This window comes from Electrophorus electricus, chromosome 25, assembly GCF_013358815.1.
Source record: "Electrophorus electricus isolate fEleEle1 chromosome 25, fEleEle1.pri, whole genome shotgun sequence".
NCBI lineage: Eukaryota > Metazoa > Chordata > Actinopteri > Gymnotiformes > Gymnotidae > Electrophorus > Electrophorus electricus.
The window spans coordinates 227,501-362,500 of NC_049559.1; the positions used below are offsets into that span (position 1 = coordinate 227,501).

A 135,000-nucleotide genomic window follows, 5' to 3' on the forward strand; every position below is an offset into this window, starting at 1 on the left:
GCACACTTGCTAGTCATTCCTCCTGCAGCTCTGTCTCTCATTAGCCATTTGCTAATATCTCCACAGGAGTGAGTGACATTGTTTACAATCTATACTGAAACCATTACGTATTCATGCTTTGCTACTTGGGTTAGTCTGTTAGTCCTTTCGTTCAGTCAAGAGCCCTCATTTTAATGCCCTCCCAAAACAGGTTGCTCCTCCCCAGTACATGCGCACACACACACACACACACACACACACACACACACACACACACACACTGCATGTGTTACTGGATGAATTAGGGGCTTGCACAAGCACAAAACATCTTTCTGGTACATCTTACCCAGCCTGAGAACTGAATCAACCCAGAACCACAGTAGACAAAGGTAGATATGATCTCCATCATTCCACAGACACAAAACTGGCTGTGCAGCAGTGTAGCAGAAGGTTCAGCTCGACGTGGTGAGGGCACGCGTTCAGCTCCCAAATGGCTACATGAAATGTGCTTCTCTTTCTCTAGTGTTTTATTTTCCCATGAAATATGTCCTCCTGGAGTATCTGTGGTGTGTATGTGACCCTGTGTGTCTGTATGTGTGTGTAATTTAGTCCTCATTGCAGGGTAATTTGCCTTTTGGGAGCAGAGCATTCTCTCACCTCATTGATCATGGGAGACTCCAGGCTCCAGTCTTGCCCAAAGACTCTTACTGGTATAGCATAGAGCACTTACCAAACCCCAGACCAAACCCCACCCCCAGACCAAACCAGACCCCCAGACCAAGCCTCAGACCAATCCCCACCTCCAGACTAAACCCCACCCCCAGAGCAAACCACAATCCAAAGGTAATATAGCTTTATAGCGATAGCTTTGAAGAAGATCTGGCTTTACACGTTCACCCACACATTCCCTTGTGCACAGCCTATTAAAACTCAGCTGCCTAATTAATGTCAGAAGAATAAAGCTTTCTCACTGCTGTGTACTTACACACTGGGTCTTGCTGAAGTAGACATCAAACTTATTCTGATTTTAACTATAACAAAGCTACACTTGAATAAAGTTACAAATTAAATTGGTGATCAATGAACCACAATCAAGAATGAACTGGACTTAAGGTATTTTAAAATTGAGATAATTAACTACCTAGCCAATTGATTTGATGACGATCCTTTGGCCAAATTCACTTATCACACGTGAGGAATGACAATGCACACGTGTGTTAGAACAGGCGAGCATGCCACAGGATCTCAGATTTTCTTTAGTTTTCATCATCTAATCATTCCTACTTCTGTATACTGTTTTGATTTTGTTTTATTAGGAAAAAATTACTGACTGTGTGATTAATGAGATGTGCACTAACCACTAACAAGTCACGAGAGAGAGAGAGAGAGAGAGAGAGAGAGAGAGAATGACAATGCTACCAGAGGACTGTTTTATTTTAAGAAACCCAAACACTAATCAGTGCACTCGGTTAGGACAATCCACAGAGCTTTAGTGCATCAGTGCTTCCTGTGTTTGCATATCAAGTGCATTGTTTGGTTTTGGAAAATCCTGAAATGTGAGTGTTTAGAGCAGAGCGCTAGTAAAATGGATTAGCGGTCTGATTCTGGATTAGAGGTCTGATTCTGACTCAATCATCTTTTTTTGCAGATGGATGTGCAAAGATATTTCACACTACCTCTCATTTTCAGAGGGGACCAGCAGTCTGCTGCCATGGCAACAAGAAGAAGGGGAGTAATGTGTGTGTAACAGATTAGAAGCAGCTTCTGCAAATTGTGAACTATAGTTACTGAAATCAGAGCATAAGACAGTACAATGGCCTTGTAATAATATCTTACAACTAAAGCCAGTTAAGGTTCAGACCCGACTGCACCAAGATAATTCACATTAGTGTAGCATTGCTGGTAAACATACTAGTTACTAGTTGTCTATTGCCTAATAATAAGCTTCAATCAATTTGTAATGCCTAAAGTTTCAAAATTCGTACCAGGTCTGAATGCCATTTCATAGTAAAGGCCTCAACGGAAATGAACTTCCTGTTATTGCTTAAAGACTGACAGAGTGAAGTAAATCCCGCCAAATGGTGCAGCAAAAAGGTAAAGACTGTATAAGAAGGACCTGTGCAGAGCTGTGGCCTGGAGATCACGACCCCAGCGGAGGCCCTCTGTTCCCAGAGACCCTGCTGCTGAGGACAGAGAGGGATGATTAGCTACACAACACTTCTGCACACTTCAGTTATTCTGGGGGACTGGAGGCGGCATCATGTTTTCGCTGCATATGCTAACAGAGACGTGTGTGTTTGGGTGCGCTGTGCTGTGCGATATCCCTCTCAAACTCTTTGTTCCTGTAACTCATTCAAATGTCAATATCTTCTTTTTAAGCATCGGCAAACTTTAACATGCATGTATCTGATGGCTCATAGGGATGGAATCATAGCTGTGGGGTGTGGGGTGTGCTCTGTGCTGCAGAGCGTGCTCTGTGCTGTGTGCTTTGTTTGTGTGTTACATTAGGGAACTAGACCCTGCAGGGCAATACATCTGCTAGTTAACCCCAACCCTTACCTGATCCCTAAGACTAACTCTAGCCCCTACCCTAACCCTAACCCCTAACCCTTACCTAATCCCTAAGACTAACTCTAGCCCCTACCCTAACCCCTAACCCTTACCTGATCCCTAAGACTAACTCTAGCCCCTACCCTAACCCCTAACCCTTACCTGATCCCTAAGACTAACTCTAGCCCCTACCTGATCCCTAAGACTAACTCTAGCCCCTACCCTAACCCTAACCCCAACCCTTACCTGAACCCTAAGACTAACTCTAGCCCCTACCCTAACCCTAACCTGCTCCCTAAGACTAACTCTAGCCCCTACCCTAACCCTAACCCCAACCCTTACCTGATCCCTAAGACTAACTCTAGCCCCTACCCTAACCCTTACCTGATCCCTAAGACTAACTCTAGCCCCTACCCTAACCCTTACCTGATCCCTAAGACTAACTCTAGCCCCTACCCTAACCCTAACCCTATTGCATCAACATTACACATGTTCTTCAAAATCTTCATCACAATACTGAAGTGTTTGATTTGTTTTACAATGTTAATTACTACATCGGCTTACAGGCACATTTCTATCATGAATACTGTCCAGTTCTACACAAGCAAATACTACCGTGAAATACAAACACTACTGTGTAATACAAACACTACCATGAAATACAAGTACTACTATGAAATATGGTTGTACACTACACAAGGCCAGATGGCCCAGTTGGTTAATGGACATCAGCAGCTTGTGCTCCACCATGTTTCACATTCTGCACCACCTTCACAGAACCACTGTATGTGGGCCTGAGTCCTGAATACAAGAAGTTATTTTTTAATTATTGTTAAAATGTATAAATTAGTAACCCCTCAATCTTTACCTGAAAGAAACTTAGAGGTTCTTCAGGACATGCATTTAACTTTGCCAGAGCATTGTCCTATCACATAACATCTGTCTTCAGCGCTCACTTCAGTTACTTACATTTATAGGAAGAGGTCATTTGTTTATTACAGAGTATGAGTTATGCGTCTCTGCCAGTCGGCTATACTTGCATGTTATCTTGGGTGTGACCTAATTCTCAAGACTTCTCAAACATTAGCTGAAGTAAACACATTAAACTATACCTGATTTATGGGGAGGTCTTGAGATTAGAATTCTTTACATGTTGTCAGTGTTTAAAATCACAGGTCAAGATTCTATCAGTATCAGTTTTTCCTTGAAACTGAAAAATTAAGATACTGAAAGATTAAATGAAGTGAATGTTACATTTAGATTATTTTAATCTGATTATCACAGGTAACCACATTATGTCCAGACGCTTCTAGGAACAGGTCTTCATATGACCATCACTGCAATTCAATATTTTCACACTAAAAAACTGTAAAACACTGATGTCACAGCACTGCTATTTCCTGTGAAGTTAGATATTAAGATATAAATTAGATATAAACAGTATTATGGTAAAACATGCACATGCACCTCACACAGAAACACTGGGTTTGAGTTACATGGTGTGTGCAGTGACATTTTTATTCACATAAGTTGTGAATTTTATTCTCTCAGGCCTTTTCATTTTCCCAACCTCCCAATACTGCTCATGTGTTATCATGTGAGTCTGAGGTCCACAAACACGCGAGGACGAGCTACACCTGAAGCGTTGCTAGTGCGAACACATCACTGGCAACATGCATGAAAACAACTGCTGACGGAGTGTTGGAGCTGTAAAAAGCAGCATGGGTCCTGCATTAACCACTGGTGGAAATGAACCATTTTATCCCATATGTGTGAACGCATTACTGCCTGTACAAAAACATTGGTGGCTGATGCCCAAACTTAACACTCCGGAAAAGAAACTCAAAATGGATTCAGCCTTTTTCAGTGACCTCTCCAGCTCAGTGGCCAGTAACTAGGGTTAACGAGCTTAGTCAATCAATTTAATCAAGCAGGTCAAATGAAACCAACCCATTTCATACTTTAAGCTTGTTCATAAACAACTCTAGCTGGATCCTTCTATAGCAGGCAGCAGTTTCTGCTTTGTTAGTGAGACAGCACCACCAGCACACAGCTGGACTATCATGGCTCCAAATTTCAGTAATCGTCAGTTTATGGCAGAGACAAAATGAGAAAGTACAGCCCAAACGCCTAGACACAGCGAGAGCAGGACTCCGGCTTCTCTCAGAGTTTGGCATGGAAATGCCTTCAGCCCAATCAAGACAGCCCACCGTAAACCTCCTACCCAACAGGCACTTGGAACTAACCCCCACAACTTATTCAGGAGCACCTAATAATCACCAACAGGCCCTCATGGTGCTTTTCTAGGGCAGTTGGACAGGAGCAGGCTGCCAGTATCAGTAGCACAGCTACACCACCAGGTCTGCACATTAGATTCTAGGTGCACCGGCCCAGCTGTAGTCCTCAATGGACCAGATGCTCTCAAAGCTTTAGCCAGAGATCTTCACCAGTAAGAGCACACTGCAATTACTTCTTGAATTGCAACCCCAGATAAACAGAGGGCCCCCAAATGACAGCCCTTTTGTTGAAGCCAGTGAAGCCCAAACAAAGACAGACTCACATCATAGGTTTCTTTTATTTGCATATCAAAACATGGAAAATCCAAAGACTACCTTACAAAAAAAAATTTAGCTGAAAATGCATGACTTGAAAGCCTTGAATTGATGGACATCAGGCCAGAGTGAACAAGGAGGTCCTAGTGTCACACAAACTCTTGGTCCCGCCCCTCCACTGGTGGAAGTGAAACTCCCTTCACACAATTTGTCCTTCCTTCGAACAAACCATCCTGGCCACCTTTTGCATTGTTCTTTTATTTTTCAAGAAAAGAAGAAAACCCAAAAACCAAAAGGGTGAACGGAGGATGGATACATTAGGCTGTGGAGTCATTTTTGTTTTGTCACAATGCAAATTTGGGTCAACTAATTCATTTCCCACATTAGGTTACAGCTATAAGGTGAAAGGCAATTTGGAATGTGCAGTGCATAGATGAGTCTTGCAGGTCTTCATGATGAGCCTGCCTGTTTCTCCTGTTCAATGGCTGAAAATTAAAGTTACAACATTAATACAGTATTGTACACACATGCTAGTTAGAGCTCTAGGGCCTTGTGCACCTGACTCAACAAGCCCAAGAGGGCATTAAAACGAGAAGCCTTACTCTCTTTTGAGGGCAGTGGATTTTTCTCCTGAGTTTCCGTCTTCTTCAGCTTGCTTTTGTCAAAGCTGGTGACTTCTTCCAGGTTGGGTTTGTCAGACATGTTTGCAGTTGGTCTAAAGTGACAGACATGTTCAGTAACGGAACCCGCTTTGCGCTACTTCACACTATACGAATCAACTCGAGCCGACGGGTAATTTATAATCCCACAATGAAGGTTTAGAAGCATCTTGACCGAGCCAACGAGACAAGAACGTAATGCCCCGCTTAACTTGCAGCTATGCCTATATTTATGAAAATCTAATGAAATGTTAGAGCTGTTGAACAACCAAAATTACGCAGCATCAATGTGGCGCCGACCACCGCCCTACAAACACACGAACATCTCACCATGCGCCCGGGCGGCGTTTAAGGGGATCAACACGGCTGGAATATTTCAAACACTACATCAAGCTTTACGAACTGCTGGACTGCAAAATTTCTCCGACACGCCTACGAACACAGACGTAGAGTCCATCGCCTGCGCCACACTGAGCAAGTGACGGAATTATTATTATTATTATTATTATTTTTTTTTTTTTTTTTTTTACAAACTCCATTTAGCACGTAGTTTGTCGCGTTTGCTTAAAACTCAGCCACAACACTTCACAAACGCAGCGCTACTTCAGAGGCATTAAGAAAAACCCAAGCACAGTTAAACTGCGTAAATCACACTTTCGCAATACAAAGGCCTGCATTAACACATGCACGCTGCGGAACCGAAGCGCTTCACACGTACCAGAGCTCGTGGGCCGCGGCGTAAGTCAAACTGTGCAGGAGCGTCGGCGCTGTGCGGGCACGCGGCGCAGACGCAGCATATATAGTCCTCCGTATGCAAATTAAACCCGTGACGTCACGGCCTGCTTTATCGAAAAGGCCTTTTAAGTGAAAACTGGGAAAAGGAAAAAAAAAAAAAAAAAGTGAAAAAAGCTTTAATTCCTGGAACGTGGACGTAAATTAAATGCGATCCCTTGTAATGTTTTAGCAACAAAAGCGCACCACGTCATCATGGCACGATGCCGTGGCCCACACCCGTCCAACCGTCTGGACGTTAGACGGGGTGACAGCGACACCTTGCGGTCATTGTTGATATTGGGACTTGGTTTGTGTTTGTACAGTACTTGGAAACACACTGTAAGCTATATACAGAGAACTTTCCCACAGTGCAACGGGAACCACCGTTGATAAGTTCCCGTTATTCCATGGAGAAGCGCTTTGTGGCATTTTCATATTGTTATATTATTACATCTAATTTCAAATAATTTAGCAGTTAACATTAAAACTGCCCTTCCTGAGGTGCTACATAACATCTCATAACACTATTTCCCTACTTATGGTAATACTGGGAGAAATGAAATACTCTGGTCCCATTGTCTTAGCCTGTGTGTATGTGTAAATAGAACACCACTAGTGTGTGATACAGGGGTGTGTATTTGTATGTGAGAGGTGACACACACACACACACACACACACACACACACACACACACACGCACACACACACACACACAGAGAGAGAGAGAGAGAGAGAGAGAGAGAGAGTGTGTATGTATAAATAGAACACTAGTGTGTGATACAGGGGTGTGTAGATGTATGTGTGTGTGAGAGAGAGAGAGAGAGAGAGAGAGAGAGAGAGAGAGATTGTGTGTGTGTGTGAGAGAGAGAGGCAGAGAGAGATAGAGAGATATGACATAAAAGTGAGTTCATTTAATCATTTAATCCAGAGCATGTACAGTGCATTAAAATTATAGTTCCTTTGATATTCTCACATCAATTAATCATTTTAAAGGACAAATTGAATTAACATTACAGCTATTGAATACTGTCGGGATTTTGATTATACTAGTGAAAATGTCATTGAAAAGTAAATAACATAGAATCTCATGTGATCCTACAGCTATAACTCAGAAGCTATTATGAATGACTAAATCACTAGGTGAAGTAATGTAATTTACACTCTACTTGTCCTGGTCTTTCCTGGAGTTTTGGACTCAGCTATAGTATTTGTGGTGATTGTCCACTGGAGTATTCATACTGAGCATCAGGAGCTTCCTAGCAGCCTGGGAGTACCCATCAGCTCAGTCCACCTCCACTTTTTTTCTGGTGGTGAAGTACCTGGAGTAGATCTTGTTGTACATGACTCTGTTCTCCATGTGGATGGCATTGCGCAGGTTCTGCCAGAACCAGGGCTCGGCGGCTGGTGTGTGCGGCCACTCCAGCACGCTGTGACCACACAGACGCTTACGTAGCCTCAGGAAGTGTGAGCGTGGCAACGAGGGCTCCAACAGCAGCAAGACGATTACGTCTTCACTCTCATCCAGCAGCCGCTGGTGCGCCAGGTACACAGCCATCTTGAAGGCACCGCTGGTGACGTAGGCACGCGTGAGCACGAAGACGGTCTTGCGGCTTTGCTGGATGCTCTGTGCCATGCTCTCCAGCACGGGGCAGCCAGGCACCCAGTCTCGCTCCTCCAGACACACGGGCAGCAGGCGCTCGCCTCGCTCCTCAAGCTGCACACGCAGCTGGTTCAGGACCCAGTCAGACACCAGCGGGTCTTTGGTGTCGTAGGTGATAAAGGCGTCGTAAACACTCTCTGCAGAGCTCAACTGCTGGTAGCCTTTGAGCTTCGCCTTTAAGTAGTAGAACACATATGACGCGTCCCAGTAGAACATGTGCATCACCGTAGCTACAAAGGTGACACAGAAGATGAACGAAGTGGAAAAGAAATAGGCAAGAAATGCAACTTCAGCGTCGATGCATTCTTTTATGTCGAAGAATATGACTCCTATTCCTCTGACTTGCTGAGGTGTATTACACTTCACTGACGTGGCCAGTCTGGGGATCTTCACATCACTGTCACGAATCCAAAGGATGAAGTCCAAAATATCACACGTGCATCGGAAGGGGTTCTTGTGAAGGCACAAATTGCGCAGGTGGTTTTCTTGCTTGGATGAGAAGGTGGACTGATTGATGGATTCAAGTCTGTTGTAACTGAGGTCCAGCCAGTGGAGATTCACAGTGCAATTAAGAAATCCACTAGACAGCCATGAGATTTTGTTATGGCTGAGGTCTAGATATCGCAGGGAAGGGGCGCTATCACTCAGATTGTTGGATATGTACAACAAATAGTTGTGGCTAAGAATTAGTTCTTCAAGTTGTTTGAGGTTTCTTATCAGAGTCCAGTTGAAATTTACAAGATCATTGTGAGTTAATCTCAGTGTTTTAATTTTGACAGGCAAGTAATTGTATACTCTGTTTGGGATTTTGCCAATGTGGTTGTATGATATATCAAGATATGTCAGATTTGTTAAGTACTGGAAAAGTTTATCATAACTTCTGTCTTTCTCTCTCCATAACATTCCTAGATTATTATGCTGGAACTGCAGTTCATTGAGGGAATCACTGTGCATCTGTTTAGTGGTCAAGGTAAATATACTATTGGAACTCATATTGAGGACTCTCAAATTAGGCAAATTCTTTAAAAAATCCAGATTATGGGTCACTCCAGATACAGTGAAATAGTGTGGGTTAAAGCTGAGGTCTAGCACCTCGAGCTTCTGTAATTCTTTAAAGGCATTATAATAGGCCAAATCGATTTTGTTAAAGGACAAGTCTAAATATTTCAGGTGTGGCAGTGATGTGAACTCAGATCCATTTGGAGCTGCTGCAAAGCCATTTCGGGACAGATTTAGGCAAGAAATATTCTTATATCCTTCAAACTGCTCTGGGGAAATGAAGAAAAGGTTATTTCTACTCAAGTCCAACACACGGCCAGCAGTATAGCACTCACGTTTGACCAGCATTTTGGAGACCTCAAAAGATTGTTCCCTTTGAGTACCAGACCCTGATAATCTGGGCAGGGAGGAAGGTGATTTTACAGTGTTTCCTGGATTTCTAACTTCAGAGGTAGTTAGAGGATAGAGACGGTTTTCTGAAAGATACAGCAGTTTAAGATAAGAAAATTTTCTAAATACATTGGATTTGGCACGCACAATAAAATTTACCCCTAAATTTAGCACAGACAGATTTTGTAATTTATACAAAGGTGCCAGAGTACAATTGTCAATTTCTTTGAAAACCAAACCTTGAATGTGCAGTGTCCTAAGAGAGGTCAAATTTGCAAAACTGGGTGCTAGTCTCACAGTGTCAGGATAAGACCTAAGAGCATAATTAAAGGAGAGATCAAGCATTTTCAGAAGTGGAAGATTACTCAAAAATCCTCCATGCTCAATGGCTTCACTCAAAAAATTATAAGAAAGAAAAAGTTTACGGAGATTCAAAAGGTTCTTGAACCAAGCTGACCTCATGTAGTAAATGGAATTCCCAGCCAGGTGCAACAATTCAAGGTGTTTAAGGGAATCAAAAGCTCGGTCATGAATCTCGATGGAGCGATTTGGACACGGCGTGCAGGGGTAAGGGGCGTTGTGACAGCGTGGACAATTACCCTGGAGTTTAAGGATTATCAGATCATGAAGCTCTTTGAAATCATCCTCCCCAATGTGTGCTATGCTATTTGAAGCCAGGTCAAGTGTTCGTATGGAGACAGGCAAGTGCCTGGGAACATGGCTTAGGTTATTGTATGACAAAGTCAGACTGGTTAAATTAGTAAAGACTAACAAACTTCCATTTTCAATCTTAAAAACTTTCAAACAAGAATTCCAGTAATAGCAGTTTCTGGACAAATAAAGATGTGTTAATTTTGTCACCTGTGAGAAGCTGGAAGTACTTAGTGAGAGGATTTTGTTTTCTATCAGTCTCAGTTGTTTCAGGGAGTTTGGAAGTTGGTCAGGTATAGACCTCAGACCAACTCCATTTAACTGCAACCTCTGTAGATTTGTCAAATTTGCAAAAACCCCTGGAGTGATGTTCACCTCATGATGTTGGTTCAGCCAGTTGAGATTGAGATCAGTCAGCTTTTGTAAGTCTTTCAGTGAGTCGGTTTTCAGGTTTCTGATTTTATTCTCAGAGAGGTCAAGACTGGTGGCATTCTTGAAAACCAGGGGAACCTCTCTCAGTCCTCGGCCATGGCAGTTAAAGACAACTTTCTGGACAGTGGTGTTCTCGTGGACATCACAGGGATGTGTCCTCAACAACTTTTCATTCAGTTTGCATGAAGCTGGACTGATCAGAAACGCCACCATCAACCAGCATGATATCCTAAGCCAGTATGTACTAGAATTCTGTAAGAGTATGCATTAGAGAACAATTGAACTATGTACTTGTCAAAATAAATACATAGAAAATGTAAACTCCATTTGAGTATATAAAATACAATGATCTGAGCAAAAGCAGTAAAATAATCTACTTCCTCTCTATCATCTGAAAAGAGATGTTGCTTTAGACATAAAAACCTACTACTTCACATCTTAGTGTCTAATCAGACCGTGTGAAAATTATATACAATCTTCTCTAACATACAGCACACGCATTCATACATATAACTCCATGTAAAGAACTGACATAACCCATCAAATAAAAGTCACTTTAAACAACACTTTCTTACCATATTAGCGATATTCCATGGAACTCACACGAGCACACAAATGTAGGCAGTTTCACAGAGTGGCTCTGTGAAGAGGGAAGTTTTGGTTTTTTTCACTGTCACTTTTGATCCTCTTGTGTGTGTATATATGGCCACTGAGGGTTTTTTAAGCACCTGGCAATTCACATGCTAATATATAAAGTTTTGTTTCCCTTATGAATTCCCATCAATCAGAAAACATAACTGCCTGGTTTATCTGGACAAATCAATCGATTTTCAGGGTGTTTTCACTGCTTAAACAGTCATTAGAGAGCTCTGACAGTCACTATTGTTTTATTTTTGCACATTAGGGTGTTAGTGTTTGAGAGGAAGTGGTGTTGACTCACTTCCTTTTTATGGACTTTGTCACATGAAACTACAAATCGATTTCACAGTCTGAATTTATCAGTTTAACACCATTCTTCTTCTGTTTCAGAAATGAAATAAACATAACAAAGATAACTTTGTACCCATTGTCATTGCATTGTGTGTACATCATATTAGTTAAAAAAACTGAACATTGGAGACCAGAAAATGTTTGAAATCACCTTTACGTAATGACACTCATTATACACCAAATCCAATCTACACATGATTCTCAGTGTCAGATCTTTCAGCATAACTGGAAACATATTTTAAAACAGTTCAATGCCTTTATTATACAGATGAGAGAAAGTTCAAGATGTGCTCAGTTAGGAATCATGTTATTTTTTCAAGAAATAAAACAATATTAAAATAATGAAAATAATACTATTAAGAGAGAGAAATGGAATGAAAAATGTTGGTATTCTTATATCTTATAAACAGACTTCCTTGGAAAGCTTCACTGTCAATAACGGGGACATTTGGGGAAATCTCTACACACTGTACAACAAAAAAAGCTGATATCCTTACAGAGATTACAGAGACTCCCGGAATAGTTTGTTGTAGTGCTGCTGACTTTCTGTTGCCATTACATTCCTGAGACAGAACCAGAAATATCGCTGTGCTTGAGGATTCTGTGGCCATTCCAGAACCGAGCGTTTATAAAGACGCTTTCTGAGTCTCAAATATTTAGAGTAGCACGAGGAAAATTTCTCCAGGAAAATCAGGATGATAACATCATTTTTTTCATCCATGAGCCTCTGGTGAGCCAGGTAGAAGGCTGTCTTGAAGTGTCCGCTCCGGATGAAGTGTCCAGTAAGGACAAAGACCGTGCGCTGGCTGAGTTGTATGCTCTGGGAGAGGTTCTCGACGAGGGCGCAACCAGGGACCCAGTCACGATCCTGCAGACAGAGCTGGAGCCGTGGCTCTCCGACATCCTCCAGCTGCACGCGGAGCTCCTGCAGGACCCAGTTGCTCGTGGCTGCGTCAGCTGTGTCATAGACTATGAAGGCATCGTAGGCCGTGCCTTCTGAGAGCAGGCGCCGATAGCCCTTGAGTTTGGCAAGGCAGAAGTGGTAGATGTACCACATGTCCCAGAGGAAGAGGTGACTTGAGATGGCCAGCATGAGAGTACTCAGGATCACGGAGGTCGTCACAATACTTAGGATGATGGACAATGAGCTGTGCTGGCAAGCCTGAATGTTCAGGAAAATCACACTCTGTCCCCGCTGATTGCCTGGCGAAGCACAGTTCACATCAGTGGCTAGCCGGGGAATGTTGACGGACGTGCGATTGATCCACCTGACAAACCATGTTGCATTGCAAGAGCACACAAATCTGTTGTTGTTTAAGAGGAGAGATTGCAGCTTGTTTATGACATTCTCTGGGAAGCTTGACTCTTCAATGTACCTGATTTGATTAAAGCTCAGATCCAGGTTTTTCAGACTAAATGCATCTTGGAGAAAATTAGGACTAAGTTTTGCAATTGCATTATTGTGCAGGACCAGTGTCACAATAGAATCAGAACAGCTGGCAAGCTTTGCAGGCACAGTCGATATGAGGTTACCACTAATGTCTAAAAACTCCAATTTTTTAAGAAATTTAAGACCCTCCCAGTTAAATGATTTCAGTTTGTTGTTTGTAATGTTTAATTGTGTAAGTGTTTCTGGCATGCCTTGGAATACTTGTTTGGGAATGAAGTTTAGATTGTTATGAGAAATGTCAAGAGACTTTAAGACCATTAAGTTTTTGAAGTAGTTGACATATCTTGTATCTCCATCTCTCCAAAGCATATCAAGACGGTTGCCCTTAAACTCCAAATGCTCCAGAGAGACACTCTTCATCTCTGTGTTAGTGGATGTCGATATTTGATTATGGTTCATTATTAACTTGGTCAGTTTCGTAAGATTCTTGGTAAAATTTAGCATGTGGGTTAAACCTTCAGCTTCAAAGTAATGGTTGTTGTGACTGATGTCTAGAATAACTAAATTACTTAGTTCCTGAAAAGCTGAGGAGAACATCAGATCAAGCCGATTATGGGAGAAGTCGAGATACTGCAGATTCTTGAGATGAACAAATTCAGAGCCATTTAAGGCTTGGCTCATAGCATTTCCTGATAGATTTAAACACCTGAGTTCATTAAGGTTTAAGAATCTGGAATGTAAAAAAAAAATGTTATTTCTGCTAATATCCAAAGTTTTTCCAAATGAACTACATTCAGAGTTGAAAGGACTCAAAGTTCCAAGTTCCTTATCTTTATTTTTGCAGCTGCGTGCATATTCGTCATATCTGAAATAGTGAATCTCTCTCACTTCTCCACTTTGGTACTGGATGCCTCGTGACATTGGGGAAGTGCTCTCCTCTCTGGAAGAACCACATGCTAAAGTCACTGCAGGTGCAGATTCATCCTCTGAAGGAGATGAAATTTTGTTGTCTGATAAGTTGATGAAATGGAAACCTTTTAGTTTTGTAAGGATGCTTAAGTTAGTTATTTTTATGAAATTTGTGCCAAGATCAATCATCTCCAGATTATCCAAAAAGGTCAAAGGGTGAAGGTCTTGCTGTGTCAGCTCTTGAAACACAAAGCCTCTGATTCTCAGGATCTTAAGGTACTTAAGTGATGAGAAGGTCTGAGAAAGGTTTAGTGAGGAAGGATACCTCTGGAGCTCGTAATTAAAAGAGAGATCTAGTTCTTCTAGAAAAGGCACTGAAAGGGGAAAGGTCGTGTGTGTTACTTCTTTTGCCAAAAAATTACTTGAGAGGTCTAACACCTGAAGTTCTCTGCAGCCTTGGAACCACTGTGGCAGCACTGAAGTGAGAGAGTTACTGTGGAGTCGCAGAACTTTTAATTTTGTCAAATTCTGGAAGGAACTTTCATGAATCTGCAGTGGTGCATTATTAGGACAGGGAACGCATGGAAAAGGTGCATTGTAACAGCGAGGACAGTTCCCACTCAAATCAAGGATCTCTAATTCATTCAAGTTCTGAAAATTATTCCCTATAACCTTTTGTATATTATTATTGTACAAGTACAGTTCCTTAAGACTTGATGGTAGCCTTGACGGTACATCAGTCAAATTGTTTGACTTAAGTGAGAGCAACGTCAGTTTATTAAGATGAAAAAAAGCATCCTTCTCAACATAATATGATCTGTTGCAGGGGTTTCGGAAGTAACAGTTTTGGCCAAGGTACAGATACTCTATGTTAGTGAGCTCTGTGAGATTTTCCTTCAGAATTGAGGAAATGCTATTGACCTCAAGACTAAGAAGCACAACATTTGGTGGAAGTCCTTTAGGTATGCTGGAGAGCTGATTTCCATCCAGGTAAAGAGACTTCAAATTCTTGAGTTCCCAAAAGCTTCCATTATCAAGCATCACACTTTGAGTGCACATACGATCCTTTGGGCCAACTTTGATAGGTACACAGTTGCATCGCATATCAATCTCAGTGATATTGTTCAGGCCTTGGAAAGAAGTGTTTTGGATGTAAGGAATGTGGTTGATTGTGAGGGTCAGGTTAGTGGCATTCGTGGGAATTCCAGTCGGAATCTTGGTCAGAGCTCTGCTGCTGCAGTCCACCATGACCTCCATTCCATTGCCAGCTAAGGAGACATCACACGGCAGACTTTTGGGGTACCACTCAGCCGCTGACCACACAGTTTGGCGGAAAAGCACAAGGCCAGTGATTAAAACAAATATCCTCCCTGCCATCTAAGAGATGGGAACAATTTCTGTATTAATCACAACGTGATAATGATTTTTTAATCTGTCATCTCACGAGTACATAGAACTTACTTAGAACTTCCTATGAGTTACGCACTTCTGAGGTACCTGGCAGAATCCTCACTGGTAAATAAACAGACACATATAAAAACTGTAGGCATCAGTTCACCACTGCAGGTGTTAATTCACTGCTGGGCAATTTGCTCTGTAGACTGGGATAATCTAGCTAATCTATTACAGTTGAGAGAATCTATTACAGTTGAGAGAAAATTTGAATATCTTAAGATCAAATAAATAGAGAGAATGCTACTCACCATCTTCTGTACTGGGCTCCGGAGTCAAATTCAAAAGATTGTTTTACGTTTTCCAAACCATGGAAAATGAAATTTTGCAATCTGTAATATAGGAGTTCAGAGACACGTTTCTGACCGGACAGAGCAGAGGTTGTTGTGCCCGTTACACATTGCGTTCATGACCATGAAGACACACAACTCTAAACACAACTGAGAGTGGGTATATTTAACTTGTATAAGTTCCTCATTATTTAACCATCTAGATGCAAATTCAGTACCAGTTCAGATGGATGAATCCTACAGAGAGCTTTTCCATAAAATTCTAAAATTCAGTGATAAATCTAAAATTCAGTGATAAGTAACATTCAGTAATGGGACACTTATTTTAGTATCATTTTAGTGAAATAAACAAACAAATAACACCAAATAACCTACCCCAGGTATCCATCCTCAGTGGATACACATCTAAAACACCTTATTAATTAAACATTGCTATATTATGCTGTGTATGCACTGATGTTTATTACAAACAAGAGAACCAGATTGACTTTTCATTTGCTGTCCATTATGAAGTTCGTTCTTGTAAGGGTAAAAGTAGCTTTTTAAAGTGTTTTGCTTGAGTAGTCACTGGTAGGGTTTCCACATAAACGAAAACAAAACCCCACAGGAGGGAGATGTTTCTTTAACATTTCTGCGACTGGGGACTCCCCATTAACTCATTATTATTAGTCTTGTGTTTCATATTATTCGTTAATATTGCTCAAAATGTGTTCTTATCTATTGTGATTAAAAAGTCTTCCATATAGCTGGGATATGTAAAATGTAAAATAAAACTACTTTACTAAGGAGGTTCAAATAATGACAACAAAATTAAGATGATAGCTTAAATATTTATTATGCATGAAACTTAAAAGGAACCACATTAAGTTTAATATGTAAGGCAGTCATAAAAGTTTACTCCCTAACCTTATGTAAAACATATTTTTAGAATGAGTTAGTGAAGTTGTCTAAAAATGTTTTATAATTTTTTTTTACTTTGTCCTGTGATTCTAAAGAAGTCAGTTGTTGTACATAAACGATAGGCAAATAATCAGCAAGAATACTACCACAGTTCAAATAGACATTCAGAACACGCATCTACCAAGGGTTAAGAATTAGATTTCTCTTTTAAAAATTCTATGTATTTGAGAATTTCTTTTCTTTATTTTACATCTCACACAAAATATACACCGGGCAAGGATTATCAAAGCAGTCGATACCTTGCTTGCACTGATCATCACATTGTTTCAGGTGGTCAGATAAAATATACATATGGCTTTGAAATAGCTAAAACTGTTCTTTTACGTTAAACCAAAGAGTTTGAAAGAGGATATGGACACGGTCACTGTCAGATGTCTGCGGCCCGTATGGCAACACGATGTGTTCGCTGTAGAGATGTTTTGTTCATCAGTGTAACCAGCTTCAGGTGTGGTCCAACAGGTGCAAGCAGACCTGTCACTTCAGACATGTCTCACATATCTCTGTTTCTTGTGCTGCAGTGATCTTGCTGGAGATGTGCAAGGAGCGTTGCATCCTCTATGCACCTGCTCAGGTACTGAACACTCAGCTACTGTTGTGCTGAACACTCGGTCTTTATGGTGAACTGAACACTATCAGTGGTCACTGGGGCTGTTGCCTGCAATACCAGCAAAGTTGGCTAAAAGGAGTACTGGCAGAAAGTGCATAGTTATGGGCAGGACTCTCTCCACTGTTTCAAATCTTTTCACATTTTGGCAAAGTTATTCATGCTGTTGGTAACAAGCTAGAAACTTGCTAGAAACTCTTCTGTGCTCTGCTCATTTGTCTGTTTGCTGTGGTTTTGGGTCTTTCTGAAAGTTCAAAGCTCCCTGAGCCAAAAACATTTGTCCATGGAAACTCCACCAGAGTCTTCCCGAGCCAGTCAGGAAGTGTGCGGGACGTTCACGGGGTGGAACAGGACATCCAGAGTCCTCTGGTTTGGCACATAAAATGCTGGGCTGTGCAGGAGTCATTAGAATGGGTACTGAGTGCAAAAGACAAGGCTCCAGTTTCAGTTCCTGCTTCATGCTATACTGTGGTAGCAAAAACACATTAGAATTAGAATAGACAGTTTAGAATATTATTAATCACAGAAAAGAAAAATGCAGAACCTCCAGTTATACTCTATTCTGAAATTATTGAGAGTTGCTAATAGCTTCAGTCATTCATTACATTCATTTACTCCTTTAACATTAAGGTTTTGCTTCACTCAAACAAACAAACCTGGCACCTACAACATATCTATTGATTTGTCTTTCAGGATATTCAGATTAGTTCTATGTACAATTACATTCTGGCAATTTAATCACGGTTAAGAGACAATTGTTTGTATCAAATATTATTGTTGTTAGCATAGTGTATGATGTTATGTAAGTATGTATGTATTTAAACAAACTATAGCAAACCAACTTTGTACTACAACCAAAGTAATATTTATAAAGCTGAGAAACAAGAGTATTAAAGAGTAAAAGGAAAATGGCAATGATCCACTGTAAACTACTCTAGTTTAAGTGACTCACTTTCGATCTAAGATAGGTTAATCGATCCACTGTAAAACTATGCTAGTTTAAATGACTCACTGTAAAACTATGGTAGTTTGTGATTCATTGTAAATCTAAGCTAGTTTAAGTGATCCACTGTAAAACTCTATCTTAAATGAGCCATTGTAAATCTAAGCTAGTTTAAGTGATCCACTGTAAAACTCTATCTTAAATGAGCCATTGTAAATCTAAGCTAGTTTAAGTGATCCACTGTAAAACTCTATCTTAAATGAGCCATTGTAAATCTAAGCTAGTTTAAGTGATCCACTGTAAAACTCTATCTTAAATGAGCCATTGTAAATCTAAGCTAGTTTAAGTGATCCACTGTAAAACTCTATCTTAAATGAGCCATTGTAAATCTAAGCTAGTTTAAGTGATCCACTGTAAAACTCTATCTTAAATGAGCCATTGTAAATCTAAGCTAGTTTAAGTGATCCACTGTAAAACTCTATCTTAAATGAGCCATTGTAAATCTAAGATAGTTTAAAAAGAACAAAACGGTATGGAGAAGAAAAGGAGAGCATTAAGGATTCCATCAGCTTGCTCAGACCATCTCTACCATTAGTTCAGTAATGAGCAATGAACTGTGCATACCCCAGTGATGTAGAAACAAAATCAATTCTTTCATTGAAGTTCATAGTATTTGAACATATACCTGTAGCTCATATTATTTGTGAAATACCTGTAGTTTCTCTAATCTTGGGCATCCTTTGGCATGCTTCCCGCCCAGTGGTGGTCGGTGACTCTGAACTAGGTGCTGCGTGGTTCTTCCGCTGAAACGTACCGTCCGTTTTCTGCTGGATCATTTTGCTGTGCAGGCCTTGGCTGCAGCCTTTGTCCTCTCCACTCGAGTAGCTCAGACTCTTCAGAGAGGACTCAGAAAGAGAGTGGATCTTATCGGCGGTGCAGAGCGGCGAGTCCATGGGCGTCGCGCAGCTGCTGCCTCCCGTGCTGCAGCCTGCATCGATGGACGAGCACTGAGAGCCCTGCAGGGAGTGGACACCATCACTCTGCAGGGACGACATCCTCTTTGTCAAATGGTATTCATACAATCGTGGTATTTCTCTCTCAGGTGGAGGTGCCTTCATCTGCTGGTCTTCACTGGTGGCTTGCTCGATCAGGTATGTGTTCCCTGCAGGAGAACAAACGTCCATGTCTCTCACAGCTCCTCTGTGTTTACCTGATCCTAAACTACAGTTTTGTGATTCCATTTTGTTGCTCTTTTGTGGCGTTCTCTCCACATGTGAGGTGTTGCTATCACTAGTCATCTCTGAGTAATTGTGCTCTTCAGGTTTACTGTCCAGGATCGGTTGTGATCGTGAAATCTTCTCCTTAAATGGAAACGACATCCTGTCCAGCTCAAAAGGACCAGGGTGATGATGTTCCCTTGAATTAACATTGCTGAATTTCGCAAGCCCAACCTCCACGTGCGAGCTAGAGCTCTTCGTATGCCGCAGTTCCTTTTCTCCGCTGGACATCATCCTGCTCTCCTCCAGTCTATCTTGCCTTTTCCCCACCACATCCATTTGCATGTGGTTGAAGTACTGTGTGAGTGATTTGGTCTCCATGGCTTCAGGCTCCATCTCCAGGAGGTCTGAATGGAGCGTCTGGGAAGGAGGTACTGCTCTGGACAGATGGCCTTCTTCCTGATTTCTGGGTATGGTCCTTGCATCACTGGCTGTTAAATGAAACTCACTCTTCTCTTCAGACAGCATTTCATACCCTTCAGCTGCAGCTACAAACATTTTCAGGGGGTTCTCAGAGAGTTTTTGAGCTGCTGCAAGCTCTGAACTCTCTGTCATTTCAGAGGAATTAGTCTCATTCCCAGAATCTGAAGCAGACTCTGGGCTAAAGGACCGAGATATTTCTACACCTGTGTGCCACACAAAGAGAAACATTTTAGTGATAAAACCATACAACCTCCCTCGCACCTATTTTAAAATTGTTTATTTGTACAAAACTTTGAGACTAAACCAACAAATGTGATTACAACATAGATAATGAAATGAATGAACAGAACAAATCCCTAAAACCAGTGAGTTCACACTTATGCCACTAATTAAGAAAAAAAGATTCACACACAACACAGAAACATAGAAAGTGTAAGTGTGCAATGAAAAAAGGAGGGTCAACAAAACTCGACGGCTGGAAGACACTGTGCACCGTCAATGAATAAAGGTTACGATAGAATAAGAACCTGAACTATTGTCCGACTGTGCGTGAGACTGTTCTTCAGATGCAGCCAGAGCCTCCAGCGCCTGCAGGGTGGAGACCACAGCCTGGTCCAGCACCTCCTGTGCTGCTCTGCTGCCGTGCGTCGGCACTGTGTCGATCAGTGACACAGGGACGTCACCGGTCAGCACAGAGCTCCTCTTCCCACCTGCATGCGCTCCTTGGTGTTCATCTTCATCTGAGCTGTCCCTGAACCCCGGTGGCGGAGCCGCTATGGCCAGGTTTAGTGACTGCAAGAGGTTGTCGTTGTCCTCCTCGTTGGCACCCTCTAGTGGCGGAGGAATGGAGGTCAGGTCTATGATATCATCACTTGATTCGGAGAGGGAGAGGACTGAGACAGCTCTGTCCCTCGTCTCTCCTGACATCATCATGTCCTCCTCACAGCTGATGTCATCATCATCCTCAGCATCATCTGTGGTCTCCGCGTAGCAGATGTCATGCAGCACCGGCTCATCCATGCCCTCCGTGGTGCCGAAGATTTTAGCATCACCATAGACCATGTGGGAGGTGTACTGGAAGCCATCGAAGTCCAGGCCTGACTCGAGCGGCTTATAGCCCTCCTGCTGAATGTACACAGATCTGTGCTCCTCCAGCACCTCAGCTGGGTCCTCCAGAAGCTTCTGGTAGCCCAGTGTCTGGGAGTTCATGCCGTCTGGTAATGTGTCTCCGAATATGAAAGACACCTTTGCACTCCGGGGAGAGTCCTGGACCATCCCCCAGGACCTGCCAAAGGCTTGCGTGTGTGTGTGTGTGTGGGCACCCCTGCTCGCCTGCTCGATGTCCCCATCCATGTGAAGGGCATGCTGGGATTGGTGTAGCTCAGTGATGTAGACGGGGGCGATGTCACCATCACGCCTCCTGCAGACGGCGTATTCAGCATTGGGGTCGCAAAGGATGGCGCCGTGGTCCTCATAGGTGCCACATGAACCGCAGTTCCACTCGAACGACGGGAAGATCGGCTTGTCGCGGCATTCACAGCCTAAGACAGAACAAGCAGCATAGCGGTCGAGCATAGAGCAACAGGGTGAAAACAAACAGCGATCATAGTTAAAATCCTCGTACCCGCAGGGCTGCTGTTGGCCATGCTGAAGATGGAGCGCCGTGAGTCCACGAGCAATCTGTAGTAGCCCGCAGTCAAGCAGGCCAGATTCATGGCATCACTGGACTCCATTATAAGAGTTATGGGCTAAGAAAGCAATGACAGCTTTATTAAACGCAAAAGAAATATCAGTTGCAAACATTTGAAATACAGTATGAATCCAAGTTAAAATTCTACCACAGCAACTGAGCGTTATTCTAATGTTTTCATTTATGCTTTAGGAATTTCAAACTGACACAAAACCCATCATAAGCACAATTTTTTCTGCAATATTTTATTTTTATTGTTACATATAATTCTATAAAAATCTGTAAAATATTAATTAAACAAATAAGGTAATTGAAGATGAAAAAGCTTTGTCACTTAAATGATATGTATTAAATGATATGTATTAAATGATATGTATTAAATGGATATATTAAATAATCTGTATTAAATGATGTGTATTAAATGATATGTATTATAATATTTGTGTATTATATGTATTATATGTATATGTATTATTATATGTGATATGTATTAAATTCTATGTATTAAATGATGTGTATTAAATATGTAATAAATGTATGTATTAAATGATATGTATTAAATATGTATTACATTTATGTATTAAATAATATGTATTAAATATATGCATTAAGTGATGCATATTACATATGTATTAAATGTATGTATTAAATTATATGTATTAAATGTATGTATTAAATATATGTATTAAATATACGTATTAAATGATGTGTGATTTCCATTTGAAAGCAGGAAATGGCTGTGCTTGATTGATTGATTGATTGATTGATTGATTGATTGATTGATTGATTGATTATGAAGACATCTTCCTTCTTCTGCAATCATGCGTATGCATGCCTGGGACTCCAGCAGTGCTTGCTGGTTTCTCCCTGGCAACTTCTCTCTCTCACCACTGTGTGACAGGTCTGAAAGGCAGCTGGTCATCTCCAGCTGTGATGAGGGTCAGTGCAATTTACTGTCTTTAAATTACCACTGTCTTTTAGAGAAATTATCCCTTAACATTTCTGCTCTCATCACAGTTGTGTCAATTTTCTCATCTTATATGAACTTGTACTGGAAACGTCATACTTTGATAGGAAAATATTTAATGTATTTTATATGAATCAGTTTAAAGTTCTTTAACCAAAGGTGGCAAAACTGTGTTACCCTTTATAGAGATGGCTAAGATCATTTGTGAAGGGTTTACATGTTATCAAATATTTTTGTGCAGTGATGTTTCAGTCAAAAAGCCAGCCATGCTGCACCTGACTGCCAGTGTCATGAGCTGTGACTGCCAGTATGATAGGCTGTGACTACTATAACTGTTGATGATGTTTCTTCAATTAATCATCTATCCATCTGTCCATCCATCCAAACCACCTTTACGTCCAGTACATGGAGTTCCACCCGGACGTTCCTGTCATCCTCTGTGTACATTTCAATGCGGTTAACATGGCTGAAGTCGGCCAGCAAGGCCACCAGGTTGGTCTTAGTGTTGATGACGTGGCTGATGCCATGCCGTGGCCCCACCAGCAGGGTCACCTCCATGTGCTTCTCCCCTTGCTAAAGGCAGCGAGAGATACCAGCAAAGAAATCTTAAAATGTTCTTAAAGCACTGTAGATGTTTAAAAGTCTTGTATATCTTAAGAAGGTAACAGATTAAAGCTCATAAATTTGGAGATGAAACATTTTTATGCTACATTAACTATCGATGTACTGGTTGTTAAAAATGTTAGTCTGGATCTGTCTCAGTAAAATAAAGCTTTGTCGTACTTATGTATTAGTAATGTATGTTCATTTTGAATAGACAAGAATGCTAAAAAAAAAAAGCTCCATGTAGGCCTCATTAACATTTCTTTAACACATTACTTTCCTCCAAGCTCTTTTATATGGAGTTAATGCAGAAAGGCTGGTGAGAACACACTCACGAGCAGCGTGGACTTCAACACGCGCCCTCCGTACAGCCTGAGGTCACTCAGGTGTGTCAGGTAGGTCACCTTGGCCTGCAAGGCTGTCAGCTGGGAAAGACCAGGCAACATACCTTCGTGCTGTTGCAACATGAGCTCATGCAGACATGCTATGAATTAGAAGTTATTAATAAAAAATTATTCTATAAGAAATCAACCAACCAGCCACTAACCACAATCTAAATGGCCAGGAAACATCTATATGAATAACACATATAAACGGTGTTTGTGCTAATTCCTATTAAGGTACTCTTGTGTCATACTCTGGGCATTTTTTAACTTCTCTGACCATACTGTATTGCACAAGTATTGATGTGCAGTCATTGAAAGCATTTCTGCTTTTGCTGTTGTGAAGTGTAAAGGATCAATCCCCAGACCACCTGCCCTGGTATCAGCCTGCCCTACTAGCATAGCAGTGAGTTCTGTGCCGACTTTGATGAGTAATCTTTCCTTGTGCAGACTGCTGAATCACCAGCAGGGGGCAGACTGCACAATTTGAGAGCATATGACCATGAGTCACTGCAGGGAAAGATTCTACAAGCACAAGCGGTGGCACAGTGCTGATTACGTTTAACACCTGTCTACTTCGCTCAGCTGAACATGACTAGCCAATGTTTGTTTTCCATGTTTCCTCCAAGTTTGAATGTACAATTGTAACATTTGCAGAGCACGTTGTCATAGGGAGTGTGTGCCTGAAATATTCATTTTCTGGGGGCTTGCGAAAGATAAGTGTAAACTACAGGTGTTTCATGTCCGGCGTTCATGTCCGGTGTTCGTGTCTGGGCAGCTGGTTGCCTGCTTACCTTTTTCCCAGGAGGCACCAGGTTCTGGTTAGTCTTCAGGATGTGTGCAAGGGCCTTCTTTATGTTCTTCTCTTTCATGCTGGATAACACTGCTGGAGGCAGGAAAAGGGCCAAACCCCACTCCTTCCTGTAGAGAGAGAGACAGGGAGAGAAAGATAGCAAGGTGGAAGAGTGGGGCCTAAAACAACATCTCGATACAGTTCATCTACTCTGTGTGCATTGTGGGATATGAAACATTAATTCCAATTAGTATTTCTTCCACATTGCTCTACCTAAACCAGACGTTTAGGCTGTGTTGTGCTTTCCCAGGTATTGCTACCACGTGTTTGTGTAATTTTTTTTCTTTGTGCTTTCTGACCATTAACTGTTTAAATAACGTTGCTTCTCCACAGTTTCCTACAGTTGAAGCTCAACCACATTTGTGTCTTCCTCCACCTCTTTCGCTATACATATATATTTCCTAAGTGAGATACTGCTGCTGAGCAGCTGAATCAACCTCAGACACCTGGGAGGAGCCAGAACCGCTGGACATGCCTACAGCCCACACTGCAGATCCCTGTAATGTTTGTGTAATTATAGAATTCATTATATGTAATTATATTATCATTGCGTTTGGTTGATGTCTGCAGTGGCTGCTGCTGTTGGTACTCACTCAATGTATTTGAGGGAGACCTTCTGTGTCTGTTTGCTGATGAGGGTGAGGATGTACATCTGGAGAGCAGCGAGGTGAAGTGCTGTGTCGTATTTCAGCTCTGAACCGAACCGTTCTTGCACTACATCTTTACAGCTCTGCTTACCGTGACACAGAGAGAGAGAGAGAGAGAGAGAGAGAGAGAGAGAGAGAGAGAGAGAGAGAGAGAGAGAGAAAGAGAGAGAGAGAGAGAGAAAGAGAGAGAGAGAGAGAGAAAGAGAGAGAGAGAGAGAGAGAGAAAGAGAGAGAGAGAGAGAGAGAGAGAGAAAGACAAGCAGCACCACTACAGACCACACGATAAAATGCAGCACAATAATGACAAAATACAATAACAATTAATAAAACACAATACCAATGACTAAAACATGGACATAAGAGAAAGCAGTGGTTGATAGAACAGTTTATAGCCTTATGCAAACATAACATGTGCTTTGTGCCTTGTTCCTTATACCTTGTGCAAACCTGGCACTGAACAAACAGCAACTCAAGATGCCACAAACAGCAACTCAAGATGCCAGATTAATTAAATGTATTTTTATGTCTGCTGCTCTTCTGTGTAAAGAGTAGCCATCTGTCTTGAAGGTAGTAACAGTAAATCATGTTTTAAAGACCAAAAGTGTGAATAAGTTTACAAAGCACACGTTTCCCAGAAGTGCATGTTCACTAGGTTTAGGCTTCACTAGCCAGCTTCAAAATATTTTACAAATTTGCTTATTGTGCACATTTTATATTATGTTTGATATTGTGTGCTGTACACGAAATCATTCATCATTCATGTGTTGAAGATTGGGCAGAACTCTTTAATGTCAATATAAACACGCCAAAGGTGTCAGTATGAACACGCTACAGGTGTCAGTATACACATGCCAAATGTGTCAGTATGTACACACCAAAGGTGTCAGTATAAACACGCCAAAAGTGTCAGTATATACATGCCAAAAGTGTCAGTATATACATGCCAAAAGTGTCGTTTGGAGTGTGATTTTGATGTGCGTGTCAAGTAATAACACTCAACATTCAACAAACCAAAACCAGACAAGCAACTAAATAAATTGTTACTTTGAACATGTTGAACAGATCAGGTTATATTTTTCCATGAATTTGGATGCAGTACACTTTACTTGGAACTCTATGGAATTCTGCTACTTTTTCCAAACATCATTGCTGACAGGCTGATCTAACCTAATCTTCATACCATTCTACACTGCCTTTAAATTTTTCTGTTTTCCATATACTTTGGTTCTCCTAACTGCTGTTCCACTTCCGTAGCAGATCTAGAATAACAAAATCACAGTTTATTCCTTGGAGTTTGGCTTATAGTTTCTGAACAATGTCTTGGTGGTGCATTATCAAGTTTATTAACATACACTTAATGAGACCATTTTAGAAGACCAGTCTGTGCACTAAAAACATCCCAAAAAATTCTATAACAGCAAGTCTGCTTTCACTTGCTTGATCTTAGTTTTTTTTTTTGTCCATATAGTGCTGACTTACAGACAGATAAGATGGCTTACAGACAGAGATAAGATGACTTACAGACAAAGATGATTTAAAGACAGAGATAAGATGACTTACAGACAGATAAGATGGCTTACAGACAGATAAGATGGCTTACAGACAAAGATGATTTAAAGACAGAGATAAGATGACTTACAGACAGATAAGATGGCTTACAGACAGATAAGATGGCTTACAGACAGATGCAAATGTGAAGCAAAACACTGAGCTCACAAAAAGTGAACCATGATCACACAACTATGATTCTCATTTTTCCTATAGCCACCATATTAGTAATGGAGTAATGTTTTGTGTTTTGTTTTGAATTTTGCTAAATAATTGAATTGTTTCTATAAGCTGGCAAATTGCTGACACTTGTGATATATATTTTGAGACCTATATGAACTCTATATGAATTTGGTTTGACATAATAGTCATAATGGCCAAGAAAAACCAAACAAAAAAAAACAAAAACAAAAAGCAAAACTTTAGTGTACTAGTGTAGTTCTCTTTAGTGTACTAGTGTAGTTCTATTTATTGTACTAGTGTAGTTCTCTTTAGTGTACTAGTGTAGTTCTCTTTAGTGTACTAGTGTAGTTCTATTTATTGTACTAGTGCAGTTCTATTTATTGTACTAGTGTAGTTCTCTTTAGTGTACTAGTGTAGTTCTATTTATTGTACTAGTGTAGTTCTCTTTAGTGTACTAGTGTAGTTCTATTTATTGTACCAGTGTAGTTCTCTTTAGTGTACTAGTGTAGTTCTCTTTAGTGTACTAGTGGAGTTCTATTTATTGTACTAGTGTCGTTCTCTTTAGTGTACTAGTGTAGTTCTCTTTAGTGTACTAGTGTAGTTCTATTTATTGTACTAGTGTAGTTCTCTTTAGTGTACTAGTGTAGTTCTCTTTAGTGTACTAGTATAGTTCTATTTATTGTACTAGTGTAGTTCTCTTTAGTGTACTAGTGTAGTTCTCTTTAGTGTACTAGTGTAGTTCTATTTATTGTACTAGTGTAGTTCTCTTTAGTGTACTAGTGTAGTTCTCTTTAGTGTACTAGTGTAGTTCTATTTATTGTACTAGTGTAGTTATCTTTAGTGTACTAGTGTAGTTCTATTTATTGTACTAGTGTAGTTCTCTTTAGTGTACCAGTGTAGTTCTATTTATTGTACTAGTGTAGTTCTCTTTAGTGTACTAGTGTAGTTATCTTCAGTGTACTAGTGTAGTTCTCTTTAGTGTACTAGTGTGCTTCTCTTTGGTGTACTAGTGGAGTTCTATTTATTGTACTAGTGTAGTTCTCTTTAGTGTACTAGTGTAGTTCTATTTATTGTACTAGTGTAGTTCTCTTTAGTGTACTAGTGTAGCTATCTTCAGTGTACTAGTGTAGTTCTCTTTAGTGTACTAGTGTGCTTCTCTTTAGTGTACTAGTGTCCCTCACAATCAGACAGTAATAACGGTGCTTCCTGATTATACTGTCACAGAGCAAAAAGAATGTGCATGGTTGCTAAGATACAGAGAGTGGCTCAACATTTCTGTGGGGATCATCTTACTACACTTTCCCCTACATGTATACACACACATCTACACATCTGTGTACCTACACACACACCCACACACACACACACACATCTACACATCTGTGTACCTACACACATACACATATGCACATCTACATATCTGTGTACCTACACACACACACACACATATGCACATCTACATATCTGTGTACCTACACACACACACACACACACACACATATGCACATCTACATATCTGTGTACCTACACACACACACACACACACACACACACACATATGCACATCTACACATCTGTGTACCTACACACACATATGCACATCTACACATCTGTGTACCTAGACACACACACACACACACGCACATCTACACATCTGTGTACCTAAACACACACACACATGCACATCTACACATCTGTGTACCTATACACACACACATATGCACATCTACACACCTGTGTACCTACACACACACACGCACACATATGCACATCTACACATGTGTACCTACCTGTGTACCTATACACAGACACACACACACACACACACACACACACACACACACACACACATATCTACACATCTGTGTACTTACATTTAAATTCCACTTAGTCTGCCAAGCCAGCAGTGACTCCCATGTTATATACATTAGATAATAAAACTTTTTGTGATTTAATGTTTTAGTCACAAAGTGAGAATGCTGCGATAAAGTTTTGTGTTAAAATGTGTGTAAAAAGTGTAGAATGTTTGAATGAAGTGACATACAAGTCTCAAAACCTTTCTATGTAGAAACACCAGAAACCAGCAGAATAGTAAGGAGTTTGTTATGGGCCGTGTACCTGAACGTAGAGGTACTCAAAGGCCACAGGGTCCCGTCTGAGCAGGTCCAGTGGGTCCTTTGGGACAAACGCAATGCGAAAGAAACACTTCATCTTGTGTGTCCCAGGTCTCTGTGTCACCTGGGTGAACGGACAACGTGACAGAGTTGAAACGGTATAGCAACAAGCAGACTTACACACACCTCTGCCCCACTGTGACATGGTTGCAGAGTTTACTGACACAGTAGCTACCTTTCAGAGCTCGAGACTAATAGTTAGTAAAAGTAGTGGTAGATTTTATTCTTATTATTGCAATAATACCACTGGAATCTGAGGTAAATTAAATCTGAGGTAAATTAAATCTGAGGTAAATTAAATCTGAGGTAAGGTCCTTTTGTGTTATTTGTCTGGGGCTGAACAGCCTTCACCCACTTCCTCAATCTGAAACCTCAGCAATACAGCTCTGAGATCAGTGCAAGTAAACAGCAGCCACACCTGAGTTAGCATCTCCTGCTCATGCAGTAGCACCATCCTTGTTCCAGATCCCTCCGCCTTGTGCTCCAACATCAGAGAGAAGTGCTCTATGCTCCTAATCGACAGCTTCTCTTGCAGGGTCAGGAGGACATCCTTTAAAACACAGCCGCCCAAACACACTTACTGTTAATGGAACATAGTACACAGAAAGATTTTAATGGAAGTGAATGGGTTAAAATATGTGTGTGTGTGTGTGTGTGTGTGTGTGTGTGTGTGTGTGTGTGTGTGTGTGTGTGTGTTGATGGGGGATGGGGTGAGAGAGAATATATATGTGCATTTGGATCTGGACTCTTCTCTGAAGTTGATTAGTTTCATTCAAAATGATGAACATTTTGATATTGTGGGACACTTAGTCTTCTGGGAAATTCAAACTGGCGTGACTGAATGGATTTAAATTTTAAATCAAGTGGGTTAATATGCTTTTTCATATTAATGCAGGAATACCTTAATGGAGGTGTTGCAGTCAAACCTGAAGGATTTTGTCTGCCCATTTTCAAGGTAAACCTTCAGAACATTTGGCATGAAAAGAAGTGAATTGTCCTTCACTGTTTCCTGAAAATGGTAAATTAATAATAAAGATGATAATCACTGAGTCATTATTTTCTTCTCATCCCCCACAAATACATCAATAAATATGATGTGATAAAACAGAAAATAAAATCATTTATGGGTAAACGTTAAAAAGGATGTCAGAGGTTACGCTTCTTGATTGTTTCACTGAGTGTAGTATATTGTGCATTTTATGTATTTTCTAAAGCTAAGGTAGGTTAGGATAGTAAGATAGGAAATTCAGTGTTCAGTGTGCAGGAAGTGGTCGATGTGGCTTCATTGTTCTCCTGTCATAGTGAGGCACAGTGTGGTTCCCAGCACAGGATGTCATGTGAAAGCTGAAATCAAAGGTTTCCACTTACAGGAACCTGTCCATTAATGATGACCTCCTCTGCGAAGCGTACTTTGACCGGGTTGGACTTCAGCTTGGCCTTTTTGGCAGCACTGATAAAGGCAGACTTGGGTGACTGGAGAAGATTGTGTGACACACAGAGTAACAGTTCAGTCAGGCGCTTCACTTTAATCAAAGCTGCAAACCAGCTTGTAGTCCACGACCGGATAACTGTTAAACAGAGAAGCAGTGATTGATCACTGTGCTCTGAACTACAGTAGGTTTACAACTGCAAAATATAGAAACATCATACACTTATCATTAACTTCTAATTCAAATAAATAAATAAAAGTTCATATTTATTCCCTGCTAATACTGTCAGTAAAGATAAAAAAGTTGTCTTTAAAAAACTGTTACATTCTTCTGTAAAGCTGAATGAGGTGTGTATGCTGTGTGTGGTTATGAGGGAGGGCAGATCCATGAACCATCAGAGCAGCTGTTTCAACAAATGTCTTCTACATTACACACGCCTCCACTGTTTGGGCCTAACAGCTATTTCCTGTATAAGGAACCACTTTTTGTGCTCTGAGCTCAACTGATGTCTTTGATCTTTGTTTCCCGCTGAAGGAGCTGAGGATCATGCTTCCTGCATGTTTAACATGCAGCAGTACCCTAGTAGGATGTCTGGTCTCATTCCTCCAGTTTCAGGAGGGTAAAATGTACCTGCAGTGTCTCTTGGGTGCAGATTTGAGGCATGCATCTAATAGCTGCATCTCTCTGGTGCAGATTTGAGGCATGTATCTAATAGCTGTGTTTCTCTGGTGCAGATTTGAGGCATGTATCTAATAGCTGTGTTTCTCTGGTGCAGATTTGAGGCATTTATCTAATAGCTGTGTCTCTCTGGTGCAGATTTGCATGTAATTGTTCAGTTTATACACTGCTAGACCATTTTAGCCTCTGGAATTTACTCTAAGATAGAAAAGCACAGCTCTGATTCGAACAGTCCACACTCAGTCTAATTAAAGACTTTGCACTTACCTGCATGTTAACCTTTAGGAGAGATATAAACAGCTACTGTTTTGTTTCTTGGATAGGTCATAATATTCTGTGTAATATTTCATGATAAGACAATCGTGTGTCTGTCTGAACATCTCTACAGACAGTTTACTTGCCTACAGTTTGAGCCTGTGACTAAACAACTGCTGTGACGCTTCTCCTGATGTTAATTTTGGTAACACACTCTCGTGTTATATTACTTTTAATTATTGTTTCAGTACTATTTACTGGGATGTTCTCAATATTCAGTAAAGAGAAGCACTTACTGGGTACGGTTGGACAACTGTCAAAACAATGGCCTCCTTACAACTCCTAAAACAGGAAAAAGACAGGTTAAAAAAGCTCAACTTAAAGAAAAAATTCACACCATTACACCAATTTGTGACTAAGATGCTTGTGTTCTACATATCTCTGAGATAATTGGATCATAATATTAAGCCAAAGATCTTTTTTCCACTCTGATATAAACCCCAGAGATTAACGGATGCTTTTAAGACTGCAGGATATTCACAGCACCTGTTCTGCCTAAAAGCCTGCAGTAAGACTGATGAAATACAAACACCTTATCTGAGATACACGTTTGATGGAATACGAACACCTTATCTGAGGTACATGTTTGATGGAATACAAACACCTTATCTGAGGTACATGTTTGATGGAATACAAACACCTTATCTGAGGTACATGTTTTAGATCCTCCAGGCTCCAGAAAATGCCCACACAAAAATTAAGTGGGTTTTTTTTTCTCTTGACATGACATTAGAAGGCAATGGAGATAACAAAGTGCAAAGAGGTTGCAAAAAATTAGTCCTCCTGGACAGAGACAGTCTCCCACCAGCTACATGCCAAAGCAGTGCAGGATCTGTCTGAGCATGGGCTCACCTCCAGCCTGGGACATCGATGGTCTTAGACACTCAACAAAACATGCTGAGACATACGAGAAGCACCAAACCTCAAACCTCTGAGAACACGCTGAGGAAACTGTTCAAAGGACCAGCAGTTTCACCACAGCAGACAATGTCAAAAATACTAAAATGAATTTCTAGTCATGCATTTTTTTTGACAAACAAATACACCAAAACAATACTAAGGTTATCTATTAAATTTAATAAATACTTCTCATGACACATTTAAAACAATTTACAATAAATAAGAACATTCAAGAATTTTTATTTACACATAAATTTCATTTACAAATTGGTCCATATCTAACTACTTACTACTTCTTCCCAAAATGAATCCCAAAAATGATTTATATCCCCCCAAATACCCCATTAATACATGTATAGATGTGTATTTTACCAGCCAGTGTCCAAGTTCAGTACCTGACCAGATCGATGACTCGTTCTCTGGGGGCAGAGCTAACTGCCTCTGCGTTTATCATGACTATCTCGTCTCCTGGAAATAGCCTGCCCTCTGAAGGACCTCCTGTGGACAACAGGAACTCAGCTGGGAACTGAGCCAAGGGAGGTACAGTGCAGATAGCAATGCGACCGTAATGAAAACTGAAATGGGGATTGTTGCATATTATTAACTCCTACTATAAAGTCAGTATCATGGCTGGTAAACCACATACTTTGGTCAATGTCACATACTGCATGAGACCCATATTAATAACCAAATTCAATTAAAAGATTTTAAAAATGAACCGATTCCAAATGGGAGGATTGTATGTATAAGGAAATGAATATTAATGGGACCTTAACGTCAGCGCCACAGTCTTATGAAACTTTGATGATGCAGTCCACTGACACATGCATGCATAACAGGGAAACCTAGGGCAGATGGGAATCTCAGTGCTCCTGGTTACCGGGGGTGACGGAGCGAACCACCACAGGTTTCTCGCTGCCTGCCACAAAGCCGAAACCCAGCACTGGATCCCGTCTCATCTCCACCTTCCGGGGGGCAGGAGGAATCAGCTTCTCCCCATCCAGACCCAGACGGACCTCCTCCAGAGAACTGGCCTGGGACAAGTGACTGAATTGGGCAAGAGGTGGAGGGAGATAGCAAAGAAAAGAGAGAGAGAGCGAGAGAGAGAGAGAGAGAGAGAGAGAGAGAGAGAGAGAGAGAGAGAGACAAAGGAAGAGAGAGAGGTGGGTGACCAGGAAACAAAAGGGTCTGCTAAAGCTAAAACCTAAAACTATAAAATTAGAAGTTAAAGAAAAGATTGCTAGTGTACTTTGCTTTCTTGATGAGCAGATGGACCTGATAAAAATCGGTTTGTGAAGCTGTCACACTGTACCCTTATTGATGGCATACTGGCCCGTGAAATGGATTGATTATCAAGTTTGGATCCGACGGCTGTGCCTTACACAATGCCAACCTGCGGCTGATTGCATAGCAGCGTGTCCTGTTGAAGTCACTGTTTAACTCCATTGTTCATCTGCGGACAATCTGTGAACGTCTAGTCAAGCATTGTTAGCTAATTAGAGCCGTGGGAAGGCTGTGCTCACTTCCCTGTCATGCCTGACACACGCTACACCCCGTGCTGAAGGCCTACCATTAATGCTTCAGGCTACAAACAAGGAAGGGAGAGAGGACCCACTCTGTGCATCACAGTCGAATCCACAGCTCCCAAGCCTCAGGGCACACACAAATATAACAGAAACTGCACACAAATCAAGTTTGCTGTTTGACAAACAAACTCCTAGTAAAAAGAGTGGTCTGTGAACCAGAACATTGAGAAGGGCTTAAGTGACAAGCCCAACAGATTGCGCACTGTGTGAAAACATACGGGTGCCAGCGACCAGGAAGTGTAACATCTTCTCTCCAATCGTCAGCCACCTGCTACAGGCGCTGCTTGAGGACCCTGACGACCGCTAATCACAGCCGACCGATAATCACTAGCATTTGCCGCTCGTGTGCCACCGCGTTAACGTGGTGCGGCTGCACCCGCAGAGTTAATGCATGAGGATGGCACTGAGAGGCTGTGCTCATTCTGGACTCCATGACTGTAATTCTCCACAACACCAAGGGAAATGTGTGAGCAGAGGAATCACAGGAAGATGCTGCTGACAGGGGAATCATTAAAAATGTAACACACTCTTAGCTGGAAATGTTAATCTGGTCCCAGTTACATCCTCAGGGTGTATCTTAGCAGCTGGGTCTTCAAACTCCTGAACAGTGCCTGTGCAAACTAAGAGTGTTCCACATGATGGCCTGGTTGGTGTACCAAAGAGCAAAGGGAAGGCGCCTTCCTATTGTGTCGCATTTCGGTTCAGTTGTTCCATTGCTTTTTTTTGACTCAACAGACTGCTCTGGTTTCTCTTCATGCCTCTGAGTTATCAGCCACTGCATATACAGAGACACCCTTTTAGTTCCTGAGACTGTAGAGCACAGAGGAGCACAGGAGAGCACAGAGGAGCACAGGCACTGCCTTGGTGGATCATGCGGAACTTTAAAATGTGGTACAGCACATTGGATTCTGGTTGGACTGACTAGGGATTAACAAGCCATAACACAAGAAGGATGGACCTGAACCGGAGGGGCCGGAGGGTTGATTACTACCCCTGTAAGTGACATGACTAATGTTCAGACCCCTGTGCTGGTGGTAAAATACACAGAATGCCTCATACGGCATCCGACCAGCACGATCAGACTTTAGGGATCAGGGGAGTCACAGTGCTGTAGTGTTCTATCACCACTGCAAACATAAAACTGCACCAGTGTTGTGACGATTCTGCATCAACAAAGGTAAAAGCCTGAAAAAAGACACAACTCTTGATCAATCTCTCCTCAGCCACCTTCAGCTGTAACATGTTTAGAAATTATGGTCATTACAGACAGTGTGGATTATGACTTCTGACAGAACTCATTATTGTGAGTTCACTGCTCTATATATTTGCAATAAGCCTTCATATTTTAAACTCACCTTATGAATTTTTCTTCTGAATTATTTTTTTTAACCCCTAAACCTTTTTAGGACTGGTGAAACCAAAATGTTAAGCTTACGTTGTTAACTAGTAGCTACCTTATATGGCTTTTAGACACTAGATGGCAGAATGGAGCTGTCTCATGCAAAAGGGGGCTGTGCTGTTTGAAATGTAGAAATCATTAACATCCGATAGCTAATTCATTTACACGATGTTTTTAAGGTCTCTAGTTAAAGCCGAAATTCTCCCACATCTCTGACTGTTCTTAAATATTCTTGATAATTAAAAGTCTTTCAAATAAACCTGTTTGTGGGTTGGTAAACAGGTGAAAAAAAGAACATGTAAGGGAAGGCAAACATGTTCACAGCATAAAAAAAATCAGGGTGTAAACCTTTACAAACTTTATGAACTGTAAAATAATTACTTGTAAAACTACTGCAAAATGTAAAACTGATGCTGATAATATCAGTTTCTGTCACACTACACAAATTGGCACAATAACTAAAGTGGAGTAAATGGATTTGTTTTAGGGATCTGTACTGATATATAAACTGTCTGGAAAGGTTTTGATTGGTCATTTTATACACAGCACACAATAAAATAGTGCTCATCTGAATCCACTGGAGTCTTATCAGGCCAAAGGGCAACACTGTACTGACGTACGAACGCTAGTGGAACTGCAGCTGCAGGGAGCCGTGTGTCATCAAATCAGCACATGGCCACATGGAGAGGATGTAATTCAGAGCTGCCCTCACCCACACACTGTCTGTCACGCCAGATTACGGGTGTGCACGGTTCCCTTATACAGAGGATGCCAGTAGTGGGCTGAGGGCTGATGGTGACTGCTGTAGTGTTCAGTGCAGAGCACTCCTTAAATAAATAACACGCTTAACACCAGGCATTACCCTGACCCTAACACACACACACATGAGCACTTAACACACCAGGCATAACCCTGACTCTAACACACACACATGAGCACTTAACACCAGGCATTACCCTGACTCTAACACACATGTACACACTTAACACCAGGCATTACCCTGACTCTAACACACACACATGAGCACTTAACACCAGGCATTACCCTGACCCTAACACACACGCATGAGCACTTAACACCAGGCATTACCCTGACTCTAACACACACGCATGAGCACTTAACACCAGGCATTACCCTGACTCTAACACACATGTACACACTTAACACCAGGCATTACCCTGACCCTAACACACACACATGAGCACTTAACACCAGGCATTACCCTGACCCTAACACACATGTACACACTTAACACCAGGCATTACCCTGACCCTAACACACACACATGAGCACTTAACACCAGGCATAACCCTGACCCTAACACACACACATGAGCACTTAACACCAGGTATTACCCTGACCCTAACACACATGTACACACTTAACACCAGGCATTACCCTGACTCTAACACACACACATGAGCACTTAACACCAGGCATTACCCTGACTCTAACACACACATGAGCACTTAACACCAGGCATTACCCTGACTCTAACACACACACATGAACACTTAACACCAGGCATTACCCTGACTCTAACACACACACATGAGCACTTAACACCAGGCATTACCCTGACTCTAACACACACACATGAGCACTTAACACCAGGCATTACCCTGACCCTAACACACACACATGAGCACTTAACACACCAGGCATAACCCTGACTCTAACACACATGCATGAGCACTTAATACAGCAGTAACCTGACCCTAACACACACACATGCACACTTAACACACCAGGCATTACCCTGACCCTAACACACATGTACACACTTAACACACCAGGCATTACCCTGACTCTAACACACACGCATGAGCACTTAACACACCAGGCATAACCCTGACTCTAACACACACACATGAGCACTTAACACACCAGTACCCTGAACCTAACACACACACATGCACACTTAACACCTCAGGTATTACCCTGACCCTAAAACACACATGTACACACTTAACACACCAGGCATAACCCTGACCCTAACACACATGCGTACACACTTAACACACCAGGCATAACCCTGACCCTAAAACACACATGTACACACTTAACACACCAGGCATAACCCTGACCCTAACACACATGCGTACACACTTAACACACCAGGCATAACCCTGACCCTAACACACATGCGTACACACTTAACACACCAGGCATAACCCTGACTCTAACACACATGCGTACACACTTAACACACCAGGCATAACCCTGACCCTAACACACATGCGTACACACTTAACACACCAGGCATAACCCTGACCCTAACACACATGCGTACACACTTAACACACCAGGCATAACCCTGACCCTAACACACATGCGTACACACTTAACACACCAGGCATAACCCTGACCCTAACACACATGCGTACACACTTAACACACCAGGCATAACCCTGACCCTAACACACATGCGTACACACTTAACACACCAGGCATAACCCTGACCCTAACACACATGCGTACACACTTAACACACCAGGCATAACCCTGACCCTAACACACATGCGTACACACTTAACACACCAGGCATAACCCTGACTCTAACACACATGTACACACTTAACACACCAGGCATAACCCTGACTCTAACACACACATGAGCACTTAACACACCAGTACCCTGAACCTAACACACACACATGCACACTTAACACCTCAGGTATTACCCTGACCCTAAAACACACATGTACACACTTAACACACCAGGCATAACCCTGACTCTAACACACATGCATGAGCACTTAATACAGCAGTACCCTGAACCTAACACACACACATGCACACTTAACACCTCAGGTATTACCCTGACCCTAAAACACACATGTACACACTTAACACACCAGGCATAACCCTGACTCTAACACACATGCGTACACACTTAACACACCAGGCATAACCCTGACTCTAACACACATGCGTACACACTTAACACACCAGGCATAACCCTGACTCTAACACACATGCGTACACACTTAACACACCAGGCATAACCCTGACTCTAACACACATGCGTACACACTTAACACACCAGGCATAACCCTGACTCTAACACACATGCGTACACACTTAACACACCAGGCATAACCCTGACTCTAACACACATGCGTACACACTTAACACACCAGTTTGCTCTGGCACATACTGCTCAACACATTCACCCACTAACTCAGGCTGGGAACTCAGGAGGTGGAGTTGGAAGAAAGGAGAGTGGCAACACAGGCACACGAACACCTGTGATTACCTGTGAACACGAACACCTGTGATTACCTGTGAACACGAACACCTGTGATTACCTGTGAACACGAACACCTGTGATTACCTGTGAACACGAACACCTGTGATTACCTGTGAACACGAACACCTGTGATTACCTGTGAGCACCTGCTAGTTCAGCCACGATTACCTACAAGCACCCATAATTACCCACGATCACCCACGATCCCCACTGTCTCCACACGCAGCTGTGCAATTCCACCAAGCCTCAGCTCAGCCTTACTTCAGATCTCCACTCCCTTATGCTCATGAGACCAGAGGCCATGTGCCACCAGCTCCCTACATGGGAGGCTAATTTAAAAAAAAAACAAGCCATATTCACTCCCTCCCCAACCACCAAGAAGACAAAGCCAGTGAGCACAGGCCAGAGTCAGCCGTGAGATTAGTGAGAACAGGCCGGAGTCAGCCGTGAGATTAGTGAGAACAGGCGGGAGTCAGCCGTGAGATGTAGCGAGCACAGGCCGGAGTCAGCCGTGAGATTAGTGAGAACAGGCGGGAGTCAGCCGTGAGATGTAGCGAGCACAGGCCGGAGTCAGCCGTGAGATTAGTGAGAACAGGCGGGAGTCAGCCGTGAGATGTAGCGAGCACAGGCCGGAGTCAGCCGTGAGATTAGTGAGAACAGGTGGGAGTCAGCCGTGAGATGTAGCGAGCACAGGCCGGAGTCAGCCGTGAGATTAGTGAGAACGATGTAGCGAGCACAGGCCGGAGTCAGCTGTGAGATTAGTGAGAACAGGTGGGAGTCAGCCGTGAGATGTAGCGAGCACAGGCCGGAGTCAGCCGTGAGATGTAGCGAGCACAGGCCGGAGTCAGCCGTGAGATGTAGCGAGCACAGGCCGGACTCAGCCGTGAGATGCGTCTGTGTGAGCCAGACCTGGGCAGAGCAGCAGAGATGCGCTGTTTGATACTGGAGCAGAGGAGCGAGCTGCACTGATTCACAGAGCTACGTGTGCGACTGTGAGCTGTACGCCTGTATTTTTAGAAGCAGAGAGACTGCATTCACTTTCCTTTCACTGCCAGGAGCAGCAGAAAAAGAAAGAAAGAAAAGCAAAACAGGCCTCACTGTCTCACCATCAAGGAGCTTCAATTGTGGGCAGTGGTGGCTCAGTGCTTAAGGTACTCAACTGGTAGTCAGAAGGCTGTTGGTTCAAGTCCCACTGCTGCCAGGTTTCCACTGTTGGACCCCTGAGCAAGTTTTTTTAGATAAAATTTTTTTTAGATAAAAGTGTTAGCTAAACGTATCTCTCTCACTTGAAACACAGGTGCAATAATTGTGCATGTTCCCCTATAAATCTTGTTCTATGACTAGTATGTTAATGCTCAGAAACCCTACAAGATCTGTATCAGAATTTTGGAAACATCAAAGTGGCCCCTGCCCTCTCCCACTCTGCCTTTATGTGGCTAGCATGTGCTAAATCTGAGCAAGGTGTGTGTACGGGGGAGGAGACCCAGTGTGGTGTGTGTACGGGGGACGAGACCCAGTGTGGTGTGTGTACGGGGGAGGAGACCCAGTGTGGTGTGTGTACGGGGGAGGAGACCCAGTGTGGTGTGTGTACGGGGGAGGAGACCCAGTGTGGTGTGTGTACGGGGGAGGAGACCCAGTGTGGTGTGTGTACAGGGGAGGAGACCCAGTGTGGTGTGTGTACGGGGGAGGAAACCCAGTGTGGTGTGTGTACGGGGGAGGAGACCCAGTGTGGTGTGTGTACAGGGGGCAGCAGACTGCCTGCAGGAATGAAACCAGGTACTGATGGCATGCACAAACACACACACTACTCACTCGATATAGCAGTCACGCCCACTTCTACTGGCAGCCATGTCCCAGCCATCCAGGGCTCGATGGGAGGAGCTCCAGTCCCCAGAGGGTGGGGGGCAGCCCGGCGTCTTGGTCCTGTGGCTGAGGGGTCAGCAGAAGAGACTGGTTCAGACAGGCATTGAAACAGGTGCCTTATGTGACTCATATATCAACAAGATGCTTCTGGGCAAATATATGTATTTGGACACTTTTTATCTGGAAATAAATGTGCACTCCAGAACACTGGCCAGAACAAAGACATTTACAAGAGCTCTAGCAAACAGATCTAGAGGTTATTATAGACCCAGATGTGACTTTTGCACTTGTTTGATTTGACTTTTACACTTGTTGTCATCTGTCAACATGAAGGCCAAAACGTTTCTAAAATTATGTTTAATTTTCTGAACTGAGAGGGGGCTGTGATTTGTGTGGAGAGTCACATAGTATAAACACGACTGGATTAAAACTGATGTTCCAGTTCAGTTTGAACTTCTGGAGCAGAAAACTAGGCAAGGAAGGAAGGAAGGATGTTAATTAATTCAATCATGAAATTAAACACTGTGGGCATGTGCCTTATTTAGATTGATAGACAGGCATTCCACCAGGTTATCAGACAGACACCTTGCACAGGTGGGCTTTATTTTCAGAGCTGTTTTTCATTCTAACTGCTTCAATACATTTTTGAAAAAGCCTTTCCTAATGCAACATTTTATTCAAGACCACCGAACATTAATCCATTCTATAGAAACCTTTTGACGTTGTTGTACAGTACTGCACCATGGAACAGGGCACTTTAAAACAACTTCAAGTGGTGGGATGAAAGAGTGCCATGACCTTTGACCCTTCAGTGATGGTCAAGCTGGAATTCGGGTGGTTTATAAAGTGTTGTTCATGGAAGCTGCATGAAGGGTCTGTGGTTCTTTATTTGTGGCATTAGACAGGATCACACTGATGATATAAATCTGTTTGTAATAATGTGATGTCAAGACGTTTGTTTGAATATGTATTGTGTTTGATTCACAGCTGCCTCTCACTCTTCTCATCTACTTTCATTTGTTTACTGTAGCTACACCCACTGCATGTGACGCTGAATAGAGGAGAAAATGTATCTGTTAAATTAATACCATATATATATATTTATTTTTTCATTTTTTAATTTTTTTTTTCTTTCCCATCCGTATTTGTAGGGCTTCTTCTGAGAGTTTATGAGTTGCATAATCAGATTCCAACCTGAAGTCCATGGAGAGCTCAGGAAAACTTTGTATGTTTTAGTATGTGGGCGAGAGGTGTCAATGGATTCAAATACAGTGGATTCAATCAGAACAAAAGGTATCAATATGGAACCTGACAGTAGACATCTTTAGCATTTCATATGAATTTGGTCCTGTAAATTATTATGAATTTGCAATTGTGAGATCACATTGTCCATACAACATTCAAGGCTCTAGGTGACTACACCTGGGAGACTACACCTGGGAGACTACACCTGGGAGACTACACCTGGGAGACTACACCTGGGAGACTACACTTGGGAGACTACACCTGGGCGACTACACCTGTGGCTCTTTCACACTCAGCTGCTGGGAAGACAAAGTCAATTTCACTCACACTAAGGGTTCATATTAATGCTAATCACCTGCAGTTATGAAACCTGAACAGATTGAACAAAGCCTGGAGTCATACAGGGTTTAACTCACCTCTGTTAAAGCTGTGTCAGGCAGGTTTTAACTTCCCTCTGTTAATGTCTGCATGCTGTGACTGTCACAATGGCTCTCACTAAGTATTTCAAAACTTAGTTAACTTTGGGTATGTTTGGAACTTCCTGTGCTTTAACCCCCAAAAAATGAAAATGAATTATTGAGCAGTGAGATGATCGAAACCTCTCCAGCAACCACTACAACAAGCTGGAAAGTACTGTTTTATTAGGATTAAAAAAAAGTTTAAACACCATGCTGCTGTAAAAGCTATAGTCAGACTAACATTCTGTTGTACACACACACACACCCAAATATATGAACACAGAGGTTATACAACAGTGATGGCAGAAAGATATGTCTCTTGTCTGGCAGCACTTTAGTATGTATTATATATTATTAGTACATATTATGTATGATCAGTATGTATTAGGCATTATTAGCATGTATTATTACTACATATTATGTAATATTAGTATGTATTATGCATTATTAGTACATATTATGTAATATTAGTATGTATTATGCATTATTTAAAGCCTATAGGTCATCCCTCTTTCCTCATCCTCCTGAGGCTTCTGTCTGTTGTGTGTGTGTGTGTGAGTGTGTGTGCTGGTATGTACTGCCTTAAGGTGTGTCTGTAGTGCTGGTATGTACTGCCTTCATAGTGTGTCTGTAGTGCTGGTATGTACTGCCTTCATAGTGTGTCTGTAGTGCTGGTATGTACTGCCTTCATAGTGTGTCTGTAGTGCTGGTATGTACTGCATTCATAGTGTGTCTGTAGTGCTGGTATGTATGTACTGCATTCATAGTGTGTCTGTAGTGCTGGTATGTACTGCCTTCATAGTGTGTCTGTAGTGCTGGTATGTACTGCATTCATAGTGTGTCTGTAGTGCTGGTATGTACTGCATTTTTTCTGGCGACCTTAAATGGTCCTCTGGGCGAGTACAGACAGTGTTGCACTTCTCTTAACAAAAGAAAAAAACCTGTCAGGTTAACAGGACATGAGATGTGAGGTAAAAATGCACATTATTATTTTGAGATAATATATCTTCTTATTTAAATCAATCATCTTCTTATTTTCAGAGGTTTGTAAAATGCTATACCATAAAAAAATGTCATATTTTTATACAATATTATCTAGTTCCCTACATATGTTTTGTTACCAAATGATGGGGTCATGTTTTTCACATTGTGGAGCGGAGCATTGGTAGAGAGGGGAAAACTGGAGAGGGGAGGGGACATGTAAAAACACAGACACCCTCGCAGAGCAGAAGAGAGGCGCAGCACAACGGCTCACAGACCTCAAAACCCAGAGTAACCGGCTAGGAGCTTGGCTCAAAACTTTAACAAAACTCAGCACTGAGTGACTGGGTCACCGGGCTTATATAAGGTCTAGCCCAGCTGTTGGGCATCAAGCCTGATTAGTGGTGTGCCTGACTCGAGGCCTCTCCCTCTGGTGGCCGGAAGGGGCCTCGGCCTGGTGCCAATCCTTACAGGACCCCCCCCACCCCTTGGAAGGGGCGGCTCCTGACGTCCCAAGGCCAGCCGCATGATCCCGCTAAAAAGCCCGAATGAGCTCAAGGTCAAGGATGTGACAGGAGGGGACCCAGGACCGCTCCTCGGGCCCGTATCCCTCCCAGTCCATCAGATGCTGGACTCCACCACGAACCCGCCGGACGTCTAAGAGACACTTGACCGTGTATGCCGGCGCACCGTCCACCATGCACGCACCCGGTGGGTTGGAGTGGCCCACTGAACACAATATGGGCCTAAGGCAAGACACGTGGAAAGTGGGGTGGACCCTCAACAATGGGGGAAGGGCAAGGCGATAAGAAACAGGGTTTATGCAGTGAAGGACCTTGAATGGCCTGATGTAGCGAGGAGCGAATTTGCGGGGATTCCCACGCAAAGGCAGGTCCTTGGCCGATAGCCAAACCTGCTGTACAAGCCGATAAGTCAGCTCTGGTCGCTGTCTCTTGTCAGCATAATGTTTTTTGAGCAGCAGTGGCAGATAAAAGAGCCCTGCATGCCCTTCGCCAGGCTAAGCAGCAGCGCCTGACTGTCTGCTCAGCAGACCGAACAGCCACGTTGGCCTCCTGGTCGGGAAACATGGGCGGCACATACCTGTACTGGCACTCGAATGGTGACATGCCTAAGGAGGAGTTCCAGAGGGTGTTGTTGGCAAACTGCCCATAAACGTTGCTCAGACCAAGAGGATGGACAGGAAGATGCCAGACAGTGGAGGGTGCGCTCCAAGTACTGGTTAACCATTTCGGTCTGGCAGTTGGATTGGGGATGGAAGCCAAAGGACAAGCTGGCTTCTGCCCCCAACAATCGACAGACTCTGAACTCTCGCACTGTTGCCTACAACATGGGGATCATCAGCAGGAACATGGACGAGTACAAGTCTGCGGCATACGGAGTGCGCAGGGCGGTGAGGGAGGCGAAGCTGCGCTACGGGAGGAAACTAGAGACACAGTTCCAGCAAAGTGGCTCTAGATCCCTGTGGTAGGGACTACGGACGATCATGGACTACAGGAGCCCACCCTCTGGACTAATGAGTGCGGATGAGTCTCTGGCGAACGAGCTGAACACATTCTTCGCTCGCTTCGAGGCTACATCTAGTAGCGCTAATGCTAGCAGCGCTAACGCTAACAGCGCTTATGCTAGCAGCGTCAATGCTAACAGCGCTAGTGCTAATGGGACTATCGGCGCAGCCAGCAGCGCAGGCGCAGAGCCCACCATAGAACAGCGCCCTCTCATCATCACGGAGAGTGACGTGAGGAGAGTGTTTAAAAGGGTGAATACCAGGAAGGCGGTGGGACCAGACGGTATCTGCGGGAGGGTCCTCAAAGCCTGCGCAGATCAGCTAGCACCGGTATTCACCGACATCTTCAATCTCTCCGTGACTCTCCGTATCGTCATCCCCTCCCTACTCACTACTAAGTTGGAGGATCTAGGACTGCATACATCCATCCCTGTGCGACTGGATCTCCAACTTCCTAACAGACAGACCAGAATCAGTACGGGTGGGCAACTGTGTCTCATCCACCCTCACCCTCAGCACTGGAGCTCCTCAGGGTTGTGTCCTAAGCCCCCTGCTCTACTCACTGTACACCTACGACTGCACAGCCACTTCTAGCTCCACCATCATTGTCAAGTTTGCTGACGACACCATCGTCATGGGCCTGATCGTGGATTGCAGCAAGAAGCAGGAGCGGCACTACCAACTTGTGAGGATCAGTGGAACCATGGTGGAGAGAGTAAAAAGTTTCAGGTACCTTGGTGTTCACATCTCACAGGACCTGTGCTGGTCCCGCCATACCAACTCCCTGGCAAAGAAGGCTCGTCAGCGTCTTTACCACTTCAGACACCTAAGAGACTTCAGACTGCCCTCCAAGGTACTGCGGAACTTCTACACCTGCACTATCGAGAGCATCCTCACGGGGAACATCACAGTCTGGTTTGGGAACAGCACCAAGCAGGACAGACAAGCACTCCAAAGGGTGGTGCATTCAGCAGAGCGCATCACATGGAACTTCCTGACCTGCAGACCATCTATTACAAGCGGTGCCAGACCAAGGCCAGGAGGATTGTGAAGGACCCCACCCATCCCAACAATAGACTCTTCTCTCTGTTGAGGTCAGGGAGGCGCTTTCGCTCCCTGAAGACCAAGACAGAGAGACTGAAGAGGAGCTTCTTCCCACAGGCCATTCAGGCCCTGAATCAGGGAAACTGATAAACTGTGGGGACCACCACCACCATGTAACAGGTAACTGTAAATAGGTTCAATTGTAAAATGCAACTGTACATTGTGTACATACATATATACATATCCATATATACATTGTACATTGTGTATATAAACATAATATACATATATTGTACATACATTGTTAATATATTTTGTATATATATAGAATGTATATTTCTCTATGCGCCCTGTTTTTTGTTTTTTTTCCCTCAGTTTGGACAGAGCACTCTCCACCATTTCACTGCGAGTTATACTGTGTATGACTATGTATGTGACAAATAAACTTGAAACTTAAAACTTAAAGTAAAATCAAACTAGGCAAAGAACAGTCCCCATCTGGCCTGGTGCGGATTAAGTCTCTTGGTCTGCTGTATGTAAGCCAAGTTCTTGTGCTCTGTCCAGACCAGGAAGGGGTGTTTTGCCCCCTCCAGCCAGTGCCTCCACTCCTGGAGTGCAAGCTTGACCGCCAGTAATTCACTGTCACCCACGTTGCTTTCTGCCGGGGACAGACGCCAAGAGAAGTAGGCGCAGGGATGCAGTTTTTTGTCCTCTCCTGATTGCTGGGACAGAACTGCACCAATACCCACCTCAGATGCATCCACCTCAATGATAAATGGAAGCTCTGCATCAGCGAGCCGAAGAATAGGAGCTGTGATTAAATGGTGCTTTAGTTCTTCGAACGCCTGCTGGGCTTCGGTCGACCAGCAGAACTGACCAGACGTCTTCCTGGTCAACGTGGTCAGTGGGGCTACAACCATGCTAAAGTTCTTCACGAACCTGTGGTAAAAGTTCGTGAAGCCCGGGAAGCATTGGACCAGTTCTCCACAGCCCTTGCCTTGGCAGGGTCCATGCATAACGCATTGTGGGAGATGACAAATCCCAAAAAGGAAATGGTTTGCACATGGAATGTGGACTTCTCCAGCTTGATGAAGAGGTGGTTCTCGAGCAGGAGCTGGGGGACCCGCCTAACATAGGTAACATGTTTGTCTACCATTTGGCTGTAGATCAAAAAGTTGTCTAAGTAGACGAACACGTTCCTGTCAAGGGCTTCCCATAAGACCTCATTGATGTACTGTTGGAAGATGGTGGGGCCGTTCATCAACTCAAATGGCATGACGAGGTATTCGTAGTGCCCAAAGGGGGTGATGAATGCCATCTTCCACTTGTCTCCCTCTCGGATTCTCAAGTTGTAGGCACTCTGCAGGTCCAGTTTAGTAAAAATGGAGGCCTGCTGTAGTGTCTCGAATGCTGACGTCACGAGAGGCAATGGATTCCCATATGGCTTCCTGTATGTATTCGTCCATTGCCTGACGTTCGGGCCCCAAAAGGGAGAATAAGCGCCCTCTAGGGGGACTGGAGCCCGAGAGGAGGTTCATGGCCATGTCATATGGCTGGTGGGGAGGCATTAGTTGGGCCTTCTGTTTGCTAAATGCTTCCCCAAGGTCCCAGTATTCCTCTGGGACTCAAGACAGGTCTGGACCGCCGGGATCATGACTGGACCCAGACCAAGGCTTGGGTAGCTGCAAACAGGAGGTCTGACATGTCAAACCCCAAGACAGCACTCACCGGCTTAGCTGGTCAACATGGGGATTATGTCGCTGAAGCCAGGGGTACCCCAAAATCAGCTGAAAGTTGGGAACATGGATAATAAACAGCGCAATCTGTTCAGTGTGTGGGCCGACTCACAACGTGACTGGACGAGTCTCATGGCTAACAACGCTTGGCTCAAGGGACTGACCATCGATGGCAGCAATGGGTAAGGGTTCGTCCAGTGGGATCAATGGCAGGGCTAAATTGTTAGCTATCCCAGCGCCAAGAATGTTGCCCGCCACTCCCGAGTCCACAAATGCCTGGAACATATGTCAGTTTGGTATTCCCAGACCAGGGTGGCCCATGCCAGGGCCCACCCAGTCAGAAGGAAGATGACGTACACCTTCGCTCGCTCTGTGGGGAGCCGAGAACAGTGCTGCTCGAAAGCCAGTGAGCATTGGAGGAGGAACCCCCTACAACCTCCTGCCTCACCAGCCTAGCTGCTCGGGAGCAGGGAGCGACGGCTCTGAACGCAAGCTAGGCAGGATTGGCCTGTGTCCAAAACAGTTAGATCTTAGAACAGGTAAAACAAGAAAAGTAAATAACCAAAAGTTAGAGAGCTGAACCCTGGCTGATTTGTTGTAAGGCAAACAAATACCCACTAGACTGCAGCAGCTATAAAACTACCTGCGCATATATCACCCTTCAAAGGAATGGAGGACAAAAAACTAGAGGAAAAACTAAACACCACGCTGAGCGTGGGAAAAGGGAGAAGCAAGGATGCCATGGGCAGAATGGCAGCCCCGATGCACTGGGGAAAACCAAACTACAACTTCCCAAACAAAACCAGAAAACAGGGAGGAACTGTAACGGCCAAGGGGAGCCTTGGGAGAGAGACAGACTCGAGGGAAAACTGAAGAAGAGAGGGGATGTGTAAAAACACAGACACCCTCACACAGCAGAAAAGAGGCGTAGCACAAGGGCTCACAGACCTCAATACCTAAAGTTACCATCTAGGCGCTTGGCTCAAAACCTTAGCAAAGACCCAGCACTGAGTGACTGGGTCACCGGGCTTATATAGGTCTAGCCCAGCTGTTGGGCATCAAGCCTGATTAGTAGCGTGCCTGACTCAAGGCCTCCCTCTGATGTCTGGAGGGGACCTCGGCCTGGCACCGATCCTTACATAAAGTGTTTTTCCATCTGAGCAAAAGCTTGAGAGATGTGTTAACTATAACAGCAATGTGGTTTAAATCACTGAGTGACACTATATACTCACTGTTATTTTAAATATTATCATTATTTAGGTCACACATAAAATAGGCTAAAATTTGATCAATTTTGGCAGCTGTTATTAATTCAGTCATTAGCAAAATACTAGAAGGCAAACTATTTGTTAGAATAAGACTTTATATAGTATGACACACCATACAACAAGATATATTATGCTGTCTTTAGTACATTCTATTTTGCAAGAGTTTCTTTGGTTGTTAATTGATTGGTTACTTGGCAGCAAGTCATAACATAAAGCAAAAGTCTGACTGTGTTCCCCTACCACCAACTCATAATCAGACCCTTCAGGGATGTCTGACTATGTGAAGGCAAAATAACTCTGCACAAATTCAGTGCATCATAAATATAGCCAACCTGTAGCCACCTCTTACCCGGAGCGTGCTTCTCTGCTACTCAATGAATAAATCAATAAATGATTAGACTGTTTCAGCATTGCAAGGGCTGGATATTAAATGTCATTCTAGAGTACAAGTCAAATGAATTTCATGATGTTTTAAAATGCACATTGTGCATTAAGTAGCTCGGAAGCCCCAGTGTCATTATTCACTCTGACAGGCAAAAAAACTGGACACCACATGTAAGGCCTATACAAGGCTAAGCCCCGCCGGGCCTAAGACACTTCTTATGCTAAAATAAATGACACCTGCTGATGCAATGGCAGACAATAATGGTGCATCATGTGGAGAAATAAACAAAAAAAATATCTATTTTATATATTAAATATATTCTGATTCTTTCATAATGTAGCTACATTTTTTTTAGGTAAAATGATCATTTAACCACAAATGCAAAAGCAAGTTATTTTGTCATGCTAACTGATTTACTGACATATGTTCACTTTCATATTTTACTAGGCATGTTTGGACAAGGGGTTTGGTATGACATTTAAAGATCTGAATATTCCCAGCATCTTAATGAGCCTAATGATTTCTAGGGTTTTGTGGTGGGATCTGAGGAAGAAAAACTGCATGCAGCCTGAACACTGAACAGCGATAACAGCCCAGAACTCTCAGCCCAGCTGTGTCCATAACATTCATTTAGGTTAAAAATGTAACATCCATAGTTTTCTCTGCAAACTCAGACAATTGTGTTGTAGATATGAAGCACAGGTGAATGGGTCAGGTGAACAGGATAACAAGCTGTAAAGCTCTACTGATTAAATTCCAAAGCAAGCAATGACTGTGACACTCAGAAAAATTCCATCGCAGTCATTATTCTATTTTTCTGCAGAAAACAAAGACATGAATCAACTCACAGTTTCAAATGACGCATTTCCAGAAGCGTTCGTTGGTTCAGCCAAATGTTTGAAGCTCATTTCTTAAGAATGTGCTCTGCTGAGCTGCTGGATGGCATTTCTCTGATAGTCGTGTCCTGCATTGTATTTTAAACATTTGTATGTCCCTGTCGGTTTGATGGAACTGAACTGAGAGGCACTGTGAACTTCCTGCAGCAGAAGGCGAAAACAAAACTACTTGGCATGCATTAATAAATGATGCTCAGCTCCACTGTGCAGTGTGGGGCCACGGTATGCCTGTGAAGGAATGCATGCTGCACAATTTATGACTAGCATTAGTGTTCATCAGTGTGCATTACTATGCTTTAGTGTGCATTATTGTGTATGAGTGTGCATGTGTATGTATTAGTGTGCATTAATGTGCATGAGTGTGCTTTACTGTGCATTAGTGTACATGAGTGTGTGTCATTGTATATTAGTGTGCATGAGTGTATATGAGTGTACAGGAGTGTGCATTAGTGTAGATGAGTGTGCATGAGTGCATTAGTGCATATGAGTGTGCATTAGTGTGTATTAGTGTACATGAGTGTGCATTAGTGTGCATGATTGTACATGAGTGTGCATTAGTGTGTATTAGTGTACATGACTATAGATGAGTGTGCATTAGTGGGTGTTAGTGTGCATGAGTGTGCATGAGTGTACATTAGTGGGTGTTAGTGTGCATGAGTGTGTATGAGTGTGCATTAGTGGGCATTAGTGTGCATGAGTGTGCATTAGCATAGTAAGCTGCCTCCCCATCACTGTGCATTCAGGCCTAACAGTGCCATACATTAAAACATGACATGCTATTCACCTTTGTAAATAGCCCAAAGACAAAGTATTATAGTTTAGAGTAAATACCATAATGGTATTTTTTAAAATACAATACTTAAGGTTGGGTGTACTTGTGAGCTCTGACGAGTAAGATCCTTTAGGAAGTTAGAATTAAGGTCAATGTTAGGGTCAGGGTAGGGTCAGTGTAAGGGTCAGGAATGGGTCAGGTCCTTGTAACATTTACTATTAGCCTGGTAATATATTGCCTCCATAAAGTAGTCATTTATTACTTTAAATCAATTTAATTTTGGACAATTCTATTTTGTATTAGTTTTGTCAAACTGTAGGCCAATTTCAGACCTTCTCTTTGTTTCTAAGATCCCAGAAGAAGCTGCAGCTCAGCAGTTAAGGTTATACTTGCATCAGGATCAGATACATGAAGCTTTGCAGTCAGGGATTAGACCTCATCAGTGTTGATTAAATGTAGTAATGACCTGATTCCATTTCTGCATTTGGCAGACGTTCTTTTTCAGTCATATTACAGGTGTATGCAAGTGTAGTGTTTGGGAGTCTTGCCCAAGGACTCTTATTGGTATAGCAGAGTGTTTGCCTAGAAAGGGGCTGAACCCCAGTCCCCTGCAGCAGAGGGAACATCGTTACCAACTACACTGATAATGCTTGTGTCTTTTTGCATATATTGCTTTACCTCATTGGATACTGTAGATCACAATATTTGGATATGGATGAAAATGTTACTGGGATTAAGGGAATTACCATTTACTAGTTTATATCTTACTTAACTGACTACTTCCAGTTTGTAAAAAACTGTGATTTTTCAGCACACTTAAAGGCAAGTTTTGGTGTCCTACAAGGGTCCGTTCTAGGTCCCCTGATTTTTTCTATATATATTACCTCTAGGTGACATTATATGTAAACACTGTGCTGGTTTCCACTGCTATACTGATGATACTCAGTTATACGTCAGCCAAACCAGAGGACCTATTTCAGCTTAGTATTATTGATGAATGCATAAAGGATATCAGACACTGGATGTTGAGGAACCTTCTCTCCCTTAATCCTGACAAAACAGAGATACTTCTATCAGGCCCACAGGCAGCCAGGAGTAAACTCTCAGATTATGTACTAAACATTGATGGTCTTCTGGCTGCACCAGTTTTAATAGTTAACGATCTTTGTGTAATTATGGATCCTGGTCTCTCATTTGAAGCTCATGCAAATACTATTTCTCAGGCAGCCTTTTCCACTCCAGGAATATTTTATCCGTTCACTTTACTGTCAGAGCCAGATCTGCCAAAGTTCCCCCTTACACATTATATCCCCTATTTTACACACTGCAGTTTTTGGCCATGACTAATAATCTGTCCTGTCTCCCTGCTGAGATCCATCTACTCCTGGTGTCATGTTGCTGCTGTGGATCCTCCCACCTCCACCCACTTCTCCACCACAGTGAATAGACCTCTTTTGCTTACTTCTTACTTACTTCTACTTACTTATTTAGTTCTTTATTGCTTGTTCCTGGTGTGGAGTCAACCAGAGGAGGATATGGTTGCTCTCGAGCTGCTTTGTGATAATTGCTGTTGCAAAAAAAAAAAAAAAAAAAAAAAAAAAAAACCCCATCCAAAACAAAACAAACAAAACAAGCAAACTAAAACATTATATAAATAAATTGCATTAAAATTTCTGCTTCCTGTGACAACTGAACTATTGAACACTACTACTGAACTACTGAAATACTGAACACTACTGCTGAACTACTGAACACTACTCAGTAACTAATCACTACATTTATATAATTCTAGGATGTGTTGTACATAAAATGCATGTTTAAATTCATTGACAATAGTTCTGTGTATTTACAGAGCAGTGAGAATAGTGGTACTATACCAGCACTTTCACAGCATAGGTGGTATTTCTTTGCACTGGATAAATAATTTAGTCCAGTAATCCCCAAGAGTGGAGAGGAGACTTTAGGTGAAATTAATCCTGCTCCCTGACACCAATCACCAAGCAGGTTGCCTTTAGTGATCAAGAAAGTCCCCCCTTTCTTTCAACAAAAGATCCAATCAGGGAGTTTCTCTTATCCTCATCTAAAACAAGCAATGCTATGTATACATATTGTTTTCTATAAGCTTGTTATGCACATAAACAATTTGTGAACAGCATTTGGCAATCAGGTCTGGACATGGCATCTAACAAGAGTAGCAACAGACCATCCTAACACACTGTCCTAACACACCCTCCTAACACACTTTCCTAACACACTGTTCTAACAGACAATCCTAACACACTGTCCTAACACACTGTCCTAACACACTGTTCTAACAGACAATCCTAACACACTGTCCTAACACAATGTCCTAACACACTGTCCTAACAGACAATCCTAACACACTGTCCTAACACACTGTCCTAACAGACAATCCTAACACACTGTCCTAACACACTGTCCTAACAGACCATCCTAACACACTGTCCTAACACAATGTCCTAACAGACTGTCCTAACATACTGTTCTAACACACCGTACTAACAGACCATCCTAAAACACTGTCCTAACACACTGTCCTAACAGACCATCATAACACACTGTCCTAACACACTGTCCAAACACTGTCCAAACATACTGTCCTAACACTCTGTCCAAGCACACTGTCCTAACACACTGTCCTATCAGACTGTCCAAACACACTGTCCTAACACACTGTCCTAACACACTGTCCAAACTTGCTTATCCCTCAGTTAGAAGCTTCACTACTCATTTTACTGCACTATTAGTATTTTCTGAGGTTACAGCATTATTCACATTTGACAAGACCTTGTTATAAGGCAATTACACAGTATTAACAGTACCAGAAATTTATTAACTGTTTTATTAATATGCGATTATTCTTTAGGGCATTAATGTACTGCAGCTGGAGCAAAGATAGCTGCTTGCTCAGTGGCTCAGGAACACTGACACAGTTACAAGACAGCACAGTATTTCAGTCCCTTCAGTGACAGACAAGAACCCTTTATGTGTGAGTGCTATGATGTAATCAACAGAAAAATGGAAAATTACCAGCCTGCCTCAGAAGACCTAATGCAGTGCGGACAAGCAATCAAGTCAAAGGTCATAATAAGTCAAAGGTCATTCTACTAGAGTTACTTGCATAATAAAGGCCACTTTTTGCTCACACTGCTTTTGTGTAAGCTTGTAAAATGCCTCTGAGATGTACATAGGTGTGCAAAGACACATTTAGAAACTTTTGCATGAACAGAAACTTCATACTAACGCACACATACTAACGCAACTGTACATGGTTTTTCTGTCCTATTAGCATACAACTATACAGTAAACAATGATGTACAGTAAACAATAAGATACTTCATATCTTATGCTTCATATTTGAATTAGTGTCAGTCAGGTGCCCATCAGCACAGTAACAAGGTCTGGTCATATTAGTAGTGATTAAATATTTATGTTGAGTTTATGCTGAGTATCACATTACTGGTCCTTAAGTGTGAACTAAAATCTAAATCTAAATTTAAATATTTTAAAATCTGTCATTTTAAAATAAAAATAAAAAAATCTCTATTCTTTTAGGCCTAAACAAAATGTATGAGTGATCCATACCTGTCATATAAGTCATGCGTGGCTGCATCTAAAGAGAAAAACTCTACAGACTAATGGATTCAATCTGTTTTGTTCCATCTGTTTTCTGAAATCTGAGTTTAAATATAAAATTAAATTGTATAATCAGTAGTATTTGACGTTTTACTGTGATAGGCTCACTTGCCACTCTGAATCATGACAGAAGACCTTCATCTGTATGCCTGATGCACTATGTTGCTGCCACACTGACTTTAAATACAGTGACAGTTTCCATCATATAATAATCATTTCACGCCATTTAACTGTTCCTTATGTGTATGTAGACAAAACATACTATGCAGAATGTGTACCATGTCCATTACTATGTACCATTATCCAGAACATGTACTAGTATGGTCTTATCCAGAACATCTTACCTATATGTACCACTATGCTCATATCCAGATCATCTTACCTACATGTACCAGTATGGTCTTATCCAGAACATCTTACCTACATGTACCACTATGCTTATATCCAGATCATCTTACCTACATTTACCAGTATGGTCTTATCCAGAACATCTTACCTACATGTACCACTATGCTTATATCCAGATCATCTTACCTACATTTACTAGTATGGTCTTATCCAGAACATCTTACCTACATGTACCACTATGCTCTTATACAGAACATCATACCTACATGTACCAGTATGGTCTTATACAGAACATTATACCTACATGTACCAGTATGGTCTTATCCAGAACTTCTTACCTACATGTACCACTATGGTCTTATTCAGAATGTCTTACTGACATGCAAATGGGGCGTGTAAATTCAAACAGAGAAAAGAGTGATTCTGAATAGCAATACTTGTGTGGTAAAAAAAAAAATGTCTGTTCTCAGGACTGCACTCCTCTGGACAGAGAACTCAGATGTTGCTCCTGGGATCTCATCGAGCCATTCTCCTAGTTTAGGGGTCACAGCCCCTAGTGCTCCGGTTACCACGGGAACCACTGTTGCCTTCACCTTCCACATCTTTTCCAGCTCTTCTCTGAGCCCTTGGTATTTCTTGAGCTTTTTGTGTTCCTTGCTGCTGATGTTGGTATTACTTGGGATCACCACATCTATCATGGTATGGTAGCTAGGAAGACCCATCATACAGGATGTTACCAATCACGCTGCAAATTAAAACATGTGCAGAAACAACACAAAACATATTTATCAAAATGATAACACATGCACTACATTTCGGAAAACACGGTGCAAATTCGGAAAAAAACATACTTAAGAAATGCTGCAAATCCAGTCACAATGGAAAAGTGTCACAACACATACGAAGTCTTGTTTCTGTGGGACACGTAAAAGGGGATTTGCAATTACCATGGTTTTGTCACTGGTGGTACAGAATGAACAATTGGCCTATTCGTGCTTCGTATTCTTGCACATTTGGCTACTGCTGGTTGTAAAGAATGCAGCCTTAAAGAACTCTGATAAAACAAAATCCCATTTAACACAAATATAAACCTGATCCTGCCAGTTAATAACTAGCTAGATGCATTCAGATTGTGTTACTATTTTACAATCCAGTTCAACCTAATGAGATACTGTCCAACTAATCAGGTACTAAGACGGAAACGTAGACATGTTAAATGGGATTTTAAAGTGTTCTTAAGACTGTGTTCTATACAACCTATGAACAGTAATAGCATGATTAGATCAGTTCATTCTGTATCAGCCTAACCAATATAACAGTGGTAATCACAAATCTAATTATTTTTCAGCTACTCAGTAAACTTTTGATGAAGATGCTTTGGGTAATTGCAGCTCTTTCATTTTCAGCATGATGGTACTACAGTGCTCTTCTGCTGTTTAACCATCACTACTATGTTCGGTTGGTTAGCGTTACTATTTTGTCTGTATCTGGAAGTCTCACAGGATCTTAACACGGTCACTTTCCACCATCTTTGGGTGGTGTATCCCACTTAGACCTTGGAACTTCCAGCCCAAACTCAGCACAGATGTTTCTGTATACTATGCCAGCCACTTGGTTACGGCATTCCATGTGCGCTCTGCCTGCTAGCATCTTGCATCCCACTGTTATGTGCTGGATTGTCTCAGGGGCGTCTTTGCACAGCCTGTATCTGGGGTCCTGCCTGGTGTGTTAGATCCAGCCTCTATTGATCTGGTATTCAGAGCTTGTTCCTGTGCTGCCATGATTAGTGTCTCTGTGGTGTCTTTCAGTCCAGCCTTTTCCAGTCATTGGTAGGATTTCTTCATATCATCCACTTCCAGTCTGCTGGTGGTACGTACCATGCAGGGACTTTTCCTCCCATGATGGTTCTTGCTCCTCATCATTCCCGTCCTCCTCAGGTTTCTGCTGTCTGAGTTACTCACTAAGCACTTCATCACTTAGGACCGTCATCCTGGTATACTCCTGGATCTTGGTTGTTTCATCCTGGATAGTGGCTCTTGAACGAGCAGTTTATAATCAATTGGCTCTTTTTCTCACCCAGAACCAGCTGCACGATCCCAATCAGACTGGCTACAAACCGGCACATTCTACAGAAATGGCCCTCATAGCAGTGACTGAGAAACTTCATGCTGCTAAAGCTGCCAAACAGTCATTTGTTTTGATTCTTCTAGACCTTTCAGCAGTGAACCACAAGATTCTTCTTTCTGTTCTCTCCAGGCTTGGTGTGACTGGCTCTGCTTGGAGATGGTTTCAGTGCTATCTGGAGGGACGGTCCTATCAGATGATATGGAGAGGATCCACATCCAAACCATGTAGACTGTCCACTGGTCTTCCACAAGGCTCAGTATTAGGCCCCCTTCTCTTCTCTTTGTATACTCATTCTCTTGGTGATGTAATATCTTCTCATGGTTTCTCCTACCACTGCTATGCTGATGACATTATTGGGTCATCTTCCACAGCCCCATTGAGTTCTTGATGAAGGCTCATGTATTGAGCCATGTGCCTACTCATCTTAGCCACAGTGATGACTGACAGGATGTTCTATGTTGTACAGAGGCAGGTTATTGGGCAGTAGTTGGATGGAACTGCCCCTTTCTGGGGTCCTTCAGGATATATATATATATATATATATATATATATATATATATATATATATATATATATATATTTTTTTTTTTTTTTTTTTTATCCTAAAGACCACATCCAGTAGTAAGAAAAATATATATAATCGCTACATAATAGCTTTGGCATGAAAGTCATGTCAGAGGTTATCAGAGCAGTGTGGGCAGCTTTCAAAGTCCACACAGAAACCAAACACCCGGCATTTAACAGACCCTCCCCATGTTCCTCCACCAAGCCTTAATTCTGCATGACTGACTGCCCTGTGCAGAGAGCATGTAGGATTAGAGTACAGTGTGTCAGGCCTGTGGCTGCATGGTAGGAGCTCAAGCATTCAGGGCTCTCAACATGTTGCGCGGGAAAAATCCCTCTCTGCCCCCTTCTGTCCACAGCCGTGCACAGCAGGCAGCCTTTGTTGGGAGTCTTCCCTGTGGATTCGAGGCCCACTCTTCAGTGGTGCTATAGTGTACTGTGTTCGTGGTTCTTTGGTCTGGATGGTTGTCTGTAAGCACTGTTTTTTCTTGTCATTGACTCAGCCTTTTTAACCTTCACAATGCATGGCCTCCACTGCAACTTCCACTTGTTCCTCTCTTTTTCAAAAATCTTTTAAGCGATGACCAAACTATTTTCTCTACAGGAGTTGATAACTGGAAATCTGAAGAAAGTGAACAAGTGTGAATGAAATTAACAGAATTGAGAAGAAACAGACAATATGCAGCAGGTTTCTGAAAAGCAATACAAGGCTTATTTGGGGTCATCTGTGAAGTAACGTAAGACCAAGATGTAAAGATTTCATTGATACTTTTTGTTTGTACACTGAAAGTATCATCTCCTCCAGCTACAAGAACTAGGGCCCATGAATTAAAAATTATGTACCCAAACTTCTGCCAAGAACTCTGCTTTTTATACAGTGTCCTACACAAGAAGGAGACGCTTCTAACTTTAGGGACCCAGACATGAGGGCATATGAAGGAAGCCATGGAACACTACCACTGCACAGAGAATATGGGGAAGTCTGATGATTCCCCTCAGACTTCAAGATGACCTTCGCATTAAATATTAAGTACACAATGCTGATGTTTTTGCAGGAACTTCTAACTTTTAAGGGATAACACTTCTCTTTTCATATATCTGGAGGTGTTATGCTAGAGTCAGGGTTGGTCTATCTTCAAATATCTAAAACAAATTTGAATCCTACAGAAGCCCTGTGCAAGAGCTCACAAAAGCAGCTTTGCCTGTTCAAAAAGCAGCAGCCACATCATGGTGAATGAATCCAGTTTGATCTTTGCAATACACATGAAACAAACCTCCAAGCCTTTCAGAGAGAACATTTGACTCCCAGTGGCAACAGTGCATCTAATTCACAAAGAAATCAGCCCTAGAGCATCTGGAGTGCTGGATTTAAAATACACATCCTGAAATATGGTTATTGTCCTTTTTCTCATTCAATCTTTGCAGTAAATAGGAACAACTGGTCAGTTATTTTCTGCCTAAAGCATGCGTTTGATGATAGCATTCACTAAACTGCACAATAGCCTATATAAAGTGTGTTTGCCAGTAATAATGCAATAGCGTTAAATAAATTCTCATTTTAGAACCAAATTACAGGACCTAAAGGATAATATTATGATTTCATGTGCTACCTGAAATACCAACCTGAAAACCTGTAAATCACTTTGATGAAGAGAGCAGATTAAAGTGCAGAGGGGTGTGAAGACATTATCCAGATTCAGTCATGTTCCGATTCAGTCATGTTCCAATTCAGTCATGTTCAGAGTCAGTTATGTTCAGAGTCAGTTATGTTCAGAGTCAGTCATGTTCAGAGTCAGTTATGTTCAGAGTCTGTTATGTTCAGAGTCTGTCATGTTCCAATTCAGTTATGTTCAGTCTGTTATGTTCAGTCTGTTATGTTCAGAGTCAGTTATGTTCAGAGTCTGTTATGTTCAGAGTCTGTCATGTTCAGATTCAGTCATGTTCCGATTCAGTTATGTTCAGAGTCTGTCATGTTCAGAGTCTGTCATGTTCAGAGTCAGTTATGTTCAGAGTCTGTTATGTTCAGAGTCTGTTATGTTCAGAGTCGGACTAGTGATCTGTCTTTGATTGTTAGCCCTGCAGTAAAGGGCATTCAGGCTGGTGACCTGACGCACAGAGGTGACCATGTGTGAGTGACAGTGGAGGTGGGACAAACGTAGCTGCAGACAATGCAGACTGAACAGGAAGTAATAGAACATTTATAAATAAGTCATGTGTCTCTTTTTGTTCCGCGTGCCATGTCTTTATCACATTTGTGGTACTGGTCTGAAAAATATACTGCTGCAATTTGACAGGAAGCCACAAAACACTCTGGTACATGAGTGTAAAATCTAACTAAATACTTTGGTCAAGTACCAGAAGGATCCAGTGTATCACCCTATTCCTGCCTGGACAGAGAGAATCTCTGCAGCGCCGCCATGCTGCATTCATATGGAACCCACTGGCCTCTGTCAAAGTATTTTGGTCTAAACTCTGCGCTCAAAATCTTAGATTTTTCTGTTTGTTTCTATGTGAAACTGTGAAACATACAGAATTTCATATGCTCACAGTATTACTATTAGTATAATAGTATTATTATTATTATGTCATCAGAGTTTAAATAAGCTTAAATATGATGACTGAAAGCAAATTTTAAGTTGAAAAGTCAAGACAAAAACTCAAGAAAATTAGCCCTGAATGTGAGTAAATGCTGTACAGTGTTCTTGCTGTTTGGAGCGCACTGTTATAAACAGACTTCTCCACCAGAGTACAGCAGTAACCGGAACTGCCTGATCTGCTCAGGACAAATGACCATCACACTAATCACTGATTTAATGCCTCATATGCTGATAGATTCACTGGGCTCTCATCTGAATATGAATATGAATATGAATATGAATATGCTTAGTGCATTAGTCACTCATGGACACAGGCCTTTTGTCATATAATACAGCACTGCCAACAGATGTGTGGCAAAAATTAAATGCTTTACAATCTTTTAAAGACATGGACGCTAAATTTCTAAGATAAGCTTGAAGACATATACTGAGAGAGAGCTGTGATGAACAGAAGAACCAAGGTCAGCCTTTTAAGAGGATCAAATCATGAAAAGGTGCAAGGTGATGAAATTAGACTAGCTGGTGAGAAATGTGTGTAACATTTTAAATACGTGTGTGACACTGAATGGATAAGAGCGGGGGTGGGGGTGGGGGGGTCAGTTCTAGATGTTCTAGCATAATGGGGCAGTTGTATATGTTCTAGAGCAGAATGGGGCAGTTGTATATGTTCTAGAGCAGAGCAGGTGGGCAGTTCTAGATACTCTAGAGCAGAGCGGGTGGGCTGTTCTAGATGTTCTAGAGCAGAGCTTGTAGCAGAGAGTGACAACAGAGCCTACTTGGTCTGGCGCTCAGTGAGATGACTCACGAAATCTAGGGGTTCCTGTTTAATTTTCGTGTGTTGCCAGTCAGCTACCACAAATAACTTACATTCCTGTTAAATAAATGGAGGACTACAAATGCATTAATTAAAAATGTTACCGAAATATTGAGCACTACAGTAGCGACCAGATCTGAGATGTCAGCAGAACAAAAAGCCGTTATCTTTGGCATTGTCCAGTTTAGAATACTGTAAATTATAAGACGCTTTTGACAGCAGCCAAACGCCAGATTTACCACAACACAGAAGACGGAACAGCTCGGTAACTTTACTCCAGCTCCTGCGTGACGCGTCGGGAATGCGTAGTGATTATATGAAATTCGAAATTCTCCGACATTGTATGTTTTTCGCATTCGCGTCATCTAACAATCTTCATAAAAGCCCATAAAAGGCTAATTTGAACACACAATGTTCTTCTCGCATAACAGGCGGCAGACAACCGACTCACCCTGACAGTTTGGGCATCCTGACAAAACTGAACACGTCCATATGCGCTCGAGTTGTGATGCTCAACATTCACGCTGCCTCCACAGCCACAAAATCCTGAGGTGCAGCGGGGATAAAGAGCTGAGCCGCGGTCAGGTGTGGCGAGTGATGTCCGGCATGGCTGTAGCCGCCTCAGATCCACCCTGCGTTACCTTACTGCCCCGGGCTACATCCTCCCAAACCAACTTCACTTCAATCGCAGAATCATAACGTGGCAAGACTTCGCGACAGCGGCAGCGTAACGAGGTGCGAATCACAGACGGGGCTCGGCACGGAGCACGCGAAGCACAACGGGCACGCTCGCGTGATTTGCAGCTATTCTCCGGTTTCTTCGGCGGCGCGAGCGTCGCGAATGAAATCGGAAGCGGAGCCGCATAGAGTGAACAGCGTGGGTGGTGTGGAGAGAGAGAGATAGAGAGAGAGAGAGAGAGGGGGGGGGGAGAGACAGAGAGAGAGAGACAGAGAGGTGGGGAGAGAGACAGAGAGAGAGAGATTGGTGGGGAGAGAGAAAGGGAGAGAGCGAGAGAGAGATAGGGGTGGGGAGCGAGGGAGGGAGAGAGAGAGGGGAGAGAGACAGAGAGAGAGAGAGAGAGAGAGAGAGAGAAGGAGAGAGAGGGGGGGGGTGGGGTGGGGGTGGGGAGAGAGACAGAGAGGTGGGGAGAGAGACAGAGAGAGAGAGATTGGTGGGGAGAGAGAAAGGGAGAGAGCGAGAGAGAGATAGGGGTGGGGAGCGAGGGAGGGAGAGAGAGAGGGGAGAGAGATGGAGAGAGAGAGAGAGAGAGACGGAGAGAGAGAGAGAGGGGGGGTGGGGGTGGGGAGAGAGACAGAGAGAGAGAGACAGAGAGGTGGGGAGAGAGACAGAGAGAGAGAGATTGGTGGGGAGAGAGAAAGGGAGAGAGCGAGAGAGAGATAGGGGTGGGGAGTGAGGGAGGGAGAGAGAGAGGGGAGAGAGACGGAGAGAGAGAGAGAGAGAGAGAGAGAGAGAGAGAGAGAGAGAGAGAGAGAGAGAGACAGAGAGAGACAGAGAGAGACGGAGAGAGAGAGATGGGGTGGGGAGCGAGGGAGGGAGAGAGGGAGAGAGAGAGAGAGAGGGGAGAGAGAGAGAGAGAGAGACAGAGAGAGAGACAGAGAGAGGGGTGGGGAGAGAGAAAGAGAGAGATAGGGGTGGGGAGAGAGACAGAGAGAGAGGGAGAGAGGGAGAGATCGGTGGGGACAGAGAGAGAGGGTTGGGGAGAGAGAGAGAGAGAGAGAGAGAGAGAGAGAGAGAGAGAGAGGGGTGGGGAGGGAGAGACGTATGTGGGAGCAGGTGAGAGTGGAGTGAAGCAGAATTAGAGACAGAAAGAGGAAGACTCGTTTGGCTTCGATCAGCAGCCTCAATATCGTTTTTATATGTTACGTGGAATGGAGAATACAGGAAGCATATTAGGAGTAGATCTGTTGCGGATAGACGAGTTGGTTTCACCAAGGACACGAGTGCAAATGGAAGACTCCAAATGATTAAAGATAACCTTCAGTAGGCCGCCCACTTTACTACTGCAGACACCTGCCTGTCCAAGACAAACATTTTACTCTTGGGCAGCACATTAAGATGATTTTCACCAGTGGTAAACGGGAGGTGGGACTTTTGTGATAACAGACAAGTTATTTTTGGATACAATTGTATCACTGTGCTGACAGTACCACTCAGATTATTCAGGACTCTGTTACACAGGGTAGCAGATCTAGTCATCCTTTACTCCAGCTGTCGCCTAAAAAAATATAATTTTTCTCTCCACATAGCAAGCTGTGTCTCTTTCTCTAGATTATGTTTTAAAAATACTAGAAAATACCTACAACGAAAATAACAAAAACATCCAGGAAGATGCAGAGGTAGTGACAACATAACAACAACTACAACTACCGCACAGGTCAAAGGTTCATACTCCACAACTACAGCACAGGTCAAGGGTTTATACTCACCGGCTACATATGCACCCGCACAAACACGTCCTCAACACTCACAACATACAGCTCTCTTTACACAGAACACTGATACTTCATCCATTTCGCCTTCGATGCCTTAGTCAGACCACCCACATGGTAATGACAAACGCTTGCATGTTGTTTTACAGACACGGTCTCCTAATCCGACTAATTTAGTTTCTGATTGAGCTAATCCAATTAAATTACTATTCACAATTACAAGATTACTGTTCTTTGAAAGTCAACCCTGTGGGATCTATGAGTGGGTGGACATTTCACAGTTTATCAGGACACAGAATCTCCTTTTGTTCCTCTGCTTCAAGCCATGATTTTGGTAACACTTCACAATGAATCAGGTTATTGTCTGTCTTAAAGAAACAGTAACCCTAATGTTTTAGTTGTTTTAATTTCAGAAAGCACAAATTTTCTTTAAAGATGGAAGACAAATAAAAATGTAAAAAAACAAGATGAGTACTTCCACTTTACTGTGACCTGAGTGCAGGCTTCCCTTTAGAATACAGCAACTTGATTTGAACATTTAAAGCGAATACAGCTCAAGTACATTAATGTATTTAATTATTAAAGCTCTTTGTGGAATTAAACTAATTATTGAATAGCATTTTTAAAATCACACATTTTACACTGTTGCTGCCCTGATTTTCCACAGTTCTCTGTGCATTTCATCATATAAAATATTTTAAATGAAAACAGACAGAGAGAGAGAGAAATGCAAGACCCAGATCCAAGATGTTTTTACTTCTGTCAAGTATTTTAAGATCAGATCATACCTGAGATTAGTGTCATCATACCTGACATTAGGGTTATCATACATGAGATTAGGGTCATCATACCTGAGATTAGGGTTATCATACCTGTAGTTAGGATCATCATACCTGATATTAGGGTTATCATACCTGAGGGTTAGAGTTATCATACCTGAGATTAGGGTCATCATACCTGAGATTAGGGTTATCATACCTGAGGGTTAGAGTTATCATACCTGAGATTAGGGTTATCATACCTGTAGTTATGGTCTTCATACCTGAGATTAGGGTTATCATACCTGAGATTATGGTTATCATACCTGAGGGTTAGAGTTATCATACCTGAGATTAGGTTTATCATACCTGTAGTTAGGGTCATCATACTTGAGATTAGGGTTATCATACATGAGGGATTTTGACCCCTGACCTTGTGAGGAAATGTTGCTTTGTTCATCACGTCATTGTTGCAGTGTTGACATGACTCTCAAACCTGGAAAAAGCCTTTGAAACCAGAGGTTGAAAAGAACTCAGGACCAGAGGGTTTCAAGTGATATACTGTGGAAAAAACAGTCAAATATATTAAATGAAAGCTCGTGATGACATCTTGCGTATAATGCAGAAAAGGACAGATGTACATTTAACCAATTTTTAATAAAATGAACTTAAACCTAACATCAACACTCAAAATTAGTTTTTTTCCAGGGTAAAAATATGATTCCATAACCTGTCACAGAGAACCATCTGAGAAGCCAAGTGAGAAATACTGTAGAATTCCTTCTTCTACAACAGCGACCACAGAAATGTGAGCTCTTTAGAACTAGAGAATAAGCATCTGTTTTTATAGGTTAATGGGCAACCTGGGGTTAGTGGAGACTTCATCATGCTAGGATCTTAACATGGACACAGCCATAGCATGGCTCCATTTCACTGGCGTTAGCAGATAATGTCACACTTCCTTCACATGGTAATTAGAATTTGCGAGTCTTTTATCAGAGGATGCTTAATCAGTTGTGTTAATGAGCTGAGGGATGGAGCAGGAGGTTGTCATGCTAACCTCTCTGCCCTGGCTGTGATTGCTCGCGTTCTCCTTACACAGATGAAGTTTATCTTCACTCTTACTGGTAAAGGGCAGGACCAAGGAGTCTTGCCATTAAATGCCATTAAAGCCCTCATCCTTATAAGTTTTACTAGAGAAATTAATTGAACATGATTTTTTTGGACGAGTGATTAGGAATCAAGGAGGGATCTGTGAAATTATTCAGAACCTCAAACAGAACACAGTACTGAGTAGGAGGATCTAACAGGCTGAGGATGAATTATCTTTAGTGACAGTGCATAGCAAATATTTGATAATGAAATGCCACTGCTTGTGGCTGTTTGCAGACAAGTCAAAGGCCTCTAATAGAGGTGAGGATCAGGATGACCCATCCTTCTCTCTTACGATAAGAGTCGTGTTATGAGTTTTTTTTACAAAAGCACATCTGAGATTGTGGAATCAAAATTTGGGCCTTGGCCATTGTCAAGATTCAGGAGAAGTCTTAACCTTTGGCGAGCCACAAATGTGGAGCATTAATGTGCAGTTTCTGGATGTGCATTGACTCTGGCCCTGTCAAGCTGCATACGTTAGTGTCTGGCAATTTTACATATTCCCATAAAAGAATATGGCTTTCTGAAGTGGCTGTAGTTTTAGGTTCTCTGCCAGTGCAGCTGAATTAAGCATCAAAGTGTGTGTGTGTGTGTGTGTGTGTGTGTGTGTGTGTGTGTGTGTGTGTGTGTGTGTGTGTGTGTGTGTGTGTGTGTGTGTGTGTGTGTGTGTGTGTGTGTGTGTGTGTGTGTGCGTGTGTGTGTGTGTTTAATTGGATGCCCACAGTGCAGTGCAGTTACGAGACTGATCCAGTGCAAGCAGAGGACCAATCATTCGTGTTTTGAAGCACTGAGGTGGTTCAGTTTAAGGCCATTTAGAGTAACAGCAGAATATTTTCAACTCTCACAGAGGTCGCCAGAGTCTGTGCTGATTTGGTCATCACATGGTTAAACTTCTCAAACAAGAATACAAATCTGACGTATAAATAGTAAATAGTCTCCAGTGTCAGGAGTATCAGGTTTGTTTATGCTCAATATTTCTGAAATAATTCTGAAGTTTGATTTATTCCTTACAAAAGATTAATATATAATAAATTTAAGCATATACATCTAAAAACACATGTTCCAGTCACATGTTCTTGTAAGAAAATGATGGTATACAAGTGCATTGCATTCAGAAATGAAGGATTCCCATTTACCTCTGAGCCAAAACGGGAACCACATACAGGCTGAGCTCCGTTCTGTCATAGCAAGACTCAAAGGACATTACTGGGAGCATGCGGGTCAGAAAAGGCCCAGACAAAACGCAGCTCAAAGGGGCAAAACTCAACCTTCAGATCAGCAGCGGCTTTGGAATGTGATCCAGTAGGTGGAAGCAACTTTAAAGATTATCTTAAACCAGAAGGAGCCAGTGTGAGATGCTGGAGGATCAGCACTAAGGGGTCAGATTACAGTGACATTTTATAGACATATGCTCGTATCATGTGCAGAGATATCTGTTACCAGTTCCTCTGGAGAAGGTGGGGTTAGTGCTGGAAGTAACAGAAGATCTAAACACATGTTCATACACAATCCTTTAAATTACATAATTTCCTACTTTAACACATTTTCTTGGAAATTCAGGTTAGAGGTGTGCACCTCAGGATTTAGAGTTGTGCACTTCAGGATTTTGAGGTGTGCACGTTAGGATTTAGAGGTGTGCACATCAGGATTTTCATAAGGGCTCCTCAGACTGAATAATTTATGTATTTACTTTTCAATATCTTATGTTTCATTAATCTCTAATTAGGTTTTCTAGTAAAAGCTTTATACTGCTTTAGTGGGTAATTATGTTTTGAAAAGGCAAAATTATCTGGCTGATTCTTTGAAATAAATGCAATAATATGGCAAATAAAATAATCCCAGTAGGAAAAAATATTTAAAACAAGTTAAAACTTAAAACCAGCTGAGAAATAAGTATCTTATTCTTAAATGAGCTCAAAAATCAGAGAAGAAATGGTTTCTTTAGACTAGATTTGATATGATTTAACATCCCCAGAGACATTTTAAACTATGCCTAAACTATGTTTTTCCAGTGTTTTAGATTTTGAAAGTTTCTATTGCTTTGTTGCCATCCATCTTAAAATGACTATATTTTATGTTACCTACACTGCACTACAGACACTACACTACAGACATGGCAGACACTACATTGTAGACACTACACTGCAGACACTACACTACAGACACTGCAGAGATTGCAGCCACTACACTACAGACACTGCAGATACCGCAGACACTACACCACAGACACTACACTACAGACACTGCAGATACCGCAGACACTACACCACAGACACTACACTGCAGACACTGCAGCCACTACATTGCAGACATTGCAGACACTACACTACAGACACTGCAGGTATTACACTGCACTACAGACACTACACTACAGACATGGCAGACACTACATTGTAGACACTACACTGCAGACACTTCACTACAGACACTGCAGAGATTGCAGCCACTACATTGCAGACATTGCAGACACTACACTACAGACACTGCAGGTATTACACTGCAGACATTGCAGACACTACACTACAGACACTGCATTGCAGACACTTCAGACACTACAGACACTACATTACAGACACTGCAGACACTACACTGCAGACACTACACTACAGACACTGCAGGTATTACACTACAGACACTGCAGAAACTACACTGCAGACACTGCAGACACTACAGACACTACATTACAGACACTGCAAACACTGCAGACACTACACTACAGACACTGCAGGTATTACACTGCAAACACTGCAGACACTACACTACAGACACTGCAGGTATTACACTGCAAACACTGCAGACACTACACTACAGACACTGCAGGTATTACACTGCAAACACTGCAGACACTACACTACAGACACTGCAGGTATTACACTGCAAACACTGCAGACACTACACTTTAGACACCTCAGATATTGTAGATATTGTAGACACTACACTGAAGACACTCCATTCAGACAAACCTCATTCAGAGAGATTCTGTGTGTGTATGTGTGCGTCTATACACAAAGAAGTCTAGTGTTCAGGCATGGCCAGCTAACATTATAGCATTATGATTAACTACAAACAGCTGGATATCCCGGCCCCACAACTTAGTGTGGTATCTCACCTGTTACAACTCATTATTCCTAAATCATTCTCAAATTTGCCGGCGTCCACTAAAACAGGTGAATGTACTAAAAATTAAAACAAAACAATATTACTCTGACGTACTAGTGACATCTTTCACACCTTTAATGACTTGAGGGTCCAGATATACTGAGCCTAGCATATAAAACTGGCAAATTTATACCTTTGATTATATCTGAATACCTGAGCTGCTTTAATATCAGTATGAACTGCAGCTACTCATAATATTTTTTGTTCCCCTCACAGAGTGAAAACAGCACAAATTATCGTTTCCAAATGCATAACTGTAATCAGATGCATCAAGACACATACACTGCCAAAAACAAATGTTCTCAGTACTCACGGTCTCAGCACTCATTCTCAGTACTCGCGGTCTCTGTACTGGCTCTCAGTACTCAGTACTCACTGTATGATGGTGAAGACTTCCAGCTCTTCTCTGCTCTCCATCTCTGCTGAGGGGTTCTACCTCTGTCCAGGCGCTCGGTGGGCATGTGCTGGATGTTCCAGTCACCCGGAGATCCTGTTCAATCAACTGTGCGCTTGTTGGTTGGTTTTATGCCACTTTATGTTCCCAGTAGCAACATTCCAGAGTCAAGGGAAAAAAAGTGATCAACTCTTAGTGGGTTTCAGCAAAGGGAGAGAGAGAGAGAGAGAGAGAGAGAGAGAGAGAGAGAGAGAGAGAGAGAGAGAGAGAGAGAGAGAGACAGAGGGAGAGAGAGAGGGGGTGGAGGGAGAGAGAGAGAGGGAGAGAGAGAGAGAGAGACAGAGGGAGAGAGAGAGGGGTGGAGGGAGAGAGAGAGAGACAGAGAGAGAGACAGAGGGAGAGAGAGAGGGGGTGGAGGGAGAGAGAGAGAGAGGGAGAGAGAGAGAGAGAGACAGAGGGAGAGAGAGAGGGGGTGGAGGGAGAGAGAGAGAGAGAGAGGGAGAGAGAGGGGGTGGAGAGAGAGAGAGAGAGAAAGAGAGACAGAGAGAGAGAGACAGAGAGAGAGAGAGAGAGAGAGAGAGAGAGAGAGAGAGAGAGAGAGAGAGAGAGCACTATCGTGTCTTCTGCCCCAGTAATGAAATCACGTTACAGGCCAGTGGCTCAGCCATGGGATCAAAGCTGAGCTGAGATGAGTCTGATTTGTGGGGGTGAAATGATGGGGTGAAATAAAACAGCTGCTTTTAGTCGGCCATGTGGCGGGTCAGAGAAGGTGGCCCCTGCCCTGCAGTACACATCCGTCCAGCAGAGGGCAGTACGCTTTTGGAGATCATCAGGCACTTCATTTATGACCATTTTCTGCTTGAATGGATTGTTTGAATAAAATTGTTTCTAAACTTATATACTTAAAAATAAGTTAAAAATCTTTCAATCTTTCTAAAATCTTTTTTTTTAAAGCCAGTAGCTCTGCATTGGCTGTCACATCAGGTTTGCTGGGCTGTCTCCTCTATTTTATTACTATTCAGCGATTTTGCTTAAAAATACACATTTCTGCAAGACAAGATGTGCACATTCCTGCAGCTGACAGTTACATCTTTGGGAAAGTGTGTATCTGATCTCACCAGTGTTCTCATTAAGGTCTGATGCTTTACATGTGTGTTTTAGTCAAATATAAGTCCACATAGGCCATGATGCCAAAACTATACTAACTAATCTTCTCTGTACTCATGGCAGCAGAGACAGTAAAGATATTTTAATAATATGACATTTTAGAAATCTGACTCCAGAAACACAGTCTTAATGGTATCATTAAAACACTATTAGATGCTGTATCTGACTGCAGAATGGCTTTTGCCTTTGGGCAGCAAAGTCTCCATGTACTGCCCAGTTATTATGAATGAACCTACGAACACCACCTGAGCCAAGCACCTGAGCCAAGCGCCTGAGCCCAGCGCCCAAACACTCATCATGGACAAAACGCTGCTGAGCTTCCTGAAGGAACCTTACTGATGTGTGAGGCATCACCAAACTGGGAGCTGCCAAAGTGTCCTCAGGGACAACCGGACATGATTCCCTCACAACTGGACATGCTTCCTTCCCAACGGGACACGATTCCCATGATTCCCTCCCAACTGGACACAATTCCCTTCCAACCAGTCATGATTCCCTCCCAACCAGACATGATTCCCTCCTGTTTGCTCTGCATGATATCCAACAGGTTGCATCACTGCCTGGCACAGAAATAAGCATCCTACTGAGAGGGACCCCAGCAGGCAGCAGGAGCTGAATGACTGAATCATCTCTGTAGGCTGCTAGGAAAGGTACCATTGGCAGGCAGACCCAGCTGACCTGCAAATGCTCACACGCTTCTCTCCCTGTTATGCACCTCGCAGGTTTTGAAACATTCTGTTTTCAGATAAAATGAAGAAAATGAAAACAATGTCAATTCTGTGAGTATGGAAGAAATTCAGCCAGTGTGAGTGTTTCAAAAGTGCATAGTGTGTTTCAATAGTGCATAATGTGAGTGTTTCAATAGTGCATAGTCTGTGTGGCTACGATATAACTGTCCTTCTAACTAATGTACTTCTGCTGTTCATATATGACACACTTTATTCAGCTATTTTGTGCTGTATTTCTGTTGTATATTTTTTACATTTATAAAAGATTTCCTCAGTAAAAATAACAGATTTAGTTTAGATTCGAATTGCTCACCTAAATCTGAGGACAAACTTTTTGATGACTTTATCTGCATGGTTTGGAGAGATTTCTTATTTGTTTATGGTGAAGAATATGCTGAGAAATATTTGAGATCTCAGAGATCTGACATTTTTAAAAGTAAAAATGATATTCCAGAGAGACACTATTAAACGTATTATAAATCCTTAGACAAACAATTCTCAATAACACCTGCGGCAGAATAAATAGTGAAATAATTGTTTCATGATTACATTATTTATAACTCTAATCTCTCTGTTATAATTTAATCAGCAGGGCAGGAAAAGGATCATCTAAAAAAAAGTGATTTGCTTAAAGAGGACAAACAAATGGCGACTGAGGCTATGGCCCTAAGGGGGACATTAATCAGGAACGCTGGTATTTATAAATCAGGCCTGATTTCTGAATTACTAGGCTAAGATACCACAGACAGTATCACAGCTATAAAGCATTTGAAAAAGGCAGGTGTTAAGGTCAGGGTTAGGGTTAAGGGTTAGGGTTATCTTAACTGGGTTAGGGTTAGGGTTAGGGTTAAGGTTTAGGGTTATCTTAACTGTATGCAGAAACAGAAGGCTTGTCTTGCACCCCTGGGACCCAGCCAGTCCTCAGTGACTGAGGGGTTCCACAGTAGGGATCTTTGCTTCTGCTTCATACAAATTCTTAAACAAGATCATTCGAGTTTGATATATAAAAATGATTCAAAGCTTTTGTAATCAATATTATGTTTTTATCAGCTTGTAACAGACTTACTCAATGCAGGAATCAACCCCCTTCCTCCAATCCGACACTTCCAAAGACACTTGGTGTTTGGTTCACCTTTTTATGTGCTGCGTTCATACATTAAACTATAGAAAGGCATGAAGGCCCCATTTTTGTACAGATATGTGCCAAACCGTGTTGACAGTCATTTTTCCAAACCTACACAGCTGTAAAGGCTGTAAAGACTTTTACTTGAAGTGTTCTTAAAAATAAATCATACACAGCAACTTTATAGACCTCACTGTGTCAGTACTTCCTACTTTAAAACAGTTGCCCTTTCAATCTCAACCCCCCCTTATTTTAGGGGTCGGTTTTAAGCCCCTTAGTGAAACAACTTACCTGCTAATTGATTTTGTATTATGCAGAAGTTATTTTAGTAAAATTGGAGCAAACACAGTCTTCCTTGCAACACCAGTTGTGTGTCTAATATATTACTTAGAAGGAAGTGTGGATTTCATCTCATTCTTGGTGTTTATAGTGCATAACAATCTTTGCAAATAGTAATTTGCATAAAATTATGAGTATAGACCCAGACCCCGAGTGCAGAACTGAAACAGGAATTTTAGGGTCATATATGTCCTTCTCACCAGCCCAGTCTGTCTGTCTGTCTCCTCCAGGTTTCTCTGGTCTGTCTGTCTGTCTGTCTGTCTGTCTGTCTGTCTGTGACCTCCAGGTTTCTCTGGTCTGTCTGTCTGTCTGTCTGTCTCCTCCAGGTTTCTCCAGTCTGTCTGTCTGTCTGTCTCCTCCAGGTTTGTCCAGTCTGTCTGTCTGTCTCCTCCAGGTTTCTCCGGTCTGTCTGTCTGTCTGTCTGTCTCCTACAGGCTTCTCCAGTCTGTCTGTGTCCTTATCACCATACTCTGCTCCTCCATCCCCCAGTGTGTTTGTGTTTGTGAGTGTATGTGTGCACATGTCTTTCTGTGTATCTGGGTTCATGTGTTTTGCTATTCTTATTATAAAGGATCAGATACTTAAACATATAGTATGTGTTAAAATTTCTGTTATAATTTTAGTTGATTCCACTAGACCGTTTTATCTACTGTTGTATGTTACTACATACAAATTCAATCCATTTTCAGTGGAGGTGTAACTTCCTCCAAAACAGACAGAAATCAACATCTCAGCGACCTGAAATAAAATGTATGAACTCAGTATCGCCACCTGCTGGAGGATTGTTCGACGCTTTTTTTTTTTTCCTTTTTTTTTTTTTGTCATGACATTTTCCCTATAAAATTAAGTGCATAAAGAGCTCACAGACAGACCACCTTTAATGTCTCATAACTTATTAATGTTCAGTCCTATTTAAATGTATATGTAAAGTATTATAAAAGGCTGTTTCATCAAGCAGACACCAACACCAAGCAGGCGCCTTCCCTGGTGGTTGCTATGGTTTCAGACCCTGTTTTTTAATGCATTTGCAACTTGTTTCATTACTGTTATTCTTGTGTTGCTAACACACACACACACACACACACACACACACACACACACACACACACACACACACACAGACACACACACACACATACACACACACACACACACACGATTCTTACCCAATGTGCTTTTATTAGAGTTTTAGTTACATAAACATGCAAGCTTTTTCACATTTGTGAGGACGAAGCCGACTGTCCATCACTAGCAGGCAGATTTCTGGGCATCACAAAGCCAGTAACAAAACAATCCTCTGACTGCAAGTATGCACATGTCAAGCCGCCTGGAGGGTTTGGCTTACAGAGTTTATCAATTATCTAGAATGTGAAGGAACAAATCAATATAACTGTGGAAAGCTAGTAAGGTCAAAGAGAGATAGGAGTATTAAAATGCAGATCCATCTGGCTGGTCCACTGAAGACCAGTACGAGAAAAAACACCTCAGTTCAGAAGCCCCAGATTGCCTTGGTGAACAACCTTTAAAAACCTTCAAATGAGTTTAAGTTCCTGCTCAAAGACATTTAATCAGATCTCAACACTTTACACATCAAAACAAGACAGAAACTGCAGTCAGGGCTTCTTCACACATCTTTTCAACTTTTAATTAATCATGTCTGACTTTTAATTAATCACCTATTACCACTCAAAGGACCACATAAGACCAACCAGAAGGGCCACATTATGACCTGCAGACCAATCAGGAGGGCCATAACTGACCTGCAGACCAATCAGAAGGGCCATATTATGACCTGCAGACCAATTATGAGAGCAATATTATGACTTGCAGATTATTTCCTCTGCTGGCCTCAGTACCAGTATAACCAAGAAATTCTTTTACCACAGGAAACTCACTGAGCTGCAACCTAATCAGTACATTAGCAATGTATGAGTTAGTCTAGTCCAGCAGAGATGTGAGCCTGAGGGTTTCTCGGCTATGCTGAGACATCGATCTGATTAACAGCTACTTGGACACCAACTGGAACAGTGCTGTTACCATTAGGCCCATTAGTCCCTGTGCCTCTGGCTCCACCGGGGGTGTCATGGAGGTTAGAGGCAGACATTGTGACTCACGTCAGAGATTCGCATCCCAGAGACTTGACTTGGACTCGTACAAAGTGGGTGATGCACATCTCTGGAAGGAGGCGGAATGTGGCCTCTCTCACACAGTATGTGTGTGCGTGACCATGTGTAAAGTCCACTTCCTCAAACCAGCAATAAAAATACTCTGGATATGTGATTTTTAGGAATGGCTTTAGGTGGATTTTCATGTGTCTGTTTCACCTTCTGTTGACTCCTGCTGGAAGATGAACACTGACAATGCAGAAACACACTTACGTTCTAGGCTCTTAGCAACCGGTGGCATGAGACACAAAGCAGCAGCCCAGCAGATCTGACGGATGGACCTGGGCATACGCAGACATCATCATGGAGGCCTGTTCATGAAGAGCTTGATGTTCATCTGCAGTGTGTGCTAACCCCTCTGTGTGTGTGTGTGTGTGTGTGTGTGTGTGTGTGTGTGTGTGTGTGTGTGTGTGTGTGTGTGTGTGTGTGCTAACCCCTCTGTGTGTTTGCATGCGCTAACACCGCTGTGTGTATGTGTGCACTAATCCTACTGTGTGTGTGTGTGTGTGTGTGTGTGTGTGTGTGTGTGTGTGTGTGTGTGTGTGTGTGTGTGTGTGTGTGCTAATCCCTCTGGTCCAGTTCATTATAAGAGGAGTCAATGCTGCAGATTCTGTCTTGGATTCAGTACTGTCAGTGTGTTATTGAGACGAATGCGTCTTATTGGTTGTATGTATGAAAAGAGAAGACAACCCTCCCTGTCATATATCTGGGAAAATATTCCATATAGAAAAATAGTGAGCATCTGAGCATCTCCCATACCACCGCCTGCAAATTAAGGTCAGTAGCCCAGTACTGAAAACAGAGCAATATCCTACTAATCCTACTAATATATTTACCTTCAATACAAAACACATAAAATGTAACTTTTAGTTTGTTTTCAAGGCAGTGAAGTTATAAGCATTCATTTAAGAAAAGGGAGAAAACAGATGTAGTGTGATACTAAACGTGTGCCATAACTTGTTCATTAGCGGGCAGGTAATTATAGCACAGACTAATTACGATCACACTCCGGCAAGATGATGCCAAGAAATGGAGGAAAAAGTTTGTTGGTGACCTCATTTTGAGTAAAAAATAAATAAATTATAATAACTTTATTGTATTTCACCACTTTTAATGTGTATAATTCACCACTATCCATATTAACCCTATTAAAACAATTCTCATTTATACACCAATGTTAACTCATGATTGTTGAATATCTATAAGATCGTGTAAGCTGGCATCATGTCTGTGAGCTGCACAGCTATGACCTCTTGTTGTCTGTTAGTAGCTGCTAGCATGGGATTTAAACATTAACTTCAACCTCTGCAAAACAGCACCCACTACTGTTTCAATCCGGTACTGCACCCTGGTGGAACATGCCCTTATATGCTCATCTGATCTGATGTTTCGGCACTGCATCATGATGCCAGGCTGAAGCATGTCCGTGCAGGTTGGCAACAATGCCATGGCACAACACCCACTTTACCATATCCAAAAAAGGACAGTGCACTTTGAGTAATGCAATGTGTGGCTCAGAGTCAGGCATGGAGGACTGGCTCCCCTCACCTCTGCTGCCCTCACTGATGTGAACGATGATTCCAGCAAGCCAATGGGAGAGGAGAGAGCGCTCCAGCAGGCCAATGGGAGAGGAGGGAGCGCTCCAGCAGGCCAATGGGAGAGGAGCGAGCGCTCCAACAGGCCAACGAGAGAGGAGCGAGCGCTCCAGCAGGCCAACGAGAGAGGAGCGAGCACTCCGACAGGCCAACGAGAGAGGAGCAAGCGCTCCAGCAGGCCAACGAGAGAGGAGCGAGCGCTCCAGCAGGCCAACGGGAGAGGAGCGAGCGCTCCAGCAGGCCAACGGGAGAGGAGCGAGCACTCCGACAGGCCAATGGGAGAGGAGCGAGCGCTCCAGCAGGCCAATGGGAGAGGAGCGAGCGCTCCAGCAGGCCAATGGGAGAGGAGCGAGCACTCCAGCAGGCCAACGGGAGAGGAGCGAGCGCTCCAGCAGGCCAGTGGGAGAGGAGCGAGCAGCCCTGCTGGAGCAGCTAGAGGCTGGTGTTGTGCTCGTGTGAAGGAGTAATGAGGACCAGCAGAGCTCGGGGCTCCCTGTGGGAAGACAGGGAGGAAGCTGCACATTCATCTATCAAGTCAAACAGCAACAAGTCCTTCCTGTTTACTGTAACATATTCAAACCCAGTGGCCCACTGGCTGTTTAAACAATGAACACAATTTTCATGGAGAATTTTCTTGATTAGTCCAACACAGTATTCAGGTTATGCAGACATCTTAAAGTATCGCAATCAACTGGCAGCCACAACAGAACAGTCAACGCACGTTTCTGAATTCCACAGACATAACAGCGCATTTCCCTGTGCAATATAGTCAGTGAATCTTGGCTGTGTTGTACTGCAGAGGTAGCAGCTGCTAATTTTAAGATTTTGTTCCTTTTATGGAGTTCTAAAGTTATAAAAGCTTTTTTGTAGCTTTAGCAGGGTCTGGAATCACTTCCACCCTTCTAGCATTCTTAGATAGACACCTAACGACTACTGAGAAACATTTGCAATATTCTTAATACTTTGGTTACAAAAGATGTGAGCCAGAGACACTGAAGGTGTAAGGGTGTGTGAGAGAGAGCGGGAAAGAAAGCACCTCAGATGTTACTGCACTTTTCACAATTATAAACAATTAAGAACAATATTACCCGCATGCCATTTATACATATTGTTTATTTCTTGCCAATTACTAATTAACATAGAACAGTTATATAATGTAATGAGGCACACAAAAAGCAGGTAATTTTTTGCTTCTCCACCCTTCATTTGTAGCACCCGTATCTCGTTAACACTTATTAGTTCATGTATTTAAACCCTGCCTTTTGTCATGGGTGTTTGCTGGTTATTGTAAGTTTAGCCACTGTATGTGATGCTAGCTGTTTGTTAATCTGAACTTTGTATACAATGCCTAGTTTGTTGTGATTCCTGGCCTCCTTGTTATAGCTGGTATCCCTGGTTTGTCTTCATTTTTTTGTGAGTATATTCCTGAATTCTCCATGTAAAGTGACCCTGGACTGTGACTAAGACTATGATTCTGGATTCACCCTCAATAAATCTCACTTTTCTCAGCATGTGCCTCCACCTCGCAATCGCTCCATGTTACAGACATCAGTCTATGTGCTCGCTTTCTGCCTTCCTAACCTTCCTGAAATGTCAGTGTTCTCTTAGCAGCCACTAGATGTCTACTGTATATCTCCCACTCTGATTCCATGTTCACTCCACTGACAAACTCAAACATGAAAGATCTCTCAGTGAACTTCCAACACTATGTGAAACAAAAACAAGTGTAAGTCTAGAATGCTATTTTGACACTGACAATAGGTTGCATTGTAAACTTTTTTTTTTTCTTAAAATATCCTTGCCCAGGGCCTGAACAAAGTGCACTTGAAAACATCAGACTTTACTTTTTACCAGTGTGTATCTGGCTCAGAACAGTCCAGTGGAATTCCTCAGGTGCTCAAATGGCTTACATCGACCAGTTGAAATACCTGTTGACTTCTACTGTCAAAATAACATCCTTTATCAACTCCTGCCTGGAAGAAAATACAATTTCATTGATAAGAGTATTAGAAGACATGTCAGATCCACCCTGGGATGATTACACTGCTAAACTGAGTGAGGTCCGTGGAGAGAGCATTTCCTGTGCTGGATTCACATCACTGACTTCTGCTGGAGAAGTGGGATGTTCTGTAAACCATGCGAGATGATTTTGATCTTATGCAAAGTACGATCTACTATGGGAAACTGACAGAAATAATGAAAACGTTTTTTTAATCGGTTTTCTCCTTCCTGATCTCTCCCAGGGGATGCAGATGTTGGGAATAATTTTTGGTAGCTTTAGATGACATTAAACAGTTGGCCTTCTGAGTAGTGAATGACTACTCTTAGTAGAACTTCAATTTCAATTGAATTTTAATTAAGCAAAAGTAGGATGCAAAAGTCCAAAACCAAGAACTGAAGAATGTTTGTGATGGTGAACTTCTTCTTTGAGAATTGAACTGGAAAATATCTTCACCTGACCACATTTCTTATACATTTGAAAACTTAGTTTTCTCTCCGTTTTAAATAATATACTTATGAGAAAGTAAAAAAAATAAAATAAAATTGGGTTAGATTTTGATAAATGGATAAAGAAACAATTTGAGTTCAGTTTGTGTTTCATATTGGTCGCAGGTTGCTGTGCCGCTTTGCCAGTGGTTGTGACGCACGCAGGGCGCATCACGCTTCGCTATTCAAACGTCAATCTGTGGGGAAGAAGATGAAGCCTCTAACATTTCTGTGGGGAAGCTACTTTCCTTTCCCCTCAAATCGCAACTGACACTCGAGCGGACAAACTATTAAAGAGCATAGTTATCATCAGCTGACCAGTTACATAACACTTAGGCTAGGAAATAAACTTACTGTGGATGCAGTTTTGTATTTGGAGTAAAAATGTCCACTCAAGGACTTTTAAGTAGTGTTTTCACGTGCTCGTCAACGGGATCCAAACCCGTTTCCAAGAGCAAACTAAGGCAAAGTTGGAGCTTAGATTCGGCTTTGTTAAGACACCACGGGACGGAGTCCGGCGCAGCGACGCATGAGCGCCCTTTGCAAACGAATGTATGTTTGAATTGCAACCAAACAGGAGGGAATGCAAATCCAGGAGCATCCCCCGAGCCCCGCGTGGCTCCCAGGCTGGACGCACTTGCCCGGACGCCGCGAGGGAAACGGCATCTTTCATCTTCGCATTTGTTTAGCTCCTCGGGCGCTTTGCCACGCGCCGATATTCAGTTGGACTGTGATGGGAAAAGCACCAAGAGAAGCAGCGCGTGGGATTTACCGTTCGGCTGTCGTGCTCCATTACAGTCTGCAAACGCTGGTACCATTTTCTCACCACGAAAGTGGCTTCAAAGAAGAATCCCACATGCAGACGCTAGCGATACTTCCTCCTACAATACGTGGATGTCCGAGGTAAGAATATTTAAGAATAGAACGTTTGCAAGGTTTATATGAACAAATAGCTACAATTTACTAAAGATTACAGTATCGCTACATGACTAGTAACGCATGATACAGGCTACAGTACAGCATGCCCACTGTACTTGCTTAAACACTGTTTCTGAAACTTAATTTTGTCAAAACTTAACATACAAAACCCAAGCCCACACACACAACATTCAAAATGTCACACACTTGAAAAAGCAAACACTTAATCCAAAAATCTTGCCCAAAGGATATTTTTGCAACTAAACTCTACAAGCAAATATCAAATGAACAGCTTTCTACATGACAACTACACACTGATGTGATAAATGGGATACACTACTATCTTGTATTTGTGTTTTGGTGTGCAGGGCACAGTACTCTGCTGTAAAAGTCTATCATAGCACTCATAGGCACATGAATATTCACAAATATACAGGCTATGTACATATATACCATAACGTAAAACACAGTTACTAGGGTAATTTATTTATTTATTTATTTTCTCTTCATGAACAGTACAGCCATATTCATGCTGCATATACTGTAATACACAGAAGACGGCTTTTGACTATGAAATAAAAATATTAGGGCCTCTCAATCATCTCATGAACATCGGTGTTCTCTCTGGTGAGACTGGACGGGTGCTGTTTGGGGTGACGTCTCCAACCCTGTAATGCTTCTCCATCAGTGTTACCAGGTTCCCTACGCAGCCAGCTGAAGGAGTTTGTGCTGGTGGGTTGGCGATCATAGACCTTCCGATGTCACTCTTTCGGTAGCCTTGAGTAAAGGAGGGAGACAGACAGACAGACACAGTGTGAGGTGGCAGAGGAAGCACCAAGAATTGTGGGATATCGGTAACCCAGTTATCAGCGTGGCCCGGGGAACCTTGTCCCAGACGCTACCAAACCTGGACCACTCTGGTCCATCCCCTTGGTGATCGGGAATGAGTATGTTGTGTAGTGTGTGAAGGAAGGTGATGAAGGGTAGTGGGACAACGATAGTGTGATGATGCTTGACACCATTCTGGCTGACGGCTGCACACATTGTGATATTGCCCCACACTGCCCAGGGAGACCTGACAGTAGAACTTGTTGATACTTGCTAAATTGTAGCAGTTCATCTGCCCTACTGCCTCCCTGAAACACTACTCACACTTGGGCACCACCAAAGAGGTCCAGATCTCCTATGTGATGGTTGCTCTTCCTCTTGCTCTTCCTCATCCTCTCTCTCTAATATAGGCCTTCGTTGATATCCAATCCAAGATATCTAACCTGTGGCCTCTTTATAGTGGTCAGGATCTGATACAAATTGGTAAATGGGTGTGTCATTTGCATGGCATTGTTTTCCAAAAGAAACACCAGCATTTCAGTTTTGAATGATGTGTCTAATGTAGAGAATTTAGTGTTTAGTGTTTTGCAAAAAGTGTGTGTTAGAATTGCAAACTGAGTGTAAAGCAGTGCTGATGGTTTATTGTACCATGTCAATAGACGGGATACGTGAGTTAGTGATTTCAACAATTATGTCACAAGTCTCAGTTTTTATGTTTTAGCAATTGCAAAAAAGTGTAACATTGATTTAACATGCACCTTCATTTCTCCACCTCAGTTCTCCTTTAAATTTGAGTTTGTTGATATAACTTATTAATGTTGTAGCCTAACCCCAGCCCTAATTCCTAACCTTATCCCTAACCCTAGTCTGAGATTGTTGATATAAAGTAAATGATAAATATAAATGAGGATTCAAATTTTATATATATTTTATTTATATATATATATATATATATATATATATATATATATATATATATATATAATCATTATGCAAATATCCATACAAACCCACGTGAGTTTTTTCATAGAAAGGCTGATGACTTTGAAAGGCCCATGAAACTCTACCAGGATCTAACAGGAGCAAGAATGTTGTCACCCACGGTTTTGTGGCCGTGTAAACAAAGTGTGACAAGCTACTATGGGAGTGTATAGAGAGGTGTGGGAGTGTATAGTGTCTGGGGTCAGGTCAGGGTCAGGTCTGACAGCTCCTAACACACAGAGAAGACCCCCCCCCCCACACACACACACACACACAACTACACCCACCACACACTTACAGATTCTAACTTTGTTTTTGTTCATGCTGTGTTGTCTTATCATGTGTTAAGTCAACGGGCTCAACATGAACTGAATCTGTGGCTATCAGACCCATAGACAATGTGCTTGTGTTGTGTTTCAAACAGCTGTTTTCAATTTGCAGCTACTCTAAATGTAGTTATAATTTTGCATCCAAGTGGTGCAGGGTAGCCTGTGATGTAGATATGATTCCCCTGCATGTTGGTTGCTATGGTGATCTCAGGAGGTACCTTTGATCACTCCTTGATGCCCAAGAAAAAAGGCAAGTAAAACATCCCTTCTTCCAAACCCTTCAGCACTGTTCCCCTCAGAGCAAAGATGGTTTTATACTGTCCTATGTCACTTTCTGTCAGCTCTTATTCTCAAATATCATGATCAACTACTCTGAGCTTTAGGGTTAAATAAAAAGTTATAAAAAAGGTGATCCCAGCACGTTATGCCGTGTATTCAGAGTTCGACTGACATGGACATACTGGTACTAGTTCAGCATGAAAGGTAACCAGTTTTTCTGCAGTGGCTAAGTGCATAGCATATGGGCACATGTGGGCTAGATATCTGCTGATTCAATATCAGGTGATCGCAAAATACAAAACAGTCATTTTATGTGTTGGAAGCTCAGTCTTGGACTGCTATATAGGTATTAAGGCTATGAGCATATACGAGCTCAACTTGTTACTGTTGAGATGCAATGTCAGTGCACCCAAATTTCAATTCACTTAGACTTGGAGGAATTGTCAATGCTGGAATCTATGGGTTAATCTATGGGTTAACAGTGACATGTAGCATGGTGAACTCGAGCACAGCAGGTGTACTGGTGTCCAGTGGCCAAGAACTGCAGGTGTACTGGTTGAGTAACCAACAGATGGTGGTGCCATGTGATAAGGAACACTGAAACAGCAAAACAGTGATTCAGGCAAAAGAAAGAGATGAGTGTAATGCTGATCCCAGAACAGTGATTCAAACAGAGGAAAGAGATGGAGAGTCATCTCAGAACCTTAGCCTGCAGAGAGCAGTGACCTTCCACAAAATGTTTACGACTCACACCAAGACCAATTAAGGTGAAGGATAAAGTGTACTAGCACTAATCAATTTATAGGGTTTTTTCTGTAGAAAATGTAACAGTACTATTTATCAAATGTTTTATGTTTTTACTGTGGATCCAGTTTGTTTTTTCCTGTCAAAGTAGCTTAGCTAATATTAACACAATTGGCAACCAGACCTACTACACCTTAACCGTACCTGCTCTGCCCTGCTACACCTTAACCGTACCTGCTCTGCCCTGCTACACCTTAACCGTACCTGCTCTGCCCTGCTACACCTTAACCGTACCTGCTCTGCCCTGCTACACCTTAACCGTACCTGCTCTGCCCTGCTAACCCTTAACCGTACCTGCTCTGCCCTGCTACACCTTAACCGTACCTGCTCTGCCCTGCTACACCTTAACCGTACCTGCTCTGCCCTGCTACACCTTAACCGTACCTGCTCTGCCCTGCTACACCTTAACCGTACCTGCTCTGCCCTGCTACACCTTAACCGTACCTGCTCTGCCCTGCTACACCTTCTGCAGGCTTCAGCAGTCCTGTTCTGGATTTTTGATATAACATGTTTTGCAATATTGTCTGTTTGTCCATGTCTGAGCATTGTTACATGAGCGTGTCATCTGCTGTTTGGATTGTGATTTGGTTTGCCCTATATCAGTAAAGTTTTGTGTGGTTTCATCTGCCTCTGTGTCCTGTGTTGCTACAGATGTTTTAGCCATTGCATTCTTTTTCTGTGGATTTATTTGAATTCCTGTTCATCGGTTTAAATCTATAATACCCTAGAGAATCAAAAGGTCTTTGGTGCCTTGTTTCCTAACAAGGTTCTTTGGAACCAAATCCAGTTTCATAGTGGAAGTTCAGTTATTTTGTTATTGAGGCCATAGACGCTTATCTAACGTAATTCTGTTTTAAAACCCATCTTGGCTAGTTCACGCATAATGGAAAGTTTTGGTTTTTTTTCTTTTTTGTCAGTTACAGTAGACGATCAATCAAGTTGTCATTTGAGGACCGTGCCCAGACCACTGTGAGCTCAGACTGTTCAGTGCATCTCATTTTTTGGTTTTGTTTTATTATATTTTTGTTTTTTTATAAAGAAAAAATTGCAAAATGTTAAATTTAACACTCTAGTTTACTGTCATACCAACATTTTTAATTCTTTAGAATATGGTCCCACAAGACTCCTGCAAATAGCAATTATGTCATTGTGTGGACACTTTAAAAGGTCAGTTTCATTTTCCCGTATTCTCATATGAGTCCTGCATGTGTCTCCATATGTAGATGACATCACACCATCTCACATGCTTCCAAACGTCTACAGATCAGTGCTGACAGCCGTAGACTAGACTCCTTACATGTTTAAGCAGGTCAACATGTTTTCTTGCATCTTGCTCAATTTGCAGAACAATTACAACTCCTCACAGGAAGCCAAACTTACTATAATTGACCTCCATGAATTTCTCTAGCCAAGGACGGCAGGGTGAGAACAACGTGGGGACCAGATTGATAATATGTCCAGCCGCAGCACCCCTCCCATGTCACTCTAATAAATGACTGGTGCTGAACTGGCTTGTACCAAGTAGCATCTCATATTTGATCAAGCACTGTCTGCACATGTAGTCACCCTAGGGGTAGGGCTGCATCGGTGCTTAGGCACCAGTGTACAGGGAAACCAGTTACTCTGGAAACTTGGAGGGTTTGAGCAGGTGTGTGTGTGTGTGTGTGTGTGTCAGTCACCCCTTCCCACGTCAGATGCTTCTCTCATTTCTCTCCCCTCAGCTTTGGGACACTTTGTGCCTCCCACTACTGCTGCTGTACTCACACGTCACCTTTACATTAACACCTTCTGTGGAGGAAAGGATCAGACATATCTACCTCGACTCTACTTACAGTACTGAGTAGTTTGGACCTCATTAGTACAGCATAGCTTTCCAGCATAGCTGACCCTGTGCCAGAAATATATTTAGTAAGTGGTGTGTTTTCTGTTTTCGTCCCAGACTGTGACCATTAAAGGAAAACTTTACCTGAAAGTAACATTTTTATATCTCCTCATGTCTGTCTGAAGGGTTTCTGACGTGCTTACTCATGGCAGTACTATTTTGGTTTGTCTGCCACAAAAGTAAGCCAACACAAAATGTCCCCAATCCTGAATTCCAACACTTGTGGAAAAAGGAACTGTAACCTGTCTCAGGAGTCTGAACGACACAGAGAGTGACCTGGTGTGACCTTAGTAACTGCCTGACCCTACAGTGGACAGAGTCTCATGATACCAGCAGCTCAGCCTGACGTGAGCTGCTATGCTAGTCGTTCTGGCCAATGGTCTATGGTAACTGGTGGGTGGGAGTGGGTGTGGGTGTGAACACACGCCGAGTGAATGTGTGTGTGTGTGTGTGTGTGTGTGTGTGTGTGTGGATGTGAACACGTGCCGAGTGAATGTGTGGATGTGAACACGTGCCGAGTGAATGTGTGTGTGTGTGGATGTGAACACGCGCCGAGTGAATGTGTGTGTGTGAACACGCGCCGAGTGAATGTGTGTGTGTGTGTGTGTGCGTGTGTGTGGATGTGCACGCGCCGAGTGAATGTGTGTGTGCGTGTGTGTGGATGTGCACGCGCTGAGTGAATGTGTGGATGTGAACACGCGCCGAGTGAATGTGTGTGTGTGTGTGTGTGTGTGTGCGTGTGTGTGGATGTGCACGCGCCGAGTGAATGTGTGTGTGGGTGGGAACGCGCGCCGAGTGAGTGTGGGTGTGGGTTGGAACACACGCAGAGTGAATGTATGTGTGGGGGGTGCCTGGCGTGTACAGCGCACTCTACAGTATTTCCACACTCTGACACACGCAGCTCTAGTCAGACTGGAGATGATGACTTTTCTCTGGTCCTGATTTAGGTGTGTGTGCTCAGCGTAGCGTCCCGTTCGTTCGAAGCCATCCAGCCTCTCAGGTCCTTTAGCTTTTTCATAAGTCTGGACGAGTACAGTTACCATGGTAATCTGGTTCCAAAAACACTGACTGCAAAAGCATTAATCAACTGTTTAACAGTGTGGTGAATGATATGGTGCTAAATGGGACTGTGTCCAAGTCTCTTAAATTGCTAGTTAAAAACACATCTAACATTTTAGTTTGTACAACATTAGGTACAGTTAGGTATAGATGTCATTGCATGCCATTACTGTACTGACCAAATAATTGTGGCTGTGATGACCAGAGTGAGTTCTACATTACTGGGACTATCTCACATATAGATGATGGAGTGGTGGTGTTTCTGATTCTGACAGCACCTTCATGCACTGCTTTCAGTAAGCAGGTCAATACTGAGCTCTTCCAGGTTTACTTCATTTCACTGATGAAGGTCTAATGCCACTCTCTTGATTTTCTGACTCGCATATTTGCGTGTGTGTATGTTTGTGTTTGTGTGTGTAGCTCTGGAAAAAAAAAATGAGACCACTCCAATTTTCTCTTAAATCGGCATCTCCACATGTACAGCAGCCATTCCATTCAAATGTTGAATTCCTTCACAGACACACCTCATTCTACTTAATCAGACACTGAATAGGTGATCACCTTAACAAAATCCTGTTCTAACGAGCAACAGTATAAAACTACTGCTGCTGTTATCTTGTTATAGAATATTCTCGTTATAGAACCTGGATGGGAAAAGCTGTGCTAGAGCTACCCAAAAAGTAAGTGTAGTCAAACTACAGCTACAGACCATGCCAAAGGTGTTGAAAAGAAAGATTCTTAATAAGCAAAAGAAGGGTTCCATTGTAACTTTACTGGCAGAGAGATACAGTGAGCATCAGGTTGCTTCTGTCTTGAAAATTTCAAAAACTGAGGTTCATAAGAACAAGGTCAAGCAGCAAACATATGAGACAACAACAGCTACAGACTGGCAGAGGTAGAAAACGAGACTCTACTGACCGTGGTGATCGCCACCTCATTCGAATGTCACAACCGTAAGATGACGTCAAGTGACCTACAAAAGAATGGTACGCAGCAGCTGGGGTGAATTGCACAGCAAGGAAGGTTCAAAACAGGCATCTGGAGGCGGGGCTGAAGGCGTGCAAAGCTAGAAAAAAGCCCTTCCTCAATGAGAAGCAAAGAAGAGCCAGACTGAACTTTGCAAAAGACCATAAGGATTGGACCATAGAGGACTGGAGTAAGGTCATCTTCTCTGATGAGTGCAGTTTTCAGCTTTGTCCAACACCTGGTCATGTAATGGTTAGAGGGAGACCTGGAGAGGCCTACAAGCCAGTGTGTCACACCCACTGTAAAATTTGGTGCAGGATCGGTGATGATCTGGGGATCTTTCAGCAAGGATGGAATCGGCCAGACTTGTCTTTGTGAAGGACACATGAATCAAGCTACTTACAAAACTGTGCTGGAAGAAAACTTGTTTCCTTCTGCTCTGACAAATGTACCCCAACTCTGAAGATTGATTTTTTTTCAACAGGAAAATGCTCCATGTCACATAGCCAGGTCAATCAAAGTGTGAATGAGGGACCACCAGATCAAGACCCTATCATGGCCAGCCCAATCTCCAGACCCAAACCCCAATGAAAACCTCTGGCATGTGATCAAGAGGAAGATGGATGGTCACAAGCCATCAAAGAAAGCCGAGCTCCTGGAATTTCTGTGCCAGGAGCGGCGTAAAGTTACCCAACAGCAATGTGAAAGGCTGGTGGAAAGCATGCCAAGACACATGAAAGCTGTGATTCAAAATCAGGGTTATTCCACCAAATATAGATTTTTTTTGACTCATCCTAAGTTGAAATATTAGTACTTTGTTGTTTATAAATGAATATGAGCTTGTTTTCTTTGCATTATTTGTGGTGTGAAATTTCTGTAACTGTTTTATTTTGACCATTAGTCATTTTCAGAAAAAAAACCACATAAAAACAATGTTTTTATCTGGAATTTGGAAGAAATGTTTATAGAGTAGTTTATAGAGTAAAACAACTGCTCAGCCTGGCCAAACACACACCCATCAATTGTAAAACTAGAAAAACTGATCATTTTGTTGTGTGTGTGTGTGTGTGTGTGTGTGTGTGTGTGTGTAAAATAAATAAATTATATATATATATAATTAGCTGGTTAATATGTATTCTCCATTTCTAGTGGGCCCTAACCTGGAGGGTTTTGTGGTTTCCTTCAGTGCTTTATGAAAATCTGAAAGACCATTAAGAGAATAACACACATGCTGGGCACTACTGGAGGCCTCACAGAAAAGACAGCAGTGAGCTCAGTGTTAGAAAACTGGACTGCATTCTCAAACTGGTCTGCATCCTGACAGGTACTGGCATGACCAACAGGCCATGCTTTTCTTTCCTAAGACAAAGCCGGTCTCTGAGATGAGCTGAAACAGAGCTGAGCTGCTTCAGTTAGGCCCACCCTTTGAAGCCCTTGAGTGAACTGACAGGTTGTTTGGAGCATGTGTAGTGTTAGATCTCCTGGTCCTTCATTTGAGCTGTGTACATTCTACAGGCCATCGGCATGTATGGGGATAAGCATTGTGCAGTATATGAGAGGTTATTAGCCAAGTGCTGTAAGGTTTGAAATACCGTGCTTCAGGACTCATGGACGACAAGCATGGAGACTATTTTCTGTCCTGGCTCCAAGATGGTGGAATGAGCTCCCACTTGCTGTCCAGACAGCAGAGTCCCTTACAGTCTTCAAACGCAGACTGAAGACCCATCTATTTGCAGAATATTTAAAGGACAACTGATCCTGCTCCCATATTGACTAATTTAGTACTTATTGTAGGGTATTGTTTGTTATTTAACAAACTCCTAGCACTTATTATTGCGCTTATCATTGCCTAAGATGCACCTTATGTATTTTGTACTTCTAGGCATCAGCAGTGATCCCTGTATTCTACAGTATTCTAGTTCATTGGTATGTTGGACTCTAATCTACTGTACTGTACTAGGATGTATTCTATGAGTAAATGACGAAGCACTTTGTAAATTGCTCTGGATAAGCAATCTAGTTTGTTGAGGTTATTAGTCATTATTAGGGGTTAGTAGGTTTTGTTAGGGGTTATTGGTATTTTTTAGGGATTATTAGGGGGTTGTCCAGGGTTGTTGGGGTTATTAGAGTAGGGAGATCTCTACTATAGGGCAAGATATAGTAATCCCTCACCCATTCAGCTTGTGATCAACAGCCTGACCCTCAACGCTAACCTAACCTTAAACCTAATTTATCAGGTCTGCTATATCTTGCCTCTCCGGTGTTCCAGACCTTTCAGCTACGTTAGCCTTAACATTATGATCACATTAACTGTCATTGTTGTCATTATTGGTTTGACCACTGTTTTTGTTTTATGATTTTCTTTTTTGTTTGGTTTTTTGTTCTTTATGAATATATTGTAATGTGTCCTTGTGTCTCTAGATGATGCTATTAAACTATAATAATAATTATCATCATCAATTCAGGTCTGACAGCTGATTTTGTAAAGATTTTAACATCTGTACTGTAGCGTGAGGCTTCACGGTGAGAGCTGATACCCTTGGCCCAGAAGCAGGCAATGTGTCTAGCAGTCATGTGGTGTGATGGCAGAACCTCTAGAGGGAGCTAAAGTTCAACATGACCACGTTGTTTGCATCCACAGGCCCAGCAAAGTGTGCAGGCGCATATGTAATTATTCAAAGTGCAAAGCGGGTTTAGTTCTACAGTGGTGTGAAAGTGTTTGCCCCCTTCCCGATATGATTTATTTTTTTATTTTTTTATTTTTTTGCATGTTTGTCACTTAAATATTTCAGATCAAACAAATTTAAATATTAGGCAAAGATAAAGATAACACAAGTAAACACAAAAGCAGTTTTTAAATGAAGGTGGTTGTTGTTGTTATTAAGGGGGGAAAAAATCCAAACGTACATGGCCCTGTGTGGAAAAAGTGATTGCCCCCTAAACCTAACAACTGGTTGGGCCTCCCTTAGCAGCAACAACTGCAATCAAGCATTTCCGATAACTGGCAAGGAGTCTTTTACAGCGCTGTGGAGGAATTTTGGCCTACTCATCTTTGCAGAATTGTTGTAATTCAGCCACATTGGAGGGTTTTTGAGCATGAACTGCCTTTTTAAGGTCATGCCACAGCATCTCAATCAGATTCAGGTCAGGACTTTGACTGGGCCTCTCAAGTCTTCATTTTGTTTTTCTTAAGCCATTCAGAGGTGGACCTGCTGGTGTGTTTTGGATCATTGTCCTGTATCAGAACCCAAGTGCGCTTCAGCTTGAGGTCTCGAACAGATGGCCAGACATTCTTCTTCAGGATTGTTTGGTAGACAGCAGAATTCATGGTTCCATTTACCACATTAAGTCTTCAGGTCCTGAAGCAGCAAAACAGCCCCAGACCATCACACTACCACCACCATATTTTACTGAAACGATGTTCTGAAATGCTGTGTTACTTTTACACCAGATGTAATGGGACATACACCTTCCAAAAAGTTCAACATTTCTCGTCAGTCCACAGAGTATTTTCCCAAAAGTCTTTGGGATCATCAAGATGTTTTCTGGCAAAACTGAGACGAGCCTTTATGTTCTTTTTGCTCAGCAGTGGTTTTTGTCTTGGAACTCTGCCATGCAGACCATTTTTGCCCAGTCTCTTTCTTATGGTGGGGTCATGAACACTGACCTTCACTGAGGCAGGTGAGGCCTGCAGTTCTTTGGATGTTGTTGTGGGGTCTTTTGTGACCTCTTGGATGAGTCATCACTACGCTCTTGGGGTAATTTTGGTTGGCCGGCCACTCCTGGGAAGGTTCACCACTGTTCCATATTTTTGCCATTTGTGGATAATGGCTCTCACTGTGGCTTGCTGGAGTCCCAAAGCTTTAGAAATGGATTTATAACCTTTTCCAGACTGAAAGATCTGAATTTCTTTAGATCGCAGCATGTCATCTCATTTTTGGGGATCTTTTGGTCTACTTCACTTTGTCAGGCAGGTCCTATTTAAGTGATTTCTTGATTGAGAACAGGTGTGGCAGTAATCAGGCCTGGGTATGGCTAGAGAAATTGAACTCCGCTTTCCAAAGGGGGGGCACACAATCACTTTTTCACACAGGGCCATGTAGGGTTTTTTTTCCCCCTTAATAATACAAACCTTCATTTAAAAACTGCATTCTGTGTTTACTTGTGTTATCTTTGTCTAATATTTAAATTTGATTGATGATCTGTAACATTTAAGTGTGACACATGCAAAAAAAAAAAAGATATCAGGAATGGGGCAAACACTTTCACACCACTGTATCTACAAGAGTGTTTCCCAAACCTCTGCACTGTACAGTGTTGTGCTGTAACAGCTCCGAGCACACGTACACTCATCATCTGATTAAGAAGCCCTTACTTACCAGCTAATTACCAAGCCAGGAGTTTAACGTGTGTGTGTGTGTGTGTGTGTGTGTGTGTGTGTGTGTGTGTGTGTTTGAGAAGGAGTTTGAGCTGTGTGGAGGTTCTCTGGAATCATGACTGGGATCCCTGTCCTTCCATTACTAAATAATTTTAGTACACAGACACCTCTAAACTGTCTTCATTCATCCCAATCATCCCAAGTGCCCTGATTTATACCATTAACATGCTTGGAACGCCAGTTATTTCAGAAAATATAATATGCTTTATATTATTATTATTATTATTATATTAGTTATTGTCACTATTACTAAAATTATTAGATTGTTGCCTTGCTTTGGTACGTATGCATTTCTTTAAACGTTATAAAACGGAATTTGTCATTTCTGATTCTAGACTGTGACCAAGCTCAACACGCTTCTCTGCTGCGTTGCTACACTGTAAATCTGCGATCGTCACGTTTGCGTTTCTTCCCCCAAAATATTGTAACAGTGCGGTCTAAGTGCGCGAGTGCACGCGCACTCAGGCTCGTTCGCGTGTCCTCCGCTGTCGGCCAGTTTGTTCCTCGTGCAGGCTTGGCGGAGGTCCTCCAGGTCCTTTATTGCCGTAATGTGGATCACTTGCATTCCGGCGTCCGTTCGCGTGTTGATTCGGGTGCCGTGATGTGTGGATGGTAGATTTAGAAATAACAAACTCTTTTTAGTTTAGACTTCCTTATGCAAATCACTTTTGGGGTTTAATCGAAGTGCTCGTTTGGACAGCCCTCGCGGGATGGGAGACGCGAAGCATTTCTGCAGGCGTGTTCATTACCTCGTGAGTAGCATTGAATTCAGCAGGCGACAACACTTTTATATATATATATATATATATATATATATATATATATATACATATATATATATAAAGTTTATTATATATGATCATTTATTATTTCATATTCCTGTGTACACCACGTTTTCGCTTTGTATCATCTAGTAGGTACTTCTAGATAAAGTAGTTATACTTCTGCACGCGATTCTTTAAGCGCCGAATGATACTGAGACCTGAGTGATGAAATGAACAAGTATTTCTTATTACTGAGAGCTGTATTTACGTGCCTGTAACACCCTGTGGTGTGTCTTAACGTGTGGGATAGAGCTGTAGGTTGACAGGTAAGCAAACATCTGGGAGTTACCATCTCAGGTTTGCATGAAGATTGTGTAATGTCAATTAGGCCTTTGGAGTGTAGCCAGTGGTACTGCTCCCAGAAATGTAAATGTGAGACATTGTTTCAAAAAGGTACATAAGAAATATAATTATTTTTAAAAAATCCAGTTATGGGGCTTGCAGATAGTATTTACATCCCACTAATATAATCTAGGACAGGTGTAGGATGTAGCTGGTCTAGGACAGGTGTAGGATGTAGCTGGTCTTCCTAATCAGCTGACTTAGGCCTCTGACCTGCCTTGTCAGTGAGTTTGTAAATATTGCAGACATTTCCCAACATCTCTGTGTTCACCAGGAGTTGTGTATTATCATTATACAACAGGATGTGATTCACATCATTAAACTATAGACAACGAAGGATGATAAACCTACCCGGCATGTTATTGTTTGTAAATACGTGTGAAAACTTGCGGAAGATTAGCATGTTCAGTGAAATCTGCTTTCCTGAAGAATTCACGAGGCTGTCTGATGTCATGTGGCCAGACCAATACACTGTGGACAGGAATAACTCAACTGCACTGTTTAAAAACTCTACAGAGTCGTCTCCAAAGGACAGTTCACCCAAGCATCATTTTGTACTCAAGAAGTGTTTGAGGAAGTAGTTAAAAAAAGGACTTGCTTGATCTAACACTTTCGCTAAAACAGAAGAAATGAAAGTTGGAGAAACAGGCAAAGACCGAGAAGATTTACACCCGTCTCAAACAAGGGATGCCAAAGAGATGTGTGCTTGGCGGCACCAGGGAGCCCTAAGTTTGAGCTTGTCCCTTCCTGAACCAGATGGAAATCTGTGGCAGACATTCTAAATGACACTTCCTGTGTCTGTTTGAATCATTGCATTGCCATGGCGAGTACGATGGAGTGATATTTTAGGGTCCTACAGCAGTGGCTACAATGAGAGGCATTTATATTTATGTTTTTATGGATTTATATTTATATTTACTTTACTTTTCTGGATTTCTTTCCTGCATACAAATGATTCATGGCTTTGCACAAAATTCCAAGAGAGATCTCACTAATAGACTGTTTGGCACATTCCTGTTGGCCCAGATGATGTCACCTCAGAGAGGAACTGGTTTATAGAAACTACGCTGGTGTGTATGATGCACAATGCTTGCATGTTACCACATAGCTTTTATCATAAGCAGGGTAGTTGTTGTTGTGTGTAACATTTGAAAAGATGCCTCCAGATAGCAAAAAATTACTCCAAATAGCATGCACTATATTATTTTGTGTATTTTGTGCAAGGCCGTGGGTGAATTACAGTAACAGGATAAAACGGACAGAAGCTTACAAAAATCCTCAATATTTCATTGAGGAATTATGAATAAACAGAATCATAAATATATTTTTATTTTCCAGCAGGGCTAGTGTGCTTGCTAAAACAATTTGTGACACGCACTGGGGTTAACCGGTGAGAGAAGCTGAAAACTAATGTAAACTTGGAACGGTTTCCATGAGTATATGTTCGGGCTTCCTTTCACATATATAATATAGTATCGGTATGTATTATATGGGACTCTCTTCTGCATGGTTGGTTGTTAGCCAAAAGTGTGTCTTTGCATAATTAGTTTGCATACAAAAGAGTTACAAAACATCTAGAGTAAAGCAAGCTATCCTGAGGCTAAAAATTAAATGATCAAAAGATTCATCATGTCAAAATGTACTATTTATTAAGAGCCAAGAACAGATTTGAGTGCTTTGCAATAACACACAACCTAACATACTACTTTTAATCCTGAAATAATGCTTTTAATGCTAAAGAAAACTCATCAGTAAGACTATTCAGGACATAGGCATAGAGGCGTCTAAAACTTGAAGGAAATGTACAATGTGAAAGACTAGAATACACCAGCATGACGTCAGGGTTTACCATAAAATCCAAACCACTGGTAAGTCCTAACAACACACATGTGATTCACAAGTCCAGTCCATATCTCCTCATATATTCTTGTCCACGTTTGTCAACCATATCAAATTTGAGTCAGAACTCCAGGAACAGCTGTGCAGCACTGGGGAGTTTCCAGGTGCCCCGTGAAACTGGCAGGACTTTTACATTAGCATGGACTCTGTGATTGAGCTGTAGTTGAGCTGTAGTTGAGCTGTGTGAGCTGAAGCTCAGCGGATGGTGACAGACTCAAGTGATGAACTGAGTTACCACTGCACTGGACGGACAGCTATGCACACACTCATAGTGTCCTTAAAGATCAATGATCTCATGAGCTATTGGAGGAGTTGCTGCAATACATTTATTCTATTTATAATTTGCCCTTGATTGTTAATTGAATTGATTATTTTTGTCAACTTTAATTCCACATGTTCAAATGATTGTTAGTGATGTAAAATGTAAGTGATTTTGCAAAAGAGCAAGAGTCTATTTGTTTGTTGTTTACTTCTTTGTGAGCCAGACTTGTGATATTCCTTGTAATATACTGCAAAATGTTTTAATCTCTTAATGGCCTTTAGAAGTTGATGGAGCTGAATCATGTAAATTTACATTTATGGCATTTAGCTGACACTTTTATCAAACACGACTTACATTTCTGACTGAACACAACTTGAGTAATTGAGGGTTAAGAACCAGCAACCTTCCAATTATAAGGCAAGTACCTTAACCACTGAGACACCACTGGCCTTGAGTTGGGCCTTGAGTTGGGCCTTGAGTTGGGCCTTGAGTTGGGCCTTGAGTTATCAAAATCTGTTCCACTTGACCAAGCCCAGCAGGGAGGATACACTGCACAGCATGGAGGCTCTCCAGCTCTGTAGACACAGATGAGGCACACGACTCAATGATCTGTCTTTCTCTACCACTTCCTCCCTTTCTTCCTCTTTTGGTCACTCCCCCCCCCCCCCCCCCACAGGGTGATTTCACGTGGAGGAGTGAATGTGGTCGTTGTTTCCGCCTGATGCCCGTTCCTCTACAGAGCCTGTCTGAGCTGGAAAGGGTTCGTCTACAGGATGTGGCGTTCAATCAACTGCTTCAGGATTACAACCTGGGTTGCCAGATCACCATACCTAAAGGTGTATAAAGCCCTACACACACACATCTGAAAGTGAAAGTATCTGAAAGTGCTCGTAGTGCAACACACCACCCACTAACACATCACCCCCTAACCCACCAACACTTAACCCAACACATCACCCCCTAACACACCAACACATCACCCAAGACTTACTAACACATCAACACTTCACCCAACACTTCCTTTGTATCTGACAGTGACAGACAGCCAGTGGGAGTAGCCAGGCCTGGCATAATGTGACCCTTTTCTCCTTAAAGTACTTGTCAGTAACATAGAAACAGCATTTTAAATCAGCAAAACAAAAAGGACTGACATACTAATATAAAGGGAGTTACAGGAATCTCATGGAGTCTCAATATTCTGAAAAACACACTGTATGTTGGCTGCTGGCTCTACTTACGTCCTCGTGGGAGAAATGACTACTTGTTTTGATTTTTGGTCTCATAACTTCTGTTCTGTTTCAGATGGCCGCAAAAGGAAGAAATCGCTGAGGAGCAAACTAGATTCTTTAGGCAAAGATAAGAAAGATAAAGGTACTTCATTTTCAGTAAACATGTTTGCATTAACATTTGTGTGTGTGCCTGATAAGTTGATCCCATCTCAGCTACCACGGCTGTATTAATGCTGTGACTGGTCGTATCCACTGTCAGCACAGCAGTGAGTGGTCCTGAAGAAAAGCCTTGAACATTGGCCATAGCATTGGATGGGCTGCACTGTGTGATTGTGGACTTATACAGTTCAGCTCTAATACTGTGTATATATATATTACTAGTTAAAAGTTTGGACACACATACTCTTTGATTGATTATTTTACTATTTTCTACATTTTACAAAAAGAGTAAAGGTATAAAACAATGAAATAACACATATGTGATTATGCTGTGTTAAAGAAATATTGTGATTGTTTAATATCTACGTATCCAGCCTTTACTTTGATGACAACTCTGCATGTACTTGTTGATTGTGAGCCAGCTTTATAAGGCACAGATGACGTCTCACATTTGTGTACGTGAAACACTACAGCTCTGAAGGAAAACTGTTTGTTGAGGGGGTGTTTAAAATGTATTTAAAAATTTAATTGTATTATTATTTTATTTATATATATATATATATATATATATATATATATATATATATATATATATATATAATTTTTTGTTTGTTTGTTTGTTTTTTTTGTTTTTTTTTTGTTTTGAAACTCAATTTATGTATAGGCTATTAACCTTCACTATTAAAATATGTTTTAAAAATACATTTATGCATAAGCCATAAGATTATGATGTCTTTAAGACTATGAAAACCTAACATTCAGTCAGGTGTGTCCAAACCTTTGACTGGTACTGAATATATTTACCAGAGAAGCACCAGCCAGTTAGCAGAGCTCCATCTTGTGATGAAATTCTGTTTATGTTTGGGACAAAAAGCATTCTGGGAGCATGCTGGCCAATCAGAGACCTCCCATCAGGTTCCTGTCATGAGCACACACAGTTCGTTCTAAAACATGCCATTTTTAAACATGCGACATCAAAATATTTCATGTTCAACCTCATGTTTTGTAAACAGCAAGCCCTGCTGTAACTGCAGTGTGCTCAACCGTTAACTTTAAATGTTGGAGAAATGTTTGTCTCCTCTATTTGTCTCCTTCTCCAGTCTGCATTTACTCAGTTCCTCACACTTTTCTGTCTGTCACAGGTTTTAACATTCACTCCCCTAATCCAAGATACCGGCATCCATATTTTTCTTTGCTGTTAGATCGCAGATTCGCCCTCAGATCTAACATGGCCCAGGTGGGCGTATGTCTCGTATGTCTCGCACTGTGTCTGCTGTCCCGCTCCTCCGCCTGTGATGCGACGTAGGCTCGTCCTCCCGCCCCCATGTGAAACATGATGGCTCCGACCCTGGGGCCACTCGTCAGTGTAGCAGCTCTTTCCAGAACAAACCTCCTACTTGTGTCCTGTTTATAAAACATCTCTAAAGTTCCTCCTACAGTTTGGAGAAGTGAAATGTTTGGTTTACCATCACCGGTGCTCTCTAGGCCAGGCTGACCTGCTCTTTCAGTGCTGCTAGATACTTTATGGTGTCTCATGGGAAATATTTAGATATAATTATGCATCTGCCTTCTCATTTTGTCTCTCTCCCCTCCCCCTGTCTGTTTCCTAGAATATGCGCCTCAGGTGTTTGGTGGGACTTTACAGCAGGTAATTGCTAACGATCGCTGGTTTAAGCTTCGGCAGGAGGCGCAAGACCATGAAGGCCGCACGGAGCCTGTGGATCTGGCCACATCCTTCCTGCACATGGCCCGGCGGAGGCTGCACCACCGGGACTTCAGCAGTAACTCCTCCCTCAGCTCCTTCTACGAGACACCCAATGAGAGCACAACTCCTGGCACCCTGGAGGCGGGCCTCCACGCTCGCAGACGGGTAGAGTGGCGCCTGGTTGCATGCAACAGCACCTAAATGATTGAAAGCTGTTATTTATCATGTGTTTATTGGATGTCTTGGGTTAGTCAGGGGATGAGCACAGTTTGTGTGATTTATTAAGGTGAACATTATTATTATTTTTTTTTATTAATTGTGAACATTATTTAAGGATACATGTTATGATTTGCACTCAGTTAAAACAGAAAAGCATGATTTTAAAGAACACCCTTGGATATTTTTTATAATAAAACTGAATTTGATTTAGTATTGCTGGACTGTAGACTTTGTGCATACAACTGTTTATGCGTGAGTTATTTATGCTTGGTCACACACAGGGCGCCATGTCAGTAGACTGCATCACTGATCTGGACGATGGACAGTCTCGCCTGCTGGAAGCGCTGCAGCTCTCTCTGCCTGCAGAGTCGCTCAGTAAGAGGTCGAAGGCCAGAGACCAGCGGCTGAGCCTCAACCCCATCTACAGACAAGTGCCTCGTATTGTAGACCTCTGCTGCCAGCATCTAGAGAAATACGGTACTTTTAACAACATGCTTGGATCATTCCACAGCTAAAACAACCAAGCTGCACTTAGCTAGCTACACTACACTTAATCACATATTCTCTACTAACTCATTTAACACCATCATAATAAAAGTACGTTATATTATTTTATCATTGATGATATTGGAATAATTCCACCATCCTCTTTCAAATTTGGAGAAATATGCCACAGATATCCACTCAATACTTTCTGGATGTATAGATCAATAATGATTCCCCATATTGTTTGATCAGTTTAGTCCAGTCCAATCTGATACAAACGTGAACCAAACGCTCAACTCCACAAGTTTTACACGCGGAACAAGTTTTACACGAGGACTCGGGTTGCTTAGACAAATGGCAGGTAGAGTTCTCAAAGTGGAAGAATGGAAATAAAATATCTGTTTAGGACGATGCCTTCATAGACCTGCTTACTTAAAACATGTGAAGAAATCTTTTGGTTTGGTCAGTGATTATGGCTTCGTATTTGATTCAGGTCTGCAGACTGTTGGTATTTTCAGGGTTGGCAGCTCCAAGAAGAGAGTCCGACAGGTAAAATGATCAAATATTTTACCTTTGCTTCTGCCAGTTATACTTTTCCATTGAAATCAAACATTTAATAACTCTTTGTTGGTGTCTGTAGCTCCGTGAGGAGTTTGACCAGGGTGTCGAGGTAGTTCTGGGTCCTGAGCACAGTGTCCATGATGTGGCTGCCCTACTGAAGGAGTTCCTCAGAGACATGGCCGACCCCCTGCTGACCAGAGAGCTCTATAGTGCCTTCATCAACTGCACATGTAAGCAACCTAAACTCACTGCTGATCTGTGACAGCTCACACTAGCCTTCCCTTAGGAGCTGAACTCTACTGACAAAACATCATAACTGATCCCAGATCTGGAACCACTGTGGGCTATGACCTTAATGTAGGTTGTTTCCTCAGTTTCAAGCTTCATCTAGTGAGCAGTGTCACAAACTTTTTTGCCTTCAGTAGTCTCCAAGTTTTCAATGCAAATCCAAGAGAAATCATTTTCATTGAGTCCTTATTCATTCAATTCTACTTTAAATGTAAAAGTTTATGTTTGGATATTAGTCGGTGATGAGGACATTTGTTCTGTGTTAAGCACATGGTTGTACAGCAGTCAGAAAGCAGTTTGTTTTATGCAGAGCTACATTTCAGGGATAAAAACAAGACTAAACATGTCAAATTTTTCTGAACTGCCACTGACTGCACAGCATGATTCACACAAGTGTCAACAGATCTCAGTGCACCTGGTAGGAGTCCTCTGGTGAGATGGAAGTGTGTGATGGGACGTCCTGTTGAGGAAAAGGCCCTACAGCCTAAAGGCTTACAGACTGGCACGCTCTTCTGTAGTCAGTATCCAATGTCATCACCAGAAAACATGTCTATTAGAAGTCAATGGTATATATTATCAGATTGTTGAGCAATATGTTTTTAAAGATGGTGCAGTGAAATATGATACACCACATATATTTCCCATGCTGTTCATTAATGCTTTCATATTGGGCAAATTGAAACATTAGCTGGATTAATAATATTATTAATAATAATTGGCATCTTCATCAATAATTAGCATTACTAGTAGCTGATACAAATAAAGCTAGTGTTAGACAAAATGACAATTCTTGGATCCATTGATCCATTTGACTATATTTTAGTGATTATTGCAGTTATTGTTTATTGCTGTTTTTAGTGCTAAAACATAACCATGTGGTGTCTTCTCAACACCCACTGAACGCATGTTCTGAGTGACTCCCAATCATGCATGATTCAGGAAGCAGGAGAATCTTGGTTGGTCTTGCTTGGTTCAATCCTACAAGCGCTCGAGAGAACTTCAGCCTAACTCCACGCCAGTAGGTGTGTATTTGATGTTTGCTTGTGTGTGTGTGTGTGTGTGTGTGTGTGTGTGTGTGTGTGTGTTTGTTTGTTTCCCAGTGCTAAATGCTACAGAACAGAACACCGTCCTGCAGTTGCTTGTATGTCTACTTCCTGCCTGTAACAGTGACACACTGCAGCGACTTCTCCACTTCTTGTCCACTGTAGCTGCTCATGCTGAGGACACCTGCGACAGGCAGGGGCGGCAGGTGAGAGGCACGGAGATGGAAGGATGGATGGATGGATGAATGAAGGAATGGTTGAATAAAAGGATGCAGGGGTGTTTGGATGTCAGTGATCAAGTTTTGTGTTTTATTGCCTTAAACCCACATCTGAAGTGTCAGTAAATGCCTTACAGTGAACCAGAGAATGAGTAGTTGGTGTTTGGTAACAGTGATACCTGTCAGAAACTGTGCCAATGTTTTAAGGTATTAAAGAGAATGTGACAAAGGTTAGCGAGATTAAGGTCAGGATGTACACAAAAACTGACTGTCTGTGTGTGGGTTCAGGTGTCGTAGGGTTAGCAGAACATTGTGGATTTGTGCATATGTTTTTCAATTTATTCTGTATAAATTTAAGCCTGTTATGCCTGTTTCCTGTTTCAGCTCACAGGTAATAAGATGACTTCTCATAACCTGGCTACCATCCTTGGACCAAACATACTACACAAACAGAAGAGTTCAGATAAGGAATTCAGTGTTCAGGCATCTACACAGGTCGAGGACAGCGCCGCCGTCATCAACGCCGTCCAGCGCATGATTACGTGTCATGAGGCGCTCTTCATGGTAGGCTGGAGAAAAAGAACACCACAAAGAAATGTTCTGATCCTTTACACCGCTGTGACTAGCAGAAGTAACAAACATTTATTGACAAAAAGGAGGAATGTTTCAAGACTACTCTTAATCTGAGAGTCTCTAGTGAAGGTTTGGTCCACAACTAAAGGTTTAATCTGTGATGCTGACGTTTATAGACCTTACATGCCCTGCTTATCCAAACCACAGGTGTTTAGGGAGATCATTTACCACTGAGGTAGTGCCAGATGTGTCTAAAGAACGTGAATGAGAGAGTGAGAAATTTCACTAAGCAAAGCTTCGCCCAAATTCTTCACCCAAAATCTAACCGGTCTGGTGTCATGCTGATGCTGAAGCTCCATTTGGCAGTACAAACATTTGTTCTGGTATTGTAGTAGTGTGACCCTGTCCATGTGGTCTCTGTGCTGGGATTGTAGGACTGTGACCCTGTCCATGTGGTCTCTGTGCTGGGATTGTAGGAGTGTGACCCTGTCCCTGTTCCCTCTAGGTCCCACCAGAACTGCAGCATGAGGTTCTGGTCAGTTTGGTGGAGACGGACTATGATGTTGTAGACTACCTCCTCAGGAGAAAGGCTTCCCACTGGGAGTGAGTAGCTCCACCTTTGCATGCAGCCAAGTGAACTACTGTCAGACACCTTGATGGCAGGAAGTTGAGAGACAGGCTCAGCAGTCCTATCATCAATGGCCCAGACCCAGGGCGAAGCACACTCTTTAGTCCTGAAGAATTTTGTGCTTGTAATTTTTAATCACTTATTTAACTTACTTTATACACTTAATGGCATTTGCAAAACTCCTTAATGGTCAACTATAGTACAGGGACACAACGTCTCAGCATGCAGTAACTTACAAAACTGTAATGTAAATAAACTAGGGACCATCCACAAACGCTTCAGTTACTCTAGTCACGTCTGCGCGACCAGCTCTACCACAGGCTTTTGCTCCTTGTATGAGTGTGTTCTACATCCAGATGGAAGGAATGTCCTATCTGTTTTCACCATTGAAACTCATTATGACTGTCTTTAATACATATGGCACATAAAATTATATTGAATGTTTGAATTCTAACATGGTTAATAAATAATGTATGCTAGTGGCAGCAATAATCTCTACATACTCTTCTAATGATTCAACATCAGTTATGTCTATATATTTAAAAATAAATACATTATGTACAGGTACATGTTTGAGTATTACTTTATAGTATTGCCATTTATTTGGTTGTAAATCTTTGTAAAGCAACAGTGCATAACACTAGATTTGGCCAAAGAAAATCCTTTAAGAAAGGGATGTGTCGTCCTCTTGGCAAGCTGGAGGTTAAATGTAATGCACTGTCTGAGAGGAAGCCTGCTGAAGGCTATCGTGATGTTTGGCAGGAGTCCCACCACACAACAGCAGGGGGAGCCATTGTCTCTGAGGAAGGGTTGTTCCTCCAGTGATTCCAACAGGGCCTCAAGCGGTGAAGCTTCTCCATATGACAATGGCTCACCCACCCTGTCACAACGCCTGTTGCCTCTGGGGCCAGACAGGAGCATGCAGATCGGACACGATGGCACTGGGAGTGACCTCCCTCCAGCACCCACACACACACACACTGGTGAGTTGAATTGAAGCTTTTGTCGACCAGGCTACTGAAGCGTTTGGCCACCAGGCTGCTGAAGCGTTTGGCCACCAGGCTGCTGAAGCGTTTGGCCACCAGGCTGCTGAAGCGTTTGGCCACCAGGCTGCTGAAGCGTTTGGCCACCAGGCTGCTGAAGCGTTTGTCTACGAGGCTGCTGAAGCGTTTGTCGACCAGGCTGCTGAAGCGTTTGTCGACCAGGCTGCTGAAGCAGTTCCTTTGTCCAGATGAAGCAGCTCATGAAAAGGGTGCAATGTGGGTCCCGTGACACCTGACACTAAAGCGCACACAGGAACAGAAAGTCACCTCCTTAATATATTCATCTAGATTCATTCTCTGAAGCTGGGAAAGTTCAGACAGCTAGCATCAGTTTCAGAATTGGTATGTGTTTCAGTAGTTTAATACTAACATTATTCAATAATAATATTACTTTGTTTCAGTATTTAATGATTCATTATTACTATTTCCATTGTTTCCCATTTTTTGTGGTGTTGCTGATGCTGTGCAGTCAGTTATACATTTACATTTATGGTATTTAGCTGATGCTTTTATCCAAAGTGACTTAAAATTATGACTGAGTACAACTTGAGTAATTGAGGGTTAAGGGTCTTACTTAGAGGACCTACAGTGGCAACTTCACAGTGATGGGGTTTGAAGCTTGTGATTACTAGTAACGTACCTTAAGCACTGAGCTACCACTGCCCCTAGTTATACTTAATGTGGTATTGCTGCTTCCTTCAGAAAGCACTAATAAGCTATTTTATCTTTCATTTTTATCATTGTGTCTATTATATCGTTTTGTGGTGATTAGTCTCAGATGGAAGCCAGTCAATGTCTGCCTTATTCTTCCCTGAAGCCTTCCACAGTTACCAAGGCAACATGAAGAAGCCCCTTCGGCGAACGTTGACTATTCCAGCTGAAGCAGGCAGTAGACCCCACCGCCATGTCACACGTGCCAACAGTAGCCCTCTGTGTGACAGCTCACTGGACCAAATGTGGCAAAGCCTGGCAACACTGTCTTGGCAGCATCCAACTAAATCAGCGTTCTACCAATCAGATGAATCGATACTGGCTCCTCCCATCCACTCACGTTCAGCCAGTCAGAGTGGCAGGCTGCCTCCTCCATACCCTGGCCTGCCAAAAACATCACCAACTTGCCTACAGCCATCAGCCATGTCTCACCACTCAACAATCCAATCCCTACATCCATCGGGAAGCCTGCACTTCCAGGGTCCTTGTTTACCTTCCACCAGCCAGGGGGAACCTCCAACACCTCCAACACCCACCTACCCCCTGAGAGACATTACAAGCCCTGCAACGGTTGAATATAAAGACGGGCAAACAGACAAATGGCAAATATGGCACTTCCTGTCGTCAGACAATGCTGACACTCTACCAGAAACGCTGGTGTGAGCCAATTCAAACTTTTTAAAAGTTCTGCTTAGAGATGAAAACAAGCAAGATCTTCAGGTCTTAGAGTTAGGGTTGGAGTTAGGGTTAGGGAACTTTTATGGGGCAGGTAACTTTATTTACCAGCATGCTGGGATTCCTCTCATTGAGTGACTCCACTCTTTATACAGTTAGAAACAATGGACATTTTCCCCACAGGTGATTGGATGATAGGACAGTCCTCACTTGACTCCTGTCTCCTCCTTCTTTGAGGGGGGCTGGGTGAGACTCAGCAATGGTACCTGATTAGGTTATGCAATGGACAGTGCTGCTTCAATCACCACCCTCTTCATAACCCATAATGGTGAGGAACCACAACAAACATGCAGATGATACTACAGACTGAAACCTGAACATTTAGTAAACCTGCACATGGGAACATGCCGTATAAATGCAAATTAATGCTGAAGTTTCACTTTTCTTTTAGCTAAATGCAACTGTATTTTCTTTAAAGTCACTTAGCTAAATATGTACATGTATTAAGAAGATATATTTCACCCATGACTGTCAGAGACTAGCTAGCTATGTATATCAGCAAGTTGTATTACTAGGTGATTCAGATTGCAGCTGAGGAAAGATCCCCGTGTTATACAGTGTTGTGACTGCAGTGTTCATGTTTAAAGTATAGTTTTTAGAATAGGGACATCGGAATGTGGTTGATGAGGTTTTGCCTTTCAGGAACCCTGATAATTGAAATGAAAGCCTCTGTCATGAGCTGTACAACGGGCAGTGAAACATTTTCAACATGATCTGGTGATATTTAGCCAGTCAGTGCATCTAACTAGGCAAACAATGGATCTAATACCTTTTCTGCCAAATGACCATTAAAATCCAATTATTTGTACTACCTCATCTGAAACATGACTTAAAACATATAATGGCTGAAATTTTATCTTTAATTATGCACTAGACCAGTCTCATTCTGAATACACACAAGGTAAACAAACCCTGACTGGAGGTTTTTATTTGGTCTTATGTCTCATTTTCAGCACTAGACACATGTATTCATAAAACACTAAGCCAATCACTTGAGTGTCTGTAGGAAAAGATTTTTTTAAGTACTTAATTTGGATTGTCTATTCTTACTCATCGCTGCTTTAGAAGGGCTGGTCTTAGTGTTTAGTTCTGAATAACACTGAATATCACCTGCTTGTGTTTATATCCATATGTTCTTGAAATGAAACCTCTACTACTTTAGTGGAATAAATGCAGTTTTATTGTTAAACAAAAACAATTTCTAATAATTATACAAATGTTTGGTACTTGCAGTAGCACTGTTTGCTTGGTATTAAAACCTAACCTGGTGTTTTTATATATATATAAAAAAAAAATTTTACATTTTTTTTTTAAACTTTGATGATGTAATTAATCCTAATTCAGGTGTGTTGGTGTCTGTCCTAAATGTTCTCTTGAAATCAACTTTCTTTTGTGATTTTTCTCATAGCTTGGTAGTTTCACTATTCACTGTTACACATTATAATTTTTCACATCATAATCATAGAAGCACATCCTAAATGTAATGTAAATATAATGTTAACATTTTCTTTGATAAATAAAATGATGGAACATCCAGGAGTCTGCTTGAGTTCAGAAATTCTACAGATACGGTTAAATCTAAAGCCCCCTAACATAGCATACCAGCCCAGGTCGCTGAAAATAGCACTAAAAGACACTGTACATCTCTCTCCTTTAGTGGTCAGTGATCGTGTTTTCTGCTGTGATGCGCTCTCATTAAAGATGGCATGACAATGGAGTGTATGAGAAGAGTATGTGAGAGGGGGTGGAGCCAGGCAGTCGGGGAGAGGGGACTGACTGGATGTCAGCCAATCCATCACGTGTGTTCCATCTTCCTTTCCAGTCTATTTAATGCCTATATTTCCCATAATAAAGGTTGGAGACTTAGATTACTAAAGAGCTATTATAAAGATCAATTACTATCATTTGTTGTCCTGAAAAGTGAAATAGGTGTGTGTGTGTGTGTGTGTGTGTGTGTGTGTGTGTGTCCCAATAGCCCCCTGGTTCCCACTGAACATCAGTGGTCATTCAGAGAGGAAATATAAACTAAAAGGGCCGCTGGTTAAACACTCTCGTACCATGAAGGTTGCTGTAAGCCTAAATAATGTATTCTTCCCAAGACCTACACAATTTGTATCCGATGGTGTGGGGTTTTTGCAGTTTGGTAGATTGGTCACAAGAGGGCGATGTTATAAAAGTTGTAGTGAACGTCAACGACCTGTTCTCTTTACTCAGTACCGTGCGTGGAGGTTAGGCTGTCTGGTGTGGTGACAGGGACCACAGTCTTCTGATCAGCTACACTTTGATTATTTGAGCTCTTTTTATTAAACCATCATGTATGTCTTGTGTCTTTATTAAAATAAAAATGAATGAAAACAGAGCAATTAAGTTAAATCATTTTGTTCAAAATGTAATATTAAACAAAACATTAAAAGCATTGACATTCACTTCATTATCAGAGAGAATGGAAATAAGTTATGTATCATTGTAGCTTCAGATGAACCACAGACAGTGGGAACTGTGTAACAACACTGGCTGTTTGACTCCGCTCTCTTTCAAGGGAACACAAAGTACATCACAAATAAGCCTCATGACTTGTCATGTGAACTGCTCTGATTTGATTTGATTCTAGAAAAATATAGCCAGCTTGAACAGTTTTTCACAGCATCGTGTCCTGTTGTCTGAGCAAATGAGATCTTTGAGAGTTATGATGTTGGAGGAGTTGGAAAAATGAGCCGCAATCTTGGAAGAAAAGGAAGTCTCATGGATTTGACACAATTATTACAGAAGTCTCAGTCATCAATCTGGTGCTCAGTGCTACAGAGCTCCATGCTAATGGTGAAGCATATGGAGGGAAGGTGTTGGCGTACTGCCTGTCTCAGATTGATGAGGGGGTTTCCTGCTGAATAATATGATGGTGATGTCACCATAGGCTGCTTTCCTACTGACCTGTGGGATTTCCCTCTTCTCAGGAATGTGCTGAAACTACTAAAACTCGGATCTGCAGAAATCTGCTTTAACGCTGTACGCTTTACACACACACGCGTGATTATTTTTAAAGCTGTCAGCTCTGCTGTGTATGAGCAGCTCTGCAGAGGAAAGAGGCGGACAGGCTGTGTTTCCTGTTGCGGATACAGTGGTGTGTTAGAGAGGAGGATACGAGAGGCTGTTTTGATATCAAAGCTGAAACAGATACAAACACTATAGACTTTCAGAGGATACTTGGATCTGAGGTCCAGACCTCTTTGAACTGTGGTCTCTCTTTGAAGCTTTTTGAAATGTCACAGATCACAGACCTCCTCAAGCTCAGCTTTCCAGTTCTGGCTAAAGTTTCTGTTCTTCATCACATGAAGAATGTCTCTCCTCCTCCTCCTCCTCGTCATGGGAGAATGCTCTCTCTCAGCAGAGGAAGTTAACCTAAAAAATAAATGACAACCCAAAGCGTTACACCAGCGCAGGCTGGTTCTTCAACACAGTCCAACATTTATCTCCAGATGTTTTGCTCAGAATACGTCAGAAGGCTGACAGCTGTTTTCTGGGTCTGTGGTTTGAGTTCAGGTTCAGCATTTGGGATCCAGCTGCATAATCTCGTTTTGCTCTTTTTGCTTTTTTGTTCTCAAAAAACACGTTATGATTAAAAAAAAAAGCTTCATACAATGTGGATTGCTTATTTGTCTATTTATTTACAACTTAATTATGCACAGCTATGCATAGACTTTTTTACCTTCCAAAAGTTTTCCTATTTAAAAGTGTCATAGTGATGTGTCTAATAGACACCACAAAAGTTTATGACAATACAAAAACGGCCAGAAATAACTGACACTGACATTGTTCTGTATAACTTTGCCTTTTCTGGAAAGTGCGCAGTAAGCAACTGCCACAACACTTAACATTTAACAGAGATGACGTGGCCTGTCCTTCCCTTCTCTACTTTGTTCTGTAAAATGGATTCTTGGAAAATATTTTGTCCTCCTTTTAATGTGCAAGTCTTACTCAAAGATGAGGAAGTATAAAAGTACCACATACTATAACTTCATTCCGTTTGGCCCCAGACGTAAGTGCGGAGTAATTACACAGGCTGAGACAAAGCTGTGATAATAAGCAGGCAGTCAGTTTTATTAGAGGAGGAGAAATGAAGGGAAAGTCCAGCTGCTCAGGCCTGAGAAACAGGCAATGTCAGACTCGCACGTCGCGGCCTGTCTGCTGATCCACCTGCAGCGCGCTGTTCATCAGCAGTGCAGATGGAGGGAACTGAACCTGGATCAGTATTTGTAATCCATACTGAATGAATCTAACACGACTAGTTTCAGGCTGTTCATTACAACAAAAACTCAGTTCAGAGAGTCTATACGCTGATGTACTATAGCAAGCATTACATCACTGATGTAGTAGAGGAAACATTACATCACTGATGTATTAGAGGAAACATTACATCATTGATGTAGTAGAGTAAACATTACATCACTGATGTAGTAGAGTAAACATTACATCACTGATGTATTAGAGTAAACATTACATCACTGATGTAGTAGAGTAAACATTACATCACTGATGTAGCAAACATTACATCACTGATGTAGTAGAGTAAACATTACATCACTGATGTATTAGAGGAAACATTACATCATTGATGTAGTAGAGTAAACATTACATCACTGAAGTAGTAGAGGAATCATTACATCATTGATGTAGTAGAGTAAACATTACATCACTGATGTAGTAGAGGAAACATTGACTCATTGATGTAGTAGAGTAAACATTACATCACTGATGTAGTAGAGTAAACATTACATCACTGATGTAGTAGAGTAAACATTACATCACTGATGTAGTAGAGGAAACATTGACTCATTGATGTAGTAGAGTAAACATTACATCACTGATGTAGTAGAGGAAACATTATATCACTGATGTAGTAGAGTAAACATTACATTACTGATGTAGTAGTGGAAACATTACATTACTAATGTAGTAGAGGAATCATTACATTACTGATGTAGTAGTGGAAACATTACATTACTAATGTAGTAGAGCAAACATTACATCACTGATATAGTAGGACAAACATTACTAAGCACCTTTTAAAATGTTGGTGCCATGAGGAGCTGTACCTGTTCACCACAAACCTGCACACATAGATGTGATGGCCATTCTTTAGTTCAGATGCTAAATAGCCTGTTTCTCTGACTACAGGGAGACCAGTGTGAGCATCTGGAATGACCCAGGAACATGGCACAACTGCTTTTCCTCAAGACCCAACAGGTGCAGGACCCCAGGATGTTAAAAGCTCTGTGCAGGACACAAGGATGTAAACAGCTTTGCTGCACATATCATCTGAGTAATGCTAGTCTGAACCTGAGCAGAGCCCAGACGGGCAAACCCTGACATCACACCCGTGCAGCAGACCTGTTTAACAGACCTGTTTAACAGACCTGTTCAGCAGACCTGTTTTGCAGACCTGTTCAGCAGACCTGTTTCACAGACCTGTTCAGCTGTTATTTGTCTGCATGCAGACAGGCAGAGGAGCACTAAGGCCGAGGTATTAAGAGAAAGAATGTGGATGTTCTGTCTGAAGGAGATTCATATAATTCTTAATACATGGGAGTTAAGGGACTACATGATACCTGCTGTAGAATAAATATAATGGCAGTCTGTTCCTTCATTCTTCCTCTGTTTATTTGTTTAGCATCACCATAACAGTGCCTAAGGTAGGGATTATCTGTGAATGCACCTGATATTCACATGTCTACTTTGCTGAATGAGTAACAAAAAGAGAAGCCATTATTCTGAAGTCATCTAGCAACAGTTCTGATCAGTTGCTATTATCTTTGTCAAAACCTAATGGCAACCAAAAACAAAACAGTGAACACCCTAAACACCCACCCTTAAACACCCACACCTAAATAAACACCCGCCCCTAAACACCTACTCCTTAATGAGTGCATGAATGTGGACCTTGTGTCGATACTTGTACCAGAGGCATCCACCCTAAGCCCATGTACACAAGGAAAGTACCTGAAGCGCCAGCTGTCTCTGTCTTGTGTAAACCTGACAGGTATGTGCGATGAACACACCCTTCCAGACCTGCGTGAAGACTCATTTTTGCAGAACACTTTCATGTCCTGTAGCATGGTTGCACAGGTAGGACAATCACCTTTCCTTCTTCATCCTTCTTGCTCCTCTGCGAATGCTAGACTGTACATGGCTTGGGAAATTCCACTTGACTGTCATGAGTCAGATCATGTGATACTAGAATAGTATATAATGTAGATATATTGGGATGTACCGTTGAAATCTGAAAAAATGTAAATCTTTAGAGAACTGTCTGACATGAATCATATTTTGATGGTAGCAGTGTCTGGAATGACTATAACGATGTATTTCAGATGGATGACTCAGAAAATGAATCGTTAAGGGGTTCATTTTCCATTAAAGTAAATGAAGTAATGAAATAGTAATATATGGTTACTTTAAGTCACAGTAAAGGCCTTTAGTAAAGAACTGAAAATATACGAGTGTAAATGCTGAGTAAACAGATTTTGAATATTTATAAACTGGTCCATAAAGTAACTAATGATCCTAGAAGTATCAGTAACCAGAGTAACAGCACAGAATCTCTGATTGTTGTATTTCCTGTTTAAACATAGTTTTACTAGTTTAGTTTTTGAATGTTTGAAGGATCTTTACTGAATTATCTTCATGAGTAAATATTGGAATTAAATAAATGTATGGTACTAAACTTAAAAATTGACCTGATTATTAAGACTTATGGCTAGATGCTTGTCTGAGAAGGAATCAGATTTTGCTGTAGTCTTAATAGGTTATTATTATTAGTAGTAGTAGTATTGCTGGTAGTAGTAGTAGTTTAGCATTACATATAATACAATAATACAATATTATAATAACACAATAATAGTGATTTTTCAAAATGATAAGGGCCATCATTATACTTTACATTAATTTAGATGAAATACCAGAAAGTGCCTGGGTATTATCAAAATTGTTTAGCCAAACGCTGCTGAACTGATAGGAGTGAAGGAATGCACTCATTTTCAGGTTTGATATAGTCTTCAATTTAAAATTAGATTACAATTTCAACATGTTGTGTACTAACATATTCTGATTCTATTAAACTCTGACTATATACTGCTCAGATTGGTGTGGCTCAAAATACAACTTTATTTCAGAAGCACAAGACCTCGGAGTAGCATGTCCTTGCGTAGCTGCCCCATATAAAACCTAATATAGCATTCAGAAAGATCCTTGGAACAGACCAATGTCAGCGACACAGTTTTACATTCTAATGCATAATTTCAAACCCTCAACTTTTTTGGATACTTGTTATTTTTTATTGTACCCTTATAAAATATAGCTGTTAGAAATGAAATAGTTTAACCTGGAGCAGGCATCTAACAAAAACGTCACCACAGACCAGGAGAGGAAGTTGGAACAGTGTTGATGTGTGTGGTTTGGGCTGTGGTGGGAACCAAACGTGTGCGTTCTCTTTTCCTACGGGCTTGTTTTACCCTTACTGCTGTTCTTGGTTTAAGCAGCATCAGGGTGAAATTCTAAAGTGTAATAATGGAAAAACATTTGTGACTGAGTGTTCTCATGAAGTGGGTATTCATCAACTTGTTTTTTCTTTCTCTTGTCTGAAAACCAGATTGATAAAGTCACTCAGGTGAAGCCAATCAGAGCCAGAGTACTGTCATCACTGGCTGTTTGTGTGTGTGTGTGTGTGTGTGTGTGTGTGTGTGTGTGTGTGTGTGTGTGTGTGTGAGTGTGTGTGTGTGTGAGTGTGTGTGTGTGCATGCATGTGTGTGTGTGTGTGTTGTGTAGTAAATTGTAGACTCACAGCTGTAGCTGGTGGGGCTCTCTCTCTCTCTCTCTCTCTCTCTCTCTCTCTCTCTCTCTCTCTCTCTCTCTCTCTCTCTCTCTGCATATATTTGGAGCAAGAGAATTAGTAACAACCTTCACAGTTGAACAACTGTTCATATACACATTATTCCATCTTATTATTGCGCAACCCATAGGGTGTTTGGACAGACACATCCTCGAGTTTGAGCAGCTGAAATCACTAAAATGATTTGAGTTAAATTTTAAATTTGAGTTAAATGGGTCCCATTATTCTGTGCGAAGTCCCGTGGGTCATTTGGTAGACACACTACAGCCTTCCTGGTTGAACCATCTGTCCAGAAATGCCAGCTTACCTGCTCTGCTCTTAATACAACCATTACACCCTGCCAACTTTATGTCCTCATTTACAGAGAATGTGTGCTCACCTTTAATCGAATCGTTCACCGTGCAGTGGAGTTACCAACCGAGCCCCCTACGTCATGGTTCTGATGAACGCAGACAGCTCAGGGCACAGGAGTGGGACTAGACACCTGGGGGCGGGGCCACAGCAGGTGAGAGTGTTTGTTTGGAGTCCTCCTCCATGTGCCACTTCTATCCTTCACATGACCACAGCACCACCACACACCTAGCCCAGGTTTGGGCTTACATATCCCGTAAGTACTGTGGCTCTTGCTGGAACATGAGATTTAATTAACATAACCCTAATCCTGACACTAGGTCTGAGTGTTTCTAAGTATTGGAAATCATGTTTTATAGAGAAGGGCTGAAATATGGGTCTGCCAACTGTAATTTTTATCTTGTGTTGTTTTGTTTTAGTTTTAGTCTTTTAGTTTTTCTGTGCAGTGTGGATTAGTTCATTCGGAGTCTGATTTCTGTGCAGTGTGGATTAGTTTAAGATGAGAGGTGGTTTTTCTGAGGGCACTCCTAACTTCACTCCTAACTTCACTCCTAACTTCAATTCAACTTAAATTCCTTCATTATTCAGCTTTTAGTATTTTATTCTAGAACACACTGTTATAAGTGATATTATATTATTTATAGTACAGCACAAGGGTGGCATATAACTACTGTCAGTGTGTTAAACTAGTCGAATATTAATTGGAACATTGTGTGTGTTTATCATAATTGCTAGATTTAATGCATATCTGAAGAGTTAACAGTTGTGGTAAAACAGTGAGTGATAAAGAAAGCATCAGCAAGTTTGGTACCTGGCAAGAACTCCAGAACACGGCGCTCAGGACACAGCTTGGGTGGAGCAGGAGTGTGTGCTGACAACTCAGGAGGCTAAAACAGGAACGGTGTGTCCTGAGGAGAAGTGAGTGTCTACCTGCAGTCCGACTGCAGTGAACAACAGAAGAGCTCAGTGTAGTCTCAGATAAATAGATGCACTGATGGAGGACACACGATGAAGATGGAGATGATGAAGAAGATGATGATAATGAAGATGAAAATGATGAACATGATGATGATGATAATGATGAAGATGATGATGGTTTTGATGAAGATGATGATGATGAGGAGGAGGAGGATAGGAGTAACTGATGGCACATTTATAAAACACCGCAGCAGGTCTGAGACCTGGTGGACATCTGTCTTCAGTACAGTACAGTGCTGATGACAGATCTTACACTTTTATTATTGGAAGGGTAACAGTACAGAGACAGTCAGGTCATCAAAGTTCTGAATGACATTTCTATTTCCACCACTAAGAACAAACCTCCAGACTTCCAGACCATCACCTCCTTAAGTGCCACTATGTTCAGTCTTAAAATGTCTTTGAAGTAATGTGGTAGTTACGTTCAACATCACATGACATTCCAGTAAAGCAGATCGCTGTGTTTAACGTGTGGTTGGTGTGGTTCTAACACTGGAGAAGCTCATGCTAAACTGGGTCCAGCAGGAGGTGACCATGGATCAGAGGCTCTGTAAGGCCCTTCCTCTGTCCCCATACTCTTCCTCTGTCCACATACTCTTCCTCTGTGTGTGTGTGTGTGGCATATGTGTGTGTGTGTGTGTGTGTGTGTGTGTGTGTGTGTGTGTGTGTGTGTGTGTTGGGAGGGTGTTTGTAAGTTTCTTTTGTGTATATGTGTATGTGTGTCTGGATGAGAAATTTGGGATGAAGGGGCGTGTGTTTCTATATGGGACATTTCAGGCAGGGCTGTGTTTGTGTGTGTGTGTGTGTGTGTGAGAGAGAGAGAGAGAGAGAGAGAGAGAGAGAGAGCAATAGAAAGGATTAGTGTTCTGCTGGACAGCAGTGCCAACAAGCACCATAGTGTGCCCTCTCAGCACCATGGCAACGACATGAACGGCATGAAGCCCACTCAAAGACCCCCATTCCTCTGCCAGTCTTCAGCGACACACACACATGCCAGTGACTTAGTCTGACACTCTGCTGGGTAGTTCTTTCTTCAAAGTCATTTAGAATACCCACTTCAGTATGCAAAACTAGACCCACATACTGCAAAGAAAGATTTGGCACCTCATAGAAAGTAAGACAGCTGGACTGTGTAGCATATCAAGCGTTTAACGTAAGAAGAGAGAAAAGTGCGTCTCCAAACATTTAAAATCCTGACAGGCTGAATGTTTTCATTTACTAGAGTTGGATGTCAGTTCTTTGTGTTCTTTCATGATTTCCATGCAAATTACCAATTTATCGGACATTTCTAGAAATGGCTCATGGGTACAAATTCTTCCAGGCAGCCTCTGACAACAAGAATGGGCATCTTATCGAGAGAAAAACAGCCCAGCATATCATACTGTCTGGAGTGACAGGTATAGAGGAGGAACTGTTTCATTCAGGAGGCCTCCTGGGACCACGATCATGATTCCAGCCAGCTAAAACAAAGCAGAGGCAGGAAGCAGAGAAAAGAAGTGCCTGGCCTTCCAGCCGTGATGGTGTCCTCACGTCAGTGTTGGGAGGACTACCAGAGTTTGAGCAGAATTTCACACACTTTGTCAGAGATTGAAGCTGCAAGGAAGAGGCCTTCCTGAGTGCTTCTGGGTCCAGTGTCTTTTTGTGTGCATGTGTGTGTGTATGTTTGAGAGAGTATGTGTGTTCCTGTGTATGTGAACATGTGTGTGTGCATGTGTGTGTATGTGTGTGTATGTGTGTAAATATATGTGTGTGTGTGTGTGTGTGTGTGTGTGTGTGTGTGTGTGTGAGTACATTTTTGATTATCGGTATCCTTTGTGAGCATGGTTACATTCAGATGCAGATGACAACCTGGTAAGATGTAATCTAACCATTACCCTAATCTAACCCTAATCTAACCCTAATGTTACTAATGCTAAAAATGTCATATCGGTTATTGTTAAACTCTTATTGTGGTTATTTCTAAACATGGTATTTAATCGAAGGATATTCTTAAACGTGTAGATCACGAGCTTGTTGTCTTGTTCACTATCTGCAGTGTTTAGTATGCTGTTTGATTAAGACCATTTGTGTGGGGGAATAAATGCAGTGTGAATGATTTTGTTAGATCCTTATTTCCTACTCTAGCATTCACTGGATAATGTGGAACTAAGACTTAGTGGTAAGAATTAGTCTAAACTAGCACAGCTCATTGAGATTAGTGTCATCAGATCTGCTGAGATGTTTCTGCTGAGATGTTTCTGCTGGGATGTTTCTGATGGGACGTTTCTGCTGGCATGTTTCTGCTGGGACATATCTGCTGGGATGTTTCTGCTGAGATGTTTCTGCTGGGATGTTTCTACTGAGATGTTTCTGCTGAGATGTTTCTGCTGGGACGTTTCTGCTATAATCTCAGTTCTCTTGGTGACCGTAGCAAGTCTCAGCTAGTAGCCACTCCTGCACTAATGCTCTGATCTCTCTGTGATGGCACTGTTCTGGTTGGTATGTAGGGAAGTGGTTAAACACTCTTTACACTCTTTACACTGGCTAAGCTTCAGTTTATTAGTACGGTGGGCTACCTCACTGTTCTCATGGCAATATAAGTTTCTGTTTCTCATCTTTAATGAAATTTGACCGTTTGTTGTGCAAGCTTGAATGTGGCACTGATACAGAGTCAGAGCTGGCAAATGAATCAGAAGCAGACCTGTAAAATGAATCAGAGTCAGAGCTTTAGAATGAATTAGAATTAGAGCTTTAAAAGGAATTAGAATTAGAGCTTTAAAATGAATCAGAGTCAGAGCTTTAAAATAAATCAGAATTAGAGCTATAAAATAAATCAGAATCCGATATTTAAAATGAATCAGAATCAGAGCTTTAAAATGAATCAGAATCAGAGCTTTAAATTGCTCCCAGAGTGGGAAAAGAGATTTCTGGTAGTAGAATGTACTGCTCTGGTTGATTCGTGAAACAGTGATTATCAGAATCCGAGCCCACGGGCGAGATGGTTTGTGGTGCAGTGAGCGGGAGACACTGGTGACGTAACTGCATGTGCCACAGGGTAGTAGCGCTTGTAGTAGCACTTGTAGTAGCACTTGTAGTAGGACTTGTAGTAGGACTTGTAGTAGCACTTGCAGTAGCAATTGTAGTAGCGCTTGTAGTAGCGCTTGTAGTAGCGCTTGTAGTAGCACTTGAAGTAGCGCTTGTAGTAGCGCTTGTAGTAGCGCTCGTAGTAGCGCTCGTAGTAGCGCTTGTAGTAGCACTTGTAGTAGTGCTTGTAGTAGTAGTCGTCTCTACACAGTGGCCTGCAACCCTGGTGTGGCTCCACAATTACAGGTCTGGAAAATGCAGCACTGAGCATGTGCCAATGGACCAAAAGAATTTCCCACAATCACTTGCACATGGCTCCTGTGGCTAGAAAATAAAATGTGTTCTGACTCAGACTAAAGAAACTGTTTATACTGCAAAGAAGCAAAATCCCTCATTAGAAAAATAAACCAGTGAAGTATTTAAACAGAATAAGTATATGACTGAAGACAACTGTAAACTCAAGAGAACACTCAAATTAAATTGTAAAAACATGCCAAGTCTATGAAGGATTTTAACGTGTATTATATCTATATACTGAGGACCATTTATAGGTACACTAGGATATTGAACTGAGATTAACTGCTTCATCGTTCTGTGCTGTTGTCTATTATTATTAATTATTAATGTGGATTTATATTAGTGTATTCAGACAGTGACTGCATATGTGCATCTAGCCACAACTATATCAGATATACACATTTCTGAAGCTGGCAGCATGAGTTTGATTCTGAAAAGTCTTTCCTCTGTATTAAAACTATTTTCTGCATTTCCACAGTATAATGTTCATGTTATTAAAATTCACATTACCTCTCTGGGCTTTTAATAACAGGTACAACACGCTCTCTCAGAGACCCAGTTTAGCAGATGCCCCGCCTCCACTCTGCTGTTTCTGGTCCTCTGTCACTGACAGGAGAGACAAGCCCCACCCTGCTTCTCTGCCATTGGCTGGAGAATGAGGCCAAGGCCAGAAGATGAATCGAGAGGCAATACTGAAACTAAGATAAAAACAAACCATCTGCTGACAGAACCATGAGAGCCTTTTAGACAGAGTGGTGGAAATTCAGTCTCAGAGCTCATCCAGAATGAGTTGCTCTAACTCCCACCGTGAAATCTAATAGTGGGACCAACCATGCTGCAGGTATGTTCAGATTTATGGCTTTATCACACGAAGAGATTGCTAGTCTCTAATCTTTGTCACACGAGGAGAGTGCTGATCTCTAATCTTTACCACAGTGGGAGAGTGCTGGACTCTTATCTTTCACACGAAGAGAGTGCTGGTCTCTAATCTTTATCACACTAGGAGAGAGCTGATCTCTAATCTTTATCACACTAGGAGAGTACTGGTCTGTAATCTTTATCACACTAAGAGTGTGATGGGCTCTAATCTTTATCAGACTAGGAGATTGCTGGTCTCTAATCTTTATCACACTAAGAGAGTGCTGGTCTCTAATCTTTATCAGACTAAGAGAGTGCTGGTCTCTAATCTTTATCAGACTAGGAGAGTGCTGGTCTCTAATCTTTATCACACTAAGAGAGTGATGGTCTCTAATCTTTATCAGACTAGGAGAGAGCTGGTCTCTAATCTTTATCAGACTAGGAGAGTGCTGGTCTCTAATCTTTATCACACTAAGAGAGTGATGGTCTCTAATCTTTATCAGACTAGGAGAGTGCTGGTCTCTAATCTTTATCACACTAGCAGAGTACTGGTCTGTAATCTTTATCACACTAAGAGTGTGATGGTCTCTAATCTTTATCAGACTAGGAGAGTGCTGGTCTCTAATCTTTATCAGACTAGGAGAGTGCTGGTCTCTAATCTTTATCAGACTAGGAGAGTGCTGGTCTCTAATCTTTATCAGACTAGGAGAGTGCTGGTCTCTAATCTTTATCAGACTAGGAGAGTGCTAGTATCTAAGCGTTCTATATTTGTGCGTGCTTTCTCCACACAGTGGCTCAGTTTGTAGCTTCATTCATTGTTTTTTTTGTTGTTGTTGTTTTTTGTTTGTGTGTGTGTGTGTGTGTGTGTGTGGGTGTGTGTGTGTGTGTGTGTGTGTGGGTGTGTGTGTGTGTGTGTGTGTGTGTGTGTGTGTGTGGGTGTGTGGGTGTGTGTTTTAGGATTAGATACAGTTGAACAAGAATTCTGTTAAATACAGGAATCAGTGTTGATACCTAGGAGAAATGACAAAAAATCAAATACATGTAATGACCCTAACAGCAAATCATTTCACTTACACTATTCTTGTACACAAAGATAAAATCATGCAAAAATTTTCAAAGTAACACTGTTTTGGGTTTGGCTCATTTTTTCTGAAAGAGCACATAAGCAAACCTTTTCATTCAGTTGATCATTGTATTGGGTAATATCTACCAGTAGATGTCACTGTCTGTTTTACCAAACATTCCTTTACGCTTTCCAATCTCTGGCTAATCACTGCGATTATTCACAGTTTGTCTCTTGATTTTTGACTTTTTGCTCAGTTTTTCATGTTGCTCTGGAAAGTGGCAGTCTAAGGAATGTGTTGCATTACAGAGAAAATCAAATGCTTTAAGGCACAGTAGAAGGGGAGTGTAGTTTTAAAAAGGCAGGGTCATTTTGTTGGACAATTAATGTGCAAACTCCCTGCCAGCAATGAATCATAAAAACAGGAATGAGAGAGAACAAGAGAGCATTCACACAAGCCAAAGTGAACGCAATGCATCAGAAGATGTAATCCCAGTGGTAGAGTGTGTATCCTCACTGAAAACAGAGCCTTGCATAAGGGAGAGGTGCGTAGGCTGGGGTTCTGCCCAGTGCTCTCTGTGACCTTAGAGAGGTGCAGTATCGTTTTCCTTGCAAAGACTGAACTACATGGAGTCAACACCACTCATAACGAAAATATGACTGGAGAAGAGAGTAGCCTTCAGTTCAGTAATGCACACACTACACAATACCCGTTAGTTCAGTAATGCACACACTACACAATACCCGTTAGTTCAGTAATGCACACACTACACAATACCCGTTAGTTCAGTAATGCACACACTACACAATACCCGTTAGTTCAGTAATGCACACAATACACAATACCCGTTAGTTCAGTGGAATCTCACTGCTGGATGTGGCTGGCAGCAGTTCTAGAACCACAAAGAAGAAAGAAAGTGGGAGGTTTTATTAGTGGGACATTTTGTTAGCGGGACGTTTTATTAGCGGGACATTTTGAGCAGTGACCAGTTCTTCTTCATCTAGAACTGATGCCCCTCTACCTCACCCCTCTTGTAGGAGTTACCGAAGTGTGATCTCACTGCCCTCATGTGCTTAAGTGCCTCTTATTTCTTTTTGTGCCTGGCTGGTGTTGGGGACATTGCTCAGATGCAGACTGGCAGGGACTGGCTTCCACCTGTCCAAGTGCATTCCACTGTATGAAAGGTTTTATTCTCTCTCTCTCTCTCTCTCTCTCTCTCTCTCTCTCTCTCTCTCTTTCTATCTCTCTCTCAGTTGTGCTTTCTTTTGGAGTTCTTACCTCTACTGACTCTCTGTTTCCTGGGACGGCACCTCATCTGTGAGCCCAACATGTCTCAGTAGCAGCAGCAGAAATAAAGTCAAAAAACAGAAAACAAAAGTCAAAAACACACACGCATGCACAGACATGCACAGACACACACACACACACACACACACACGCACAGAGACACACACACACACCACCAAAACACACTCATGCACACTCACACACACACGCATGCACAGACACGCACACGCACACACACACACACACACGCACGCACACACACACTCGCACAGAGACACACACACACCACCAGAACACACTCACGCATAAACACACACACACACACACACATGCACAGACATGCACAGACACACACACACACGCACAGAGACACACACACACACACACCACCAAAACACACTCACGCACAGACACACACACACTCACGCACAGACACACACAGGCATGCACAGACACGCACACACGCACACGCACGCACACACACACGCACGCACACACACACACGCACAGAGACACACACACCACCAGAACACACTCACGCACAGACACACACACACATACACACACAGACACACACACACACATACACACACAAACGCATGCACACATACACACAAACACACTCACGCACAGACACACACACAAACGCACAGACACACACACATCCACACACACACACACGCACACACACAGGCCATCATTGTGTATGTGGGAAAAGTCTGGCGAGAACAATACAGAAGTAACTGATCCATCCATCCAGTGTAGGAGAGACAGTCTCCGCCTGGGGTTGTGCTCCCTCTCTCTCTCTCTCTCTCTTATCTATTTATTTCTCTCCCTCTCTCTCTCCCTCCCTCTCTCTACCCCCCCCCCCCCACCTCTCTTTCTCTCAAGTCAGTCACACTAGGTGGAGCTGGCTTTCCTGGAATTATCGGGAGTAGCTTTTCCTGTTGCTCTCACTCCCTCTCCTAGTCTCTCTCTCTCTGTCTCTTTCTCACTCTCCCACTCAGTCTCTCTCTCTCTCTCTCTCTCATTTTCTCTTTGTGCAGTTTGGGATGAGAGCTCAGTGTCTGGATTAGTACAACATGGCAAATTTCACCATCTGGATTTTCTGCCTTCTCAGGGACATTTTTCTCTAAGAAAAAGGTTTGGTGAATTGGGTCAGAAGTGTTCGCAAGCTGGAATGGCCCTAAGGCACAAAATGTGGCGAAACCCATCGGTGGGTATATACAGGACAGCCTGCCCTGTGTGTTAGTGTGCAGTGTCCAGCGTCTCCCAGAGAGACACGGTGGGTATATACAGGACAGCCTGCCCTGTGTGTTAGTGTGCAGTGTCCAGCGTCTCCCAGAGAGACACGGTGGGTATATTCAGGACAGCCTGCCCTGTGTGTTAGTGTGCAGTGTCCAGCGTCTCCCAGAGAGACACGGTGGGTATATACAGGACAGCCTGCCCTGTGTGTTAGTGTGCAGTGTCCAGCGTCCTCCCAGAGAGACAACGGTGGGTATATTCAGGACAGCCTGCCCTGTGTGTTAGTGTGCAGTGTCCAGCGTCTCCCAGAGAGACACGGTGGGTATATACAGGACAGCCTGCCCTGTGTGTTAGTGTGCAGTGTCCAGCGTCTCCCAGAGAGACACGGTGGGTATATACAGGGACAGCCTGCCCTGTGTGTTAGTGTGCAGTGTCCAGCGTCTCCCAGAGAGACACGGTGGGTATATACAGGACAGCCTGCCCTGTGTGTTAGTGTGCAGTGTCCAGCGTCTCCCAGAGAGACACGGTGGGTATATACAGGACAGCCTGCCCTGTGTGTTAGTGTGCAGTGTCCAGCGTCTCCCAGAGAGACACGGTGGGTATATTCAGGACAGCCTGCCCTGTGTGTTAGTGTGCAGTGTCCAGCGTCTCCCAGAGAGGACACCGGTGGGGTATGTACAGGACAGCCTGCCCTGTGTGTTAGTGTGGCAGTGTCCAGCGTCCTCCCAGAGAGACACGGTGGGTATATACAGCACAGCCTGCCCTGTGTGTTAGTGTTCAGTGTCCAGCGTCTCCCAGAGAGACACGGTGGGGTATATACAGGACAGCCTGCCCTGTGTGTTAGTGTGCAGTGTCCAGTGTCTCCCAGAGAGACACGGTGGGTATATACAGGGACAGCCTGCCCTGTGTGTTAGTGTGCAGTGTCCAGCAATCTCCCAGAGAGACACGGCAGGCTCTCTGCTTCATCTTATCAGATGCTTCTTTGCTTAATGTATTTTTATGTTCTATTGATGGGGAATGTTAGTATACTATAATAACCATAGACTACACTGTTTTTAGATTTGGTTTCATTTTTGTGATGCCTCATGTTTGCTCATCTTTACATTTCCGTCTGAGTGAAACTGTGGGTGCTGTGAGGTGTTGTGATGTGCCCTGCCCTCATACCTGTCCCTTGGATTAAGGTTACTTCCCACTTAACAGGCCAGACTGGCTCTTTAAGCCACCAGAATTTTGAATCACTTGTAAATTTGATACTGTGATTTTGTCCTAAAGTGCTGTGAGACAGTCCTGTGGTGCATGTCCCAGTAGATGAGTGGACAGCCTGTTCACCAGCTGTGGACTTAATTTTGAGACACTCTGTTGATGAATCCCTTCACTGTGAGAAAGGTCACCTACTCGTGCACACCTGCAGACCACGTGAGAACAGAAAACATGGAGTAGGAGGGTTTGGGAGGATATAAGGATCCAGTGCGTCCTCACGGAGTAAACCCAGGGTCCTCTCACACCAGCCTGCTGTAACACACTTTTCCTTCTTTGTGCAAAGTGACTGTGAGGTGACTGGGATACAGACACAATGCCTTACAGCACTTGGGTTTGTCCTGCTTCACCAGTTTCTGCCATGATATTCTGCCTGGCTGAATTATTAGCTGATATGTGCCGGACCACAGGAAGAAAAAAATATCGATATTCTGTGTTGCTGCTTAACAAACATTTCTTATGTGTTGCGCAACTAAAATACCTCTTTGCTCAACCTAATTAAATAAGTTGACATTCCAGTCATTTGAGTGTGTGTTTGTTTGTGTGTGTAGGTGTGCATGTGTGCGTGTGCGTGTGTGTGTGTGTGTGTGTGTGGTGTGTGTGTGTGTGTGTGTGAGATTTTGTTTATGCTGAATTAGGAGTTAAAAGAGTCCTTTGTGACTCTTTGAATCACATAAGGACTTATAACTGATTAGACTTGTGGTGTTCTTTACTGAGTGTCGTTACTGTGTCTTTACTGTGTCTCTACTGAGTGTGTTTACTGTGTCTTTACTGAGTGTCTTTACTGTGTCTTTACTGAGTGTGTTTACTGTGTCTTTACTGAGTGTGTTTACTGTGTCTTTACTGTGTCATTACTGTGGCTTTACTGTGTGTTTACTGTGGCTTTACTGTGGCTTTACTGTGTCTTTACTGGTCACGGCACATTTCTCACCTCCACTCTCTCCAATAATAAAGTGACTTAGACATGCCTGTTGTTTACCTGAAAGCCTTATCTGTTTCATAAATGAAACATGACCTCTCCTGACCTCCCCTGAGCAGATCCTCACTTGACCTCATCCTCCAGTGGCCACATGTGTGTGGGTGCTTGTACTGAAGCTGATGTTTCTAACAGATGTCTCTACTGTACCTGCAGGTCCTTCCCTGGGTTACGCTGACACTGACCTCACTTTCTTCCCTGTGAAGATGGACACCCTGGAGTCTGAGCTGACCTGCCCCATCTGTCTGGAGCTGTTTGAGGATCCCCTATTGCTGCCGTGTGCCCACAGTTTGTGTTTCAGCTGCGCTCAGCGTGTCCTGGTGTCCCACTGCACCTCGTCTCTGAAGCCTTCACAACCTGCCGCTGTCTTCCAGTGCCCCACCTGCCGCTATGTCATTAACCTCAGCCACAAAGGCCTAGAGGAGCTCAAACGCAACGTGACCCTGCAGAACATCATCGACCGCTTTCAGAAGGCCTCTCTGAGTGGACCCAGCTCCCCGGACGAAACCCGCCGCTGTAAACAGGACCGGGACCGATACCCCTTCGTAGGGAACGACGCACTGGTCATGAGCTCGCCCGGTGAAAGCGTCCTGTGCCAGTTCTGTGAGCAGGACCCACCTCAGGATGCCGTAAAGACCTGCATCACCTGCGAGGTGTCGTACTGTGAGGAGTGTCTACGAGCCACACACCCCAACAAGAAGCCCTTTACGGGCCACCGTCTCACAGAGCCCCTGCCTCACTCTTACCTGCTTGGGCTGGCCTGTGCTGAGCACCTGGACCAGAAGGTGAACATGTACTGTTGTACAGACGAACAGCTGATCTGCTCCCTCTGCAAACTGGTGGGACGGCACCGCGAGCACCAGGTGACTGCTCTCGCAGAGAGATATGACAAGCTTAAGGTAAGAAACACTGAGTGCAAGTGTTTGACACTCACTAGCTGCTACTGTTTACTGCTGGTACTGGGAGACAAGATGAACTCATTCTGTATTTGATACCAGATTCCATGATGTGAGGTTAACATTATTAATGTAAGGTGAATATTTAGGTAGATCAGTCCTACATGTTACTGAGAAAATGTTCTTTTTATGGCATTATAAAAATAAACATATCATTTTTAACCATTTGGATTTTTTTTACTTTCAGTAATCTGGAGGTGGTTCAGTGATCTGGAGATGTTTTCAGTGATCTGAAGTTTGTTCAGTATTTTGGAGTTGTGTTCAGTATTCTGGATTTGGTTCAGTGATCTGGAGTTTGTTCAGTAATCTGGAGTTGTGTTCAGTAATTTGGAGTTGGTTCAGTAATCTAGTGAGTTTTTGGATATGATCATTTTTTACCCTTGTCTCCTTGACAAATCACAGCATGTAATGCTGTTTTGGGAGTAAATTATTTGTGCTGAATGGTAAAGTCATGTTCTGTTATATAACCAGCAGACGTAGCAGACGTTTCTATAATTAAACAAGATTAATATTTAGCCTGCACATCTTGTCTCTCCACTGATGTGTCCAAAATTCCCCAGGGAACCACAGGTGCATTTTTATTAGCCAGTAGTATGTCAGAGTGTCCTAGAATTTCAATTTAATGTGCTCTGTTTTGTTCACACTGTCCCTCTACTCTGCATTAGGAGACGTGTAGGGTCATTATTCACAGAATGCATGAAACATCTGAAGAGTCCTCAAACTCCAGAAACTATGAGTTCTAGTGACATTTACAGCATTTATATATACATGCACACATATGCGTGACTACATTGTTCATTCAGTGTGTTTGGAATGGTATTTTACTTCTGTGAATGCAGTCTTTGTTCATGTGATGTTTATCTTGATTAATATTGGTGGGATTTTTAAAGACCATATGGCTAAATTATGTTACTGACCCACCTGAATTCTTGGAGAGAAATAGTCAACCACAGCAAAGTGACCTGGCCAATGGTGTGCAAGGAATAGGTTACTGTAGGAGACCAGTGATCTGGCCACTGGTTTGCAAGGAACAGGTTGCCATGGGAGACCAGCGATCTGGCAAATGGTGTGCAAGAAATAGTTTTACCATGGGAGACCAAAGTGACAACTTGAGCAATTGAGGGTTAAGGGTCTTGTTCAGGGGCCCAACAGTGGCAACTTGGCAGAGGTGGGACTTGAACTCGCAACCTTACAATTATTATTAGTTCATTAACTTTTTTTTTTTTTTTTTTTTTTTTAATTATAAATCAGATGTGAGCAGATAAATTGGGCAGGAATTGTCTAGTGTTACTAGACAATGGCACGGGCATGTCCAAGAGACAATGCCAGGATTCATCTGGCTCAAATTGTGAAAGAGTGGTTCAGGGAGCATGAGACATCATTTTCACACATGGATTGGGCCACACAAGAGTCCAGACCTGAACCCCATTGAGAATCTTTGGGATGTGCTGGAGAAGACTTTGCACAGTGGTCCAAATCTCCCATCATCAATACAAGATCTTGGGGAAAAATGTATGCAACTCTGGACAGAAATAAATGTTGTGACATTGCAGAAGCTTGTGGAAACGATGCCACAGCAAATGCATGCTGTAATCAAAGCTAAAGGCGGTCCAACAAAATATTAGAGTGTGACCTCTTTTTTTTTTGGCCAGGCAGTGTATTTCATGGGAAATTTCATTTGTCATTAAATTTAACATCAAATTTGTCAAGATTGAGAAATATTTAGATTTGTTTCAGAATGTGCAGGATCATACTGTAATGAGAGTGGAATTTATTAAAGCATTAAGTTTTACACCACAGGGAGGATGACACCCACCTGAGTTTCAGACCAGCATGCAGCTGGGCTGAGTGTCAGTGGGAAGAACAAAGATCATAATACATCACCACATCTGTAAAAGTTTCAGATCCCATTTTTATAAATTCCTCTATATACTATATCCTTTACTACAGCACGTGCACACACACACACACACACACACACACACACACACACACACACACACACACTCACACACACACACACACACCCTTTCTTGGCAATTGCAGCGTCTGCTAAAATGAAAATACATAGAAACCCTGAACGGATGAGAAAGGGAAGTGTGTCTGTTCCTCTGGGTGGACGCTGGATTGGGCTCCATGGCTTTGGCGTGGAGCGCCTCCTTCCTTCCTGAGAAGGTCCTGCTAGAGCAGGACGCTGCCTTGGTTCAGGGCGTTTCTGGCCTTGAAATGCAGCCCACATGTTTTCTTCTGTCTCTTCTTGTATATGGGTTGGGTTTGTCAATAAAATCCTGGCTTTAAATATGCAATATGACAGCCTATAAAAATATTACAGCAATATCATGAGCTCTGATTTGGTATTTCCTGCAATATTAATTACCAGTGCTTCTAACTGCGTTAAAATCAGTGCTTAAACAGGAAGTACATGTGCTGCCCTTGTTCATGTGTGGTTATGTGTATTGGCCAATCAGCAAGTAGGGCCTATCACATCCTGAATCACTGCAATGAATAAAAGATACTAAGATATATCACTGATGTTCACAACATAAATTTATTTACTCAAAGTGACAACCACTGGCCAAACTATTAATTTAATAACAATATAGAAAAATTTGTGTGTGTGTGTGAGTGTGTGTTCACGTTGTGGTAACGGTAGTGTCAGGCTATGTCTATGGGCTTCTCGCTGCTAGGACTGGCGTTAATGTTAGCCCTGCTGCTCCTGGTCTGTATTTACTGCGTCTGGTTGAAGCTCTGTTGGGTCATTATCTGACACACGTGTGCTCTTTCTGTTAGGTCATTATCTGACACATGTGTGCTCTCTCTGTTGGGTCATTATCTGACACACGTGTGCTCTTTCTGTTAGGTCATTATCTGACACGTGTGCTCTCTCTGTTGGGTCATTATCTGACACACGTGTGCTCTTTCTGTTAGGTCATTATCTGACACATGTGTGCTCTCTCTGTTGGGTCATTATCTGACACACGTGTGCTCTCTCTGTTGGGTCATTATCTGACACACGTGTGCTCTCTCTATGGGCCATTGTATGACACATGTACGCTCTCTCTGTGGGTTACTGTTTGACTCACGTGCACTTTCTCTATTGGGTCATTGTGTGACACACATGCACTCTCTCTTTTATGACATTATCTGACACACGTGCCCTCTCTCTGTTGGGTCATTATCTGACTCACATGCGCTCTCTCTGTTATGTCATTATCTGACACACGTGTGCTCTCTCTGTGGGTCATTGACTTACATGCGCTATCTGGAGCAAGACCAACATTGTTGTTTACTTAGACTAAGTTTTAAAGGCAGTACACTGTGTTCATTCAGTGTTGATTTTAAAGGCATTGCACTGTGTTTATTCAGTGTTGATTTTAAAGGCAGTGCATATTGTTCATAGTGTTCATCTTGTTGGCAATGCAAGGCAAGCAAAGTAATACCAGGGTAACCCAGGTCACATTGAAGAAATGTCCAGTCTCTCCAGAGATGGATGGACCTGGTTGGATTTCTGTGGCTATTTTTGATATCCGTGTATTGTTTTTTTATTATTATTATTTAAAATCTGATTTTTAAAATCAGCTCTAATGTGTTATGTCATGATGTGATTTTTGGGATTCTCCAGCATATGTTGGATTTGAACCTCAGTAGTCTGATGAAGAGGAGCAGTGAGCTGGAAAACTTGCTGGGCAGATTGATCCAGACGTGTCAGTACGTGGAGGTACGTTCACTGATCCACACGTGTCAGTACGTGGAGGGACGTTCACTGATCCAGATGTGTCAGGACGTGGAGGTACGTTCACTGATCCAGACGTGTCAGTACGTGGAGGTACGTTCACTGATCCAGACATGTCAGTATATGGAGGTACGTTCACTGATCCAGATGTGTCAGGACGTGAAGGTACATTCACTGATCCAGACGTGTCAGAACGTGGAGGTACGTTCATTGGTCCAGACGTGTCAGGTCATGGAGGTACGTTCACTGGTCCAGACGTGTCAAAACGTGGAGGTACGTTTACTGGTCCAGACGTGTCAGGACGTGGAGGTACGTTCACTGATCCAGACGTGTCAGTACGTGGAGGTACGTTCACTGATCCAGACGTGTCAAGACACGGAGGTACGTTCACTGGTCCAGACGTGTCAGGACGTGGAGGTACGTTCACTGATCCAGACGTGTCAGTACGTGGAGGTACGTTCACTGATCCAGACGTGTCAAGACACGGAGGTACGTTCACTGGTCCAGACGTGTCAGGACGTGGAGGTACGTTCACTGATCCAGACGTCTCAGGACGTGGAGGTACGTTTACTGATCCAGACATGTCAGGTCGTGGAGGTACGTTCATTGTCCTTTTTTTGTCTGTTGTAGTGCAGATATATGAGATGTGTGAATTCTTTCTCAGATGAATGCGTCCCATCAGGAAGACAGGCTGATCGAGGAATGTGATGTTCTTATTGACATTGTTCAGCAAAGGAGGCAAATCATTGGGACCAAGATTAAAGAAGGCAAGGTAGGATCAATGCACCACTGCACTGCATCAAACTGCCCCAGTGTAACTGTACGATCACTGCATCAAACTGCCCCATTATTGCACGATCACTGCATCAAACTACCCCAGTGTAACTGCACCATCACTGCATCAAACTGCCCCAGCATTACTGCATGATCACTGCATCAATCTACCGCAGTGTAACTGCATGATCACTGCATCAAACTGCCCCAGTATTACTGCAAGATCACTGCATCAAACTACCCCCATATAACTGCACGATCACTGCATCAAACTGCCCCAGTATTACTGCACGATCACTGTATCAAACTACCCCAGTGTAACTGCCCAGGAGAATAACCATGGCTCAGTCTATTAAAAACAATCATTAGCTTCTGATGTTTCAAGGACCAAACATGAACAAATTCTGCCCCTAATGAGGGGCACGAACATCGGCACAGTTAGAGCACTTCTTAACCGATCAGAATGCATTTACAGGAATGTTCCTACTGATGCCTGCATTGCATTTCCCGTTAATTAAGTCTTATGTAATTGTATTCCTCTTATAATTCTGTCTGTGGCACAAACTGACAAAACCACTGCAGATGGAAATGTTGATAATGATGAAATGAAAAGAAAGGATGGTGAGGATGTAGCGTGTGATGGCAGCGTGCAGAGTGTCTGTGTTTCTTACAGGTGCTGAATGTTTCACGGTGGCTAGATTTGATCACTTAACAACATGCTGCTCTGCTCGGTTCCAAACTGTTTTCATTTCTTTGACCTAAAAGAGTTTGATGGTCTTTCTAGTATTTTCTAATATTGTTCTAGATTCATATAGGTAATTAAATAATCTGCTTACCAAATATTATGTCTACAGTATTTCTAAAATTTTGTTTGATATTAAGAAAAAATATTCCATTTGAAAGTTGAAAGTTCTCATACATATAGCCTTATTATTCCTGGTATTATGTATTGTCTGAGAGTTCTGAAGTGAAGAGAGAGAAGATATTTGTGGTCTCCTAAAGGAGTGTCAGTTCCTTCCTCACAGCATGCCAGTGTCAAAGGTGGAACATCTCCCTCCATTCACCAGGAAGTGAGAGTAGTCATTTTAAAGTGAGACCGTGAGTACATTTGTGTGGGGGTCAGTGAGTGAGAAAGAGTAGATATTTCAGAGGGATCTACTGACAGAGCACACTGTCCTAGGGTGGAACTGAGAGTTTCCACCACCCTGTGTGGTTGGCTCTGGTATCTGGGTCACATGTTTACCTTCTGTTTACTTCACTGTGGCTTGTTGTGCCAACTGTTTTCTGTGGTTTTCAGGCGGTGAGGTTACATAAGCTGGCACAGCAGATCGCCAGCTGTAAGCAGTGTATCGAGAGGTCCTCCACCCTCATCAATCAGGCTGACCACACCCTTAAAGAGACAGACCACGCCCATTTCCTGCAGACTGCCCGCAGCATCTCAGAGAGGTGAATCATGGGTCTCTACCACAGCAAGACACTGTCAACACTGACCAGAAAAGGGTTAAAAACCTATTCAGCACCATGTTAGAACATCTTTGGCCATGAAAGCATTTTCATTTGCAGTGCGCCAGTGATGAAGGTCATTGTGAAGACACAGGGGTGTTCAGTTCGTTGGCATTCCATGGGGCATTTTTGTTAAATGAGGGAGTGCTGTATTTTTGAAATGTGTGTGCATATGGATGAACCTGGATGAACCTGGATGAACCTGGATGAACCTGGTCTCCTTTAAGATATGGTCCGCCAACAAGCTGTTGATCCTGGCATGACTTGTCTTGTTTGAAAGTATTTTGAAGCCTGTAAGATTGTGCTTTAATCCCTTAATGTGTGAAGTAAGTGTGGAGTTGGAGTTGTTGTTGCATGGCCCTGTTCCTGTGCTTACACAAACCATGAGGTCTAGTTCTCCCTCAAGGTTTCTTAACTGACCAGGTTTCTATTATTCTGTTGGCTGTAACTGTGTTTCAAAACTTGGTGCATGGCAGTAGATGTGACAGGAAAGGTAACAGAAACTAATGTTACTGATATTATAAACAGTACCTCATTTAATGAGGTATCATTCGCAAAAGATCCAAAAGCACATTTTCTGCTCCTAGACTGATTTGGTCATAATTTCAATTCAACAACTTTCTGCAACTAATTGAACAACTTACATAGGACTATTTGGTGGCTTCTTATCAGCTTTAATGCATCATGCTTTTGCCTTATTAGCCTTAGCTTATGTAGCTCTTGATCGTTTCAGGTTGTCAATGGCAACAGCATCGTCACAGATCCTGATTCCTGAGATTAACTTGAGTGACACTTTTGACACATTTACGCTGGACTTCAGCAGAGAGAAGAAGATGCTAGAAGCTCTAGATTACTTGACAGGTGAGCACCGATTAGAGAACGAGAATTAGCATATCCACAGCTGCCATATCCAAGGCAGCCATATCCATAGTAACCATATCCAAAACAATTGAATCTATAGTAGTCATATCGGATCTAGTCAAACTAGAAGTCAGATCATTGCCATGACATAGATACACACAGATTTGTCATTTAGCCTGATTTTGGGCCAAGTGTTTACACAAATTTGTTTTTGTAGCTCCAAACCCACCGGCTATCCGCGAAGACCTTTGTACGGCGTCTCATGATGCCATCACTGTCCACTGGACAGCAGAGGACGAGTTTAGCATCGTCTCCTATGAGCTCCAGTACACAATCTACACCGGCCAGGCCAACATTGTCAGTAAGTGTCAAAAGGACAACATGGGAACAGCACAGAAACGTCATGTGTGAAGGAACTACACCATCTAACCTTTAAGGTCCTCCTCTATCTATGTTTACAGCTAGAAATTAAGCAAACTGTATATTGGTTTTTCAAAAGAAATCTTACAGGTCTCATGTATGTATGTACACATAACAACTTTTAGCTTTTATTAATTTTTTTACATTTATTTATTAGACTCACGGAACAAAAAACAAATGCCTTCAGAGTCTATATGTTCAGATAATAGTACTCCTCTGCATTCAGCTGTCCCATACAAGTAAAAATTTTTAAATGTATAAAGTAAATAAATATATATTTGTTTTTATGTTCATAGAATAAATAAAAATCAGGTGACAAAACTCTACTGCTGAACTAAACACACATGGGAATATGCTTCTGTGAAGCAGCTACACACACACACACACACACACACACACACACACACGGAGAGGCAGTCTGACCGGTGGTTGTGTGTAGGGCATGTACACGGTTAATCAGCTGTGGCATGCAAGGAGGAAGGTGGGACCTCTAAAGAAGCAAAACCGCCACACGGTGTTTGGTGACTCTAGAAAACAAATATACATTCTTAGGCAACTTAGAAGTCTCATTTTTAGCTCCCAAACAGAGGACATGTCTGGGAGGACATATGGCAACCCTATAAACCCACAGCATGTGGGAATGCAAACTATATAGAATTAATCCAACAGGACTCAGATCGTAGTGGAAAAGCATAACAGTTACTTGCTTTATTTCTTCCTGCTGAAGGACATATTTTAGTTGACATGTCTGTGAAAATAGCAGTCACACTGTATGCTTTCTTATTGACTGTAAGACGTTTAAGTTATTTGAGTTAATTGTCTTAGGGTAGGTGTGTTTGATGTTTTAGTTAATTGGGTTAATTGTCTTAGGGTGGTGTGTTTGATGTTTAAGTTATTTGGGTTAATTGTCTTAGGGTGGTGTGTTTGATGTTTGAGTTATTTGAGTTAATTGTCTAGGGTGGTGTGTTTGATGTTTGAGTTATTTGAGTTAATTGTCTTAGGGTGGTGTGTTTGATGTTTGAGTTATTTGAGTTAATTGTCTTAGGGTGGTGTGTTTGATGTTTTAGTTAATTGGGCTAATTGTCTTAGGGTGGCGTGTTTGATGTTTGAGTTATTTAGGTAAATTGTCTTAGGGCGGTGCGTTTGATGTTTGAGTTATTTGAATTAATTGTCTTAGGGTGGTGTGTTTGATGTTTAAGTTATTTGAGTTAATTGTCTAGTTAATTGGGTTGTCTTAGGGTGGTGTGTTTGATGTTTTAGTTAATCGGGTTAATTGTCTTAGGGTGGTGTGTTTGATGTTTGAGTTATTTGAGTTAATTGTGCTTGTTCCATGCAGGTCTGTGTAATTCAGCAGAGAGCTGGATGCTTGTGCCCAACATCAAGCAGAACCACTACACTGTGCATGGTCTGCAGAGTGGAACCAGGTACATCTTCAGGGTGAAGGCCCTGAACCACGCTGGGGGCCGCAGCAGCGAACCAGCAAAACTTAAAACCAACAGTGAGTTTTACAATTTATGGATTAAGGTCAGAGGTTCAAAAGATTCAATCCCAGCTGATGCCATCAATCGCTGTGGCCAATAGTAAAGTTGTTAACGTGAGTTTGACTGTGAATAAGGAGATCAGCCTCAACAGGGATTGAACATGGACCAGATCACACACAGTGTGTGGCATTAGCATACATCAATCAGAAATTGTATTTTTAAAATTATACTTCAAAAATGATTCAATTAATGGTAAATCAAATGGCAGCAAAATGAGTAACATTGACATACATCGTGCAACATAAGACAATAACACAACCTGAAGCACGTAATGCTTGTGCTGTCGTCCTCTACAGGCCAGCCCTTTAAACTGGATCCAAAGTCTGGTCACAGGAAGCTGAAAGTCTCTCACGATAACCTGACTGTGGAGAGGGACGAGATGTCAAAGAAGAGTCATGTTCAGGACCACTTAAGCAGCCCAGCGGATTACGGCATCGCTGGGAACGTCTGTATCGACAGCGGGCGCCACTACTGGGAGGCTCTGGTTGGAGGAAGCACATGGTAAGAATGAGCATAAGACTTAATGTGTTACTGAAAAGCAGTGGGCCTTTACAAACACACTTCCCCTCAGTAACAGAGTAGGATGTAGAACAGACTCCTGTGGTTCCTGTTAGGACCACGTTACAAGCAGCACTTTCTCTCTTCTAAAGGTTTGCCATTGGCATCGCCTACAAGTCTTCGCCCAAACACGAGTGGCTTGGGAAGGACTCTGATTCCTGGGTGCTGTGTCGCTGCAACAGCACGTGGGTGGTGCGGCACAACGGCAAAGAGCTTCCTGTCAGCCCTCCCCCACATGTTCGCCGTATTGGTGTCCTGCTGGATTACGACTCGGGCTCTCTGGGTTTCTACAGCGCCACCGGCACACAGCGCCTCCACGAATTCAGCATTGCCTTCTCCCAGCCAGTGTGCCCCATCTTCAGTGTGTGGAGCAAGGGAGTATCCATCGTCACTGGCCTACCTGTGCCAGACCACCTGGACGCAAGTGAGCCACAGGTCTAGGGCATGCTGGGCAAGCATGTGCGCAAGATGGGGCTAAAGTTACCAGAGCAACAGCCCATTTGCCCTGTCTGGCTGCACTACCACCCATAAGGAAGTAAATAAATAATTGTTGTATTTTTGTGGCTGCATAAATACCAGTAGCCCATAGTTGCTTAAGTTAGACCAAACGAAATGGATTTAAAGTGATTAAAGTGTTGGCCTGTGTCTGCTCTCATGACATTGTAGCATCCAACCTTGGTATTGTGGATGAAGCGATCTAGGTTAGGGTTAGGTTATGGATGTTATGGAAATGATTAAGGATGATTCCAGAGATTCCCTGTGAATAAAACCTCCACATATGCATCCAAACAATGCGCACCATGTCAGAATATTGCCTTACCTTATGCTATCACATGACCCAATATTAACTAGCTAGCTAACATATAGGCAGCTATCTGAATGACGCTGACATTAGAACTTCTTTCATATTGCAAGCTAACAACAGCTTCCAAGAAGTTAACGTCCACGCCCTAGCTTGAGACACCTGATAGCTCCAGACATTCTGTGGTATTCATTCATGGAGACAGTAGATATGAGTTCAATAAAATGCTTTGTTTTGGATGATACAGTGAAGCATATCACCAATTGCCAATTTCCAATTACTTAAATTTGCAAAATGAACTTTACAATTTTTACTTTGTATGATATATATACAATGATACCAACTCATCTGATACCAAGTCATCTGAGTTCAGAAATGTATTTTTTATTATTATAAAAATGATAAAATCATATTGCTGTTAAAGTTGCTTACAGGAAATTATATCTGCAATAATGTGGCAACTTACACTAACAATGTGTAGTTTTTTAGACTTCATTAGTCTTTAAAATGTAAAACAACAAATCTTTGCAAATTTTAAACTGTTTTTTTTTTTAAGTTAAAAACCATATTTTACATCATTCTGATACATGCTGATGGCTGACATATGGGGTGATGAGACTTTTTCAGATTAGAGGATCATGCTTCTGAATGGCTGTGTACATCCCTGGTGTTGAGCAGCTAAAACATTCGCACAGCCAATGCCGGCACATGTCCACTCTGGTCCAACTGAATGAGATCTGTCATGTTTTGAAATAAACTGGGGCCTTGGACACGTTTCTTACCTTCTCTCAGATTTACAGCCAATGACCTTTAGTGAAAGATTTATTTATGAAAACAATACATATATTAATTTTGCCCTTTTCTTGGCCAGTTAGTAGACTTTATCCAACCAAA

At 42.3% G+C, this 135,000-nt stretch overlaps 6 protein-coding genes across 18 annotated transcripts in view; 2 read left to right on the plus strand and 4 right to left on the minus strand.

Annotated features, from left to right (window-relative positions):
* Positions 1-5,085: 5,085 nt before the first annotated feature.
* tmsb4x (thymosin beta 4 X-linked) lies at positions 5,086-6,564 on the minus strand. The gene is made up of 3 exons (XM_027028246.2): positions 6,459-6,564; positions 5,684-5,796; positions 5,086-5,566 (listed from the first exon to the last, which is right to left on the minus strand). Exons 2-3 carry the CDS (start codon positions 5,781-5,783, stop codon positions 5,532-5,534), a joined length of 135 nt encoding a protein of 44 aa, XP_026884047.1. The 5' UTR covers positions 5,784-5,796; positions 6,459-6,564; the 3' UTR covers positions 5,086-5,531.
* Positions 6,565-7,421: 857 nt separating this feature from the next.
* Positions 7,422-11,282, minus strand: LOC113588854 (toll-like receptor 8). Of its 5 annotated transcripts, XM_027028225.2 has the most exons (4): positions 11,222-11,282; positions 10,021-10,898; positions 9,803-9,876; positions 7,422-9,649 (listed from the first exon to the last, which is right to left on the minus strand). In XM_027028225.2, exons 1-4 carry the CDS (start codon positions 11,222-11,224, stop codon positions 7,797-7,799), a joined length of 2,808 nt encoding a protein of 935 aa, XP_026884026.2. In that variant the 5' UTR covers positions 11,225-11,282; the 3' UTR covers positions 7,422-7,796. The 5 variants fall into 5 exon arrangements, with proteins under 5 accessions (XP_026884026.2, XP_026884025.2, XP_026884022.2 ...); XM_027028224.2 differs by having other exon boundaries at positions 7,422-10,163; positions 10,425-10,898; XM_027028221.2 differs by having other exon boundaries at positions 7,422-9,876.
* Positions 11,283-12,026: 744 nt separating this feature from the next.
* tlr7 (toll-like receptor 7) lies at positions 12,027-15,768 on the minus strand. Its single transcript, XM_027028240.2, has 2 exons — positions 15,639-15,768; positions 12,027-15,312 (listed from the first exon to the last, which is right to left on the minus strand). Exons 1-2 carry the CDS (start codon positions 15,639-15,641, stop codon positions 12,139-12,141), a joined length of 3,177 nt encoding a protein of 1,058 aa, XP_026884041.2. The 5' UTR covers positions 15,642-15,768; the 3' UTR covers positions 12,027-12,138.
* A 737-nt stretch (positions 15,769-16,505) lies between these two features.
* On the minus strand, positions 16,506-61,643 carry frmpd4 (FERM and PDZ domain containing 4). 3 transcript variants are annotated; one of them, XM_035522800.1, is made up of 17 exons: positions 61,225-61,643; positions 40,306-40,422; positions 33,136-33,302; positions 32,651-32,753; positions 31,592-31,637; positions 30,301-30,405; positions 29,834-29,941; positions 29,351-29,482; positions 28,877-28,996; positions 24,974-25,110; positions 24,322-24,448; positions 23,480-23,569; positions 22,932-23,114; positions 21,509-21,632; positions 20,412-21,425; positions 18,897-20,087; positions 16,506-17,707 (listed from the first exon to the last, which is right to left on the minus strand). In XM_035522800.1, exons 1-17 carry the CDS (start codon positions 61,290-61,292, stop codon positions 17,703-17,705), a joined length of 3,837 nt encoding a protein of 1,278 aa, XP_035378693.1. In that variant the 5' UTR covers positions 61,293-61,643; the 3' UTR covers positions 16,506-17,702. The 3 variants fall into 3 exon arrangements, with proteins under 3 accessions (XP_035378693.1, XP_035378694.1, XP_026884040.2); XM_035522801.1 differs by lacking the exons at positions 32,651-32,753; positions 33,136-33,302 and having other exon boundaries at positions 61,225-61,642; XM_027028239.2 differs by lacking the exons at positions 33,136-33,302; positions 40,306-40,422; positions 61,225-61,643 and having other exon boundaries at positions 32,628-32,681.
* Positions 61,644-78,515: 16,872 nt separating this feature from the next.
* Positions 78,516-105,213, plus strand: LOC113590344 (rho GTPase-activating protein 6-like). Of its 2 annotated transcripts, none has more exons than XM_027030443.2 (12): positions 78,516-79,194; positions 94,779-94,938; positions 95,405-95,473; positions 97,101-97,360; positions 97,696-97,891; positions 98,394-98,449; positions 98,541-98,691; positions 99,850-99,998; positions 100,395-100,574; positions 101,089-101,186; positions 101,974-102,194; positions 103,072-105,213. In XM_027030443.2, the coding sequence occupies exons 1-12, from the start codon at positions 78,676-78,678 to the stop codon at positions 103,626-103,628; spliced, it is 2,616 nt and encodes an 871-aa protein (XP_026886244.2). In that variant the 5' UTR covers positions 78,516-78,675; the 3' UTR covers positions 103,629-105,213. The 2 variants fall into 2 exon arrangements, with proteins under 2 accessions (XP_026886244.2, XP_035378578.1); XM_035522685.1 differs by lacking the exon at positions 78,516-79,194 and adding an exon at positions 91,295-91,527.
* A 9,427-nt stretch (positions 105,214-114,640) lies between these two features.
* Positions 114,641-135,000, plus strand: part of mid1 (midline 1) — a 20,529-nt gene continuing 169 nt past the window's right edge. The window contains exons 1-10 of one of the 6 annotated variants that reach the window (XM_035522861.1): positions 114,641-114,762; positions 123,115-123,857; positions 127,537-128,100; positions 128,312-128,419; positions 129,719-129,867; positions 130,658-130,785; positions 131,003-131,146; positions 132,542-132,703; positions 133,043-133,247; positions 133,397-135,000. The exon at positions 133,397-135,000 is cut by the window's right edge and continues 169 nt beyond it. In XM_035522861.1, the coding sequence (XP_035378754.1) occupies positions 123,165-123,857; positions 127,537-128,100; positions 128,312-128,419; positions 129,719-129,867; positions 130,658-130,785; positions 131,003-131,146; positions 132,542-132,703; positions 133,043-133,247; positions 133,397-133,745 (2,502 nt within the window). In that variant the 5' untranslated portion in view covers positions 114,641-114,762; positions 123,115-123,164 and the 3' untranslated portion in view covers positions 133,746-135,000. Of the gene's footprint in view, positions 114,763-116,258; positions 117,113-120,382; positions 120,697-123,108; positions 123,858-127,536; positions 128,101-128,311; positions 128,420-129,718; positions 129,868-130,657; positions 130,786-131,002; positions 131,147-132,541; positions 132,704-133,042; positions 133,248-133,396 lie in introns of those variants that run through there. The other 5 variants (XM_027030446.2, XM_035522865.1, XM_035522864.1 and 2 more) reach the window with 5 other exon arrangements.

Excerpts from the sequence above, each read along its gene's own strand:
- LOC113590344 (XM_027030443.2), top strand. The coding sequence starts at position 78,676 with ATGTCCACTCAAGGACTTTTAAGTAGTGTTTTCACGTGCTCGTCAACG. Across the intron at positions 79,195-94,778 it reads ACAATACGTGGATGTCCGAG|GGTGATTTCACGTGGAGGAG; the intron begins GTAAGAATATTT and ends CCCCCCCCACAG. Across the intron at positions 98,692-99,849 it reads TGCCTTCATCAACTGCACAT|TGCTAAATGCTACAGAACAG; the intron begins GTAAGCAACCTA and ends TTTGTTTCCCAG.
- frmpd4 (XM_035522800.1), bottom strand. The coding sequence starts at position 61,292 with ATGTTGAGCATCACAACTCGAGCGCATATGGACGTGTTCAGTTTTGTC. Across the intron at positions 23,570-24,321 it reads TGGTGCCTCCTGGGAAAAAG|CTGACAGCCTTGCAGGCCAA; the intron begins GTAAGCAGGCAA and ends GGTCTTTCCCAG. Across the intron at positions 21,633-22,931 it reads TCCATGTACTGGACGTAAAG|CCCATAACTCTTATAATGGA; the intron begins GTGGTTTGGATG and ends TTGCTTTCTTAG.
- tmsb4x (XM_027028246.2), bottom strand. The coding sequence starts at position 5,783 with ATGTCTGACAAACCCAACCTGGAAGAAGTCACCAGCTTTGACAAAAGC. Across the intron at positions 5,567-5,683 it reads TCCACTGCCCTCAAAAGAGA|CCATTGAACAGGAGAAACAG; the intron begins GTAAGGCTTCTC and ends TTTAATTTTCAG.